General features: G+C 42.3%; 10 protein-coding genes and 1 pseudogene across 23 annotated transcripts in view; 5 read left to right on the plus strand and 6 right to left on the minus strand.

Annotated features, from left to right (window-relative positions):
* Positions 1 to 6,833: 6,833 nt before the first annotated feature.
* LOC115157257 (phosphatidylinositol 3-kinase regulatory subunit gamma) lies at positions 6,834 to 15,370 on the plus strand. 2 transcript variants are annotated; one of them, XM_029705350.1, is made up of 7 exons: positions 6,834 to 6,919; positions 11,180 to 11,574; positions 11,785 to 12,053; positions 12,247 to 12,423; positions 12,537 to 12,611; positions 12,806 to 12,976; positions 13,160 to 15,370. In XM_029705350.1, the coding sequence occupies exons 2-7, from the start codon at positions 11,218 to 11,220 to the stop codon at positions 13,464 to 13,466; spliced, it is 1,356 nt and encodes a 451-aa protein (XP_029561210.1). In that variant the 5' UTR covers positions 6,834 to 6,919; positions 11,180 to 11,217; the 3' UTR covers positions 13,467 to 15,370. The 2 variants fall into 2 exon arrangements, with proteins under 2 accessions (XP_029561210.1, XP_029561209.1); XM_029705349.1 differs by having other exon boundaries at positions 6,836 to 7,214.
* A 6,209-nt stretch (positions 15,371 to 21,579) lies between these two features.
* On the plus strand, positions 21,580 to 29,308 carry ipp (intracisternal A particle-promoted polypeptide). 2 transcript variants are annotated; one of them, XM_029705352.1, is made up of 10 exons: positions 21,580 to 21,668; positions 22,417 to 22,885; positions 23,011 to 23,222; positions 23,403 to 23,622; positions 23,822 to 23,977; positions 24,172 to 24,339; positions 24,513 to 24,650; positions 24,907 to 25,029; positions 25,168 to 25,388; positions 28,777 to 29,308. In XM_029705352.1, exons 2-10 carry the CDS (start codon positions 22,525 to 22,527, stop codon positions 28,999 to 29,001), a joined length of 1,824 nt encoding a protein of 607 aa, XP_029561212.1. In that variant the 5' UTR covers positions 21,580 to 21,668; positions 22,417 to 22,524; the 3' UTR covers positions 29,002 to 29,308. The 2 variants fall into 2 exon arrangements, with proteins under 2 accessions (XP_029561212.1, XP_029561211.1); XM_029705351.1 differs by having other exon boundaries at positions 21,588 to 22,885.
* Positions 29,309 to 31,786: 2,478 nt separating this feature from the next.
* Positions 31,787 to 32,996, minus strand: LOC115156442 (transmembrane protein 69-like; annotated as a pseudogene).
* A 682-nt stretch (positions 32,997 to 33,678) lies between these two features.
* On the plus strand, positions 33,679 to 45,634 carry LOC115157260 (vasculin-like protein 1). Of its 3 annotated transcripts, none has more exons than XM_029705356.1 (11): positions 33,679 to 34,126; positions 36,143 to 37,337; positions 37,417 to 37,531; positions 39,408 to 39,537; positions 39,677 to 40,005; positions 41,593 to 41,668; positions 41,804 to 42,162; positions 42,341 to 42,574; positions 42,712 to 42,836; positions 42,952 to 43,054; positions 45,263 to 45,372. In XM_029705356.1, the coding sequence occupies exons 3-11, from the start codon at positions 37,472 to 37,474 to the stop codon at positions 45,281 to 45,283; spliced, it is 1,437 nt and encodes a 478-aa protein (XP_029561216.1). In that variant the 5' UTR covers positions 33,679 to 34,126; positions 36,143 to 37,337; positions 37,417 to 37,471; the 3' UTR covers positions 45,284 to 45,372. The 3 variants fall into 3 exon arrangements, with proteins under 3 accessions (XP_029561216.1, XP_029561213.1, XP_029561215.1); XM_029705353.1 differs by having other exon boundaries at positions 33,685 to 34,126; positions 45,280 to 45,634; XM_029705355.1 differs by having other exon boundaries at positions 33,688 to 34,126; positions 42,341 to 42,499; positions 45,280 to 45,634.
* Positions 45,635 to 46,356: 722 nt separating this feature from the next.
* Positions 46,357 to 58,081, minus strand: LOC115157261 (histone-binding protein N1/N2). Its single transcript, XM_029705357.1, has 14 exons — positions 57,963 to 58,081; positions 57,546 to 57,659; positions 57,345 to 57,425; positions 57,060 to 57,181; positions 56,573 to 56,818; positions 56,149 to 56,171; positions 55,960 to 56,051; positions 55,696 to 55,769; positions 55,382 to 55,570; positions 47,466 to 47,644; positions 47,253 to 47,318; positions 47,068 to 47,145; positions 46,888 to 46,994; positions 46,357 to 46,522 (listed from the first exon to the last, which is right to left on the minus strand). The coding sequence occupies exons 1-14, from the start codon at positions 58,055 to 58,057 to the stop codon at positions 46,516 to 46,518; spliced, it is 1,473 nt and encodes a 490-aa protein (XP_029561217.1). The 5' UTR covers positions 58,058 to 58,081; the 3' UTR covers positions 46,357 to 46,515.
* A 12,155-nt stretch (positions 58,082 to 70,236) lies between these two features.
* LOC115157276 (peroxiredoxin) lies at positions 70,237 to 75,987 on the plus strand. Its single transcript, XM_029705394.1, has 6 exons — positions 70,237 to 70,339; positions 71,600 to 71,716; positions 71,956 to 72,109; positions 72,344 to 72,466; positions 72,739 to 72,869; positions 75,437 to 75,987. Exons 2-6 carry the CDS (start codon positions 71,611 to 71,613, stop codon positions 75,520 to 75,522), a joined length of 600 nt encoding a protein of 199 aa, XP_029561254.1. The 5' UTR covers positions 70,237 to 70,339; positions 71,600 to 71,610; the 3' UTR covers positions 75,523 to 75,987.
* Positions 75,988 to 77,103: 1,116 nt separating this feature from the next.
* Positions 77,104 to 85,492, plus strand: zte38 (zebrafish testis-expressed 38). Of its 2 annotated transcripts, XM_029705393.1 has the most exons (12): positions 77,104 to 77,741; positions 77,993 to 78,137; positions 78,304 to 78,367; positions 78,495 to 78,531; positions 78,626 to 78,646; positions 78,774 to 78,800; positions 78,902 to 78,969; positions 79,050 to 79,198; positions 84,190 to 84,434; positions 84,611 to 84,659; positions 84,786 to 84,826; positions 84,959 to 85,492. In XM_029705393.1, the coding sequence occupies exons 1-12, from the start codon at positions 77,691 to 77,693 to the stop codon at positions 85,010 to 85,012; spliced, it is 951 nt and encodes a 316-aa protein (XP_029561253.1). In that variant the 5' UTR covers positions 77,104 to 77,690; the 3' UTR covers positions 85,013 to 85,492. The 2 variants fall into 2 exon arrangements, with proteins under 2 accessions (XP_029561253.1, XP_029561252.1); XM_029705392.1 differs by having other exon boundaries at positions 77,128 to 77,741; positions 84,786 to 85,492.
* A 68-nt stretch (positions 85,493 to 85,560) lies between these two features.
* aldh9a1b (aldehyde dehydrogenase 9 family, member A1b) lies at positions 85,561 to 115,462 on the minus strand. 2 transcript variants are annotated; one of them, XM_029705379.1, is made up of 13 exons: positions 115,173 to 115,462; positions 98,917 to 98,927; positions 98,484 to 98,698; positions 97,463 to 97,608; positions 97,110 to 97,239; positions 96,827 to 96,961; positions 96,439 to 96,635; positions 96,161 to 96,301; positions 95,839 to 96,027; positions 95,568 to 95,655; positions 86,895 to 87,036; positions 86,545 to 86,657; positions 85,561 to 86,320 (listed from the first exon to the last, which is right to left on the minus strand). In XM_029705379.1, the coding sequence occupies exons 3-13, from the start codon at positions 98,659 to 98,661 to the stop codon at positions 86,226 to 86,228; spliced, it is 1,554 nt and encodes a 517-aa protein (XP_029561239.1). In that variant the 5' UTR covers positions 98,662 to 98,698; positions 98,917 to 98,927; positions 115,173 to 115,462; the 3' UTR covers positions 85,561 to 86,225. The 2 variants fall into 2 exon arrangements, with proteins under 2 accessions (XP_029561239.1, XP_029561237.1); XM_029705377.1 differs by lacking the exon at positions 115,173 to 115,462 and having other exon boundaries at positions 98,917 to 99,037.
* LOC115157274 (zinc finger protein 160-like) lies at positions 103,274 to 105,474 on the minus strand. The gene is made up of 2 exons (XM_029705391.1): positions 104,605 to 105,474; positions 103,274 to 104,483 (listed from the first exon to the last, which is right to left on the minus strand). Exons 1-2 carry the CDS (start codon positions 104,873 to 104,875, stop codon positions 103,441 to 103,443), a joined length of 1,314 nt encoding a protein of 437 aa, XP_029561251.1. The 5' UTR covers positions 104,876 to 105,474; the 3' UTR covers positions 103,274 to 103,440.
* On the minus strand, positions 105,517 to 135,118 carry LOC115157273 (zinc finger protein 567). Of its 6 annotated transcripts, none has more exons than XR_003868408.1 (5): positions 118,374 to 118,821; positions 115,938 to 116,960; positions 114,383 to 114,917; positions 114,199 to 114,239; positions 113,105 to 114,093 (listed from the first exon to the last, which is right to left on the minus strand). XR_003868408.1 is itself a non-coding variant. In XM_029705388.1 (5 exons), exons 1-5 carry the CDS (start codon positions 134,932 to 134,934, stop codon positions 114,022 to 114,024), a joined length of 1,413 nt encoding a protein of 470 aa, XP_029561248.1. In that variant the 5' UTR covers positions 134,935 to 135,118; the 3' UTR covers positions 113,105 to 114,021. The 6 variants fall into 6 exon arrangements, 4 of the variants coding, with proteins under 4 accessions (XP_029561249.1, XP_029561248.1, XP_029561246.1 ...); XM_029705388.1 differs by lacking the exons at positions 114,383 to 114,917; positions 118,374 to 118,821 and adding exons at positions 131,376 to 131,730; positions 134,658 to 135,118 and having other exon boundaries at positions 115,938 to 116,605; XM_029705386.1 differs by lacking the exon at positions 114,383 to 114,917.
* A 5,989-nt stretch (positions 135,119 to 141,107) lies between these two features.
* Positions 141,108 to 141,952, minus strand: part of LOC115157262 (uncharacterized) — a 9,402-nt gene continuing 8,557 nt past the window's right edge. For all 3 annotated transcript variants that reach the window (XM_029705360.1, XM_029705358.1, XM_029705359.1), the window contains exon 14: positions 141,108 to 141,952. This exon is cut by the window's right edge. In XM_029705360.1, the coding sequence (XP_029561220.1) occupies positions 141,582 to 141,952 (371 nt within the window). In that variant the 3' untranslated portion in view covers positions 141,108 to 141,581.

The following is a 141,952-nucleotide window of genomic DNA, read 5'->3' on the forward strand; positions in this document are numbered from 1 at the left end:
GGTACATCGTAAATCTCTTCCTGACTATTTTGCAATCTGTATGGCACAGCTGTATATTTTTTGGTCCTTAAACGAAACTGCTATACTTTTTTATTACTCACAATTTTCTTTAACCAATTATGGTCTTTAATGCAGGGCCGACAGACAAGTGCCCTACTTTTACCCCTTACTCTTTCCTTTTCCATTTTTGCGGTAATGCTGCAATTAGTTGGTAGCCATGTTATTTTTCCTCTTTATTGTTATTCATTATTCACTGTGTATTTATTCTGCGTGTTACTGTTCCAATTTGTTATCATTATCTTTAACTCTGCATTGTTGGAAAAGGACCAGTAAGCATTTCACTGTTAGTCTACACCTGTTGTTTATGAAGTATGTGACAAATAAAATTTGTTTTGATTTGAAAAGTGAGATTTTCACTGTACAGTTGCAGTAACAGCCTATCCCATTAAGGCTTTCAGTATCAACCTATCCCTGTAAGCCTGCGATTAGCCTCCACTGATCTCATCAGGGCTGCCTAAATCTGAGGACCAGAGCCCACAGGAGCCCACTGGTTTATCCCTGCCAGAGTTACACACACTTCTCACTCACACTGATAATACACTTAAGCATAAGAGGGAGGCAGGTAGCCTAGTGGTTAAGAGCATTGGGCCAGTAACTGAAACGTCGCTGGTTCAAATCCCAAACCGGCAAAGTGAAACATCTGCTCTTGAGCAAGTCAGTTAACCCCCAACAACAACTGCTCCCTAGACATTGATTAAGGCAGCCCCTCTCTGATTCAGAGGGGTTGGGTTAAATGTGGAAGACATTCTGGTTGAATGCATTCAGTTGTGCAACTGACTAGGTATCCCCTTCCATACACACACTGAGTAAGCATTTCACTGTTAGTCTACACCTGTTGTTTACGAAGCATGTGATGAATACGATTTGACATGTTCACACACAGTCATATATAAAATGTCACTGTAGTCCCCTTATACATTGTCTTGATGTTTGCACGCCACAGACACATTCAGGGGCAATGCCATCTCTCCCCCTATACAGATCCAGCATTGATGCTAGTGTTAGCAGGGTAGGGCACTGGAAGTGAAACATGATGTCACAAAGGTCAGACCCAGAGGCCATGAGGCCACATTCTGTGTACTGATTGACATGAGGAATTTGCAGGGTGAGTGGTGGGGGATGGGCAGCCACTGACAAGCCCTGACAGACTAGCACTAAGAACCCACAAAGAGTACACACATGCACGTACGCACGCACACATGAACAAACATAGACACACACAAACTTGGACACATACACACCTGTCAACTGGAGGTCGAATGCTTCACAAGCCCTCTGCCTGGCGTGGGTGGCATTTTTCTGCTATAAGTAATAGTTTGCATAAGGAATGCAAGTTCCACAAAGAAAATGCTAATAATTAAAATACAGTACATTAGAGGGTGTACTAGATATACATGAGTGTGAGAGTGTGAGCGTGCGTGGCAATGTGCGTACCTTTGTGAGCGAGCATGAACGTGTATGGGTGTGTGCATGCATGTGTTGTGTTTCTATGACAGAGATGGTTAAAGTAGATGCAGGCTCAGAGGGACTAGTGGACACTGGAAAGACTCAAAAGGAATAGTGGACACTGGAAAGACTCGGAGGGACTAGTAGACACTGCAAAGACTGGAAAGACTTGGTGGGACTAGTGGACACTGGAGAGACTCAGAGGGACTAGTGGACACTAGAAAGACTCAAAATGAATAGTGGACACTGGAAAGATTCAAAAGGAACAGTGGACACTGGAAAGACTCGGAGAGACTAGTGGACACTGGAAAAACTTGGAGGGACTGGTGGACAATGGAAAGAGTTGGAGGGAATGGTGGACACCATAAAGAAACAGAGGGACTAATGGACACTGGAAAGACTTGAGGGACTGGTGGACACCATAAAGAATCGGAGGGACTAATGGACATTGGACAACTTCTTCGCTCGCTTTGAGGACAATACAGTGCCACTAACACGGTCTACTACCAAAACCTGCGGGCTCTCCTTGACTGCAGCCAACATGAGTAAAACATTTAAACGTGTTAACCCTCGCAAAGCTGCCGGCCCAGATGGCATCCCTAGCCGTGTCCTCAGAGCATGCGCAGACCAGCTGGCTGGTGTGTTTACAGACATATTCAATCAATCCTTATCCCAGTCTGCTGTTCCCACATGCTTCAAGATGACCACCATTGTTCCTGTTCCCAAGAAAGCTAAGGTAACTGAGCTAAACGACTATCGCCCCCTAGCACTCACTTCTGTCATCATGAAGTGCTTTGCGAGACTAGTAAAGGATCATATCACCTCCACCCTACCTGACACCCTAGACCCACTCCAATTTTCTTACCGCCCCAATAGGTTCACAGACGACGCAATCGCAATCACACTGCACACTGTCCTAACCCATCTGGACAAGAGGAATACCTACAGTGGGGGAAAAAAGTATTTGATCCCCTGCTGATTTTGTATGTTTGTCCACTTACAAAGAAATTATCAGTCTATAATTTTAATGGTATGTTTATATGAACAGTGAGAGACAGAATAACAACAAAATAATCCAGAAAAACGCATGTCAAAAATTTTATAAAATGATTTCCATTTTAATGAAGGAAATAAGTATTTGACCCCTCTGCAAAACATGACTTAGTACTTGGTGGCAAAACCCTTGTTGGCAATCACAGAGGTCAGACGTTTCTTGTAGTTGGCCACCAGGTTTGCACACATCTCAGGAGGGATTTTGTCCCACTCCTCTTTGCAGATCTTCTCCAAGTCATTAAGGTTTCGAGGCTGACGTTTTGCAACTCGAACCTTCAGCTCCCTCCACAGATTTTCTATGGGATTAAGGTCTGGAGACTGGCTAGGCCACTCCAGGACCTTAATGTGCTTCTTCTTGAGCCACTCCTTTGTTGCCTTGGCCGTGTGTTTTGGGTCATTGTCATGCTGGAATACCCATCCACGACCCATTTTCAATGCCCTGGCTGAGGGAAGGAGGTTCTCACCCAAGATTTGACAGTACATGGCCCCGTCAAATGATGAGGTGAAGTTGTCCTGTCCCCTTAGCAGAAAAACACCCCCAAAGCATAATGTTTCCACTTCCATGTTTGACGGTGGAGATGGTGTTCTTGGGGTCATAGGCAGCATTCCTCCTCCTCTAAACACGGCGAGTTGAGTTGATGCCAAAGAGCTCCATTTTGGTCTCATCTAACCACAACACTTTCACCAGTTGTTCTCTGAATAATTCAGATGTTCATTGGCAAACTTCAGACGGTCATGTATATGTATTCTTGAGCAGGGGGACCTTGCGAGCGCTGCAGGATTTCAGTCCTTCACGGCGTAGTGTGTTACCAATTGTTTTCTTGGTGACAATGGTCCCAGCTGCCTTGAGATCATTGACAAGATCCTCCCGTGTAGTTCTGGGCTGATTCCTCACCGTTCTCATGATCAGTGCAACCCCACGAGGTGAGATCTTGCATGGAACCCCAGGCCGAGGAATATTGACAGTTCTTTTGTGTTTCTTCCATTTGCGAATAATCGCACCAAATGTTGTCACCTTCTCACCAAGCTGCTTGGCGATAGTCTTGTAACCCATTCCAGCCTTGTGTAGGTCTACAATCTTGTCCCTGACATCCTTGGAGAGCTCTTTGGTCTTGGCCATGGTGGAGAGTTTGGAATCTGATTGATTGATTGCTTCTGTGGACATGTGTCTTTTTTACAGGTAACAAGCTGCGGTTAGGAGCACTCCCTTTAAGAGTGTGCTCCTAATCTCAGCTCGTTACCTGTATAAAAGACACCTGGGAGCCAGAAATCTTTCTGATTGAGAGGGGGTCAAATACTTATTTCCCTCATTAAAATGCAAATCAATTTATAACATTTTTGACGTGCGTTTTTCTGGATATTTTTGTTGTAATTCTGTCTCTCACTGTTCAAATAAACCTACCATTAAAATGATAGACTGATCCTTTCTTTATCAGTGGGCAAACGTACAAAATCAGCAGGGGATCAAATACTTTTTTCCCCCACTGTATGTAAGAATGCTGTTCATCATCTACAGCTCAGCATTTAACACCACAGTACCCTCCAAACTCGCCATTAAGCTCGAGATCATGGGTCTCGACCCCGCCCTGTGAAACTGGGTCCTGGACTTTCTGAGGGGCCGCCCCCATGTGGTGAGGGTAGGAAACAACATCTCCACCCCGCTGATCCTCAACACTGGGTCCCCACAAGGGTGCGTTCTCAGCCCTCGTCTGTACTCCCTGTTCACCCACGACTGCGTGGCCATGCACGCCTCTAACTCAATCATCAAGTTTGCAGATGACACTACAGTGGTAGGCTTGATTACCAACAACGACGAGACGGCCTACAGGGAGGAGGTGAGGGACCTCGGAGTGTGGTGTCAGGAAAACAACCTCACACTCAACGTCAATTAAACAAAGGAGATGATCGTGGACTTCAGGAAACAACAGAGGGAGCACCCCCTATCCACATCAATGGGACAGTAGTGGAGAGGGTGGAAAGTTTTAAGTACCTCGGCGTACACATCACGGACAAACTGAAATGGTCCACCCACACAGACAGCGTGGTGAAGAAGGCGCAGCAGCGCCTCTTCAACCTCAGGAGGCTGAAGAAATTTGGCTTGTCACCAAATACACTCACAAACTTTTACAGATGCACAATCGAGAGCATCCTGTCGGGCTGTATCACCGCCTGGTACGGCAACTGCTCCACCCACAACTGTAAGGCTCTCCAGAGGGTAGTTAGGTCTGCACAACGCATCACCGGGGCAAACTACCTGCCCTCCAAGACACCTACACCACCCAATGTCACAGGAAGGCCAAAAAGATCATCAAGGACAACAACCACCCGAGCCACTGCCTGTTCACCCGCTATCATCCAGAAGGCGAGGTCAGTACAGGTGCATCAAAGCTGGGACCGAGAGACTGAAAAACAGCTTCTATCTCAAGGCCATCAGACTGTTAAACAGCCATCACTAACATTGAGTGGCTGCTGCCAACATACTGACTCAAATCTCTAGCCACTTTAATAATAAAAAATTGGATGTAATAAATGTATCACTAGTCACTTTAAACAATGCCACTTTGTATAATGTTTACATACCCTACATTACTCATCTCATATGTATATACTGTACTCTATACCATCTACTGCAGCTTGCCTATGCCGTTCGGCCATCGCTCATCCATATACTTAAATGTACATATTCTTATTCATTCCTTTACACTTGTGTGTATAAGGTAGTTGTTGTGAAATTGTTAGATTACTTGTTAGATATTACTACATGGTCGGAACTAGAAGCACAAGCATTTCGCTACACTTGCATTAACATCTGCTAACCATGTGTATGTGACCAATAAAATTTGATTTGATTTGATTTGGAAAGACTCAGAGGGACTAGTGGACGCTGGAAAGACTCAAAATAAATAGTGGGCACTGGAAAGAATCAAAAGGAATAGTGGACACTGGAAAGACTCGGAGGGACTGGTGGACACTGGAAAGACTTGGAGGGACTGGTGGACACCATTAAGAGTTGTAGGGACTAATGGACACTGGAAAGACTCAGACAGACTAGTGGGCACTGGAAAGACTCGGAGGGACTAGTGGACACTGGAAAGATTTGGCGGGACTAATGGACACTGGAAAGACGCAGACAGACTAGTGGGCACTGGAAAGACTCAGATGGACTTGTGGGCACTGGAAAGACTCTGAGGGACTAATGGACACTGGAAAGACTTGGAGGGACTAATGGACACTGGAAAGACTCGGAGGGACTAGTGGACACTGGAAAGACTCGGAGGGACTAGTGAACACTGAAAAGACCCAGAGGGGCTAGAGGACACTGGAAAAGCTCTGTTCTCTCCTTCCTGGTGGGAAAATGGGGTGCTGAGGTTCATCACCTTCTCCACTATGGAGTAGAGGTCAAAAGATGCCTGCCATAAACCACTGGCCACCAACAGAGAAAGGCCTCTGTCCAACACAGGCCTTGTTCAACTAGGCTATATTTACTGCCACAACGTTTCAAGACTAGATGGCCCTTTGGATTGTAGCCTGGACAGAATGTATACAATGCTGTTCTGTTCTTTAAAAGGACAGAAATGCACATATTTGTGTCAATTGTGTGTATATATCATGATCTTAGATGTACATTATAAGGTCAAATGTAATAGTACTGTAGTAATAGTGGTAGGCCTATACCTGCATATTAATGATGATCTAATTGCAATTAACAGCATATTACCACATATTACCGCTATGTCCAATTTATATAACTGATCAGGCTAGTAGTATCTTGTAACATTTAAACAGCACCTGGAAAGCCATTCATATTGGTTATTGTTGTTCATTTACTCATCGATCAGGATCTGCCTGTCCATGCCTTTGCAATGCTGAGAATAATTACTGAAAATAAACAATTTATCTGTGTGCATGGTAGTTCCTTCCATTCGTGTCGTCAAATAAATCAGCAAATTACCTTGCATTGAGATCCTTCAATGAAATGATAGGGCAGGGAAGGTACCACTTCCAATTTATGGGTGTGGTTATCACACAATACACCCACTAATAATCTTCTGTCAAAATAATCTTCTGTCTATAAGGCTATATAGGCTATAATCACTCAAATACAAGACAACATGATACTATTTCAGATTTACATCAGAAATGTATACTATTTTCTGTCTGTCTGCTTTAAGCAATCCACCTTGTGGGGGCAGCCCTCCCTTTGAAAGTGGTGTCTTTTGGTTTCTCCCAAGATGATGTTCCAGATCCCTTTAAAATCTCCTGACTGCTACCTCTGCGCGATGAAGTTTGGAGCGGCGCCGACAAGGCCATACTGACAGACGTGGCTGGAAATGACTATTTTTTTTGCAGAACACTTTCTGTGAGTAAATGTATTTAACCAATTACGAGTTTGTCGCAAATTATATTCTCCGAAATTGGACTAATGGACAATCCTGCTACTGGCTGTCTAATCTGAAATTGGCCGCATATGTTCCTAAAACGACTCGCCATTATGATCCTTTCACTCTGGTGCAAGTAAAAGTTGTATTTCTCACGCATCGCAAGACAGGGAAAGATACCTCACAACAAGACGGTTTGCAATATAAACGTTTGGAACGGGATGTTTTATCCCTCTGAAGTCATATTCTACATCGAAATGGATCAGGCACCTCCAGGTATTTGTTGGATCTGTAATCATTATGCATATTATCATATTAATCATCACTTCCAACGATGATAGAACGTTGACATTTGGCCAGTTGTGCACACACAGGTGTCTGTGCTGGTACATTATTGTGTGTCCTCTCTATGGGCTTTGCCCAGACATGCAAAGTGCAATTCGCTGCTTGCCAATTACGTAATACTTTTCTCGTGGACTTGCTTGAAGCGGTGGTTTTGCTCTTTGTCTTGCTTCGTGTTACTAAAGAGATATATCAAAATTAAACATGATATTTTTGGTCGTAGGTTGGTGAAATACTCTGTATCGTATTATTATGTTATAACGCATTTTACCAGCGCGTGAACAATGTTGAGTGGAGAAGAAATTCCGCATGAAACGACTGCTTTGTTCCCCTTTCTCCTCTAGTCTACTGTAGCCGACCATATTTAATTCGTACGCAAGCACTGAAAGCCTACCAACTTGTCGCATGATTTATTTTCAAACTACAAATTCACGTGTAGCCTATCCTACTTGATGTGATATTGTAATAGTTTAGAATATATCACATCGTGTGATATCTTTCATTTAGTAGTCTCTATAAGCGATTACAGTGAATGACATGGTGCATTGGGCTGGTTTGTGTCAAAGAGAGGGACAATTCCCTGTATTGCATGAACTGAAATACCTAATTAATGTACCTTTATATGTGCTTTTATAAACTCTATTCCTTATAATACGGTATTTGTGTATTAGCCCCTAGGCTACTTTACATCATGACACAACCTCCAGAGTGATGGGCACAGTCACACATACACACACGTACACACCACACATACATACAGTTGAAGTCGGAAGTTTACATCAACCACTCCACAAATTTCTTGTTAACAAACTATAGTTTTGGCAAGTTGGTTAGGGCATCTACTTTGTGCATGACACAAGTCATTTTTCCAACAATTGTTTACAGACAGATTATTTCACTTATAATTCACTGTTTCACAATTCCAGTGGGTCAGAAGTTTACATACACTAAGTTGACTGTGCCTTTAAACAGCTTGGAAAATTCCAGAAAATGATGTCATGGCTTTAGAAGCTTCTGATAGGCTAATTGACATAATTTGAGTCAATTGGAGGAGTACCTGTGGATGTATTTCAAGGCCTACCTTCAAACTCAGTGCCTCTTTGCTTGACATCATGGGAAAATCAAAAGAAATCAGCCAAGAAGTCAGAAGTTTACATACACCTTAGCCAAATACATTTAAACTACGTTTTTTTTTTTTTACAATTCCTGGCATTTAATCCTAGTACAAATTCCCTGATTTAGGTCAGTTAGGATCCCCACTTTCATTTAAGAATGTGAAATGTCAGAATAACAGTAGAGAATTATTTATTTCAGCTTTTATTTTTTTCATCACATTCCCAGTGGGTCAGAAGTTTACATACACTCAATTAGTATTTGGTAGCATTGCCTTTAAATTGTTTAACTTGGGTCAAACGTTTCGGGTAGCCTTCCACAAGCTTCCCACAATAAGTTGGGTGAATTTTGGCCCATTCCTCCTGACAGAGCTGGGGTAACTGAGTCCGGTTTGTAGGCCTCCTTGCTCTCACACGCTTTTTCAGTCCTGCCCACACATTTTCTATAGGATTGAGGTCAGGGCTTTGTGATGGCCACTCCAATACCTTGACTGTTGTCCTTAAGCCATTTTGCCACAACTTTGGAAGTATGCTTGGGGTCATTGTCCATGTGGAAGACCCATTTGCGACCAAGCTTTAACTTCCTGACTGTTGTCTTGAGATGTTGCCTCAATATATCCACATAATGTTCCATCCTCATGATGCCATCTATTTTGTGAAGTGCACCAGTCCCTCCTGCAGCAAAGCACCCCCACAATATGATGCTGCCACGCCCGTGCATCACAGTTGGGATGGTGTTCTTCGGCTTGCAAGCATCCCCCTTTTTCCTCCGAACATAACAATGGTCATTATGGCCAAACAGTTCTATTTTTGTTTCATCAGACCAGAGGACATTTCTCCAAAAAGTATGATCTTTGTCCCCATGTGCAGTTGCAAACCATAGTCTGGCTTTTTTATGGCGGTTTTGGAGCAGTGGCTTCTTCCTTGCTGAGTGGCCTTTCAGGTTATGTCGATATAGGACTCGTTTTACTGTGGATATATATACTTTTGTACCTGTTTCCTCCAGCATCTTCACAAGGTCCTTTGCTGTTGTTCTGGGATTGATTGCACTTTTTGCACCAAAGTGCGTTCATCTCTAGGAGACAGAACGTGTCTCCTTCCTGAGCGGTATGACGTCTGCGTGGTCCCATGGTGTTTATACTTGCATACTATTGTTTGTACAGATGAACGTGAACCTTCAGGTGTTTGGAAATTGCTCCCAAGGATGAACCAGACTTGTGGATGTCTACCATTTTTTTCTGAGGTCTTGGCTGATTTATTTAGATTTTCCCATGATGTCAAGCAAAGAGTTTGAAGGTAGGCCTTGAAGTACATCCACAGGTACACCTCCAATTGACTCAAATTATGGCAATTAGCCTATCAGAAGCTTCTAAAGCCATGACATCATTTTCTGGAATTTTCCAAGCTGTTTAAAGGCACAGTCAACTTAGTGTATGTACACTTCTGACCCACTGGAATTGTGATACAGTGAATTATAAGTGAAATAATCTGTCTGTAAACAATTGTTGGAAAAATTACTTGTGTCATGCACAAAGTGGATGTCCTAACCAACTTGCCAAAACAAATAATTTGTTAACAGGAAATTTGTGGAGTGGTTGAAAACAAGTTTTAATGACTCCAACCTAAGTGTTTGTAAACTTCTGACTTCAACTGTACATGCATACATACATGCATGCATGCATGCATACAGTAGGTGTGCAGGGTGAATTTTGCTGAGTCTAGTAGGAATCCAGGGTTTCAGCTTCTGCTGCCTGTCTGCCATAGTGCTTTTGCACCTGTCTTGTGCTTATTTTACAGTTGTTAAAAAAAGAGAGAGCGGAGGAAGGCATTTCCTCTTGACTGAAGTTATGTGCAATTCTGCTACAGGTTCCTGAAAGGCACTACTGTCCTGTAGTGAAACATATCGCCTTTCTCCTCTTGATGTGGTGTTCTCCCCCCATCCCCAACCCCCTCTTGTCATTTTTGGAGAGATCCAGACGTTTTTTGTTGTTTTTAGTTTTAAAATGTATTTGGAAAAGTTAAAGCTGCAATATGTAACTTTTCACATATAAATGTGATTCTCTACACTATACTTGCTTGTTTTGTCTCATAAACGGAAAATAGGGGAACTATTGGAATTTTTGCAACCGGGATATAGCAGAGCGATTTCTGCATAGTGCACCTTTAAGAGAGTTTAGAAAGTCTGAAAAATGTAATTGTTTTATATATGATCATAACTTTAGAATCCTCCCTGAAGATGGATGGTTTATGGTTTTGGGCGGTTGCAGTTTGGACACTGGACAAGCAGGGGATGTAAAATGTACCCCACTCAAAGTTTGTCTTACATTTGCACTTTACTGACAGACCAGTGAACATGGGCAGAATTTGCAGCATTTACATTTGCTTTAGCTTCATTGTTGGTTTTTCTGACCTGTTGAAAAATATGTAAAATCTATTTCCCCTGCAAGAAAAAAAATATTAAAAGCATACTGGAGTTAGCCGGCTTTGTGTGTGTGAACCTACCCTCTTTTTCACTGACTGATCTTGTCCTCCATCTTTGTTTCAGAGCATGTGGCAGTCTGGCATGTTGTCAGTCCTGATATGGTCGATCTGGGCCATTAGGACAGAAACTGTTATCAGCTGGGGACATGCCTAGACTTGTCTGGAGATTTGACAGTGTCTGGAGAGAGTGTGTGTGTATGGGGGGGTTGAATAGAGATGCACCCCCCCCCCCCCCCCCCCCCCACTTGTGCTGAAACAGCTTTTTCTTACAAACTGTCATCCTGATCTGATCTCTTTTTCTTTCAGCTCTCCCTCCCAGGTCAGCCAAACCCATTACCTCCTTCATGAACGACAACTGCCCAAGGGAAGCCCCAGTATATCCCCTGCAGGATGCCGAGTGGTACTGGGGAGACATTTCCAGGGAGGAAGTCAACGAGAAGCTCCGCGACACACCTGATGGTTCCTTCCTGGTTCGTGACGCTTCCACTAAGACACAAGGAGACTTCACGCTGACGCTGAGAAAAGACGGGCACAGCAAGCTGATTAAGATTTACCACCGTGAGGGGAAGTATGGCTTTTCAGAGCCCCTGACCTTCTGCTCTGTAGTGGAGCTCATCTGGCACTACCAGCACCATCCTCTGGTGGAATACAACGCTGTACTGGACGTCATGCTCACACACCCCGTGTCCCGCTTCCAACAGGTAGGCAATAGGCACCTCTCATCCATCTGCTGTTTCAAGACGGTCTTCAAAGAATGCAATAGAGTTGAGTTGACATTTGTCAGGGAAGGAAATTTGCCTTTGGTTTTGTAACTAAGTTGAAGACAATCATCATACACAGACAACAAGTTTATGTCTGCTGGACCAGCCGTGAGTTTCATAAATGTATTAAATATGTATGTCTGTATCCAGGATGAGCAGGTGAAAGTGGACAGTGTTGATGTGGCCGGGAGGAAGCTACAGGAGTACCACAGTCAGTACCAGGAGAAGAGTCAACAGTTTGACTGTCTGTACGAGGCCTACACTAAAACCTCACAGGAGATCCAGATGAAGAGAACTGCGATAGAGGCCTTTAACGAGACCATGCTGATCTTCGAGGAGCAGTGTCTCGAGCAGGAGCGTTATGGGGAGGAGTGTGAGAGGAGCATTCGATCCAAGGGAACAGAGAAGGACTTGGAGAGGTGAGTCTGGTAACTAGTCTGGTTGCATCTTGGTCTATCTCACATGGAATGTGAGACGTATGCTCATAGTGTGGATAGATGGATGTCTTTTTATTGTTTCCTCCCTCTGACTTGCATGCAGCTGTGGTTCAGCTCAGGCCAGTGGCACTACCCCTGACCCTTCTTTTGACCCCTCATGACCTTTGCTCCCCAGATTCCTGATGAACTATGAGAAGCTAAAGTCTCGGCTGGGGGAGATCTATGACAGTAAGGTCCATCTAGAACAGGACCTGAGGACCCAGGTCCAGGACTACAGAGAGACAGATAGGAGGATCAACAGCCTCAGGCCTGACCTCATAGAGCTACGCAACATCAGAGACGAGTACCTCAAGTACATTACAATACTTCTATTTTATTCTATTCTATTAAAGTCACTGTTAATGAAAAGTAGCTTTTTTCAAACACTTGGCACAGACATTCATTTGTTGTCTCTTTGCTTTTCAGTTGGCTGAATTACGAAGGTGTGCAACAGAAACGCATTAACGATTGGCTGGGGTTCCAAGACAATAGCAGTGACAAGTAAGTATTTCACATTATAGACCTAAATTGTTATAATACTTCTTAATTGTATTTAGTTGTGCTAAGAAATGCTTGTAGTGCTTATAACTGTTTAGAACTTATTCAATACTAATGTATAAATAGTATGCACACTACTTACTTATCATTTACGATTCTTATCAATTATTGTTAAATGTTCTTTCTGGTGTGTGCAGCACCTACGTGTTGAAGGGCGAGAGTGAGAGACTGGCGCACCATGACGAGGGGAGCTGGTTCGTGGGCGAGCTAAGCAGGACGCAGGCTGAGGAGATGCTGATGGACAAACCCACCGGAACCTTCCTGATCCGCGAGAGCAGCAAGCAGGGTTGCTACGCCTGCTCCGTAGTGTGAGTGTCCTCTTCCTGTGAAAAAATAACAATATGTAAATGGTCATGAAGGAAAGTAGACTAGGAAGAATATGGGAATACTGCTACACTGTTTTATAAGCTCTTGTTAAGTTACTTCACTGTGGTCCATGTTCCCAAGGCTACACTGGTACTAACCTATATTTTTATTTTGTATCCTTTCAGTGTTAATGTAGAAGTGAAGCACTGCATGATTTATAGCACGCCACGTGGCTATGGCTTCGCTGAGCCCTACGACCTCCACTGCTCTCTGAAGGAGCTCGTTCTGCACTACCGCCTCAACTCCCTGGCACAGCACAACCAGGCTCTGGACGTCCGGCTGGAGCACCCTGTCCACGTCACTCCTGTCTCGTCAGCCTTGGCACACACAGCCACAGAGGACTGCCTGCTACAACAGACGGAGGAACACCACCTTCTACAGACTCAAACTAAACTACCCGCTGGACTCCCTGCAGCCGCTCCGGAGATGTAGATTAGTCAGCTGTGGGGCGTGTTTGCGTACTGTAGCATCCTACAAGGATTACTTTAGGGTGGACATGTTTGCGTACTGTAGCAACTTGAGGGCGGACGTGCTTGCGTAGTACTGTAGCGATCCTACGAGGACTACTGGAGGACGGACGTGTTTGCGTACTGTAGCTATCCTACGAGGACTACTTTAGGGCGGACATGTTTGCGTACTGTAGCTATCCTTTGAGGACTACTTTTAGGGCAGACGTGTTTGCGTACTGTAGCTATCCTACGAGGACTACTTTAGGGCGGACGTGTTTGCGTACTGTAGCTATCCTACGAGGACTACTTGAGGGCGGACGTGTTTGCGTGCTGAAGCAACTTGAGGGCAGACGTGCTTGCGTACTGAAGCTATCCTACGAGGACTACTTGAGGGCGGACGTGTTTGCGTGCTGAAGCAACTTGAGGGCAGACGTGCTTGCGTACTGAAGCTATCCTACGAGGACTACTTTAGGGCGGACGTGTTTGCGTACTGAAGCTATCCTACGAGGACTACTGGAGGGTGTTCTTTTCTCGAAGAATAATGTGTGAAATTTGCACTAGGATGATTCCAACGGATTGGTGAATGTAATTTCACTTAATTGGAACTTTGACCGGAACTTGAATGTCAGCTAGGACTTTGTTTTTTTATAAGATTCTGTTTGCTATTTGTTTTTTTGTACCCATTTTTCACCTTTTCTTTCATGGGATTTTATTTGTTTTAGTGGGCCTGGTCATCCGGGAGATGACTGACTACATATACTACGTCACAATATGTCAGGTGCTGTTTTTTATTTGGACTTCTAGGGTCCCATTTTGACAACACAAGTACTGGTGCTAATGTAAAATGAGACTGTAATACACCCAATACCTTGGAATTTAGAATTTATTTGAAAACATTTTAATTGTTGTGATGTCCATGCACAGAAGATCATAAAAGTGGATTTAGAATATAATGGTACAGAAAAACAAGATGGCTAACTCAGTGGCGTAGCTAGCTGTGGTATACAGACCAAACATGTTCTGGGTATTTCAGTACATAGTCATGCAAATATAGGAACTTATGTGGCGCATCTTGATAATAGCGCTGTTTTTTTTGGGGGGACAAAATATAACCCAGTTACCAGTTGATATGTACTGTATGTAGCATAAACAATTTTCTGGATATCCTTAGAATGACATTTTCCATATTGTATCCAATAACCAAAGCACTTGCTATTAGTGATAAAGTATATATTCCGACCAGAAAATTACATTTATGGTGATAGCGGAAAACACACCACACGTGCTTGATCAAAACATAAATTGAAGTACTGTATATTATATTCTGTTATTCAAAGTATAAGCTTTTTGTATTTTTTGATATTATATATTTTCTGAAATATGCCACAGAAGATGAAAGCTTGAGGAAAGTGCAATCCAACAGTATTTGTAATTTTAGAAATTCATTATTATAATTATGGGGGGTCATCAGCTTTTGCCACAGAAATGCACTAACTTTTAATTGGTGGCGTTATTCATCTGATGACGTGACCTTTTAAGAACATTGTGTGAACTGCCAGAGATGCGGAAGTGTACATTCTGTCTCTATTACTTGAACTGTGGCATTGCTCAATAAGAGCGATTTAATATTTCCTCATGACATGTAGGCCTACATAGCTTAAGAGGAAAATAATACATTTTGCTCTTGGCACATATGTCAAGTTTGAGGACAAAAGACACTCTGTATTGAGATACTGTAAAACGTTTGTGGTTGGGTTGATGGAGGGTGTTTTAGTCATTCTTAAAAACTAGACAGGAGCATTGAGGAAACTCCTGGGGTGACTTTAAGCAATGTGAGATTCTCTTTTTTCTTGCTGAAGACAATAAACTGATGAGGGTTTTGTTGAAGTTGTGTTGTCCTTGTTCCACTTCTTCCAAGTGTGTGTTAATGCAACCAATCAATTACAATATATATCTTATTAAGACATCACTATGCCTTTAAATTTTGCTGCCAATCCTACACACGAGGCAGGAGTGAAATCTCTCACCCGAGCAGTTGCTTATGGACAGATCATCCCCCCAGCCTCAGGACATCCTTTCACCTCTATAAAATCCTGGTGTGATGAGAGTGATTGAGAAGGGACATAGGGACATAACACATGAGTCAATCAGAGACAGAGAGAGAAAAAACATGGCGACATGGGTCAAATGAGAAAGAAGGGATGAGGGTTTCCATTAGATAAGATAGCCACAAAGTCAGATTCTACAAAAAAGATCTTTGGTGTTAATTTAAGGTTAGGGTTAGGAATAAGGTTAGAAGGGTGGTTAAATGTAGGGTTAGGGTTAGGAATAAGGTTAGAAGGGTGGTTAAATTTAGGGTTAAGGTTAGGAATCAGGTTAGAAGGGTGGTTAAATTTAGGGTTAAGGTTAGGGTTAGGAATAAGGTTAGAAGGGTGGTTAAATTTAGGGTTAAGGTTAGGGTTAGGAATAAGCTTAGAAGGGTGGTTAAATTTTGGGTTAGGGATAGGTTTAAAGTCAAATTTGAAAGCTGTGAAGTTCAACTTTTTGGGAGAAGACAAAATTCGCATAGAAATGTGATAGATCTTTCATTCTCATTGAAAGCAAGTTTAAGAAGCCAACCTGGTCTCAAAGCATGTAAATCCAAGATACCCCATTTAATATATGTTACGTTTGGTATGGTTACATAAGACAGATGGTTACTTGAGGCAAAAATGACGGACAACCTTAACATTTTCGCTAATTAGCAACTTTTAAACTACTTACTACTTTTTAGCTACTTTGCAACTACTTAGCATGTTAGCTAGCCCTTCCCCTAACCTAACCTTAACCCGTTTAGCTAACCCTTCCCTTAACCCTAAGCCTTTAACCTACCTAACTCCTACCTAACCTTAACCCCTAGCCTAGCTAACGTTAACGAGCTAAAGTAACTAACGTTAGCCACCTAGCTAGAATTTGTAACATATCATACGTTTTGCAAATTCGTAAACATTTTGTACGTTTTGCAAATTAGTAAAGATATTGTATATTTTGTAAATTAGTAACATAACGTAACATAATCACTCAAAATGAGTGATGGAAATGTATACATACCATACGAAACGTAACATATCATACTAAATGGAGTATCACGGATATACGTACAGAATAATCCGAAATGCTCTGAGACCAGGTTGAAGAAGCAGTAGATCTGTTCTATGTTCATTATTTCTATGCTCTCTGGTTTTGCATACCGGTTTAAAACAGCTGAAAATACTATATTTTTGGTTATCGAAAAGCAATTTCACAGTGGTTTAGATGGTACAATGATTCTCTACACTATAATTGCTTGTTTTGTCACATAAACTGAAGTTTATGTGGCAAACTATTACAATTTTAGCAACCAGGAAATGGAGGAGCAATTGTTGCATAGTGCATATTTAAGAAGAGAAATTGTAGAAATGGGCAGGGTTTAGAGAGTGGACAGGACAGCCTGCTTGGCGGGAAGGATGGACCAGATGCAGTGGAGTCAGGACAGCCTGTATGTTCTCACTGCAACCGTGCCAGCCACCATGAGCTGCTGCTGACTCACTACCAGGGTGTGTGTGTGTCTGCGTGTCAGTGTGTTCCTGATTATAAAGTGGACAGAAGGCAAAGCATCACGAGACAGATTACACGAGACAGATTGCACAGGTTAATTTTGCACTGCAACACTGAGTGACAGAATGACAGCTCCGATTACACCTCCAATTTAGCCCTTAATTTTCATCCCAACTTCACTTTATCAGTTTGAGCCTAATAATCGATGCTACCTGGTTTGAACTCTCTGACTGACTTGACCTGAAACTGTCTTCCCGCCATAACCCTCATCTCTTTCCCTCATGGCAATATTTGCACATTTGCATTCTTCCATTGATAATCCACTTACTGTTTAATTTATTTTTGCAATCCCTTGCTTTCTTACTATCACCATCCCCCCTTCGAAATAACTTCAGAGCAAGGAGGGCTTGAGGAGAATGAATTACCTTTGTAGTAACACCTAAAATACTGTTTCCACTAGTTACTACAGTCACAAAGTAAAAATGGTCTATATCGTAAAAAATAATGAAAACAAAAATGTGCTTTTTGGTTTTAAATTAAGGTTAGGGTTAGGCATAAGGTTAGCAGTGTGGTTCATGTTAGGTTTAAAATCAAATTTTGAGCCGAGGAATATAAGAAATAGGCGGGGTTTATGACTTTGTGGTTTTGGTAACTAGTGACAACCCTAAACTACACCGTCAAACATGCTCTCAGGCATTGGCAATTGAGCCAATGACGGCCCTCTTCCCTCTGTCTCTGTCTGCCTCTCCGGTTCCACACCAACCTGGTCCACCAATGAAACGGCGAACTGATCTCTGACTGGCAGCCAATCAGCAGCCAGTTGCTATGTTGGAGGCAGACTGTAGCCCAGTGACTGACACTGGTGATTCTTTCCTTTCACCAGCATATATTCACTTGGATGGTTTGTGGAAGGCATGAAAAAATGTGGTTAGTTATGTATACATTGTCTGTTTTGTAATACTGCAGAATCTTGAAAGTCCCCAACATTAAACAAAAATTGTCCTAACTGCTTCATGACATCCAGTCAATGCTCACACAATTACAAAGAATAGGGCTATCCTCGTTATACAATTTGTTTTAATGTCATTTCAACCCAGTAAAAATCGTATTTTATTAACTGTAATTTTATTATATACATGCTTGCTTAGATTTTTACTTGTCTTATCAATTTTATCCAGGCCTGCTGTGTATTTTATCACTACTGTGCACACATTGTTCCATTGCTGAACCGTTCTTGTCGCCAGTGTTGACTGAATCATTTATCCTATTTATTTGGTATTATAAACTGGGTTGTTTGAGGCCTGAATGCTGATTGGCTGACAGACGTGGTTTATCAGACCATATACCACGGGTAGACAAAACATGTATTTTTACTGCTCTAATTACATTAGTAACCAGTTTATAATAGCAATAAGGCACCTCTGGGGTTTGTAGTATATTTCCAATGACTTGACCTGAAACTGGCACTCCGCGTTGTGTCGTGCTTAGAAGGGCCCTTAGCCGTGCTATATTGGACATATACCACACAACCTTGGGCCTTATTGCTTAATTATAAACAAGGTAGTTTGGGTCCTGGATGCGGATTGGCTGAAAGCTGTGGGGTATGACACAAAATTACTTGTTTACTGTTCTAATTACGTTGGTGACCAGTTTATAATAGCAATAAGGCAACTCTGGGATTTGTGTTATATGGGGTTGCATCGTGCCTAAGAACAACCCTTAGCCAAGGTATATTGGCTATGTACCACACCTCCTCGGGCCTTATTGCTTAATTATATTAGTCAAGTGACTGTCTATCCCAGGGCATTACTACCTCAGGGATCTAATTTATTTATAAACAAAATCTATAAGCAAATAATTAACTGTTTATAGACTACTTAGAATCCCTTCTGCTGGTTCAGCAGGGGTAGTAGGCTACTACCTCCTGCTGACTGACCGCCCTATGCTTGCTAACAAACCATCCAGGGGGATTCTAATCCAGCAAATAAGATCTGTAGGAGCTAGTTTGGCAGCCAGGGGATCCATCTTTCACACACTGTCCTCCTCTAAATAAACCTCATAACCCTTCTTCACTCACCCTCATCATATAATTATATTAATTCATGTATTTATTTATCCAGGAAAATCCTCTTACAATTGCCACAGTTTACCCGGAAGTCCTCTTTTCCATCCCAGTTACTCTCACGAGTCTCACCAGATCAGTTTGAGTCCACTTGCACCGAGTATGACCTCTGATTTAACTACGGAACCCAATTGGCCCGGGCCCCCTCATAATCCTCATAAAATTATCTCACCTCTGTCTGTGAACAAGAACCTCCGTCCACCTCGACAGTCAACCGTGTAAAGGTGTTCAGCTCTGAAAGATTAATATGGCTGGCCACTGGACTGACACAGGGCCAGTGTCACTTGGATGTGGCCTGGGATTGGAAACCATTAGCTACATGCAGATGGCTGGAGGGCCGCTGGGGACTAATCACGGAGGAATTAGAGCTGGAAGTGTAAGGATGGCAAGGTCAGCCAGGAGGAGTAAGAGGATATAAGACCTTTAGTCAGGCGAAGATACTCTACTGATGATATCCCCCACAAGGCCACAGAACGGACTGCATTTGATATTAGGGAGATACACGAGATACAAAACCTCACTGAATGGATATCAGGTGTACCCTGCACCTGAATGGATATCAGGTGTACCCTGCACCTGAATGGATATCAGGTGTACCCTGCACCTGAATGGATATCAGGTGTACCCTGCACCTGAATGGATATCAGGTGTACACTGCACCTGAATGGATATCAGGTGTACCCTGCACCTGAATGGATATCAGGTGTACCCTGCACCTGAATGGATATCAGGTGTACCCTGCACCTGAATGGATATCAGATGTACCCTTCTGCCCTGCATCTTAGAGACGGCTGCCCTATGTCCATAGAGTCATTGAACACTGGTCACTTTAATAATTTTTAAATACTGTTTTACCCACTTTATATGTATAAATTGTATCATGGCTCATCCTATATAACTACTGCTGTACATACCTTTTCTATTCTAATACTGTCCATACTTTCTATATTCCCTATTCTGGACCGGAAGCTAATTTCCTGCAATTCTGTCCATTTTGCCATGGAGTTTTGTACTGTGCATTTAAATACTGTATTTGCGACATAGCTCATTCTAATATTTGTACTACTGTACAGTACATTGCATTTTAGTTACACTGTTAATACACACCGTATACTGGATTCTTGACATAGCTCACTCTAATATATCTACTGCTGTGCATATCATTCTTGTGTAAATTAATTTGCTGTATATACGTGTAGATTGCATTTGGATTACTGTTACAGTGCTATTTGAATTGTTAATTGAATTTGTTCCGCCATTTCTTGATTTAATTTATAATTTCAAAACATTTGACATTTTGTTAGGAGCTAGTAACATAAGCATTTCACTGCACCTGCTATAACATCTGCTAAACTTTGTACGCAACCAATACACTTTGACTTGATTTATAGATTCAATTTATAAAGGGCTAACTAGTGAAGAAGAAGAGGGATTTGAAGATCTTCTTTAAATCGCATTAGCTAATTGAACCAAGTTCTTGATTGTCTTGATTAATTGACCTTTTTAACCTTAAGGTTAAAGAGGAACAGGTTTCAGACACCGTGAACAGGGTTCCAGACAATCAAATCATCCAAATGTCCCAAAAATGAAAGAAGTAATGGGTTGGTGGGCTAGAAATGTCCACCCTGTGTCTGTCAGGCCAAAGAAAGTCTATTTAACGACAGTCAATAGGTTCAGGTTCAAAAAGTAAATTGAATGAATTCACTTTCCGTACAGTAGCCTATGTTCTACAAAACCCATTAACAAGCTTGTTATAGGCTTACTGTCCTGATTCTGCTCTAATTGACATATCTGATTAGCCAGTTGTTTCACACAGTTAATGGCCATAATGTTAATAGCTTAAGCACTAAGCAGGGGCTACAGGCAAGTGTGCAGTAAGTGCATGTAGGGGCCATGTAAAGCCTCAAAACCGTCTGATCTCGCAAGCTTACATGAATGGTTCACAACCAATAGCGCAGCGGAAATCAGTCTGGTGGATTATATACAAGGCTAGGGTCCATGACCTCTTAAACCCTATTTAAAAAATGTTAACACTCACTGTGTGCCCTGTCATTTAACAATCAACAGCACTGTGGGCAAATTATAACCAAACTACAGAAAAGATAAAGATATTGCAAACTATGGGCCATGTCTTGCTTTTCCTTGACCAAGTGCTACATGCAGAATTATAGAAATAATAATCATGTGGTTGTAACTCAATGACTGTGGCCTTCATTTTGGTAGGCACGCAGGCAGCAATGCAGGCCTTTGGTCCCAACCCTGGTTATTTTTTGCATGTGCTTCACTTGCACGCTAAGGGCAATGATGCCATCTACTGGTGTTGACTTCATTATACGTTTGGTATTTGCTTAGTTAGCCCTAGTATTCCATCCACTCAAGACCGTACAGTCGATCCAGAAAAAAGATTGACAGATCTGTTTGCGGAAGTTGCCTGCTGGAAATGAACTAACTGGAAAACTTAATGTGGACTAGCAAGCAACTGTGCAGGTTGGTGTATTATATTTCCTTTGTGTAGACAAGGTTCCATTTGAACATTTTCGATTATTGTCGTGATTTAACTTTCAAATAATAAAATGGTCTGACCCTATCTGTCACATAATTTAGCAGGCGCTAACGTTAGCTAGCTAACGTTAGCTGCAGGTATGTTTGCTTACCAACCAACTGATCTCTAGGGCGACGGTACACTAGTAGCCAGACTAGTGGGACACAGCAATCCATCTGATGATGCAGCTATACTTTTTATACCGTGAACTAAATTAACATTATTGTAAATCCATCTTGGTCTGGTTGCTAGTAAGTGAGGTGAACTAACTTCATTCTTTTTGTCTCCTAGATTTAGCTAGCGACCACAGAGCAAAGTCACAGATCAATGGTGGATGAAATGCTGTGTTTTATAGCAAATATGTTGTCATGAGCAGGTTGTACAGTTTCAACTAGTCCAGATGGTGGTGGTGATATAAAAACAAGGGACCTTTTTGATAACTGATACATGAACAGTTATATAATACATCACTTGAACTCAATAGAGGAAAGAATTCATCCCCCTCTATTTCTTGTTCTCACAAACACAGTTGAAGACAAAAGCAACAGACAGAACACCAGCATCAAATATTTGGCACTTTTTATCATAATGATGTTATTTTGTATTGTAACGTTACACCAACTTGTTACATTCTCAAATGTAACATAACATACTGTGTCATCTTTCATGTTTCTCATGCTCTTCTGCCTAGAGTCAGATGATGTGTCCACTTGAAGAGTCCTGCACCATGAAGCAGCAGTAAGGGTAGACTGTGTCTGTGACACCGCCCCTGTCTCTTTCCCTCCCTGTCACTGAGCCACCATGTCCTCTGTGACGTTTCCACCTCGCTCCCCACCTGGGAGCAGTGGCTGTGGCAGCGGTGACATACCTGCAACTAGTGTGACGACCCAGTCCGCTGAGCAGGCTCTGTTTGCATCGGACCGCTACGCCCGACTCATCCTGGCCCAGATGAACAAGATGCGCCTCCGGACAGATTTCTGTGACGTAAGGCTGCGGCTGGGAGGCCGTGTGTTCAGTGTCCACAAGCTGGTCCTGGCTGCCAGCAGCCCCTACTTCTCCGCACTCTTCTCTGGGGGGATGAGCGAGGCAGACAAGGAAGAGGTCCAGATCCTGGGGGTGGAGGCACCAGTGTTTGAGGTCCTGCTGGAGTTCATATACACAGGTTCGCCCTGTCAGGAAATGTACCATTTACTGAGTGTGTAGTGTACAGTAGTGTGTTCATACAAAGAACAGTAAGTAATACATGATACAGATTTCTTTGTGTTTCTTTGAACTGAACCCGTCCAGGTATGATTAACGTGACGGTGGAGAACATGCAGGAGCTGATGGTGGCAGCAGACATGCTGCAGCTGAGTGAGGTGGTGTCTATCTGTGGAGAGTTCCTCAAGGGCCACATGGACCCGTCCAACTGTGTGGGGGTATACCAGTTCCTTGAGCAGATCGCCTGCATGGACATGCTGGCGTTCACTGAGAACTACATCCAGGTCCACTTTCTGGAGGTGCTACGCATGGTCTCTTTCTTCCTCCATCTCTGTCTATCTGTCTTCAGATTCTCTCTTCCCTCCTTTCCTCTCTGAGGCTCTTTTCTCCTTTCATCTCATTCTAATCTGCTGAGGGTGTGTAACCTGTTACCACTGACATCAAAAAACAAAATCACATTCAAAACATCTGACCTTTAGGTGTGTGTGTCGGACGAGTTCTGGGGCCTGTCCAAGGGCCAGCTGGTGAAGCTGCTGCGCAGCGAGGAGCTGCGAATCGAGGATGAGTACCAGGTGTTCACGGCGGCCATGGACTGGGTCCTACAGGACGTGACCAAGAGGAAGAAGCATGTGGTGGAGGTGCTGGACCCAGTCAGGTTCCCCCTGCTCTCCCCACAGAGACTCTTCAAGTACATCGAAGGTTAGATGGAAAGATGTTTCCTCCTGATTTGTCAGGAAGGAATGTCCTTATTTCTCCTGATTTATCAAGAACTGATTTTCTTAGATCCTTTTTTATTCCTCACACCATTAAAATGTACTTATCCCCAAACCAGTATCTTTCCCCCTGATTTTTATTGTTGTGCTGCTAATCGATGACATCATATAATTTCTCCTTGTAGGCATTTCTGACTTCAGCCTGCGGGTGGCGCTGCAGACACTGCTGAGGGAATACACAGAGGTCAGCAAGTCTCCCAAAGAGAATAAGATGTACAGCCTGTTACAGCCAGCCAAGATGAGGCCAAGGAGAAAGGCCAGGAAATACCTCTATGCCATAGGTAGGTAAACCTCAGTTCAGCACATGGCCACCTTTATATGTTGACGAAAACAGAACTGGGGTGGCCATTTTTGTTGTAGCATCTTCAGTGTAAACTCAACAGATTATATGAGTACCAGTTCGATCCAAATTGAATTATTCCATTTCATGAAGTGATCCAGGCTGTTGCGTCACGGTTGGTTTCCCCTGTCTCAGGAGGCTACACTCGACTGCAGGGCGGCCGTTGGAGTGACAGCCGGGCCCTGAGCTGCGTGGAACGCTTTGACTCATTCAGCCAGTACTGGACCACCGTGTCCTCCCTGCACCAGGCCCGTAGCGGGCTGGGAGTGGCTGTGCTGGAGGGCATGATCTATGTCGTGGGAGGTGAGACTCTCATTCTATTTATTTAGGATAGTCAGATATTACTGAGTGGACTGAGTCCTGTCTGTGTGGTTCTGTGTTTGTTTGTGCAGAGAACATGCCATGTGTTTCAACATGTGTCTTCCTCAGGGCAATACAGTTATGTTTCTAGTATTCTGTTTCTTGTCATTTCCCAGGGGAGAAGGACTCCATGATATTTGACTGCACAGAGAGATACGACCCGGTGACTAAGCAGTGGGCAGCTGTGGCCTCTCTCAACTTCCCTCGATGTGGTGTCGGGGTCTGCCCATGTCATGGGGCTCTCTACGCACTGGGTAAACTAACGAAGCCAAGGCCTTGATTGGGAATACATGCTTAATTTTTTCCCTCCTTGAAGTCATCACAGATCTAACATGATTGGACAGGTGAAAGCAAGGTTTCCACTGCATAGCTTTCACCAAAACAGTCATGTCAGATCAGTTATTTTTTTAAAAGAAGGGAATGAAGAAATGAGTGTCTAAGAGTCTTTCACTTGGGTCTATGGGATAAGGTATTAATACCATGTCTCCTCACCATGTCTCCTTCCTGCAGGTGGTTGGGTTGGATCAGAGATAGGGAAAACAATGGAGCGCTACGACCCGACAGAGAATAAGTGGGAGATCATTGGAAGCATGGCAGTGCCTCGGTATTACTTTGGATGCTGCGAGTTACAGGGTAATTCAATTCATACATAACAACAATACATAAAACATTTACAACAGAATATACTGTATCAATATAATTGCTTCCGCTGTCTCAATGACGGAATTTTTCTGAATGGCCGCTGATCATTCCCATCTCCCCTATGTCTAGGCTTCATCTATGTGATCGGGGGGATCAGTGATGAGGGGATGGAGCTGCGTTCTGCGGAGGTGTACGACCCCATCTCCCGGCGCTGGAGTGCCCTGCCCGTCATGGTGACCCGGCGGGCCTACGTGGGCGTGGCCTGCCTCAACAACTGCATCTACGCTGTGGGGGGCTGGAACGAGGCACTGGGCTCCCTGGAGACGGTGGAGAAATACTGCCCTGAAGAGGTGAGGGAGTTATGGTGGATTTATACAGTGCATTCGGAAAGTATTCAAACCCTGTTCCCTTTTCCACATTTTGTTACGTTAGCCTTATTGTAAAATAATGAGAAAGCGAGAATAGGTTTTTAGACATTTTTGCAAATGTATAAAAAAAATACAAAACAAACCTTATTGACATAAGTATTCAGACCCTTTGCTATGAGCTCAGATGCATCCTGTTTCCATTGATCATCCTTGAGATATTTCTACAACTTGAATGGAGTCCACCTGTGGTAAATTCAATTGATTGGACATGATTTGGAAAGGCACACACCTGTCTATATAAGGTCCCACAGTCGACAGTGCATGTCAGAGCAAAAACCAAGCCATGAGGTCGAAGGAATTGTCCGTAAAGCTCAGAGACAGGATTGTAGAGGCACAGCTCTGGGGAAGGGTACCAAAACATTTCTGCAGCATTGACGGTCCCCAAGAACATAGTGGCCTCCATCATTCTTAAATGGAAGAAGTTTGGAATCACCAAGACTCTTCCTAGAGCTGGCCGCCTGTCCAAACTGAGCAATCAGGGGAGAAGGGCCATGGTCAGGGAGGTGACCAAGAACCTGATGGTCACTCTGACAGAGCTCCAGAGTTCCTCTGGAGATCGGAGAACCTTACAGATAGACAACTATCTCTGCAGCACTCTACCAATCTACTCCTCAGTAAAATGCACATGACAGCCCACTTGGAGTTTGCCAAAAGGCACCTAAAGACCCTCAGACCATGAGAAACAAGATTCTCTGATCTAAAGAAACCAAGATTTAACTATTTGGCCTGAATGCCAAGCGTCACATCTGGAAGAAACCTGGCACCATCCCTGCGGTGATGGCATAATGGGGGCAGCATCACGCTGTGGGGATGACTTTAAGTGGCAGGGACTGGAAGACTAGTCAGGATCGAGGGAAAGATGAACGGAGCAAAGTACAGAGAGATCCTTTATGAAAACCTGCTCCAGAGCTCTCAGGACCTCAGACTGGGGCGAAGGTTCACCTTCCAACAGGACAACGACCCTAAGCACACAGCCAAGACAATGCAGGAGTGACTTTGGGACAAGTCTCTGAATGTCCTTGAGTGGCCCAGCCAGAGCCCGGACTTGAACCTGATCGAACATCTCTGGAGACCTGAAAATAGCTGTGCAGCAACGCTCCCCATCCGACCTGACAGGGTTTGAGAGGATCTGCAGCCTTCCCTGTAGCTCAGTTGGTAGAGCGTGGTGTTTGCAACACCAGGGTTGTGGGTTCGATTCCCACGGGGGGCCAGCACAGAAACAAACAAAAAAAAGTATGATTTGTATGCATTCACTACTGTAAGTTGCTCTGGATAAGAGCGTCTGCTAAATGACTAAAATGTAAAATGTAAGAATGGGAGACCCCCCCCCAAATACAGGTGTGCCAAGCTTGTAGCATCATACCCAAGAAGACTCTAGTCTGTAATCACTGCCAGAGGTGCTTCAGCAAAGTACTGAGAAAACATGTAAATGTATTATTTTTTTAAATTGCAAACATTGTCATTATGGAGGGGCGGGCAATTTAATCAATTTTAGAAAAAGGCTGCAACCTTACAAAATGTGTAAAAAGTCAAGGGATCTGAATACTTTCCGAATGCACTGTAAATACAGCATTGTTTAAAAAGCCACACATTGTCACCATAGCTCATCATAGCTTTATGTACAGTTGAAGTCAGAAGTTTACATACACGTATGTTGGAGTCATTAAAAGTAGTTTTTTAACCACTCCACATATTTCTTATTAACAATAGTTTTGGCAAGTCGGTTACGACATCTACTTTGTGCATGACACAAGTCATTTTTCCAACAATTGTTTACAGACAGATTATTTCACTTATAATTCACTGTATCACAATTCCAGTGGGTCAGAAGTTTACATACACTAAGTTGACTGTGCCTTTAAACAGCTTGGAAAATTCCAGAAAATGATATCATGGCTTTAGAAGCTTCTGATAGGCTAATTGACATAATTTGAGTTAATTGGAGGTGTACCTGTGGATGTATTTCAAGGCATACCTTCAAACTCAGTGCCTCTTCGCTTGACATCATGGGAAAATCAAAAGAAATCAGCCAAGACCTCAGAAAAGAAATTGGAGACCTCCACAAGTCTGGTTCATCTTTGGGAGCAATTTCCAAACGCCTGAAGGTACCACGTTCATCTGTACAAACAATAGTACGCAAGTATAAACACCATGGGACCACGCAGCCGTCATACCGCTCAGGAAGGAGACACGTTGTGTCTCCTAGAGATGAACGTACTTTGATGCAAAAAGTGCAAATCAATCCCAGAACAACAGCAAAGGACCTTGTGAAGATGCTGGAGGAAACAGGTACAAAAGTATCTATATCCACAGTAAAACAAGTCCTATAATCGACAACCTGAAAGGTCGCTCAGCAAGGAAGAAGCCACAGCTCCAAAACCGCCATAAGAAAGCTAGACTACGGTTTGAAACTGCACATGGGGACAAAGATCGTACTTTTTGGAGAAATGTCCTCTGATCTGATTAAACAAAAATAGAACTGTTTGGCCATATTGACCATCGTTATGTTTGGAGGAAAAAGGGGGAGTCTTGCAAGCCGAAGAACACCATCCCAACCGTGAAGCACGGGCGTGGCAGCATCATGTTGTGGGTGTGCTTTGCTGCAGGAGGGACTGGTGCATTTCACAAAGTAGATGGCATCATGAGGCAGGAAAATTATGTGGATATATTGAAGCAACATCAAGACATCAGTCAGGAGGTTAAAGCTTGGTCGCAAATGGGTCTTCCAAATGGACAATGACCCCAAGCATACTTCCAAAGTTGTGGCAAAATGGCTTAAGGACAACAAAGTCAAGGTATTGGAGTGGCCATCACAAAGCACTGACCTCAATCTTTTGTGTGCAGAACTGAAAAAGCGCGTGTGAGCAAGGAGGCCTACAAACCAGACTCAGTAACTCTGTCAGGAGGAATGGACCAAAATTCACCTAACTTCTTGTGGAAGGCTACCCGTAATGTTTGACCCAAGTTAAACAATTTAAAGACAATGTTACCAAATACTACTTGACTGTATGTAAACTTCTGACCCACTGGGAATGTGATGAAAGAAATAAAAGCTGAAATAAATCATTCTCTCTACTATTATTCTGCCATTTCACATTCTTAGGATCACCACTTTATTTTAACTGACCTGAAACAGGGAATTTTTACTAGGATTAAATGTCAGGAATTGTGAAAAACTGAGTTTAAATGTACTTGACTAAGGTGTATATAAACTTCCGACTTCAACTGTAGATGGAAACACTACAACGCCTCTGATTTCCCTCAGACGGTCTCTCTCAACTCTGTATCCATTACTCCTTCCCTCTAAAAGGAGAAATGGGTGGAGGTGGCCCCCATGGCAGTGGCGAGGGCCGGGGTGTCCGTGTCAGCCGTTAATGGACTGCTGTACGCCGTGGGGGGACGGGCCTCCAGCAGAGACTTCTCGGCCCCCGTGACGGTGGACTCTGTGGAGATTTACGACCCCCACCTGGACACCTGGACGGAGATTGGCAACATGATCACCAGTCGCTGTGACGGGGGCGTGGCCGTGCTCTGAGATTGAGCCCTAGTAGAACCAAGGGAGGTGGTTCGGTGAACCACGAAACCTGATGAGTAGCTGTTTTCTTTTTTTCTGGAACAAACCTCATTCTCAGACGAGAATACGGTTTTATGTCTGGTACCGTGAGATTACATGATGAGTAACTTTGCCTGAGATCTGGATACTTGAGTTAGCTACAGAGCTATAAATGCCAAAATGGCTTTAGCTTAGGGGCAATTCCATGGTATCAGAAGACTCAGATTTTTCACTTTAAAAATGTATGCCAAACAAATCAAATCAAATTGTATTTGTCACATGCGCCAAATACAACAGGTGTAGACCTTAGTGAAATGCTTACTTACAAGCCCTTAACCAACAATGACGTTTTAAGAAAATACCTATAAAAAAAGTGAGATAAGAATAACAAATAATTAAAGAGCAGCAGTAAATAACAATAGCGTGGCTATATACAGGGCATACAGGTACAGAGTCAATGTACGGGGGCACCGATGTCAAGGTAATTGAGGTAATATGTACAGTTATTAAAGTGACTATGCATAGATAGAGTAGCAGCAGCGTGGGAGGGGACAATGCAAATAGTCTTGGTAGCTGTTCAGGAGTCTTATGACTTGGGGGTAGAAGCTATTTAGGAGCCTCTTGGACCTAGACTTGGTGCTCCGGTACCGCTTTCCGTGCGATAGCAAAGAGAACAGTCTATGACTAGGGTGGCTGGATTCTTTGACAATTTTTAGGGCCTTCCTCTGACACCGCCTAGTATAGAGGTCCTGGATGGCAGGAAGCTTGGCCCCAGTGATGTACTGGGCCGTATGCACTACCCTCTGTAGTGCCTTGCGGTCGGAGGCCGAGCAGTTGCCATAGCAGGCAGTGATGCAACCCGTCAGGATGCTCTCGATGGTGCAGCTGTAAAACCTTTTGAGGATCTGAGAACCCATGCCAAATCTTTTCAGTCTCCTGAGGGAAATAGGTTTTGTCGTGCCCTCTTCACGACTATCTTGGTGTGCTTGAACCATGTTAGTTTGTTGGTGATGTGGACGCCAAGGAACTTGAAGCTCTCAACCTGCTCCACTACAGCCCCGTCGATGAGAATGCTTGGTCCTCCTTTTCCTGTAATCCACAATCATCTCCTTTGTCTTGATCACGTTGAGGGAGAGGTTGTTGTCCTTGCACCACACGGTCAGGTCTCTGACCTCCTCCTTATAGGCTGTCTCATCGTTGTCGGTGATCTGGCCTACCACTGTTGTCATCAGCAAACTTAATGATGGTGTTGGAGTCGTGCCTGGCCGTGCAGTCATGAGTGAATAAAAAACATATTTCTAAGTTTAACAAACCATAGAACTCTATGCACAACTAGTACTTTGAACAATTTACACAGTAAAAAAAAATATAAATTTACTAGAAAAACTGTGCAGATGCAAAGTTTCGTAACAGAATTACAGTAAAATCTCCCACAGTTTTATTCTGTACCAAACTTTAACGGCACAGTTCTTAATGTAAATGTGTTTTTGTAAAATTTCCATTGGAAATTGTTCAAAGTAGGCATTGTGCATAGAGTTCTATGGTTTGTTTAACTTTGTAATCATTGTTTTTTGTTTGACATATTTTAAAGTGAGTCTCAGCGTAATTCCATTATCATGAATTTGCCCTTAGTGGGCTGACTCTGTGGTGCAGCAGGAGACTGGGTTTGCTACCCAGGTTGGACACACTAGACAACTGCATATGACGTTCTTAGCCATATCAAAGACGAGTCCTCAAGTTCATTATCAACATGGCCTTCACCAGCAATGTATTTAACTTTTGAACAGCAGTGGCAGAACGCCGCAGCAGAATCGAATTCCGTTATCTGCTATACCCATGGTCACACATTGTACTCTGTTAGCTAATGGAGGGTGAACTACAGTTGGGATGAGACTTGTAGAATACTCTTGAGCTCCTCACAGAGCATGAACACAGAGAATTTTTTAGCTAGAAGAGTTTGGTGTTTTCAAAATACAAGACAAATCACTTTCTGTGGACTTCGAGTGGAATAGATGGATTTCAGAGTGTTTGGATTGTTTTGTTATTCTGGATTGTTTTTTTTTAATTGTTTTATGTAACAAGACGTACACTGAGCCAAACGGATGACTGGGACACTGCCAACCAAGAAACTGTTGATTCAAATGAGCTGGCTAGGCTACAGTACTTACTCCCAGTCAGTCACATGGCAGACCCATCTGTCTCCATCAATCAGTCACTTCACTGTTCTGTTTCAGAGAAGTGTGCCAGTGTTTCTGGATGTTCAATAGCTTTCATTGTTACTGTATTGTCTCAGCTTATTTGTGTGAACTTAAAAACATTGCCACTTTCAGGACCATTATATTGTCCACCGAAGTGTACGAAGGATGTTTGTCTGTTTCTGAGAATGGGAGGGCTGGCTGTCACTCTTTGTGATATCCTATCAATTGTTTCAACCTGTGCACTTTAAATGGAAATTTGAATATAAATTTTGCCCAACTTCAATTTCTCAAAATTACCACCAAAACTATGTTTAACTTCCATGAGAGTTGTGAGTTATCCATGTTGACTGAAGGTTGACTGACTGCTAGTGCAATGGGCTTCATGTGTTTACACTGAGTTATATTAAACCTTGTACTGCACTTACTTGACTGCTGAAGGAAGAAGCTACTATGAGAAAAATGTTACTTATGGCCCCTCGTGAAACTTTGTTACGGTTGGAAATGGTAAGCTTATGTTATCGTTCTGCTGTGCTCACAGCGTTTGTTAAATGATCACTAAGGTACATTACTCTGTAGTAGAACTGTTGCACTCAGTATTTCTGTTTAATATGTCTCATTGACTGAAACGCAGCCATTGTGTATATAAAACAAACAAAAAAAACACTGTAAATATCAGTGCCTTTTTTAGTCAGTACTCACCATTCCAAGAACACTGAGAAATGTCCCTTTGTTTGAAAATACTGTAGCTTGTATCACCTTCATTCGGCAACGGCACTAGATTAAAGTTAATTTAGATTTCAATTCTCACCTGTTGAGGAACGGATGTGTCATGAATAACACATTGATTAAAAGAAAATTCATGTGAAAATGTCATTTTTTTTGTTTTAAACAATGTTGCACCACCTCCATTTTCTCCCGTTAACTCCTACTGAACAAGACCCTGATCTGTGTTCCACTATTCATTCACTTGTCTTCTTGAGATACTTTAGCTCTCAAGTGTAAACTCTGAGTGAGTATCCCCTAGCCACCATTACCTAGTCAACTGTCTTGCTCTTCCTCTCCGGGCACATCTTCTTCAGTGTCAATGTGGCATCCAGGGAGAAGGTAGCCACCAGAGTAAGTATGGTTTCCAAGGCTTTCAACCAGCCGGGGTAGCCAGGCAGCAGAGTTTGATTGTTGTGCAGGGCCAGGCCCAGCCCCATGATGACCACCAGGGCTCCCTCTGCAATATTGTCCCTGCAGTGCAGAACCAGATAGGCCAGCAGGGAGGGCACCACTGTTGCCCAGGTTCATCCAGTTGCGCTGGGCAGAGCTTCCTTTAGGCAGGGAAAAGCCCCAGCGGGCCCCGCCCAGGAAGGACATGATGGAGGCCCCATAGACCACCTGGGCGTAGGCCACCTCAGGGAGGTAGGACTGGGTCACAGCTATCAGCAGGGGGGCACCCAGGAGTGGAAGGAGGGCGGAATAGCCGAGGCATTGACCAGGGTTTTCATGCTGAGGCGATGTTGGTTCTCTCCTCCCAGGGGCCCTGGGAGCGGGGTGCCCCTGGCAGAGCAAAGAAGCAGAGCAGCTTAGGGACCTGAGGGTCAGAAACCTGGAGGAGGCTAGTCTCCGGAACAGTAGCGAAGTCACCATGGAAACTTGTGGAGCCATCAAGTGGTTGGAACTGGTGTAAAAACAGTCCCTCTTCACCGTACAGCTGGACCCCCAGAGTACCCGTTGCAGAGATCGCCATGTTGGACCCTGGGAGTAAAAAAAAAACAGTGTTGCAGAAAGCATTTCTCAGTAGGGTTTAATATGATCTGGCCCAGAGAACACAGATGTTTTTGGCTATTTGTTGCAAGGTCAATTTGACAGACCAATATGATGGTGTCATAGGAACTAGTGTAATGTTCCTACTTACCACACAATTGTCTCTTCAATGCAAATTAGATCTTTTTTTTTTACTTAAAAGGGGAAGAGGTGCATGAGCATTTTAGAACATAGCAAGATCAAACTGGTTAGCTAGCTAACAAGCTTTGACCTCTTTAGCATTATCTAACGTTAGATATCCAAATTAATAGACATGTTCTAACAAAAGCCTGTGCTTACATTTTTGTCACCCTTGATCTTCACGTTGTGCAGATCAATAATAAATTAGCCATTGCATAGGTTTGTAAGGTCGATTACTCGATTCACTGTGTCTGACGAAAGTTTGATTTCTGCAGTGATCGATTAGTGCGCCTGCCTGGAAATAGTGTGTCGCATTCAATATCACAAATATGTAGTTAGCTAGTACTTTTTTTTAGTACTAGTTAAACAGGGGCGGCAGGTGCTGGGTCGAATCCCCGAACTGACAAGGTTAAAATCTGTCGTTCTGCCCCTGAACAAGGCAGTTAACCCACTGTTCCCCGGTAGGCCGTCATTGTAAATAAGAATTTGTTCCTGACTTGCCTAGTTAAATAAAGAAATAAAAATACTATTTTGATTGCAAAATGTTTTAACTAATTTCTTTCTAATCTGCTCCGACGTTTTTAGTATACAAAAAATCCCACTCCTATTCAGTTTGAAACAAAATGCTACGCGCCTGAGGTTGCAAAATTATAAGAACTTGAACGTACCCCAGATAAGTAAGCTCCGCGAGCGCTCCAAAAACACAAACAAACACCCAATCGCCACTTTAATCTGGAGGCACATAGCAGGAAGAAAGTATTGCAGTGCTAAAGGAATATTAATAGTCAAGATATATTTTTTAAATCGTATTTCATGAAGATATTGCTTGATATAAGTAGGTTTTGGCATCATCATATCAAATCTAGCAAGCTAACGGTAGATATAACGTTATTAGCTAGCTAGCGCCCGAATCCTCCGACCCCGTGTGGGCTAACGCGGTAGCCATTTTGAAGCCGTGTTGTGCCAACGAAGCGAAGGTCTGTTTACCTCTATTTGCAGAAATTTGACAGCAATATTAGAAACAACTACATGTTACTCTGTTGCAAAAATATATTGTATGTGTCTGAGACTGGGTCGTAGTTGTGCGAGTTACTGTATGTTAACTAGTTGACTTGCCACCTTTGGTGATAGTCGTGGCTAGCTAGCTTGCTAACAACTTGGTTACAACGAGTTTACAAGGAATATACTGTACATTGCATGGCCAAAAGTATGTGGACACCTACTCGTTGAACATCTCATTCCAAAATCATAGCCCATTAGCATTAATATGGAGTTGGTTCCCCCTTTGCTGCTGTAACAACCTACACTCTTCTGGGAAGACTTTCCACTAGACCAGTAGTGAGGTCCGGCACTGATGTTGGGTGATTAGGCCTGGCTCGTAGTCGGCGTTCCAATTCTTCCCAAACGTGGTCGATGGGGTTGAGGTCAGGGCTCTGTGTAGGCCAGTCAAGTTCTTCCACACCGATCCTGACAAACCATTTCTGTATGGACCTCGCTTTGTGCACAGGGGGCATGGTCATGCTAAAATAGGAAAGGGCCTTCCCCAAACTGTTGCCACAAAGTTGGAAGCACAGAATCATCTAGAATATCAATGTATGTTGTAGTGTTAAGATTTCCCTCTACTGGAACTAAGCCCAAACCATGCAAAACAGCCCCGGACCATTATTCCTCCTCCACCAAACTTTACAGTTGGAAGTATGCATATGGGTAGGTAGCGTTCTCCTGGCATCCGGCTAACCCAGATTTGGCCGTCGGACTGCCAGATGGTGAAGCGTGATTCATCACTCCAGAGAACACGTTTCCACTGCTCCAGTCCAATGCCGGCGAGCTTTGCACTACTCCAGCTAACACTTGGCATTGTGCATGGGGATCTTAGGCGTGTGTGCTGCTGCTCGGCAATGTAAACTAATTTCATGAAGCTCCAGACGAACAGTTATTTTGCTGACGTTGCTTCCAGAGGCAGTTTGGAACTCACTAGTGAGTGTTACAACAGAGGACTGACGATTTTTACGCACTACAGAGCTCTGCGGTCCCGTTCTGTGAGCTTGTGTGGCCTACCACTTGGCGGCTGAGCCGTTGTTGCTCCTAGACGTTTCCACTTCACCACGTTGAAAGTCACTGAGCTCTTCAGTAAGGCCATACTACTGCCAATATTTGTCTATGGCGATTGCATGGCTGTGTGCTCGATTTTATACACCTGTCAGCAACAGTTGTGGCTGTAATAGCCAAATCCACTCATTTGAAGGGGTGTGCATACTTTTGTACGTAGCCAGATAATTAGCTAGCAGTGATCAAAGTTTTTGCTTCCTCAATCTGCTCAAATTATTTCTTAAGAATTTTGACAGTCTCTTAACTTGTTTGTAAAAGTGAATGTGTTCACAATAACTTGGTCAACTCAATACACAATGGAAGCCATTGGACAGCCTATCACAGTACTATAAAGGATTTTTTAATAAAAAAATATATATAATTGTACCTTTTAACTAGGCAAGTCATGTTTATTGATTTGTATTTAGGAAGCACTGCAGCCTCATGATCATTAATGATGATGACATGCTGTGAGTGGGTCACCGTTCTTAGTAGTTTAGAACACACAATCACTCACTGCCCGATTTAGATCAGGAGCTGGGAGAGAGTGAGAAACATTTCAGGTCTAGAATATTTTTAGACTGGTATACATATTTGATAAAAGCTTGCAGTTTTGTAAGGGAGTATAAAATGTATAAAGAGCTCTGGTTTTTGATTATGTTTTGCTTCAAGACGTTTTTTTTTACCATTGCATTGTGTTTGCTGTCTTTTGAATGAGAAGCTATATTGTGGGTTCATCAAAGGTGTTCTGGAAGAACTATTCATCAAGTTTGACATACAGTACAGATTGTGCTGGAAACATGACTTGGGTATACACCTGCATAAACTTGTAAGTTAAGGGTCTGTGCAATACAACCTTACCGGTGTGTCTGAGATTAAAAAGTATTTCTGTTTTGTTTTTGCAGGTCCGGTCTGCATAAGTGCAGATACTACTACATGTGAAAGCAACACTACAAGAGGACGGAAAATACTAGGAGTAACTGCACAGCACCTGTCCTTCTGACACATGCTCCGTATGTTCCTACACCTTCTTTGCTTTGAAGAAAGGAAGATATTTGCCTTTCAGAGGTTCCCTCTTTTATGGACACGTTTATTTTTTGTCTTTCAACAAAGGAGTCCCAGGTGTGTTGTGACACACAGGACACTGATCGTAAGCGATTGCTGTTATACTGTTTAAAAACTTTTGCACTCTCATCCTTCAACCACACAACTACGGCTAATTATACCAGCAAATATAATAGGACAGATGAAGAAAGCAACCAATCTAACCAGCCGTTGAGACACCATTGTCTTTAGTATGCATTGAAACACAGCATTATAATGTGTTGCTCTGCAGTATCAACATTTCACTGACCGGAATTGAAGATGTCAGAAATGTAACAGTGGATTCTGCTGCCTTTACTGTCATGTGACTGTAATACTAGACACCTTTTTTCCCCCTTCAACCCCAGACAGCCTTTTCACCAGTTTAATGAGGTGAGCTGTGGTTTTCAGTGACCTCCATTGGAATTAAAAGAGGTCTCTGAATTGATTTATTTTCTGCATGTGTTTGGGTAGAGCCTAAAATGACTAAGAGCTGGCACTCATAGTGGCAGGAGAAGAGCCAGAACCTCCTTCCAGCACACTTCTGATGTCATAGTGGAGCTGTCCCGTTCACACTGACAAGGATCGATGCCCCAGAGCTTCCAATCTCAGCAGACAACCTGCACCTGCCTCTCCCATTGGGCAATTCACTTGCCTGTCTACTGAGCCCACCAATCAGAACCTTCTGTTTCACAAAACGGATCAAGCGGGTTCCATGTGTCTCTTCCCCTGACAAAGAATCCTACCTGCTTCGGTAGAGTGATCAGGACGAATTTGGGGGTAACAACGCGCCTCTGGATCACCATTCCAGATAATCCCAGAATCCTGTGACCCGACACCCAACTTTTCACCCTGGACGACGGGGTCTGCCTCTGGGGAAAGGGGCTGTTCTGTCCTGGAGGTGGAGGAGGGCTTGGCAGTGAGGTGCTGCTCTCCATCACACACTCTGAGTCAATCCCACAGAGGAGGCAGAGACCGAGAGGAAGAGGAGAGGACTTCAGAGCCAAAGACTCTGGGGTAATAATAAGTCTTATGTAACAATGTGTTTCTTTTGTCCCAAAATCCAAGATTTCTCATTCATTTTACTCTGTGTCAGATCCTTGCCATGAGGTTTGATGCCTCGATCCACTGACAGGAGACACTGGACCTAAATGGCGCAGCATGACTTTGTTCCTGCCTGGCTTAACTTCTCCACGCCCCAGCCTGCCAAGGTGAGACTGTGTGTGTGTGTGTGTGTGTGTGTGTGTGTGTGTGTGTGTGTGTGTGTGTGTGTGTGTGTGTGTGTGTGTGTGTGTGTGTGTGTGTGTGTGTGTGTGTGGGTATTTACATACGTTTGTGTGTGCGCACAACCAGGGGCAGGCTTATTGGGGGCAGACTGACTGCAATCAGCACAGGAAAAATAGTCAGAGATACAGTTTGTACTAAGGGAAACAGACAGGAGAAAATCAAGGAAGTCCTATTGAATGAATGTAGACTGTAATGGAGAGAGGATGAAGAGTGAAGGGGATTTTGCTTGTTTTATTATTCATTCCTCATAGAGTTGCTATCATCCAGGCTCTGTATGATTTGTTATGTGTTTTCTTCGTGTGGTAAGTGAAAGCAGTAGAATTGTATTTATTTTATTTTTATTTAACCTTTATTTAACTAGAAAGGGAAGGTGAATGGACAGATGGAGAAGTGTGAAAAGCAGGAGAGCCTGTTGTGGTGTTGTCTTGCTCGTGGGACTACTAGACACGGGATTGAGATTCAGCTAAATGAGAACAGTGTTTTTTTTTAACTCTCAGCAAGAGCTTGGAGTAATCTGGTCGTCAGAGTGTAGTCTATACCAGGTGATTTTTTTTTCAGGTTGTACACCAGCCAAATTAGTTGTGGATACCGATCTCAACATTGGCAGTCCAGTAAGATCAAGCTGATAGTAGTGACTGATGGACAACACTAAGTTATTACATAAACACCAAACCTAAGCTGCTTAATGTCCACATGACTGCATATTACATAGACACACTACATGACCAAAGGTATATGGACACCTGCTTGTCAAACATCTCATTCCAAAATCATGGGCATTAATATGGAGTTGGTCCCCCTTTTGCTGCTATAACAGCCTCCACTCTTCTGGGAAGGCTTTCCACTAGATGTTGGAAAATTGCTGCAGGGACTTGCTTCCATTCAGCCACGAGTATTAGTGAGGTCGGGCACTGCTGTTGGGTGGTTAGGCCTGGCTCGCAGTCGGCATTCCAATTCATCCCAAAGGTGTTTGATGGGGTTGAGGTCAGTCCCATCGAGTTGTACGAGCTGCACGCTTCAGCACTCGGTGGTCCCGTTCTGTAAGCTTGTGTGGCCCACCACTTTGCGGCTGAGCCGTTGTTGCTCCTAGGCGTTGCCACTTCACAATTACAGCATTTACAGTTGACTAGGGCAGCTCTAGCAGGGCAGAAATTTGATTGGAAAGGTGGCATCCTATGACGGTGCCACTTTGAACATCACTGAGCTCTTCAATAAGGCCATTCTACTGCCAATGTTTGTCTATGGAGATTGCATGGCTGTGTGCTCGATGTTATACACCTGTCAGCAACTTGTGTGGCTGAAATGGCTGAATCTACTAATTTGAAAAGGTGTCCACATACTTTTGTATATATAGTGTATCTATATTATGTATCTGTGTGACATTGTATTGCTAAATAAATCAAATGAAAAATGTTGCGTTTGGTGTGAGAGAATTCATTCCTGTTTCATAATTGTGTGTGGAGGTACTAGAAGACTAGGGGTATGATCTGGGAGCACGTGGTTTCACTTCACTGCCCTTTTTTCTTTTTTTTTGACAATGATGACGACGTACTCTATGGCTGCAGTCTTGCGAGCTCCGACGCAACTTTTTTGTAATTCTTTTGCCGTTTTTCTTAGACTTTTTTTACCCTGTATATGGCTTACTTACTTTCTAGTGTTCTTATTTCTCGTGTGTTTTTGTTCTATTTATAATACTACTGATATTGATTACTGCATTGTTGGGAATGCGGTTGCAAGAAAGGCATTACACTGTACTTGTGCACGTGACAAAAATATAATCTTTTTTCTTTTTGTATCCAGTCCCCTGCAGCCAGCCTAGAGAAGCATGGCGACCCCCATCACCACCGGAACAGCCGTGCTGCCGTGAGCCGCCGCCGACACAACTCCTCCGATGGCTTCTTTAACAACGGGCCCCTGCAGGCCCCCGCAGGTAACCCTGACGATCAGAACCCCCTGCGCGACCCCCCAAAAACGTTTTTGTGATGTGTGGTTTGTTGACAGCCTGCTTGAAAGAGCGGTGTTTGTTTCGTTACATAGTATTAAACTTACTGTCCTGTGTGTGTCTGCAGGTGATGGGTGGCAGCAGCCCTCTCTCCTCCTGAGACATGACTCTGTGGACTCTGGGGTGGCGAAGGGGAGGCGTGGTGGTCTAGCGGGGGGGTCCTGCTGGAAGGAGGCTCATCCCACCTGGCACGGGGCGGCACAGGACAGGCACCACCACCCGGGGCGCCAACCCAAACGCCACGGGACGGGAGGAGGGGACAGGCAGGGGGGACACCGGCAGCGCAACGGCAACTTCCATCCCCGCAAGAGCGCCCCTGGGACCCTCTACCAGGACAAGTTCCCCAATGATGAACACAGCAGGGAGGACAATCTGAAGTTTGTGGAAGAGGACTTTGTGAGTAATAATCTCATCCTCCATTTCTGAAAACCTCTTGACAACTTCTTGTCACATTTTACAGTCTTGAGTTACTGTGCCATATGTCACATATTAGTCAATGGGCATAGTGACATTAACTTCTTGGGGACCCCTTCGAGATAGGATCCCGTTAACAGGATTTTTTGACAAGATAGCATGGCGCGAAACATACGACTATTTTACACCATTTTAAAGATACACTTCTCCTTAATGTAACCACATTGTCCGATTTCAAAAAGGCTTTACAGCGAAAGCAAAACATTAGATTATGTTAGGAGAGTACATAGACAAAAATAACCACACAGACATTTTCTAAGTAAGGAGATATGTCACAAAAACCGAAAACACAGCTAAATGAAGCACTAACCTTTGTCGATCTTCATCAGGTGACACTCCTAGGACATCATGTTACACAATACATGTATGTTTTGTTCGATAAAGTTAATATTTATATCCAAAAACAGCATTTTACATTGGCGCGTGATGTTCAGAAATTGTCATCAGCAACGTTGACAAAATACATAATTATTTTAAGAATTATAGATACAGTAGTCCTTTATGCAACCGCTGTGTCAAATTTTAAAATAGCTTTTCGGGCGAAAGCACATTTTTCAATATTCTGAGTACATTGCTCAGCCATCACGGCGAGCTATTCAGACACCTGCCAAGTTCGGGGCAACCTAAACTCAGAATTAGTATTAGAAATATTGTATTACCTTTGCTGATCTTCATCAGAATGCACTCCCAGGACTGCTACTTCCACAAGAAATTATGTTTTTGTTCCAAATAATCCATATTTATGTCCAAATACCTCCGTTTTGTTCTTGCGTTCAGGTCACTATCCAAATGCATAACGCGCGAGCGTAATTTGAGACACAAAAAGTCAAAATGTTCCATTACCGTACTTAGAAGCATGTCAAACGCTGTTTAAAATCAATCTTCCTGGTATTTTTAACGTAGAATTGCGATAATATTCCAACAGGACAATAGCGTATTCATTTCAGAAGAAAAATAAGGAAAGGCGCGCTCGCGTGACTGCGCATTTCTAATCCCTTTGTTGCCAGGCAGGCCACTCAGTAACTGAGCTCCTATATTCTGCCCGGTTACTGGATACGGATGAAACAATTTTCGGAGGGCTTTTGACAGCCAATGGAAGCCCTAGGAAGTGCAATGTGACCCCTAAGTATTTGTAGTTTCTCTAGGGATTCAAAAGTAGAACTACAATTCTCAGACCTTCCACTTCCTGGTTGAAATTTTCTCAGGTTTTTGCCTGCCATATGAGTTCTGTTATACTCACAGACACCATTCAAACAGTTTTAGAAACGTCAGAGTGTTTTCTATCCAAATCTACTAATTATATGCATATTCTATTTTCTTGGCAAGAGTAGTAACCAGTTTAATTTGGGTACGTTTTTCATCCGGCCGTGAAAATTCTGCCCCCTAGCCCTAAGAGGTTTTAAGACCTAACATGGAAAATACCTGGATTGGTACAGCTAAACATAAAACATAATGGGAAATATACTGTATATACAAACTTGTGAAATAATGTCAATGTTTTCCTACCAGCCCTCCCTTAACCCTGAAACAACTGGAAAGCCCGGGAACCAGATGAGGCCAGTGGCTCCTCACGCTGGAGTATGGGGTAATCTCTCTAATAGATTAATTGATCTATTGACATTACAAAGTTGACACCAGTAACGTCTTCACAAAGTTCAGCCCACTCCCTTTGTCTCCATGTCATTACCCCCCTCCTAACTAGTTGCTCCCATCTCTCCAGAGAACCCGCCTAGTGGCAAGCAGATGGTGTCTAAGATGCTGGTGATCAAGAAGGTTTCCAAGGAGGACCCAGGATGCACTGCGTTCTCTACTGGCTTCGTCAGCTCCGGAGCCCCACCCATCAATGGCAGCAAAGCCCTGCCCACCATCGCTAGCTCTACCCACTCAGTCTATAAGAACCTGGTGCCCAAGTCTGCCATGGTGCCCACCAAGCCCCCTCAGTGGAAGCCGAGTGGGAGAGACTCCACCAAGCCTGGCCTCCACCTGTCAGGACGAGACTCTGTCTTCACCAGCCCTGTGTCTGCAGCCAAACCCTCCGCCCCCGCCACCCAGCTACATAGCCACAACACCCCCAAAGAGGTGAGGGCAGCTCTCCAGACCCCTTACACAGGCAAAAGGGGTTCATAGAGAGAGTATAGCAGGCCATACAAATCCAGTCCCGAGGAGCAAAATAAAGGGAGAAAAAGTTTACGTAACTGTTAGAAACCACAAGCAAGGGCTCAACATTTTTCCTCCCTCTCTCTGTTTTTTCAATCAGCGTCCTTTCAGTACGACTCCTCCCATAGACATCGCCTCGTCGTCACGGCTGAAGCTGATGCGGCGCGGACCAGACCGGAAGAGTGACTTCCTGCGGATGCTGAAGGACGAGGTCACCGGTGACCTGACCTCCAGCAGCAGCCCTGGGGCACCTGGAGAGGTACATAACACCCCTAGAAAATGTCCAAGTGGGACGCAAAGGCCCTCCAAAATGTTACATTCAAACCAATTGAAGGTAAATTCACAGGCTGACTGAACAAAAATAAACTAGAGGCATGTCAAATGTGGAGCGTTACATGGCTCACTTCATATGTAAGCAGAAGTGACCTGTTTTATTAAGGTGTCTATTCTTTGGTGTAAATGACTCTTCAGGGCGAGAGCAGCACCCCAGAGCCCAAAGCCTACAGCCAGGGAGTCTGCAATGAGAACGGCCTGTCTCACTCCCTCAGCGACTCAGACACTGATCACTTGTCTAGCTCACTGGAGGCAGAACACCGGTATGACTGACATATATATATATATATATATATACACACACACACACACACACCATTTACATTTACATTTTACATTTTATCAGTCTACTAAGCAGTGTTCACTGTTTCGTTGCAGGTTACTGAAGGCCATGGGTTGGCAGGAATACCCAGAAAACGATGACAGCTTCCTGCCCCTGACTCAGGAAGAGCTCAGAGAGTTCCAGACTAAAACTGAACATGTACGTCTGAGTTTGTGACACGATCTTACAATAATATCATTAATGTTATGAGCATCTTCGGTGACTGCTTTAAACTTCATAGGAAGTGACGTGTTTAAATATAATGAAAATGGCTAGGGCTTAGGTAGCCTAGTGTACGTGCTGTTGCCAACTCTTCCATTGCTGTCATGCTGTACAGTAGAGTTGTCTCAAGCACATAGTGTGGGACCAGGCTTGTGTCTGGAGGCCCGTTTATACTTGGGTCTAACATGCGTCCTTTGTCCTGATGTCCACATTCTGATTGTGCCCAAATGTTTTGACCGGTGTAGATTATTAAAAGACTCATTGTTATCTGCATGGTCAAACCATTTAAATCATCATCATACTGGCCTCTAAAATCATTGACATTTCGTACAATGGACTTGTTTTACCCAGTAAAATACTGGGAGTTTTTATACATCTATACAGTACCAGTCAAAAGTTTGGACATTTCAAGGGTTTTTCTTAATTTTTACTATTTTCTACATTGTAGAATAATAGTGAAGACGTCAACACTATGAAATAACACATTGAATCATGTAGGAACCAAAAATAGTGTTAAAAAAATCTAAATATATTTTAGATTCTTCAAAGTAGCCACGCTTTGCCTTGATGACAGCCTTGCACAACCTTGGCATTCTCTCAACCAGCTTCATGAGGAATGCTTTTCCAACAGTCTTGAAGGAATTCCCACATATGCTGAGCACTTGTTGGCTGCTTTTCCTTCACTCTGCGGTCCGACTCATCCCAGACCATCTCAATTGGGTTGAGGTCGGGTGATTGTGGAGGCCAGGTCATCTGATGCAGCACTCCATCACTCTCCTTCTTGGTCAACTAGCCCTTACACAGCCTGGAGATGTGTTGGGTCATTGTCCTGTTGAAAAACAAATAGTCCCACTAAGTGCAAACCAGATGGGATGGCGTATCGCTGTAGAATGCTGGTTAAGTGTGCCTTGAATTCTAAATAAATCACGACAGTGTCACCAGCAAAGCACCCCTGCACCATCACACCTCCTCCATGCTTCACGATGGGAATAACACATGAGGAGATCATCCCTTCACCTACTCTGCATCTCACAAAGACATGGCGGTTGGAAACAAAAATCTCAAATTTGGACTCATCAGACCAAAAGAGATTTCCAAAATGTCCATTGCTCGTGTTTCTTGGCCCAACCAAGTCTCTTCTTATTATTGGTGTCCTTTAGTAGTGGTTTCTTTGCAGCTATTCGACCATGAAGGACTGATTCACTCAGTCTCCTCTGAACAGTTGATGTTGAGATGTCTGTTACTTGAACTCTGAAGCATTTATTTGGGCTGCAATTTCTGAGGCTGATAACTAATGAACTTCTCTGCAGCAGAGGTAACTCTGGGTTTTCCATTCCTGTGGTGGTCCTCATGAGAGCCAGTTTCATCATAGCAATTGATGGTTTTTGCGACAGCACTTGAAGAAACGTTCAAAGTTATTGACATTTTCCGAATTGACTGACCATGTCTTAAAGTAATGGACTGTCATTTATGTTTGCTTATTTTAGCTTTTCTTGCCAAAATATGGACTTGATCTTTTACCAAATAGGGCTATATTCTGTATACCACCCCTACCTTGTCACAACACAACTGCATTAAGAAGGAAATAATGCATTAAGAAGGAAATAAATTCAACAAATGAACTTTTAAGAAGGCAGGCACACTTGTTAATTGGAATGCAATTCTAGGTGACTGCCTCATGAAGCTGGTTGAGAGAATGCCAAGAGTGTGCAAAGCTGTCAAGGCAAAGGGTGGCTACTTTGAAGAACCTCAAATCAAAATATATTTTGATTTAATACTTTTGGTTACTACATGATTCCATATGTGTCATTTCATAGTTTGGAGATCTTCACTATTATTCTATGATGTAGAAAATAGTAAAAATAAATGGTGTCCAAACTTTTGACTGGTACTCTTATTTTTATAGCTTACAATCAATACTTGCTTTAAAATAAATACATTCATATTTTGAAAGAATCTGTCATAATTTGTGTACAGGGAGTAACCGGCAAATCTGGTCACAATGTGAACGGATAAGGGACACAATACTACAATGTGTAGATGCAACGGCTAGTGTGGGCACAATCAGAATGTGGATAAGATCAGGACAAAGGTCGCATGTTATCACCAGGTATAAACAAGGCTTAGGTTTGTGTTTTCACTTAGGTTCTTGTTCTTCCTAGCTGAAGAGGAATGGGATCTTCACCCACTGGAGATGTGTGGCCGAGGCCCACTTAGAAAAGGACGAGGGCTCCGAGTCTGAAACCAGCAGCCAGACCTCAGACGACGATGATGTCAACCTGACGAAGTGGCTTTAAAGAACAAACACACACCCCTCTCGTCTTCAGAACACCCGTTTGACTTATTCTTGCACAAGGGGAAATTCCAGTGGAGGGGGAAGTTCCTGCTTAGCCATGCAGATGTATTTTTCCTGCGTTGCGCCTCTTCCCCCTCACTTTGTGTTCGTGAAAAGGGCAATGCACATCTGATTTGAGACTAACAATATTAAAATGGTATCCTGACATGTTTCAAAAGGAATCAGGCCTTGCTTGGTGTTCTGATTGCGTTCATGGTTAATCAATGACGTCACCATAGACAACTGTCTAATAGTGTTGGGTGGTCTAGCAGTTAGGGCTGGATTCAATTTGTATCCCAGTTCTGTGTTACAGCTCGGTTGAAATTTAAAGGCGACGTTCACGGTGAACACTGCAGGTCAGCTCAATCGGAAAGAACCATTAACAGATCTGCTATACGGATTGAATCCAGCTGCTTAACAGTACACAAACCTGACAGTCAATAGTTCCGTTTCTCACCTCCCATAAATCAAATGAAAAAACAAACCATGCAGACTTATGTTACCACTAAGCCAGACTAAGGCCTAGATTCAATCAGTGCGGTTTAAATTTAAAGGCAATATCCCTGCGCTCGGAGCCTGCACTCACAGTAAACCCTGCATATCGGCTCAACCGGAATTTACTTTAATTTCAATCGCACTATGCGATAGGGATTGACATGAGCCGTTAGTGGTTTAGCATTGTGCTTCCGACACTAGTGTGACCTTCTGCTCCCTCACCAACCCAGTCATTGGTGAATTCAGCTGGGATGGCCACAGCCAGGATATCTATTCCATAAGCATACAAATTCATGTTTAGAGTACACCACAGATCAATGCTAGGAGGAACTGGGACAGTAGTTTGTTTTTCCAAGAGGTGGGTCTCCTTTTTGAAGTCTCTTTACAGAAATCAAAGATGACAAATTGATCAAGTAGGTAGTCTTTAATGATCTGGTACAAAACCTTACAAATATGAAGAAAAAATAATAATCACAGATAAACAATAGGAACATGACGCATTTACAACTTGATCTGTAGTAGGACGATGTGATGACAATCAGGAATTGGCATCAAAGTCACCAGGGCTTCACTGGCTGCAGGGGAAACATGAGAAGAATCACAATGAAGTCACAAAAACGTTATTGAATGTGAAAAGAGCAGAGGATCTACTTCGTACATATAAAAAAAAAGTTGAGTAGTACATGTAGGTATTCCATGACAACTTTATAGGTTGTCTTGGGCTCCCGAGTGGCATCAATACAGACCCTGGTTCGATTCCAGGCTGTATCACAACCGACTGTGATTGGGAGTCCCATAGGGTGGTGCACAATTGGCCCAGCATGGTTAGGGTTTGGCCAGGGTAGGCTGTCATTGTAAATAAGACTGTTCTAAACTGACTTGCCTAGTTAACGGATAAATAGTCATTACTTGCAGTGGAAAATACATACTCCATACATACCGTTCAACCTCCATTTTGTCTTTGACACCGTTGTCTCTGTTAACTTGAGTCTCCTGTTTAACCTTTTTAGAGTCGTTCTCCTTTACTGGGCTGTCTCCTGGTTTCCTCTGTTAAACAATACAAAAAGGTATTTGTGGATACTATTGGTTATCTGGAAGCAAATAGTTTCACTTCACTGACCTTTTTTCTGACCAGGTGTGAGATGTCAGAGGCTGGAGACTTTGAGGGGGCGTTTCCGTATGTGGATCTGACTTGAATCTGAGTGAGGGGAGGACACACCAACATATCCCTTAGAATACAATTAGAATTAAAAGGACAACAAATCAACCAGTAAAGCTGACTAAAATCACGAGGCGCAGGCTTACTACAGATGCAGACGCCCCTTCGTTTTGAGAACTTCCGCTTGGAGTTGGAAACGCTGAACCACCTGCCTGAAAAACAAAACGAAAGGTGGATTCAAAACTTCATGCTCAACGTATTGCATAAAAGTCAAACCTTAATTAAGAAAGTCTAAAAAAGTGGGCTAGGACTGGGTCAATCACTGGTTAGAGCACCCTCCATCTCAATCGCCTTCTCACCAGTGTCTCCTGCATCACAGCCTCTGCTGCAACAGCTGCAGTTATTTTCTGTCCCACGGTGGCGTCCTCAACCTTCTCCTGGATCTCGGGCAGCAGAGCCTTCAGCTCCTCCATCTCCTTTCTCTCCTCAGGGGCCACCTCTGGCCCCTCTGCCTTCTCCAGCACCTCCTGGAGCTTGGCTGGGAGACAAACAATACAAGGGTGTTACAAGGTAGAAGAGTAACATTTTCCAAGCATAAAACCAGCAGCCACCAACCGGCCGTCTTGTGCCGTTGGCGGTAGGTGCACTTAATTCAGAAGTGTTCCCATTTTGAAAAGTTTCATTTGTCGAGAGCTGTGGCTAAATAAACTATGCTGCCCTGGCCAATCAAATAGTTCAAATCGCCGTTCCTACTGCTTCCATGACCCCACAGCAAAGTTTGATACTAGCCTATGTGAGATTTCATAACTTTTGAAACCATGACCAGAGAGACAAAGAATACCGCAAAGAGCTGATCTTTCAAATTAATAACACGCTTCACCCTACTTCCACTCGCGATGTAGCTGCAATGACTGAGTAGCCAACTATTGATAGGCCTGCATCGTGTCCATTTTAATATCCAGGAATATTTCACTTTCTCTGGTCATAGGAACATAAATTTGTACATGAGGCAGAAATAATGCGGTGCCACTCAAGTTTCGCAATCAGGTGGAAGACTATCCCCTCTGGTCAGTCTCACCGGAGGAAAGAAGAGAACAGGGACCGTGAGAGGCGGACCCTCTGCTGCCCTCTCCCTCCGTAGACCATCAGATTTCAATTTATGCTCAGCTGTGCTTCGCAAGAGATACAACTGATCTATTTTGTTATGAAAACTAGAGTTCTGAAATATATGTTCCTATATGAACATTGGCGGGGAAAGCATATAGGCAATATGTGATAATGTATTAGGCCTACTGCGCACACACACACACACACACACACACCTCATTCCTACATAACTGGTTTTATTAGGTTAATGTTGCATAGACTTTAAGTCCTATTTATACATACACACTACAACCGTTCAAAAGTTTGGGGTCACTTATGAAACAGTGAAGAACCGACTCCAGGATGCTGGCCTTCTAGGCAGAGTTGCAAAGAAAAATACATCTCAGGCCAATAAAAAAAGATTAAGATGGGCAAAACAAGACACTGGACAGAATAACTCTGCCTAGAAGGCCAGCATCCCGGAGTCACCTCTTCACTGTTGACGTTGAGACAGGTGTTTTGCAGGAACTACACTGCTCAACAAAATAAAAGGGAACACTAAAATAACACATCCTAGATCTGAATGAAATAATCTTATTAAATACTTTTTTCTTTACATAGTTGAATGTGCTGACAACAAAAATCACAAAAATAATCAATGGAAATCCAATTTATCAACCCATGGAGGTCTGGATTTGGAGTCACACTCAAAATTAAAGTGGAAAACCACACTACAGGCTGATGAACTTTGATGTAATGTCCTTAAAACAAGTCAAAATGAGGCTCAGTAGTGTGTGGCCTCCACGTGCCTGTATGACCTCCCTACAACGCCTGGGCATGCTCCTGATGAGGTGGCGGATGGTCTCCTGAGGGATCTCCTCCCAGACCTGGACTAAAGCATCCGCCAAGTCCTGGACAGTCTGGTGCAACGTGGCGGAGCGAGACATGATGTCCAAGATTGTGCTCAATTGGATTCAGGTCTGGGGAATGGGCGGGCCAGTCCATAGCATCAATGCCTTCCTCTTGCAGGAACTGCTGACACACTCCAGCCACATGAGGTCTAGCATTGTCTTGCATTAGGAGGAACCCAGGGCCAACCGCACCAGCATATGGTCTCACAAGGGGTCTGAGGATCTCATCTCGGTACCTAATGGCAGGTAGGCTACCTCTGGCGAGCACATGGAGGCCTGTGCGGCCCCCCAAAGAAATGCCACCCCACACCATGACTGACCCACCGCCAAACCGGTCATGCTGGAGAATGTTGCAGGCAGCAGAACGTTCTCCACGGCGTCTCCAGACTCTGTCACGTCTGTCATATGTGCTCAGTGTGAACCTGCTTTCATCTGTGAAGAGCACAGGGCGCCAGTGGCGAATTTGCCAATCTTGGTGTTCTCTGGCAAATGCCAAACGTCCTGCACGGTGTTGGGCTGTAAGCACAACCCCCACCTGTGGACGTCGGGCCCTCTACCACCCTCATGGAGTCTGCTCAAACGGTCAGAAACAAACACATGCACATTTGTGGCCTGCTGGAGGTCATTTTGCAGGGCTCTGGCAGTGCTCCTCCTGCTCCTCCTTGCACAAAGGCGGAGGTAGCGGTCCTGCTGCTGGGTTTTTGCCCTCCTACGGCCTCCTCCACGTCTCCTGATGTACTGGCCCGTCTCCTGGTAGCGCCTCCATGCTCTGGACACTACGCTGACAGACACAGCAAACCTTGCCACAGCTCGTATTGATGTGCCATCCTGGATGAGCTGCACTACCTGAGCCACTTGTGTGGGTTGTAGACTCCGTCTCATGCTACCACTAGAGTGAAAGCACCGCCAGCATTCAAAAATGACCAAAACATCAGCCAGGAAGCATAGGAACTGAGAAGTGGTCTGTGGTCACCACCTGCAGAACCACTCCTTTATTGGGGGTGTCTTGCTAATTGCCTATAATTTCCACCTGTTGTCTATTCCATTTGCACAACAGCATGTGAAATTTATTGTCAATCAGTGTTGCTTCCTAAGTGGACAGTTTGATTTCACAGAAGTGTGATTGACTTGGAGTTACATTGTGTTGTTTAAGTGTTCCCTTTATTTTTTTGAGCAGTGTATTTAATGAAGCTGCCAGTTGAGGACTTGAGGCGTCGGTTTCTCCCAAAAAAGGCCCAGTTGCCAGGACCACGAATACAAATTCCACCTAGACACCATTGCCCTAGAGCACACACAAAAACAACACATACCTTGGCCTAAACATCAGCACCACAGGTACAGTTGAAGTCGGAAGTTTACATACACTTAGGTTGGAGTCATTAAAACACTTTTTGCAATTATTCCACAAATTTCTTGCTAACAAACTATTGTTTTGGCAAGTCGGTTAGGACATCTACTTTGTGCTTGACAAGTCATTTTTCCAACAAATGTTTACAGATTATTTCACTTATAACTCACTATCACAATTCCAGTGGGTAAGAAATTGACTGCCTTTAAACAGCTTGGATAATTCCAGAAAATTATGTCATGGCTTTAAAAGATTCTGATAGGCTAATTGACATCATTTGAGTCAATTGGAAGTGTACCTGTGGATGCATTTCAAGGCCTACCTTCAAACTCAGTGCCTCTTAGTTTGACATCATGGGAAAAATCAAAAGAAAACCACCAAGACCTCAGAAAAAAAATTATAGAGCTCCACAAGTCTGGTTCATCTTTGGGAGCAATTTCCAAACACCTGAAGGTACCACGTTCATCTGTACAAACAATAATACGCAAGTATAAACACCATGGGACCACGCAGCCATCATACCGCTCCGGAAGGAGGCGTGTTCTGTCTCCTAGAAATGAACGTACTTTGGTGCAAAAAGTGCAAATCAATCCCAGAACAGCAGCAAAGGACCTTGTGAAGATGCTGGAGGAAACAGGTACAAAAGTATCTATATCCACAGTAAAACGAGTCCGATATCGACAACCTGAAAGGCCGCACAGCAAGGAAGAAGCTACTGCTCCAAAACCGCCATAAAAAAAGCCAGACTACGGTTTGCAACTGCACATGGGGACAAAGATCGTACTTTTTGGATTAATGTCCTCTGGTCTGATGAAACAAAAATAGAACTGTTTGGTCATAATGACCATCGTTATGGTTGGAGGAAAAAGGGGTGGCTTGCAAGCCAAAGAACACCATCCCAACCGTGAAGCACAGGGGTGGCAGCATCATGTGGGGGTGCTTTGCTGCAGGAGGAACTGGTGCACTTCACAAAATAGATGGCATCATGAGGCAGGAAAATTATGTGGATATATTGAAGCAACATCCTCAAGACATCAGTCAGGAAGTTAAAGCTTGTTCGCAAATGGGTCTTCCAAATGGACAATGAACTAGACACACTAATGTACTTGTCCTCTTGCTCAGTTGTGCACTGGGGCCTCCCACATCTCCTCCTATTCTGGTTAGAGCCAGTTTGCGCTGTTCTGTGAAGGGAGTAGTACACAGCGTTGTATGAGATCTTGGCAATTTCTCGCATGGAATAGCCTTCATTTCTCAGAACAAGAATAGACTGACGAGTTTCAGAAGAAAGATCTTTGTTTCTGGACTTCTTGATCCTGTAATATAACCCACTAATGCAGATGTTCTAGATACTCAACTAGTCTAAATTAGGCCAGTTTTATTGCTTCTTTAAATCAGTACAACAGTTTACAGCTGTGCTAACAATTGCAAAAGGGTTTTCTAATGATCAATTAGCTAATCCAAGTTTATCATTTTAAAAGGCTAACAATGTGCCACTGGAACACAGTAATGATGGTTTCTGATAATGGGCCTCTGTACGCCGATGTAGATATTCAATTATTATTTATTTAAAAAAAATATTTATTTTATTATTATATATATATATATATATTTTTTTTTTTTTTTTAAATCGGCCGTTTCCAACTACAATAGTAATATACAGCACTAACAATGTCTACACTGTACTTCTGATCAAGTTGATGTTATTTAAAAAAAAAAAAAAATTAAACAAGTGCTTTTCTTTCAAAAGCAAGGACATTTCTAAGTGACCCCAAACTTTTGAACGGTAGTGTGCACGCGACACACATCAAAAAAAGAAACGTCTTATTTTCAGGACCCTGTCTTTCAAAGATAATTCTTAAAAATCCAAATAACATCTTAATTGTAAAGGGTTTAAACACCGTTTCCCCCATGCTTGTTCAATGAACCATAAACAATTAATGAACATGCACCTGTGGAACGGTCATTAAGACACTAACAGCAACTTTAGAATTTAGATGCACTATTGTAAAGTGGTTTTTCCACTGGATATCTTAAGGTGAATGCACCAATTTGTAAGTCGCTCTGGATAAGAGTGTCTGCTAAATGACTTAAATGTAAATGTAAAACTTAGGACACTAAAGATGCCTTTCTACTGACTCAAAAACACCAAAAGAAAGATGCCCAGGGTTCCTGCTACAGGTTGACCGATTATGATTTTTCAACACTGATACTGATTATTGGAGGTTAAAAAAAAAAAGCCGATACCGATTAATCAGCCGATGGATAGATGGATATATCAAATATTGACAATTACAACAATACTGAATGAACTTATTTGAACTTATAATACATCAATAAAATCTATTTAGTCTCAAATAAATAATGACATGTTCAATTTGGTTTAAATAATGCAAAAACAAAGTGTTGGAGAAGTAAAAGTGCAATATGTGCCATGTAAAAAAGCTAACGTTTAAGTTCCTTGCTCAGAACATATGAAAGCTGGTGGTTCCTTTTAACATGAGTCTTCAATATTCCCAGGTAAGAAGTTTCAGGTTGTAGTTATTATAGGACTATTTCTCTCCATACAATTTGTATTTCATATACCTTTGACTATTGGATGTTCTAACAGGTACTTTAGTATTGCCAGCCTAATCTCGGGAGTTGATAGGCTTGAAGTCATAAACAGCGCAATGCTTGAAGCATTGCGAAGAGCTCCTGGCAAACGCAGTGCTGTTTGAATGAATGCTTACGAGCATGCTGGTGCCTACCACCGCTCAGTCAGACTGCTCTATCAAATCATAGACTTAATTATAATATAATAACACAGAAATATGAGCCTTAGGTCATTAATATGGTCAAATCCAGAAACTATCATTTCGAAAACAAGGCGTTTATTCTTTCAGTCAAATACGGAACCGTTCCGTATTTTATCTAACGGGTGGCATCCCTATGTCTAAATATTGCTGTTACATTGCACAACCTTCAATGTTCTAATTACGTAAAATCCTGGCAAATTAATTAGTCTTTGTTAGGAAGAAATGGTCTTCACACAGTTCGCAACGAGCCAGGCGGCTCAAACTGCTGTATATACCCTGACTCTGCTTGCACAGAACGCAAGAGAAGTGACACAATTTCCCTAGTTAAAAGAAATTCATGTTAGCAGGCAATATTAACTAAATATACAGGTTTAAAAATATATAATTGTGTATTGATTTTAAGAAAGGCATTGATGTTTATGTACACATTGGTGCAACGACAGTGCTTTTTTCGCGAATGTGCTTGTTAAATCACCCGTTATGCGAAATAGGCTATGATTCAATGATAAATTAACAGGCACCACATCGATTATATGCAACGTTGGACAAGCTAGATAAATTAGTAGTATCAACCATGTGTAGTTAACTAGTGATTATGTTAAGATTGTTTTTTATAAGATAAGTTTAATGCTAGCTAGCAACTTACCTTGGCTCCTTGCTGCAGTCGCATAACAGGTTGTCAGCCTGCCACGCAGTCTCCTCGTGGAGTGCAATGTAATCGGTGTTCAAAAATGCCGATACCCGATTGTTATGACAACTTGAAATCTGCCCCAATTTAATCGGAATGGCCAATTTATCGGTCGTCCTCTAGTTCCTGCTCATCTGCGTGAACGTGCCTTAGGCACGCTGCAAGGAGACATGAGGACTGCAGATGAGGCCAAGGCAATACATTGCAATGTCCGTACTGTGAGACGCTTAAGACAGCGTTACAGGGAGACAGGACGGACAGCTGATCGTCCTCGCAGTGGCAGACCACGTGTAACAACACCTGCACAGGATCGGTACATCCGAACATCACACCTGCGGTACAGATACAGGATGGCAACAACAACTGCCCGAGTTACACCAGGAACACACAACCTCTCCATCAGTGTTCAGACCGTCCGCAATAGGCTGAGAGAGGCTGGACTGAAGGCTTGTAGGCCTGTTGTAAGGCAGGTCTTCACCAGACATCACCGGCAACAATGTCACCTATGGGCACAAACCCACCGTTGCTGGACCAGAGGACCAGACAGGACTGGCAAAAAGTGCTCTTCACTGACGAGTCCCGGCTTTGTCTCACCTGGGGTGACGGTCAGATTCGCGTTTATCGTCGAAAGAATGAGCCTTACACGAGGTCCGTTCTCTGGAGCGGGATCAATTTGGAGGTGGAGGGTCCGTCATGGTCTGGGGCGGTGTGTCACAGCATCATCGGACTGAGCTTGTTGTCATTGCAGGCAATCTCAACGCTGTGTGTTGCAGGGAAGACATCCGTCTCCCTCATGTGGTACCCTTCCTGCAGGCTCATCCTGACATGGATTTCCAGCATGACAATGCCGCCAGCCATACTGCTCGTTCTGTGAGTGATTTCCTGCAAGACACGAATGTCAGTGTTCTGCCATGGCCAGCGAAGAGCCCGGATCTCAATCCCATTGAGCACGTCTGTGACCTGTTGGATTGGAGGGTGAGGGCTAGGGCCATTCCCACCAGAAATGTCTAGGAACTTGCAGGTGCTTTGGTGGAAGAGTGGGGTAACATCTCACAGCAAGAACTGGCAAATCTGGTGCAGTCCATGAGGAGGAGCACTGCAGTACTTAATGCAGCTGGTGGCCACACCAGATACTGACTGTTACTTTTTTGACCCCCCCCCTTTGTTCAGGGACACATTATTCAATTTCTGTTAGTCACATGTCTATGAAACTTGTTCAGTTTATGGCTCGGTTGTTGAATCTTATGTTCATTCAAATATTTGCACATGTTAAGTTTGCTGAAAGTAAACAGTTGACAGTGAGGATGTTTCTTTTTTTGGCTTATATAGATAGATCTCTGCTTGCTTTTTGACTGCGAAAGTGATCTACTCAGAAAAGGTTGGTTAGGACTGATCTAAACAATTCATTTCGAAATGAGAATCTCACTGATCACATTCACCTCCTCACCTAGTCTGCTCTTGATAACCCTAGCAGAGTGGTTGAAGTGTTCGATGGCCTGGCTGTACTGGCAGTCAGAGCAGAGGGTGAGGCCCAGCTGGTAGTGAGTCTCGGCCAGCAGGCGGCTGTCTGAGGCCAGGTGCTTCAGCTGCAGGGACAGGCACTGCTGGAAGTCATCCACCGCCTGGCTGTAATTGCCTGGGGAGGAAATCGAACAGGTAGTTAGGAACACACCTCACAGAAGCACAATGTATGAGCCAACCCCATATCAATCCATATAAAAACGGGCCAACCCAAAGTACCAGCAGTGATTGGGAAAGTACCTGATTCAGCCGCTACTTCTCCCAGATTCAGATGGGCCTGGGCTGCCAGGAGCTGGTCCTCCTTACCCTCTTTCCTTCAATAGAACACAAACAAACTCAGGCTCTCAAACTGTTAAGTCTGTCTCATATGCAGCAATCCAACGGCTCAATTTGATTTGTTGGAACAGACTTGAATAGAGTTCGCATTTGAAAGCCCTACGTACACAACAACTGGAGGATAGCAGGGTAAAACAGGGACGAGTGGGTATTTATTTCCTACCGTACCTTTTGTAGATGACCTTAGCCACCTCCAGCATCTCCCAGGCTAACTGCAGGTTGCCCACTTCCTCATCATCACTATCCTCCGGTATGTCCTCCTGAGGTCAAACGGTAATCGAATGTTATTTTACTGACTTTACAGCAGCTAAACCATCGGCAGGAACACACATAGGTCAGTAGTAGATGAAGTCTCACCTTTTCTTCCCCATCCTCAACATCTGAAACATTGACAGAAGTGTGTGAGTGCATGACATTTATTTTCTTTGCATCAAAGATATTGCATTCTCTCCCACCCTCTCACTCGCTTCTCTACTTTCTAACTGGATCCTTTCATTTTAAACTTCTCCTCTACTCTATTTGTATCTAGCTTCCTGCCTCCCTACCTACACAAATAATAATAATAATAATAATAATAATAATTCCCCCAATCCCTAAACGTCTTTGCTTCATGAAAGGTCCCGTCTGGCTCAGTTGGTAGAGCATGGTGTTTGCAACGGGAAAAAAAATGTATGAAATGTATGCATTCACTACTGTAAGTCGCTCTGGATAAGAGCGTCTGCTAAATGACTAAAATGTAAATGTAATATTGCGTAAACATTATGACGGGTTTGCCTCAAACCTCCATCCTCCTCTTCTGGGTTGTCTGATGACTCTTTAGTCTCAGTTTTGTCACCCTTCTCTCCGATAACTTTCTCCTCGCCGTTCGTGGTGTCAGAACCGTTAACGCGGCCGTTCACAGTCTGTCCCTCCTCGCCTCCTCCAGTCTCCTCCACTGTGTTCTTATCTGAATCTACCTTCTCGCCGTTCTTCTCTTCTTCTGCCATGGCATCATAGACCTGAACTCTGAGCTCATCCCTGGTCTTCTCTGCGATAATACAAAGGTATATTGAGAAGCGTGTAAGAATATATATATTTTTTAAATGGGTAAATGTGACTACCACATTATACAGCATTCTGATATACAGCATTATCTGATATACAGCATTAACTGCATTATCAGAGAGATCAACAACCACTAGGCCAAATTGTATACTTTTTTTCAACATGACCGCTGTACCTTTAGGCCAGCATCAACTACATGTGGCTTAACAATGCAAAATGCTTACCATCAACATTGTCTGTGCTTTCAATGTTGGAATCTTTGGGCTTCTCCTCTTCCTCTCCTTCCTCTTCTTCCTCTTCTTCTGGAACCCCTGTCAGAGCGTTCCCCAAGACACCATTCTCCATCCTGCAACACAATGACAACATTACATTTAAGTCTTAGTTACAACTGTAACAGCAGTGGTTTTGAGACCAAAATACTGTTTACGCCCAGCATTCAGTGGGGTACATCACTAATCACCATCTATAGCGCATAGATTAAAATACTGTGAGGGACAGTGAACACCTACCTGGCAAGCTCCAGGAGAGCTTTACCACACAGGAAGAAAGCCTCCCCACACTCATCTGCTGTGTCACCATACCTTTTGGCTCTGGAAAAAAAAAAAGGGGAAAAAAAGGCAAAGTTATTTATTAATAAATTAATTAGTAATCGCGAATGTTTTTACAGACCAATTATTTCAGTGTGTCACTTGACTTCCACCCCTACTCACAACATCCCGCAGGCTTCTTGAAGGTAGTTGACCGCTGATACCACGTCCCCCATAACGAGATGTCTCTTCCCTGTGCCAATGAGTTTGTTTGCCTCCTCCATGACCATTTTGCAACTAGAAGAAAACATTGATAACCAAGCCATTTTTGCTGTCTGTTAATGTCGGCACTAACAAAGTGGCTATCTAGTTACATTGGAAACAATATTCAACTGTCTTGAATAAAGACCCTTAGCAAGCTAACTAATCATGCATTCGTTCACGAACGCAATAACTAACGTTAAGCGAAGAAATTCGGTGGTTGCAACTCCACTTCTAGCTTCTCATCTCAGTAACGTCAGCGCGATTTCGCAAACGCTGTTCAGTGATACTTTCCTGACCATGAGCATTAAACACATCTTATGGTAAACATGTACATACCGTGGATGCGAGTAGCTATAAATGTTTATCAGAAGAAACAAGCACAGCTCTCTCTGTCTAATTGTTCCAAAAATGGCGCCAAATTTGCTAATCATTTCCTGTCAACTTCTGCTTGGGGAAAACGCGGGAGAAAAATTAAAGTTGTAGTGACACATTTTTATATCCGTCGAATATTGGGGGGGACTCAGTCCAATTGGAAGGGAGGTCCCGAGTGAAAACGTTTGGTAACCACTGGTTTAACTTACTTGGTAGAAAGTATGGTGACAAAAGCCAGTAGCAAAGCAAATGATTTGTGTATTTACCAGTAAGAAAGTATCAGTGTGATACTGCTCTACTTTGCCTACAAGTGGGCATTTGGAAGTCTCTCCATCTCACATCAGCTCTGATCAAAGGAACCCTCATTGAGAATGCCTCTTTGAGCCCTTCACTATGGCACCTGCCATGCAATAATTTGATTGAACTCCAGTATGCATGAGATGCAAACCTCGAGTCTACAGGGTAAGCAATCTAGGACGTAGAGATCAGAGCAGATGAAGGTTCAAAACAATTCATAGGTGTTCTGTCACCACACCACACATTTCTCTCAAGATGCATTTTGTCAGCTCGGTTCACGTCACAAAATGTTAATACTAGTTGTCCTAATGGAACCAATAAAGTTGAATTGAATTGAATTAAATCAGAGACATCAACTCTGTCGGGCCTGTATGTGCCTGGCCAAGATCCATTCAGAGAGAGCTGACAGGTGTGAAGGAGGCCCTTGTAAATAACTTGCTGCTCTTGCTCTGTCCAGGGAGATGAGAGAGAGCAGCCCTGCTGTCAGTGCCTGCTGTGAGGTGAGCTCTAGTATCAACCCCCTCACTGAAGAACCCCTGCTAGCTCCCCTGTTACAGCCTTGTCAAGGCAGGCCTGGACATGACAGCCAATCACAGGGCAGGCCTGGACATGACACCGCCAATCAGGCTCACAGTGAGACCCATCACACCAATTTGGTAATACATCTTCATCAACACAATACTTCTATTCTAATACCCTGTGTCCTATGAATTGTAGAATGCAAATGTGTATTGTGAATTGTAAATGTAATTGAAATGTAAATGTGTATTGTTAATTGTAAATGTAATTGAAATGTAAATGTGAATTGTGTGTCGTATGGTCACCTGTGCTAGATAGTGTAGGGGTAGACAGTGCCTGGGAAGTCTTTAAATGTAGATTCCTTGATGTGGTGAATGTGATGCTCCCATTAGACAGGTCAGGGTAAAGCAGAGATCTAGCCCTTGGTTTAATCATGAGATTCTAGAATCTATACAAGCAAGGAATAAGGCCTTTAAAAAATGTAAGAACTCTCAAGAGCAGCATGATTTTGTCCTATGTAAACGTCACAGAAATTAAGCACAGAGCAGGATGGATGAAGCTAAGAGGGGTCACTTTGCTGAGAAAATAATTGAGAACAAAAATGACCCTAAAAAGCTTTGGAAATCATTTAAGAAACTAGGCAGTAGTAGTACTACCAAAAACAAACTAAACAGTATTGGATTGAACATCGGGGGGATATGGTATATGAAAAAGCAGAGGATGCCAATGAATTCAACTCTTTTTTTTACTTATGTTGCTAGCAAGCTGGTTAGCAAGCTGCCCACCAGTTCTGGTTTGTATGGAAGCAATGGAGTCAAGAAGTATTATGTAGAGTTAGGGGTTCAGCCAAACTCTTTTTCTTTTGCAAAGGTAGCAACAGCCAAAATAGTCAGTATGCTGGCAGAGCTTAAATGCTCCAAAGCCACAGACCTGGATAATATTCCTGCAAGGTTTCTTATAGATTCTACTGAGCAGATTGGCCCTTGTAGTACGCATATCGTTAATCTCTGTCTTGAACAAGGTACCTTTCCCAGGGACATGAAACAAGCTAAAGTTATACCTCTGTATAAGAAGGGGATAAAGTCTGACCCTGGGAATTATAGGCCTGTATCTATCCTCTGTGTAACATCAAAGACCCTGGAGAGAGTTGTACATGAGCAAATGTATGAATATGTTAACAAACAAGGTCTAACATATGATTTTCAGTCGGGTTTTAGAAAAACATACTCCACTGATTCATGTCTACTTTACTTGACTGACTTCATCAGGAAAGAGATTGATGAGGGAAATCTCTGTGGAATGGTACTGCTTGACCTACAGAAGGCCTTTGATACAGTTAACCACTGTCTCCTAATCTCCAAACTGGAGGTACTGGGGTTAAGCAGTATCCCTCTAGGATGTGTAAAGTCCTATTTATCACGAAGGGAGCAAGTAGTAGAGGTTAATGGTTCACTGTCTCAGGAAAAACCAATGAGTTGTTGCGTTCCGCAGGGGAGCGTGCTTGGGCCTCTACTGTTTTTATTGTATATTAATGATATGAAAGATGCTTGTTCTTGCATCTTTTTCTTTATACGGATGACTCTACACTTCTGGTGTCTCACAAAAGTAAAATTATGTTGGAGAGCATACTTAGCACAGAGCTTACTAACATTTGCAAATGGCTTGGAGATAATAAGCTATCTCTGCACTTTGGGAAAACTGAGGCAATTATTTTTGGATCCAGACCTAAATTGAGTAGGTCCTCTGAAATCAGTGTGGAATTATGGGGTGAGGTGCTGACTACTAAAACCTCTGTTAGCTACTTGGGATGTATCCTTGATGGAAGCTTGGGAGGTGTGAGCAGGGCCAATAAAGTGCTAGGGAAGGTTAATGCCAGGAATAAGTTTTTGGCTAGAAAGTCCAAGCTGCTTGATAAGGACTCCATGAAAGTGCTAGCTACTGCCCTCATTCAATGCCATTTTGACTATGCTAGTACTTCCTGGTTTGGGGGCTTATCTAAACTAATGAAGGGGAAGCTCCAGATAGCCCAGAATAAGCTGATCAGGGTAGTAATGAAGGTGAGTCCACATACTCACATAGGCAGGAGCTGCTTTCAGGAACTAAACTGGCTGCCTGTTGAGGCTAGGGTGTCCCAGATTAGACTAGGTTTGGTTTACAGTAGTATTTATGGTCCTGCACCCAGATATTTAAGTGATTACTTTCCTCGTGTTAGGGATGCACACAATCACAGCACCAGATCAGATGTTGCTGATGTGTGCTTATACAGGTTCAGGAGTAATGCTGGGAAAGGTACTTTCTTGTATACTGGAGCCTCAGAATAGAATGAGTTGCCTCATCCCATAAAATAAACGTCCTCTCTGGGCAGCTTTAAAAATAAAGTAAAAATATGTTTGATGTCTTCTGTGCCCATATGAATAACCCCTATGATGTAACTGGAATGATGAGATAGATGTGCTTCTTCTCTGTTTTTGTTTTATTATTTCACTGCCATACTGTGTTCGATCTTGTCTAGCCATCTTGTCTCAAGAGGACCACAATGGAAATAAGTCCAAGACATTGTGTGTTATCCTCAATGATTTTACTCATGTGAATGTATGGCTTTTTCAAGTTTTATGTGTGCTTGTTTTTTTAAATGGTCGAATTAATAAAATAAAATAAAATCTATTGCACTCAAGTAAAACATAGGTCTTAGAAAGCTGACAATTTTGCTCTACTATGGTGAATGGTGAAAATTAATCATCCTGACCTGTCTTCATTCACAAGAGGGGCTGTTGAGCACCACGAGGCTCTTGTTGATGTTGTGAGGAAAATAGTCAGCTGATGGACTCAATTATATAAGTCTGGATGACATAGTGTGTAATATCCTGTCTACATGTACATGGCAGTATACAGTGGGGGAAAAAAGTATTTGATCCCCTGCTGATTTTGTACGTTTGCCCACTTACAAAGAAAGGATCAGTCTATCATTTTAATGGTAGGTTTATATGAACAGTGAGAGACAGAATAACAACAAAAGAATCCAGAAAAACGCATGTCAAAAATGTTATAAAATGATTTCCATTTTAATGAGGGAAATAAGTATTTGACCCCTCTGCAAAACATGACTTAGTACTTGGTGGCAAAACCCTTGGCAATCACAGAGGTCAGACGTTTCTTGTAGTTGGCCACCAGGTTTGCACACATCTCAGGAGGGATTTTGTCCCACTCCTCCTTGCAGATCTTCTCCAAGTCATTAAGGTTTCGAGGCTGACATTTTGCAACTCGAACCTTCAGCTCCCTCCACAGATTATCTATGGGATTAAGGTCTGGAGACTGGCTAGGCCACTACAGGACCTTAATGTGCTTCTTCTTGAGCTACTCCTTTGTTGCCTTGGCCGTGTGCTTTGGGTCATTGTCATGCTGGAATACCCATCCACGACCCATTTTCAATCCCCTGGCTGAGTGAAGGAGGTTCTCACCCAAGATTTGACAGTACATGGCCCCGTCAAATAATGCGGTGAAGTTGTCCTGTCCCCTTAGCAGAAAAACACCCCCAAAGCATAATGTTTCCACCTCCATGTTTGACGGTGGAGATGGTGTTCTTGGGGTCATAGGCAGCATTCCTCCTCCTCCAAACACGGCGAGTTGAGTTGATGCCAAAGAGCTCCATTTTGGTCTCATCTAACCACAACACTTTCACCAGTTGTCCTCTGAATCATTCAGATGTTCATTGGCAAACTTCAGACGGGCATGTATATGTATTCTTGAGCAGGGGGACCTTGCGGGTGCTGCAGGATTTCAGTCCTTTATGGCGTAGTGTGTTACCAATTGTTTTCTTTGTGACAATGGTCCCAGCTGCCTTGAGATCATTGACAAGATCCTCCCGTGTAGTTCTGGGCTGATTCCTCACCGTTCTCATGATCATTGCAACCCCACGAGGTGAGATCTTGCATGGAGCCCCAGGCCGAGGGATATTGACAGTTCTTTTGTGTTTCTTCCATTTGCGAATAATCGCACCAAATGTTGTCACCTTCTCACCAAGCTGCTTGGCGATGGTCTTGTAGCCCATTCCAGCCTTGTGTAGGTCTACAATCTTGTCCCTGACATCCTTGGAGAGCTCTTTGGTCTTGGCCATGGTGGAGAGTTTGGAATCTGATTGATTGATTGCTTCTGTGGACGTGTCTTTTTTACAGGTAACAAGCTGCGGTTAGGAGCACTCCCTTTAAGAGTGTGCTCCTAATCTCAGCTCGTTACCTGTATAAAAGACACCTGGGTGCCAGAAATCTTTCTGATTGAGAGGGGGTAAAATACTTATTTCCCTCATTAAAATGCAAATCAATTTCTAACATTTTTGACATGCGTTTTTTCGGGATATTTTTGTTGTTATTCTGTTCAAATAAACCTACCATTAAAATTATAGACTGATCCTTTCTTTATCAGTGGGCAAACATACAACATCAGCAGGGGATCAAATGCTTTTTCCCCCACTGTATAAGTTGCTTCATACTTCCCATAATATAACATTTTATCTCTATAGGTCCCTAGCAACAGCAGAAGGAACACATTTGCATTGGCAGTCGGTATATGAGAATAGAGATCAGTTTAAGGTCTAGTGCGCTTCAAACAGTCAAATACTATGTAATTAGTGTTTTGGTGATGCTGATATAGGTACATACTATTTATGTCTATATTAATGTGTTTTTGAAAGCTGAACAGGCCTCTTTTTGATCTGTAGCCCACCGATTGCTGCCTGTAGGTTTAATAAGAGTTTATTGTGTTGGTCCCCTCCTATCTGGCCCTTCATGTGGTGTCCATGGCAACGACATGCAAAGACATCATCCCAGTGACTTCAGCAGAAGGGTGAGGTGAAGGAGATAGGAGGGGAGGCACTGGGCCCTTCAGATTGCACACCACAATCTCTGTAGCATCTTTTCATCTGAGGGCAGAAAATGACTAGCCTGGTCCCATTGGCCTTAGGAGCTGACATCACTAATATATCTGGGATCAGGCTACATGACCACTGTGGAGCGGTCGTTAAAACCTCTTTGGGCTAGGTGTTCCGCTAGCGTCCCACCTCGACAACATCTGGTGAAATTGCAGAGCGCGAAATACAAAATACAAAAATCGTAATATTAAACATTCATGAAAATACAAGTGTCTTACATCGTTTAAAAGCTTAACTTCTTGTTAATCCAACCACGTTGTCAGATTTCAAAAAGGCTTTACGGCGAAAGCATACCATGCGATTATCTGAGGACAGCGCCCTGCATACACCAGCATTAAAAACATTTTTCAAACCAGCAGAGGCGTCACAAAAATCAGAAATAGCGATAAAATAAATCACTTACCTTTGAAGATCTTCCTCTGTTTGCAATCCCAAGGGTCCCAGCTACACAACAAATGGTTGTTTTGTTCGATAAAGTCCTTCTTTATATCCCAAAAAAGTCAGTTTAGTTGGCGCATTTGATTCAGTAATCCACCATTTGACTCGTTCAACATGCAGACAAAGGAAACCCAAAAGTTACCGGTAAACTTCGTCCAAACAAGTCAAACAATATTTCTAATCAATCCTCAGGTACCCTAATATGTAAATAAACAATCAAATTTAAGACTGAATGTAGTATGTTCAATACCGGAGATAAATAACGAAGTGCGCGCCCTCATCGACGCGCGCCACAAGACTAGAGTCCTAATGAGAGACATCTTTAAAAACTACAACTACTTGCTCATTTTTCAAAAAACAAGCCTGAAACCCTGTCTAAAGACTGTTGACATCTAGTGGAAGCCATAGGAACTGCAATCTTGGAGGAATTCCTTTGAATATCCCATAGACAAGCATTGAAATGGCCTGTGACCTCAACAAAAACAATCTGGATGGATTCTACTCGGGTTTTCGCCTGCCATATCAGTTCTGTTATACTCACAGACATTATTTTAACCGTTTTAGAAACTTCAGAGTGTGTTCTATCCAATGCTAACAATTATATGCATATCCTAGCTTCTGGGCCTGAGTAACAGGCAGTTTACTTTGGGCTCATCAGTCATCCAAACTTCCGAATACTGCCCCCTTTAATAAAGTAAATTACAAGTTGCAACAGGGAGACACCTCCAGCACAGAAGCAGAGAAAATGACTAACTCGCCTTCTCTAAGCAGGTCCTTATATTCAAATCTCACCCCACTGGGCACATACTGGTTGAATCAACGTTGTTCCACGTCATTTCAATGAAAGTTGAGTTGATATCTGCCCAGTGGGACAGCACCAATGTTCTGTAAACACCCACCGAGAGGCTTGTAGGAAGTCACAAGATCAGCTGCTACAGAATCACAGTGTCACAGAATACAATAACAATCAGTGTCCTCGGTCCTTGTACCTCCAGTCTGGCGTCAATCACTATCAACAGATAGTCCTTAACAATCATGAACATTCAGTATCAAGTCTAGTATCAAGTCTAGTGTCCATCAACCCATCATACCCATTGGGCTCCCGAGTGGCGCAGAGGTCTAAGGCACTGCGTCTCACTGAAAGAGGCGTCATTACAGTCCCTGGTTTGAATCCAGGCTGAATCACATCTGGCTGTGATTGGGAGTCCCATAGGGCAGCGCACAATTGGTCTGGGGTAGGCCGTCATTGTAAATAATATTTTTTTCTTAACTGACTTGCCTAGTTAAATAATGGTTTAAAAAAAACATAAAATACTGAATAGCCACCACTAGTCAGCAATCTGCTCCCCCTGTCCTTCCTTCTTCTCCCCAAATGGACATTTACACACAGCCCCACCCCCCCTCAACTGACATTTACCCTGCCCCCATCCCACAGTTGTTAATATGTACACTATGTATTATTATTTACATTTGCATTATATTTGTATTGTTTTATTTCACTTTGTCCTGCTTTGTTGGTGGCGCTAAAGAATGTCACTGCACCATGTAATTACATCTGCAACCCTGTACATGTGACTATTATACTCTCTAATCTAACCCGTACACAAATGAGTGTCTCAAATAGAACACACAAAATGACTCTTAAACAAATATGAACTTTATTCATCTTAAAATGTCTCCATTACAAGGTGCTGCCGCCATTAAGGTATTTGATATTGTAACAGACTATGCACCTAGGTGTGTTCCTTCAAGGTCTTTATTTCACTACTAAGCCAACATAGGCAACATAGCACTAGTAGAGGGGGTGAGGAGGAAGTAAAACTGAGAAAAATCCTTCTGTGGTTAAATACAGAATGTTGTTACGATTAACCACCACCCTAAATGCCAACACAAATCTAACAGATATATTCTATGTGCAAGCTAAATTATCTCTCCAGAGCATATAAAGTTATCTTCTAGTCTAGTCCCTTCTATTCTAACAACAGTAACCTCGTAAAACCATACATAATTATTTGGAGCTTACATTCTGTAATCAGTCTGGTAATACGAGGCTATTCTAACAGATCATTACTGGAATTCTCAGAGTAAGTATGCTAAGGTGGTCAGTGGTCTTCCACCACCCCATCTATGGCATTGTTAGTGTGAGCCCATACACTGGTAGTACTAGTAGTAGTAGAAGAAGGTCAATATACTAAACAATCAGAGGTTGAAGATGAGTGAATAAAGTGGATGTCATTAAGTGTCATTTCAACGTGGGGTAATAAAGTTGGGTAATAATTGGACACCCTCTGCTGTATAATGTAGATTATATTTGTGTGTGTGTGTGTGTGTGCGTACACGCGCGCGTGTGTGTGTGTGTGTGTGTGTGTGTGTGTGTGTGTAGATTATAGGGGTGTCCGTGTTGAGTCACATGCAGTGGTGTAAGAAAGGGAGTGTACATTATTTATAGTAAGGGTTACATGGAGAAAATCGTCATGCAATTCTACATCAATTTACATGACTGAAGACCTTAGCAGAATCTTTTTTAATACCACCACGGTTTAACTGCTGGCTACTCTTCTTATATTGAACAACAATATAAACACAACAATTTCAAAGATTTTACAGAGTTACAGTTCAGGAAATCAGTCAATTGAAATAAATAAATCAGGCCCTAATCTATGGATTTCACATGACTGGGCAGGGGTGCAGCCATGGGTGGGCCTGGAAGGGCATAGGCCCACACAGTTGGCAGCCAGGCCCACACATTGGGGATCCACGACCAGCCAATCAGAATGAGTTTTTCCACACGAAAGGGCTTGATTACAGACAGAAATATTTCTCAGCACTCCCCTCCACCCCCCCTCAGACGATCCTGCAGGTGAAGAAGTGGAGGTCCAGCACCAAACCAGTGTCTACATATGTGAAAATGACGCATTTCTACGTTATGTATTTTAATAACAGTGATTTTCAAACATTATGAGATATGCAGTGACATGAGGAGCAAGAAAATACTCTCCCTCTGGCTAGAAACATGTTGCAGGTTTAGAAAATCACTGTTTTTCTTACTTTTAATCCTACCCTGTGATGTTCCAGAGAAGCATTTTTAGGACCTTTTTTCTTATATTTTTAACCACAGATCATAGAAACGCGCCATGGTTTGGTGTTGGAGATAATGAATACGTCAAACAGGTAGGCCTACCTCTTACTTCTTAAATAGGAAGAAATGGGCTCCAACACCTCTTGTTGTTAATATACATTTTAATTAAGATGAAGACAGTTGCCTACTTTCAGCACTATGAGCTGTATATTTCAGGCAGGACAGCAATATGGTCCAATTTACACACTTATCAATACAATGCTTTGTCATCCCCACTGCTTCTGATCTGGAGGACTCAACACCAGTACTGTGTTCGTAAATTATGTCTGAATCCTGGCTGTTCGTAATGAAAATAACAAGAAAATCGTGCCATCTGGTTTGCTTAATTTAAAGAATCTGATTTATAGCATTTATTTTTACTCAAGTATGACAATTTAGTACTTTTACCACCACAAAATGTAAGTACATTTGAAACCAGGTACTTTTAGATTTATACTCAAGTAGTATACTGCTCAAAAAAATAAAGGGAACACTTAAACAACACATCCTAGATCTGAATGAAAGAAAAAATCTTATTAAATACTTTTTTCTTTACATAGTTGAATGTGCTGACAACAAAATCACACAAAAATAATCAATGGACATCCAATTTATCAACCCATGGAGGTCTGGATTTGGAGTCACACTCAAAATTAAAGTGGAAAACCACACTACAGGCTGATCCAACTTTGATGTAATGTCCTTAAAACAAGTCAAAATGGGGCTCAGTAGTGTGTGTGGCCTCCACGTGCCTGTATGACCTCCCTACAACGCCTGGGCATGCTCCTGATGAGGTGGCGGAAGTTCTCCTGAGGGATCTCCTCCCAGACCTGGACTAAAGCATCCGCCAACTCCTGGACAGTCTGTGGTGCAACGTGGCGTTGGTGGATGGAGCGAGACATGATGTCCCAGATGTGCTCAATTGGATTCAGGTCTGGGGAACGGGCGGGCCAGTCCATAGCATCAATGCCTTCCTCTTGCAGGAACTGCTGACACACTCCAGCCACATGAGGTCTAGCATTGTCTTGCATTAGGAGGAACCCAGGGCCAACCGCACCAGCATATGGTCTCACAAGGGGTCTGAGGATCTCATCTCGGTACCTAATGGCAGTCAGGCTACCACTGGCGAGCACATGGAGGGCTGTGCGGCCCCCCAAAGAAATGCCACCCCACACCATGACTGACCCACCGCCAAACCGGTCATGCTGGAGGATGTTGCAGGCAGCAGAATGTTCTCCACGGCGTCTCTAGACTCTGCCACGTCTGTCACGTGCTCAGTGGGAACCTGCTTTCATCTGTGAAGAGCACAGGGCGCCAGTGGCGAATTTGCCAATCTTGGTGTTCTCTGGCAAATGCCAAACGTCCTGCACGGTGTTGGGCTGTAAGCACAACCCCCACCTGTGGACGTCAGGCCCTTATACCACCCTCATGGAGTCTGTTTCTGACCGTTTGAGCAGACACATGCACATTTGTGGCCTGCTGGAGGTCATTTTGCAGGGCTCTGGCAGTGCTTCTCCTGCTCCTCCTTGCACAAAGGCGGAGGTAGCGGTCCTACTGCTGGGTTGTTGCCCTCCTACGGCCTCCTCCACGTCTCCTGATGTACTGGCCTGTCTCCTGGTAGCGCCTCCATGCTCTGGACACTACGCTGACAGACACAGCAAACCTTCTTGCCACAGCTCGCATTGATGTGCCATCCTGGATGAGCTGCACTACCTGAGCCACTTGTGTGGGTTGTAGACTCCGTCTCATGCTACCACTAGAGTGAAAGCACCGCCAGCATTTAAAAGTGACCAAAACATCAGCCAGGAGCATAGGAACTGAGAAGTGGTCTGTGGTCCCCTCTTGCAGAACCACTCCTTTATTGGGGGTGTCTTGCTAATTGCCTATAATTTCCACCTGTTGTCTATTCCATTTGCACAACAGCATGTGAAATGTATTGTCAATCAGTGTTGCTTCCTAAGAGGACAGTTTGATTTCACAGAAGTGTGATTGACTTGGAGTTACATTGTGTTGTTTAAGTGTTCCCTTTATTTTTTTGAGCAGTGTATTTTACTGAGTGACTTTCACTTTTACATGAGTCATTTTCTAATAAGGTATCTTTACTTTTACTCAAGTATGACAATAGAGTAGCTTTTCCACCACTGGTCACATGATGGGAGCTTCCTGACTGTGTGACGCAGGATGGGCACCTCCAGTCCTCGGGGGCCTGACTGGTGTCACAGTTTTGCCCCAGGCCCTGCTAACACACCTGCCTCCAATAATCACCTAATCATGATCTTCAGTTTAGAATGCAATTTGATGAAAGCAGCTGTGTTTGCTAGGGATGGAGAAAAAGTGTGACACCAATCAGGCCCCCGAGGACTGGAGTTTCCTACCCCTGAGCGGATTGACCCCAGCATGACTGTTCACTTGGATTAGGATAGGGGCTCATAGGAGGGGGCTGATGTGGGCTTCTGCTGCTCTCCCTGAGAATCACTGAGAAACATACAGTATCTTTGAAGATGACAGGATCAAGTTTTTAATTGTAGGGTTATAAGAATTTAGATATCAAAAGATCAAATAGGGGGTGCTTGTACATGTGTGAGGTGTGATATGGAAATGCTTTTTATGCATATCCCAACTCCCGCTGAGATACCCTCAGAGAGATCAGACATTATTGACCGCAATATGTTATGCAATAACTGTCACTTATGTTATGTAGGCTTACATCTATAAGTTTTGCATGTTGTGAAGAATAGAAATGAGAAAAGAAGTTAAGAGAAGACAAGGGTGGGGGACATAATTTATTTACTACTGTGTTTTAGTCCTTACTCATCCTTACTCATACGAGCTTTTAACTGCAGGTTACTGGAATGAGGAAGGAAATGTGCAAAGTCATGGTGCCATGTGAGGTAGTCAAATACTCATAACAACTGGATGACTGCGCTGTGGCCATTGCCGGTGTTATAACATCGCGAGATTTGAGCTGCGGTATATATTTTCAAGCGATTCTTCTCATTCTTTGCACTCCTCCTCTCAAGCTGCCGCAGTGGGACCGAAGTAGAGGTTTGTGTATTGTACACTTTTAATTTAACTTGAAAAGTAGGCAAAATAATTATTTCGGTTATTACGAAAAAAAGAAAGTCAAAACTTAGTTATACTATGACTGTTTAGTTACACTTGTATTGCCTTCTCGTTTTCTTTGTGTGCAATTTTATGGGTTTCAATTTATTGGACATTTCCATTGACGACAGAATAAATGCAGTTTAGCTTTTACAATAGTTTTTTGGGGGAGGATGTCAAGGTGGCCTACACCATTTCTTCAATGGAATATTGGACAACAAAATAAGATGAGGAAAATCACTGTCGAGAAAAAAACTCAGATCATTGTGAAACAATCGTGTTTTGCTTTCACTTTTAGTTAGTTCAGGAATAAATATTTTTTATGAAATAAGTTAAAGCAAACGACACTTTCATATAGGATTTAATGAATGTATACTACAATCAATGTCCTATTAAAAAAAAAAAAGGACTGTCACAGGCCTACGCGGCAACATCGCGGTGCGTTTATTGGCTGAGTAAATTCCAAAGTGCGCCAGAGCGTCAGTTCACCTTGAACAGTGAACTCAAGTAATCGAATGCCCTGTTCGAGAACATTGTCTGCACTAGAGAAAGTTTGCCTATATGCACGTTGAGGAAATATGACTGCGTGCGTGATAAAGTGAAGTTTTGTCAGGCAAGAACAACCAGTTGAACTCTTTGATTGATGCGTAAAATAAAGACATAAATGCTCATTGAGGAAACACCTGTTGATTAGGTGTTGGAAATGAAAGAAGTTAATTCTTCATTTGAATCTATGTCCTCCTTGTATTGCTTTCAGTTCTGTACACATTATATTTATAGCTTCAATGTTGAAAATGCTTACAGATGTACGATCTTAATTTGAGCCAGTTTGCTACAGCAGTAAAAAAAATCTTGCAGCAAAAAATTATCTTGCATAATTATTATGTGGATTATAATGGACATTTTTATAGGGGTTGTTACAGAAAGTTATCCTGCATTAGGGGGATCAAGTTAAAATCGTACATATGTATAGAGAAAGAGGATGGAGAGAGCTTTCTAGTTCATCCTTCATGTCCAGTTATTTTACAGAGTGTTTTTGTGTACTGCCATTTAGTAGTTAATGTTGCTATACTGTACATTTGATGCATACATATTTGTTATTTTGTTGTTTTATTAGGATCCCCATTAGCTATTGCAAAAGCTGCAGCTAATCTTCCTGGGGTCTACATAAAACATGACATAATAAAGTTTTTTTTTTTTCAGGCAAAGTGAAGATGGCTGCAGGTAAAGCACGCATTGGGCATCTGGCTCCTGGTTTCACGGCCAAAGCAGTGATGCCAGACGGCCAGTTCAAAGACATCAGCATGTCTGATTACAGAGGTTGGTAGGCATACTACAACGCTTCATACTATTCTGAACCTGAACTGTCTTTTTTTGGCTCTGTGTGCTAGGATTTGTGGCTGGTTTCACGATTTTACAGTTTATTATTACATTAATGACCTATTAGTTACATTGAATGCACACTGAATATATTCATTGCTTCCAGGCTCCATTGGAATTCAATAAGTGTCTAATAGTGTGTCTATCTTGTGTTTGTGTCCTGTGCTGCCTGCCTGCAGGGAAGTATGTGGTGTTCTTCTTCTACCCGCTGGACTTCACCTTTGTGTGCCCCACTGAGATCATCGCCTTCAGTGACGCTGCCGAGGAGTTTAGGAAGATCGGTTGTGAGGTCATTGGTGCCTCTATCGATTCCCACTTCTGCCATCTTGCTTGGTACTTGAGGCTTTTTCACTTTGCAATTTTGTTTTGCCTTTTGAAAATGAAGCCCTAGGTGACACAGAATAAGTTACAGTGCAGCTAGTGCAGTTCTGTTGTTCCCCCTGCTCACAGAAACCCCTTTCCTACTATCCCTGTCCCGTCAGCATACCATGACTGGCAGGGATGCTTGGTTTCAGACAAAACAAAAATACAGTCTCTTACTCTCTTTGTGTGTGTGTGTTTTTAAAGGACCAACACACCTCGTAAGCAGGGCGGTCTGGGTGCCATGAAGATTCCTCTGGTAGCCGACACACTGCGTTCCATCTCCACGGACTACGGGGTGTTGAAGGAGGATGAGGGCATCGCCTACAGGTGGGTTCACAACAGAAAAAGTTCAAGGGTCAAATTTCAGTGTCTCTGACCGACTGGGTCCAAACCCGGGTAATGTGCACAACACAAGACTGTGTTAATAGCCTGCTAAGCTAAAGCCTAGGCATTGGTTTGGGTAGCTAACACAAGTCATCAGGTTTCAGGCAAGGTTACATATCATGCAAGCATTGTTCACCGAACCACCTCTGTTACATATGTCTGATCCTGTAGGTTTGGAAAAAATCACTCCATTTATTCCCTGTTTGCTTTTTCAGGGGCCTCTTCATCATTGATGACAAGGGCGTCTTGAGGCAGATCACCATCAACGATCTGCCGGTGGGACGCTCCGTTGACGAGACCCTGCGTCTGGTGCAGGCCTTTCAGTTCACTGACAAACACGGAGAAGGTACATGACTACCCCTGCTGACTTTTTGTTTTCCAAAAACCATGCCACCTTATCCAGCATGGAATTAGCCCAACTTGTTGCAGTGCCATATTTCAGCCTGGTCTCATAGACTAGACGTAGAGGTAACACAGTAAACAAAAATCTGAGACACCCAAATTAGTATGATATGTTATGTTTGGTATGGTTACATAAGACAGAAGGTTATTTAAGGCAAAATCAAAAGGAGGGTGATTGGTCGGGGAGGATGGGTGGGCATATAAATAGGGCCGGAACGATACCAGTATCGCAATTCTCATTAGTATCGTGGTTAGGGTGACCACATGTTCCGGATTGGCGGGACAGTCCCGCATTTCCAAACAATCGTGTCCTGCATTTTATCAACAAATTCAAACGCCACTCATTAGGGGAAAAAAGGTTTATTTGTCCCGTATTTCAGTCAAACATTCCAACCGGTCTTGCGGTCACGTTGCGCTTATGAAAATATATACAGTATATCATTAGGATTTGGTAGCCTACTGGTGATGTTAAACACTTCTCCAATCGTTTTTGAGATCTCATATTCTGCGCAAGACAAGACGATAGCCTTGCGACTTACAAAAAGCGTGCGTCTGATGAAGTAAATAGCCGTATTAGATTGAAAGATAAGGTAATTTTGTCAAACCTGTGAGGCTCTCCATACTCATTAGTTGCTCATTCAACATATTTGCTACTACTAAACTCACCAACCAGAAATGTTTCCTTGGCTAAATATCCCCAGATTTTCATAAAACAGCCACACGTGGTTTCTCGTTTCTGCATCACCAAAATTTGTGCGAGGCAATAGACTAGGCTGGGTGCGCTTCAATTGCTTGTTCGGTTCAGCGGACTGCAGGGTTGTACCAGAGCGCACCGGAGTTGCTCCACCACTTCTCACAATGGTGCTTGTTTAGTAAAGTTACATCAAAGCTGAATCAATGTCTTGGAAGATCACATAATGATTCATTTGTATTCTACATAACATAACCAAATATAATAGCATTGTATAACGTCATTGTTACACCAAAAACACCACCTAATTTCTTATGAGATGTTTAGTTGAATAGTCCCAAAAAATAGGCAGAATTTGCTTTGATTGGAACAAAATAAAGGAAGGCTAAATTGTTTGTTAATTAACACCATCTGCTGTAATTTGCTTACGAAACAGTAATTCAGTATGTGTGGGCATAGGCAGATTGGATGATGCATTTTCTGCATATTCTATAATGATATTCAATAGGCTAAATCTGTCGGTACAAACTGAGAAACGATGACGTCAGTTTTATTGCTCTCCGGGAACATAAAACATTTGCACTGCTCCATGCGTGGGATTTGTGTGTGTGTCTGGGGGTGGCGGCTGTCAAATGTTTTTTTGCATGTAGGCTACACTGTCCCGCAAGATTATCCTGTTGTCTCACATTTGGGTATTTTTAATGTGGTCACTCTAATCGTGGCAAAGAAACAAAACACAAAGCGGATTTAATTTCTTTAGGAAAACAGCCCTAATGTAGGAAACAAAATCATTATGTTGTCATCTAGAGTCACATTGATTTATTTTCCAAGCTATAGCACACAATATTTTACATACAGCACGTTTTTAAAGGACCAGAGTTTGGTCTGCATTGTGTTTTCATTTTTGCCATGGAAAATATATATATATTAAAAAAAAAAATTTATGAAATGTATGTATTCACTACTGTAAGTCGCTCTGGATAAGAGCGTCTGCTAAATGACTAAAATGTAAATGTAAAAAATGAAAACATATCACGATACTGGTATCATCACAGCCCTATGTATAACACAAACATCTACCGTCCCAAAGGTTGCGTGATCGAATCTCATCATGGACAACTTTAGCATTTTAGCTAGTTAGCAACTTTGCAACTACTTACTACTTTTTTGGTACTTTGCAACTACTTAGCATGTTAGCTAACCCTTCCCCTAACCATAACCATTTAACCTACGTAACTCTTAACCTTAACCCTGACCCCTGGCCTAGCTAACATTAGCCACCTAACTAACGTTAGCCACAACAAATTGAAATTTGTAACAATTTATCCTGAGTGGCGCAGCGGTCTAAGGCACTTCATCTCAGTGCAAGAGGCATCACTATAGTACCTGGCTGAAATCCAGGCTGTATCTCATCCGGGCTGTGATTGGGAGTCCCATAGGGCGGTGCACAATTGGCCCAGCATCGTCCGGGTTTGGCTGGAGTAGGCTGTCATTGTAAATAAGAATTTGTTCTTAATTGATTTTCCTTGTTAAATAAAGGTTCAATTTAAAAATAAAAAAATATATATTACCTGAGTCCAGGTTGCATATTTTACTATGTACCATCAGCAGTCACATACACTATGTGAATAGCAATTAGGTCACTATTACCACTCTCCCTTTGGAGGTAACATCCCAGTTTTGTATGGACTGGGAATGATAGGCTGATAGTAGATATCATCAGAGGGTATAAAAGTTAGAAGCTCAGGTTCAAAGTGTGTTTTGCTTATCATACTGCACTATTCTGAGACTCACACTTCTTCTCTGGTGTTTCCTCTCAGTCTGTCCTGCCGGCTGGAAACCAGGAAGTGACACCATCAAGCCCGATGTGCAGAAGAGCAAAGACTTCTTCTCCAAGCAGCAGTAAGACGACACATGTCTGAAGCCTGCTGTAGGACAGCTAGAATTACAGTACATTTCAAGAGAACAATGGTGAAGAGCAGTAGCCTACCTCTGTGTCTGGGAACTGTAGAACAACATCTTCAGCATCCCTTTATCTGTCATGTGTTTGGGTAGAGTGGAAATGTTTATGACCAAACTATGAAGATTATATTAACGTATAGCTTGGAGATGTTTTATATTTTAGTCATTTAGCAGACACTCTTATCTTAGTGTCATTGATGTCGGCCTATTTTATTCTGCTGTATCATTTTTGTAACATCTGAGGTGGACATTTGTTTTTGCCTTTAGGCCATAGATGGGATAGTCTGTGAAATGAGGAACAGAAGCTTTACAGGAAAAAACTTGTGGCGAAATCTCAGTTAGCTTTTTGTCTCTTTATTTACAACTCAATGTCATTTCATCTTCTAAATAAAAACTTTTACAAAGCAAAGAACGCTAACGTTTTTTTCTTGCCATGCTTTTGTAATAATAATAATACACTAAACACGTTTTTTAATTACGTTTTGTATTACTTATTATGACAAATTAAATCCAAGATGTCCGACCGTTGTTTTCAAGGTAATCTACTCATGTTCACATACTGTACATTCATGGACCGTCCATATGTGGGTTGCTTCCGGTTTAATCATGTAGGATTTATTGCGGCCAGCACTAGCCAAATGAACGACTAAAATGAACAAGTCACTCAGAAAAATGAATCACGACTCTCGAGTCAGTTAAAAGAGTCGTTCAAAAAGAACGAATCGTTCGAGAACTGCACATCACAACAGGCGCGCGAGCCGTGCTGAGTGCAGTTAACGTGGCCTTAATTTTATGTTACTTTGGAACTATAACATTGATAAGATTCCTGCAAAATGATCTGCTTTTCATAGAGAAGTATTCTTAGCGTGGTCGTTCATATATATAAACATAATTTTTCCCCGCATAGGTATTTCATTTGGAACAATAAGGACATTTTGAATAGAAACAAGTCTTTAATTTTTAAGAACTGGTTCAATAATCCTATCCTGCTGGTGAGTCAACTTTTTAATGCAGAAGGATTGTTACTCAATTGAGGATTTAAAACAAATCTCTTTACAATATCCCTGTAACACCTAGAGAGTTCGCCATAGTCTTTGATGCTATTCCATCTGGAACTCTCATGTTATTTAGAGGTGTAGCCAGACCTTACCTTCTTGACCTACCCTCGCTTAATCCAGTTGACTCTCCAATAGGGAAAATATGTTTATCCTTGCTCCCTCAGGGATATTGTATCCATTCCTTATGTCACAAGTTACTGGAATACATTGGTCACTAATATCTGTTGTGAAAAAGTATGGTTATTACAACACACACTTGCTTGTTAACAAGGTCAAAGAGTTCTCTTTCAGAATGATCTATAAGTATTACCCTGCGAATCATTACCTGAAGAAAATCAGAAAATACATTGATTGTACTTTTTGTGTTGAGCACCAAGAAACAATTTCGCATTTATTTTGGCATTGTCTACATGTAAAACAATTATGGAAAGGTATTCACAGTTTTATAATTGTTAATATTCTTTTGTTCTTTTGACTTTTGTTTTTTATGGGAGAATGTGCTGCTCGGTTTCCTTAACCAAAGATAAAGAAAAACAATTTTACCTCATGAATCTAATTGTGCTAATGTTAAATGTCATATTCATAAATGTAAATTCACAAATAAAAAAAACACTTCCGTGTTTTCTATAAGGAATTCGAGCAGTACATTAAGACCATTCAACATTCTTCTAATAAGAAAGCTGTTAAAACAATCAATATGTGTGTTTCTTTTAAGGTCTTTGTATAATCTGTAATTGGTTGTACTCCCTTGCATATGTTATCGTTGTCTATTTGTGTACTTGTATGTATACACACTATTCTACATTAGGAAAAAAAAGAGTGCAGTTAACCTCGGTCTCGCGGTACTTTTTACCTCAGGTTGAACAAGGGGGTAGGTTCTCTAGTTACCTAGTGGTTTTGTCTATGACAAAAGTATATCACATGAACATTAGCTACCTATAAACCGCACACTTATTTTAACAATATATAAATAATTTTGAAATAATTGACAGAACTGTAAAGTTAGGCCGCTAGCTACTGTAAGTTAGCTAACGACAAACCAACGACGTTCACGATGGCAGCTGGAAAGATGTGTAGTAGGCCTAAAAAACAGGAGACAGCAGAGGTATGACAACGAAACACTCGATTAATATGAGCTTGTGTAAATGTATATCGAAATTAATATACGTTTCACTTGGTGAAACGGAGAAAACGCACTTTCAATCTCTGCAATAACATTAGCAGGCATAGTTAGCTAGTTTACGTCAGTTCTGTCATCAGTCAGTCAGTCATCTGGCGTACTCAAGTGGTCTTGCATGAGAACTGCACTGTCATTGAACATCCACCAGATTCGGAAATGTTTTTCCCCCTCTGTAGTGGACCAGCTTATTTCAAAACGAACTGAAAACTGAAGAAAAGTCCCTGGTCTTTGTGAAGCGAATGATGGCCCTCGCCGTTTCTTCCATCACATATCTCAGAGGAATATTCCCTGAGGATGCCTACAGATCTCGATATCTAGAAGGTGATGTGAGGGCAGATAAGGTTATTTTCCAAAGACATGTTGTTTAAAAATGTTGTAAACAAGCACATGCATAACGTTAATTGTGTCAACACTCACCACACAACCAAAAATAATACTGTCTTTATCATAGTGTCTTTTTCAGCAACTGTTTTTATGTATCCACCAGATTTATGCATCAAAGTTTTACGAGAAGACTGCACAACACCTGGTGTCTGCAAAATTGTAAAGTGGTAAGTAAACTATTTTGCAAGACAGACATAATTCAAGTTCATACAAAACAGCAGCTTCCCACATTAGACAACACTCAAATTACATTTGATGGTGGTCATATTCTGACATTAAATTATTATTTTGAAGGCTGATGGGGTGCTTCGACGCATTAGAGAGAGGATATGTAAGTACAGGACCTTATGGTTCTTTTGAATGTGTTTCATCATTTTGCTTTGTTTTAACAGACAACGTGTGGCTATTTTCTTATCTTTTTACAGCTTCAAGTCGTGTTCATTGGGGTAGGTGAATCTAAGCAACAATGTGTCTTTTCTAAATACATATTTTGTCCTCAACTGTTGTATTTAAAAATGGTCTCACTATTTCAATGATATGGAAGCTTTACAATTTGTATAATATGATATGCAGGTCTGCACCAATCCAGATAATCCCAACGTAAGTTCTCACTCCTTAAAACCCTTCACACACACACAAAGCTAAGTTCCCTGAAGTTCCATTGCTTCTAAAATTTTAATGGTTGCTTCTCCCTCCATTAGTGCATCATCGAGTCATACCAGTTCAAGTTCACATACACAGACAAAGGACCACAGATGGACATTCTGAGGTGAATTTGTGGCTTCAATCTTCTCATTTAAGCTTTGATTCAGCCTAAGATAAATATCTGATCTCGTTTTGAATCCCCAGAAACCAGAATGTGGAGATGCAGATCACGATGGAGGATACCAAGAAGGCCTCTGTCCTCCTGATCAGGAAGCTGTTTCTTCTCATGCAGAACTTGGACATGCTCCCCAATGATGTCTACCTCACCATGAAGCTATACTACTTTGACGACAGTAAGGCAAATCCCTTTATTTTTGTTGACAGTAAGGGTTACTACTGTATATGTCTACGGCTGTTACGGTGACCGTATTACTGCCACACCGGCAGTCAGGAGTCATGATTGCAGTCAAATTCCATGTGACAGTGAGTCACAGTAACTAGGTTTCTCCAAAACTGCGCTCTGATGCTTCTGATGGTCATTAGTAGCCTACCAAACTTGCTAACGGCCAGTTGTTAATATCCAGTACTCAGCATTCTAGTGTTCCACTAATCACTCTGACATCAATGCAAATGCATTCGAAAATCAAAACAAACACTTCATCAAATCAAATTTTATTGGTCACATACACAGATGGTCTTGTGGGTGTAGCGAAATGCTTGTCTGCGGGTGTAGTGAAATGCTTGTAATGTAGCGAAATGCTTCTCATGAGAGCCCTGGCATTCAGAGGTTAAGCGGAAAAGGATCACCTGTTGCGCAGTGAGCGCCAGCGCCTCATAGCTGGTTGATGCATGGAATAAAATAAATGTTCCTGTTGCGCAACATTTGTATAGGCTATGCAATTGCGTGAGAAAACAGAGTTTTGATGGCCTCTATTATTAAAAAGAGGAAGATCTCATGAGCTTTCTATAGGCTTGGCCTACTGTATGTATTTCCCAACTTTCCTAATATTAAGCACATTGCTTCGCTTTACAATCAAAGTAGCCTACCTGGCGGGCCTGAAAATTAACCACTGGAAAAGCGTCCTCCCATTTGCTTTTCAAGTGGATACAGATGACATGTATTTTTTTTTTTACCTTGCCCCTGTTCCGAGATGTGCATGATAATGACCCATTCTAAATCAAAACTAATTTTACACATTATTTAGTATATGTAAAGACAAGATTAAATTGAAAATAGTCTGAATGGTAAGAATATTATCACTTGTGAATGATGCACAGCGCATGCATTTTTCTTGTGGCTTTTTCAAATCATAGCTGTATGCATCCTGTAGCCTAGCCCATAGGCTTATACAGTGCCTTCGGAAAGTATTCAGACCCCTTGACTTTTTCTACATTTTGTTTACGTTACAACTTTATTCTTAAATTGATTAAACTGGGTTTTTTTTTTTACAGTTTTGCTAATTTATAACTGAAATATCACATAAGTATTCAGACCCTTTACTCAGTGCTTTGTTGAAGCACCTTTGGCAGTGATTACAGTCTCAAGTCTTCTTGGGTATGACACTACAAGCTTGGCACACCTGCATTTGGGGAGTTTCTCCCAATCTTCTCTGCAGATCCTCTCAAGCTCTGTCAGGTTAGATGGGGAGTGTTGCTGCACAGCTAATTTCAGGTCTCTCCAGAGATGTTCGATCAGGTTCAAGTCCAGGCTCTGGCTGGGCCACTCAAGGACATTCAGAGACTTGCCCCGAAGCCACTCCTGCGTTGTCTTGGCTGTGTGCTTAGGGTCGTTGTCTTGTTGGAAGGTGAGCTGGAGCAGGTTTTCATCAAGGATCTCTCTGTACTTGGCTCCGTTCATCTTTGCCTCAATCTTGACTAGTCTCCCAGTCCCTGCTGCTGAAAAACATCCCCACAGCATGATGCTGCCACCATCATGCTTCACCGTAGGGCTGGTGCCAGGTTTTTTCCAGACGTGACGCTTGGCATTCAGTCCAAAGAGTTCAATCTTGGTTTCATTAGACCAGAGCATCTTATTTCTCATGGTCTGAGAGTCTTTAGGTGCCTTTTACTGAGGAATGGCTTCCGTCTGGCCACTCTAACATAAAGGCCTGATTGGTGGAGTGCTGCAAGAGATAGTTTTCCTTCTGGAAGGTTCTCCCATCTCCACAGAGGAACTCTAGAGCTCTGTCCGAGAGACCATCAGGTTTTTGGTCACCTCCCTGACCAAGGCCCTTCTACCCCTATTGCTCAATTTGGCTGGGCAGGCCAGCTCTAGGAAGAGTCTTGGTGGTTCCAAACTTCTTCCATTTAAGAATGATGGAGGCCACTGTGTTCTCGGGAACCTTCAATGCTGTAGACATTTTTTGGTACCCTTCCCCAGATCTATACCTCGACACAATCTGTCTCGGAACTCTACTCTTGTTTTTTGCTTTGACATGCACTGTCAACTGTGGGACCTTATATAGACAGGTGTGTGCCTTTCCAAATCATGTCCAATTGAATTTACCACAGGTGGACTCCAATCAAGTTGTAGAAACATCTCAAGGATGGTCAATAGAAACAGGATGCACCTGAGCTCAATTTCTAAAACCTGTTTTCGCTTTGTCATTATGGGGTATTGTGTGTAGATTGCTGAGGGAAAGGCTGTAATTTAAAAATAAGGCTGTAATTTAACAAAATGTGGAAAAAGTCAAGGGGTCTGAATACTTTCCCGAAGGCACTGTATGTTTTGCTAAGGTTTGTATCACAACTGAAGTGGCCAAATAACTCCAGACATAGCTTATATAGGCCCAAGACCCCTGAAACATGATTGGAGAGCCAGCCCATAGTCTACAGAGCCTCTATTTAACTAGGCAAGTCAGTTAAGAACAAATTCTTATTTTCAATGATAGACTACCCCGGCTAAACCCGGACAACGCTGGACCAATTGTGCGCCGCCCTATGGGACTCCCAATCACGTCCGGATGTGATACAGCCAGAATTCGAACCAGGGACTATAGTGACGTCTCATGCTCTGAGATGCAGTGCCTTAGACCGCTGCGCCACTCGGAAGCCCTAGTGAAACGTGTTGTTATAAGCCCACTATTTATTAAAAGTGGATCCAAGCTTTCTCATGCTGCTATATTTATTGCTCAGTTCTAAAAAATTAAGCACATTAATCTGCTTTAAAAACGGTGTAGCCTACCAGGAACATTAAAAAAGTAACTGCACATAACCTACATTCGCTATTTGAGTGCAGGCTATGGATGATATATTTATTTTTTGTGGGCCATTCTAAATAAAAAATAATATATATTAGTAGGCTATATGTAAAGACCAGATTCAATTGAGAATACTGTGTGCAGCCTGTGCTGCAAGCAGTGCTTGTCAAATTGTGAATGAGAGACTGATGAAGTGTGTTCAGCCTGCGCAAGAAACAGAGCAGAACTCTTCCCTTTTATGCAACTTTTTTCAAATAATAATTTGTCGCATCATGCAGCTTTACATGCTGACCAAACCATTTGCTCGCGCGCATGTTGATTTTGTCTACCCACACCAGACGTGATCAGGACACAGGTTGAAATATAAAAACAAACTCTGAACCTCTAGTAATTTGGGGATAGGTCGAAAAGCATTAAACATTTATGGCAATTTAGCTAGCTAGCAGTTTCTAACTAATTTGTCCTGGGATATAAACATTGGGTTGTTATTTTATCTGTAATGCACAAGGTCCTCTACTCCAACAATTAATCCACAGATAAAAGGTTAAACAGAGTTTGTTTCTAGTAATCTCTCCTCCTTCAGGATTCTTATTCTTCTTTGGACTTTATATGGCAGTTGGCAACCAACTTTAAGGTGCATTACCACCACCAACTGGACTGGAGTGTGGACCTCAGTTCATCTTTCAATCACCCACGTGGGAATATGCTCCTTAAAACCAATGAGGAGATGGGAGAGGCGGGACTTGCAGTGCGTCACACATCACAAATAGAACTAAGTTCTATTTTAGCGCCTGGCTAAGGAGAAGCTCGTTGACATATGCGAGCAGTCTGGGTGCAATGATTGAATAACATTTATGTGTACATTTATTTTGCAATGCACGCACGACGCAAGCGGTGTGGTCAGCATGTTACAATGTATTAGAAATCAAAACATATAGCCTAAGGTTTGTATCATAACTAAAGTTGCATAAATAACTTTTAACTGTTCAACACAGAATGGCCGCATGTGCGCACTCAAATTGTTTGGGGAAAAATATCCTTTCCATTTTTTAAATACATTTTTTACACCTTTTTCGTGGTGTCCAATTGGTAGTAGTTACAGTCTTGTCTCATCGTTGCAACTCCCGTACGGACTCGGGAGAGGCGAAGGTCGAGAGCCATGCGTCCTCCGAAACACAACCCGACCTAGCCGCACTGCTTCTTGACATAATGCACATCCAACCCGGAAGCCAGCCGCACCAATGTGTCGGGGGAAACACCGTACACCTGGTCAGCGTGCACTGCACCCGGCCCGCCACAGGAGTTGCTAGTGCGCGATGAAACAAGGATATCCCTGTCAGCCAAACCCTCCCTAACCCGGACGACGCTGGGCCAATTGTGCGTCGCGCAATGGACTTCCCGGCCGCAGCCAGCGGGTTCGAGCCTGGGCTCGAACCCAGAATCTCAGGTGGCACAGCTAGCACTGCGATGCAGTGACTTCGACCACTGCGCCACCCGGGAGGCCCATATTTTCCATTTTAATCAGCTATGTTCAATTGTATTGTTAGTACTATAAAATAATGCCACTGGAATTATAAGCAAATCTTGCCTGCTAAATGAACTAGTGTAGCCCACAGCCAGATCAGGGCCTGACATAACTCAGAATATGCTCTTCTGATTTTCTTCTTATCATGTTTCTTTAGACCTATCTAAAATAATTGATTTATTGTGATGCTGTAGGCTATATTATATGGATTTATTAGACGTTTTAAAATGTAGACGTTTTAAAATGTAGACGTTCCAAAGGTCCACATCAGTGGCTTGTAGGCTATGAGTGGAAGCCAGAGCTGCTTAACGAGACGGGCAGTTATTTGAATGACAATCACCGGCTGACAAAATTTCATGATCTCCACAGCCCTTTAATATGTCTGTATTGGAACCTCAAGACAGAAAGTAATTATTGGGTCACGTCTTTCGAAATTGACGAAAGCAGATGCTTCTCATTTAATTAATTGTAGTTTTAGTCAAATACGATGTCTCTTGGTTGTATTACATTATGCAGTTGTTTAATAGGACTTAGAAAGCTCACAAAGCATCATGTTCAGTGAGTCAGTCAGTCAATCAATCATTAATTATTCCGTTATTTTTCCTTCCTCTCTACCCAGTCACCCCTGCTGACTATGAGCCTCCAGGTTTCAAGGAGGGGGTAAATGACAACCTGTGGTTCGAGGGCATGGCGGTGCACTTCAGAGTGGGTGAGGTGCACACCCCTTTCCACGCCCTGAAGGTGAGGGTAGCGGCGGAGCAGGGCCGTGTGGAGAAGCTGCAAGAGGGGAACTACCTGAAGGAGAGTCAGGTCTCCACGGCTACGCAGAGCACTCTGCCAGGGCTGGCGCTAACCGGTGCACAGGTGGGCTGTCCTTAACTAAAGCACAAATAAAATGGCTAACTTGAACACGTTTGATCTGAAGACAAGAGTCTTCTCGCCACACACTTAGATCAATGCAAATAATGAAATGTGCCAACTGCCAAGGTTTCAGTCACAGTAGATTGCTGATATTTATTGTCTTGTTTGATTATTCACAGGATCCTGACAATGAGAGATACAAGGAAGATGACTTTCCCTCTGAAGATGGTAATAAGGAATGATAATCACAATCTCTTTTACTTTCTCCGTATGAAACCTGGATGCGTTTTATGGTATAAATAACAATAAATGAACTAATTTAACATATCGATAATAACTTTTTTCCTCTCTAAGAGTCTGCACAGTTCAAGAACCCCAAGAAACCTGTGGCAAAGGTAAGTGAGTTTGTGAGCAGTTGGTTGGTTGTGGTCAACAATGGTTTCCGTGTTGTTTTTGGAGGAAGAGAAGATAGAGCTGCATGGGTGAACAGCAGCACAATGGTGTAAAAACGATATTCTTTCAAACAGAGTAAAGGTGCTGCCAGTAAACTGGCAAAGAAAAAAGGAAGAAAAGAGCAATAAAAATGTTTTGATGAAGACAGCAGTGAAGGCCCTGCTTCTTCAGCTTCCTGTCAGACACAGTAAACATGAATGTGGATCGAGGATGTAACTTCCTCATTAGATTACAAGGATTTTACTCACCAAGCATGTTTACATAAATGTTTAATTTCTATGCCTGTTTGAACATTTTCTAGACAGACTATTTAAACCCAAGTAGTAAAGCCAGCCTTACGGTCTTTTTTTTGCAGTTCATTGCCTATACAACACATAATATATATAGCTACAATATCTTAGACATTTCTAATATATTTTCCCATTCATAGGAAAATCAATTCCATTTGTTTTATTATAGCTGTATATTTTTTATACTTTGTTCTTTAACTTTTATTTTTTATGAAATTAATTCAAAACCTATGACATGCTGGTTCCATATGTGATGCCTGAAATATAAAATATTGTAAGTATGATATTTATGGAATTAAAGCTTTACTTCAAAACCCATTTATAAACTTGTCATGCATATTAATGAAGAAATGAAAAAGGGTGAAATGAAAAGACATGCACACAACTTTGAAATGGTAAACATTGATTTGGTGATCCATACAAAGTAAAAATACAGTTGTACAAAGAAATGGGGCAGCAGGTAGCCTAGCAGTTAAGAGGTTGGGACAGTAACCGAAAGGTTGCTGGGTCGAATCCCTGAGCTGACTAGATAAAAAAAACCTGTTTATGTGCATTTGAGCAAGGCACTTAACCCTAATTGCTCCTGTAAGACGCTCTGGATAAGAGCGTCTGTAAGTGACCAAAAAGTTACAGAAATGGCAAACTTCTGACAGGTGACGGGCACCACAGTTACCCTGTTGTAACCTACATCCAATGGCAAATAGTGACAAAATGGGACAAAAAGTACAACACATGCTGCATAATGTCAAGTACTTTTTTTTATGTAAGGCATCCATAGTTATGGGAATCAATTTAATAAATATTTTGTTACAAAATATCAAGGCACGGCTTTCGATTTATCCATTTGGCTCAGAACGGAGATCTTATCACAGTTTTTTTTAATGGAGAATAACTAACTAAGCTAAACTCTATCAGAGATGGATGGCAATATTACTGTATATCCTTCATTCAACTACCTACGTACCAGAGACCTTTTTCTGTCTCAGGACGCTGGCATTTCATCCCCCAGAACATCTCTGAGTTGCATGACTCCATTGGTCTGGCTTGACGTTTAAAAGAGACTGTCAACGTCCCCCATCTCCACAAACACAGTCTTCATTTGTGTGTAGTGCTCTACAGTCACCTGACCGTTCTCTCTCCCGATGCCTGTGGAGAGACAACGGCAAATGTTGATTCTTCTTGACACATGACATTACTATTGTTGACAGTAGTCTACCAAACACAAAATACTGTGGAAAATGTTTATGAAAAAAGGTATTCAAACAAACCAACGTGATTACTACACTACAAATAACCCCTACATGTTTAAAGTCTGATACTCTCATAGAGGAAAAGAACAGGTATCTGGTGTGAATACAGTAGGACTGTACCTGACATCTTGAAACCTCCGAAGGGCACCTCCACAGGGGTGATGTTATAGTTGTTGATGAAGCAGGATCCAGCCTTCAGGTGTTCCACTACACGGTGTGCTCGCTTGACGTCACTACAGGCCAGACACATGGCAAGAAACAGGTCAAACACTGAAGTGGGATTAAATGTGTACCTCAAGCTGAAGGGTGGTGCTCATGGTATAATGTAGCAAAACGTTTTGAAACTCAAAAAGGAACACTGACTGTTCTTATTGGACAACTCCAGGAAGTACCGTCCTGTTTCACTCAGTTTCAAAAACGTTCTCGCTACAGAACACAACCCTGATAACTGTGTTATATGACATCATCACCTGGTGAAGACCCCCGCAGCAAGGCCCAGGGCGGAGTCGTTGGCCCTCAGCAGAGCTTCCTCCTCTGTTTCAAAGGACAACACAGACATCACAGGCCCAAAGATCTCCTCCTTCACACACGTCATGTCGTCCGTGCAGTCGCCTATGGCCAAGAGATGCAGGGACAAGAGGGAGAGAAAGAAAGAGGTAGATAAATAGTAAACCAGTACAATGAGTATTGGCTAAAGAGACTATAAATACTCCCCTATGTATGTATTTGGACAGTGATGCTAAAATTTGTCTATACTCCAGCATTTGGATTTGATATGTTGCATATGAGGTGACAGTACAGAATGTCACCTTTTATTTGAGGGTATTTTCATACATATCTGATTTAGAAATGAAAGCACTTTATAGATCTACTCCCCCCGTTTGAAGATTTGACAAATTTCACTTAGTGTATTAAAGTAGTCAAAAGTTTAGTATTTGGTACCATATTTCTAGCACGCAATGACTACATCAAGCTTGTGACTAGAGGTCTTCAAGGATCCACCTGTACCCCAATACCAGAGACGGGCCCACGTGGCTCCGAATCCAGAATAATGTCACGGGTATGGGTCCGCTCTGACGTGATGATTGTCACGGGTCTCAGGTATGTGCAATTTTAAATAACTTGTCCGGAAGGACCCGTACAGATCTGAATGTGACTGCTGCAGTAGAGAGATAATTTCTATAATTTATGCTGCTGAGCTTGCTTTTCACGAGAGTGGAGCCTGAAGCGTGTAGCTTGTTGTTGTTGACGAATCATAAGTCATCAAAAGCGCCAATAGGCTTCCGTCATAGAGCCTCCGTGTGGCAACAGTTCAGAGAGATCTAATCAATGGAAGATGGAATTAAAATGACAGAATTAAAAGTTAAAGGACAAGGATAGGCTTAAATGACCAAGAGCCAACAGGTAGGCTGCTACTTTATATTATTGTTATTTGGAGCCAACCGGTAGGCTGCTACTTTATATTATTGTTATTTGGAGCCAACCGGTAGGCTGCTACTTTATATTATTGTTATTTGGAGCCAACCGGTAGGCTGCTACTTTATATTATTGTTATTTGGAGCCAACCGGTAGGCTGCTACATTATATTATTGTTATTTGGAGCCAACCGGTAGGCTGCTACATTATATTATTGTTATTTGGAGCCAACCGGTAGGCTGCTACATTATATTATTGTTATTTGGAGCCAACCGGTAGGCTGCTACATTATATTATTGTTATTTGGAGCCAACCGGTAGGCTGCTACATTATATTATTGTTATTTGGAGCCAACCGGTAGGCTGCTACATTATATTATTGTTATTTGGAGCCAACCGGTAGGCTGCTACTTTATATTATTGTTATTTGGAGCCAACCGGTAGGCTGCTACTTTATATTATTGTTATTTGGAGCCAACCGGTAGGCTGCTACTTTATATTATTGTTATTTGTAGCCAACAGGTAGGCTGCTACTTAATATTCTGAATGGAGTTGTTGTTATTTGTAACTGTAGGATGAGAAAGAGCATGCACTGCAGCCTCATTTAGCCTAACTAGCTTCTCCCGTTTTTTAAAATGTAAATTATATTTTTTATTTCACCTTTATTTAACCAGGTAGGCCAGATGAGAACAAGTTCTCATTTACAACTGCGACCTGGCCAAGATAAAGCAAAGCAGTGTGACAAAAACAACACATGGGATAAACAAACGTACAGTCAATAACACAATAGAAAAATCTATACACAGTGTGTGCAAATGAGGTAGGATAAGGGAGGTAAGGCAATAAATAGGCCGTAGTGGCGAAATAATTACAATTTAGCATTAACACTGGAATGACAGATGTGCAGATGATGATGTGCAAGTAGAAATACTGGGATGCAAAAGAGCAAAAATAAATAACATGGGGGATGAGGTAGTTGGATGGGCTATTTACAGATGGGCTGTGTACAGTCGTGGCCAAAAGTTTTGAGAATGACACAAATATTAATTTTCAAAGTTTGCTGCTTCAAGTGTCTTTATATATTTTTGTCAGATGTTACTATGGAATACTGAAGTATAATTACAAGCATTTCGTAAGTGTCAAAGGCTTTTATTGACAATTACATGAAGTTGATGCAAAGAGTCAATATTTGCAGTGTTGACCCTTCTTTTTCAAGACCTCTGCAATCCGCCCTGGCATGCTGTCAATTTACCTTCTGGGCCACAACCTGACTGATGGCAGCCCATTCTTGCATAATCAATGCTTGGAGTTTGTCAGAATTTGTGGGTTTTTGTTTGTCCACCCGCCTCTTGAGGATTGACCACAAGTTCTCAATGGGATTAAGGTCTGGGGAGTTTCCTGGCTATGGACCCAAAATATCCATGTTTTGTTCCCCGAGCCACTTAGTTATCACTTTTGCCTTATGGCAAGGTGCTCTATCATGCTGGAAAAGGAATTGTTCGTCACCAAACTGTTCCGGGATGGTTGGGAGAAGTTGCTCTCAGAGGATGTGTTGGTACCATTCCTTATTCATGGCTGTGTTCTTAGGCAAAATTGTGAGTGAGCCCACTCCCTTGGCTGAGAAGCAACCCCACACATGAATGGTCTCAGGATGCTTTACTGTTGGCATGACACAGGACTGATGGTAGCGCTCACCTTGTCTTCTCCCGACAAGCTTTTTTCCGGATGCCCCAAAGAATCGGAAAGAGGATTCATCAGAGAAAATTACTTTACCCCAGTCCTCAGCAGTCCAATCCCTGTACCTTTTGCAGAATATCAGTCTGTCCCTGATGTTTTTCCTGGAGAGAAGTGGCTTCTTTGCTGCCCTTCTTGACACCAGGCCATCCTCCAAAAGTCTTCACCTCACTGTGCGTGCAGATGCACTCACATCTGCCTGCTGCCATTCCTGAGCAAGCTCTGTACTGGTGGTGCCCCGATCCCGCAGCTGAATCAACTTTAGGAGACGGTCCTGGTGCTTGCTGGACTTTCTTGGACGCCCTGAAGCCTTCTTCACAACAATTGAACCGCTCTCCTTGACGTTCTTGATGATCTGATAAATGGTTGATTTAGGTGCAATCTTACTGGCAGCAATATCCTTGCCTGTGAAGCCCTTTTTGTGCAAAGCAATGATGACGGCATGCATTTCCTTCCAGGTAACCATAGTTGACAGAGGAAGAACAATGATTCCAAGCACCACCCTCCTCTTGAAGCTTCCAGTCTGTTATTCTAACTCAATCAGCATGACAGAGTGATCTCCAGCCTTGTCCTCGTCAACACTCACACCTGTGTTAACGAGAGAATCACTGATATGATGTCAACTGGTCCTTTTGTGGCAGGGCTGAAATACAGTAGAAATGTTATTTTTTTGCGATTCAGTTCATTTGCATGGCAAAGAGGGACTTTGCAAATAATTGAAATTCATCTGATCACTCTTCATAACATTCTGGAGTATATGCAAATTTCCATCATACAAACTGAGGTAGCAGACTTTGTAAAAATTTATATTTGTGTCATTCTCAAAACTTTTGGCCACGACTGCACAGGTGCAATAATCGGTAAGCTGCTGTGACAGCTGATGCTTAAAGTTAATGAGGGAGATAAGTCTCCAGCTTCAGTGATTTTTGCAATTTGTTCCAGTCAATGGCAGCAGAGAACTGTAAGGAAAGACGGCCAAAGGAGGAGTTGGCTTTGGGGATGACCAGTGAAATATACATGCTGGAGCGCGTGCTAAAGGTGGGTATTGCTATGGCGACCAGAGAGCTGAGATAAGGCGGGGCTTTACCTAGCAAAGACTTACACAGTTGAAGTCAGAAGTTTACATACACCTTAGCCAAATACATTTAAACTCAGTTTTTCACAATTCCTGACATTTAAACCTCGTAAAAATGCCCTGTCTTAGGGTCACCACTTTATTTTAAGAATGTGAAATGTCAGAATAATAGTAGAGAGAATGATTTAGTTCAGCTTTTATTTCTTTCATCACATTCCCAGTGGGTCAGAAGTTTACATACACTCAGTTAGTATTTGGAAGCATTGCCTTTAAATTGTTTAATTTGGGTCAAACGTTTCAGGTAGCCTTCCACAAGCTTCCCACAATAAGTTGGGTGAATTTTGGCCCATTCCTCCTGACAGAGCTGGTGTAACTGAGTCAGGGTTGTAGGCCTCCTTGCTCGCACACACTTTTTCAGTTCTACCCACACATTTTCAATAGGATTGAGGTCAGGGCTTTGTGATGGCCACTCCAATACCTTGACTTTGTTGTCCTTAAGCCATTTTGCCACAACTTTGGAAGTATGCATGGGGTCATTGTCCATTTGGAAGACCAATTTGCGACCAAGCTTTAACTTCCTGACTGAGGTCTTGAGATGTTGCTTCAATATATCCACATAATTTCCCTGCCTCATAATGCCATCTATTTTGTGAAGTGCACCGGTCCCTCCTGCAGCAAAGCACCCCCACAACATGATGCTGCCACCCCCGTGCCTCACGGTTGGGATGGTGTTCTTCGGCTTGCAAGCCTCCCCCTTTTTCTTCCAAACATAACGATGGTCATTATGGCCAAACAGTTCTATTTTTGTCTCATCAGACCAGAGGACATTTCTCCAAAAAGAACGATCTTTGTCCCCATGTGCAGTTGCAAACCGTAGTCTAGCTTTTTTATGGCGGTTTTGGAACAGTAGCTTCTTCCTTGCTGAGTGGCCTTTCAGCTTATGTCGATATAGGACTTGTTTTACTGTGGATATAGATGCTTTTCTACCTGTTTCCTACAGCATCTTCACAAGGTCCTTTGCTGTTGTTCTGGAATTGATTTGCACTTTTCGCACCAGAGTACGTTCATCTCTAGGAGACAGAACGCATCTCCTTCCTGAGCGGTATGACGGCTGCGTGGTTCCATGGTGTTTATACTTGCGTACTGTTGTTTGTACAGATGAACGTGGTACCTTCAGGCGTTTGGAAATTGCTCCCAAGGATGAACCAGACTTGTGGCGGTCTACAATTTTTTTCTGAGGTCTTGGCTGATTTCTTTTGATTTTCCCATGATGTCAAGCTAAGAGGCACTGAGTTTGAAGGTCGGCCTTGAAATACATCCACAGGTACTCCTCCAATTGACTCAACTGATGTCAATTAGCCTATCAGAAGCTTCTAAAGCCATGATATATTTTTCTGGAATTTTCCAAGCTGTTTAAAGACACACTAAGTTGACTGTATGTAAACTTCTGACCCACTGGAATTGTGAAACAGTGAATTATAAGTGAAATAATCTGTCTGTAAAGAATTGTTGGAAAAATTACTTGTGTCATGCACAAAGTAGATGTCCTAACCGACTTGCCAAAACTATAGTTTTTTAACAAGAAATTTGTGGAGTGGTTGAAAAACGAGTTTTAATGACTCCAACCTAAGTGTATGTAAACTTCCGACTTCAACTGTAGATGACCTGGAGCCAGTGGGTTTGGCGACGAATATGAAGCGAGGGCCAGCCAACGAAGGCATACAGGTCACAGTGGTGGGTAGCATATGGGGCTTTGGTGACAAAACAGATGTCACTGTGATAGACTACATCCAATTTGCTGAATAGAATGTTGGAGGCTGTTTTGTAAATGACATCGCCGAAGTCAAGGATCGGTAGGATAATCAGTTTTACAAGGGTATGTTTAGCAGCATAAGTAAAGGAGGCCGATTCTAGATTAAATTTTGGTTTGGAGATGCTTAATGTGAGTCTGGAAGGAGAGTTTAGTCTAACCAGTCACCTAGGTATTTGTAGTAATCCACATATTCTAAGTCAGAACAGTCCAGAGTAGTGATGCTAGTCGGGCGGGCGGGTACGGGCAACGATTGGTTGAAGAGCATGCATTTAGTTTTACTTGCATTTAAGAGCAGTTGGAGGCCATGGAAGGAGAGTTGTATGGCATTAAAGCTCGTCTGGAGGTTAGTTAACACAGTGTCCAAAGAAGGGCCAGAAGTATACAGAATGGTGTCGTCTGCGTAGAGGTGGATCAGAGAATCACCAGCAGCAAGAGCGACATCATTAATATATACAGAGGAAAGAGTCGGCCCGAGAATTGAACCCTGTGGCACCCCATAGAGACTGCCAGAGGTCCGGACAACAGGCCCTCCAATTTGACACACTGAACTCTATCTGAGAAGGAGTTGGTGAACCAGGCAAGGCAGTCATTTGAGAAACCAAGGCTGTTGAGTCTGGCGATAAGAATGCGGAGATTGACAGAGCCGAAAGCCTTGGCCAGGTCGATGAAGACGGCTGCACAGTACTGTCTTTTATTGATGGCGGTTATGACATCGTTTAGGACCTTGAGCGTGGCTGAGGTGTACCAATGACCAGCTCAAAAACCAGATTGCATAGCGGAGAAGGTACGGTGGGATTCGAAATGGTCGGTGATCTGTTTGTTAACTTGGCTTTCGAAGACTTTAGAAAGGCAGGGCAGGATAGATATAGGTCTGTAACAGTTTGGGTCTAGAGTGTCTCCCCCTTTGAAGAGGGGGATGACCGCGGCAGCTTTTCAATCTTTAGGGATCTCAGACGATACGAGAGGTTGAACAGGCTAGTAATAGGGGTTGCAACAATTGCGGCGGATAATTTTAGAAAGAGAGAGGGTCCAGATTGTCTAGCCCAGCTGATTTGTAGGGATCCAGATTTTGCAGCTCTTTCAGAACATCAGCTATCTGTATTTGGGTGAAGCTGAAGCAGGGGGGGGGGCTTGGTCAAGTTGCTGTGGGGAGTACAGAGCCATTGGCCCGGCGTAGGGGAAAGCATGGCCAGCCATAGAAAAATGCTTATTGAAATTCTCAATTATCATAGATTTAATCGGTGGTAACAGTGTTTCCTAACCTCAGTGCAGTGGGCAGCTGGGAGGAGGTGCTCTTATTCTCCATGGACTTTAGTGTCCCAAAACTTTTTGGAGTTTGTGCTAGAGGATGCAAATTTCTGTTTGAAAATGCTAGCCTTTGCTTTCCTAACTGACTGTGTATATTGGTTCCTAACTTCCCTGAAAAGATGCATATTGCGGGGGCTATTCGATGCTAATGCAGTATGCCACAGAACGTTTTTGTGCTGGTCAAGGGCAGTCAAGTCTGGAGTGAACCAACAGCTATATCTGTTCTTAGTTCTACATTTTTTGAATGGGGCATGCTTATTTAAGATGGTGAGGAAAGCACTTTTAAAGAATTACCAGACATCCTCTACTGACGGGATGAGGTCAATATCCTTCCAGGATACCCGGGCCAGGTCTGGGTATCTGGGTAGCTGGCTAGCTCCTGATGGAAGTTCCGGTTATAAGGAATAAAAATATCAGATCCATACCATATTGTGTGAGGCGGGTTGCAGGAAAGTATATTTAGTTCGTAGATTTAGTTCGTAGATAGAAAGTGAGATTAAAATATACACGAAAAGAACTGGCTATTTACACGGGATAAGACAAAGACAAACAAGTCCGACTGCTACGCCATCTTGGTTTGACACAGTCAAGACAGGTACTACATAATCATATTTGAGGATAAATAACCTAGCTACGGCAGCTATTAGTCTACTATAGTAGTCGGCTTGGTTGGTTGCAGTCTCTCCCTCCCTGCTCCCGTGTCACTCGCTCACAGTATGGCCCCTCCCCCGCCTGCTAGAGCAGCACCTCTCTCCCCCTCCTCTCACACGTTATCAACTCTGGATAATAAAGTAGCTTAAAAAAATTATACTTTTCTGCCGCTTCCCTCACTCAGACCCGACCGGTATGGATCCGACCAGGTCTATACAGCACGGGGTCTAGTTGTCCTCGGGTCCATTCAGAATGGGTCTCAATATTTGAAAAATGTATTTATGCATATCGGGTTCGGGTGGGAAAGCCCCAGGTCCAACTTTTTGGAACCGTGAAGTCCTGTACTTGTGGCTCTACTTGTTGGATGCATTTACAGCTTGTTTTGATTGTCACAGATTATGTTTTGTCCAATAGGAAGTGAATGGTGGAGACACTTTTATTGTAAGTAAGAATAGAAGATGTTTGTGAACATTTCTACGTGAATGTAGATGCTACCATGATTATGGATAGTCATGAATGAATCGTGAATGATGATGAGTGAGAAAGTTAGAGGGAGAAAGATAATAGCCCCCCAAAAATGCTAATCTCTTCATTATTGGTAATGGGTGAATGGTTAGCTTGATTTGTTATAGCCTCTAACTTTCTCACTCAACATTGTTCATCATTATTTTTCTTAATCGTGGCATTATTAAGATTTATTTAGAAGTGTTCAGAAACATCTTATCTACTCACTTAGAAAGTAAATTACTCCAGTCTTCATTCAGTTCCTATTGGGCAAAATATAACCCAAAACACAACCAAAACAAACTACAAATGCATCCAACGAGTTTGTAGTGTCACAAGCTTGATGTAGTCATTGCGTGCTAGAAATATGGGACCAAATATCCAACTTTTTGACTACTTTGGTAAACTATAAGTGAAATTTGTCAGAATACTCACATCTTCAAAAGGGGGAGTCTAGATCTATAAAGTGCTTTAATTTCTAAATGAGATATGTATGAAAATACCCTCAAATAAAAGGTGACATTCCATACAGTCACCTCATAAAAGATTTGATCTCAAATCCAAAATGCTCGGGTATAGAGTCCAAATACATAGGTAGGGGAGTGTACTTCCAATAGTCCATAATAATAAAAACTAGGCTCACCCAATACACATGGTGTCATGTAGTATCCACTTCTTAGGTTGGGATCTAAAGGAACGAATGGTTCCCCTCCACACAACACCTTGGCACCCTAGAGTCAGAGTCAAATGGTCTTACTTCATCTCAGTCATGCAGTCAGTAAAGCAGTCAATTTACTTGTCAGTGACATAATTTTTGCCCATTATTATTGGTCTGATCTGATTCTTACGGCTTACCAGGAACTTAAGATAATACTATTGAAAAGAGGTACTTTTATAGTCTCTTTGAATTGTACCTCTTTCCTGGCCTGATCGACGTAGCCCAGGACTCTGTCAAGGTGTGGCCGGCTGACCAGTGCTCCCATACGGGTGCTCTCCAGTAGTGGGTCCCCTATCTCAATGTCCTTGGTCCTCCTCACAACCTCCTCCAGGAACTCAGGCAACATCTGCCTCTGAACAAACACCCGGGTCCCATTGCTGCAAACCTGGGTTGAACAAAGACACACAAGGTAAAAAAGTACATTCATAGAGGAGCTGGTGTTAAGGACTGTGTCACCGCGTTGAAAGAGCTGAAACTTGGGATCAAAAGCGCTGAAACTTGCACACCCCACACCCTACCTGGCCCTGGGACAGGAAGTTGGCCATGAGAGCCCCCTTCACTGCATTCTCCAGGTCACTGTCCTCAAAGATGAGCAGAGGAGACTTCCCACCAAGTTCCAGAGTCACTTGCTTTACCCCCTTGGAGCACATCTCCATAATCTGAGGGTTAAGAGTGTTTTGTTATGTGTTAATGCCAAAGACTACTTTTCCCATAATACAATGGACATTGTATGAATTGTAGAGTCTCAACACAAAAAACGTAAATTGCGATCTTATTCTGGGATTGTTAGATTTACCTTCTTGCCTGTGGGCACACTGCCGGTGAATGAGACCTTAGCCACGTCTGGGTGGTGGCAGAGCAGGCTGCCCGTCTCCTGCCCACCCTGAACTATGTTGAACAGTCCCTCTGGGGCCCCGGCCTTGGCATAAATCTCCGCCAGCAGCACCGCCGTCACTGGAGTCACAGGTGAAGGCTTGAACACCATGGAGTTGCCTGACGGGGTGAGAGCAAGACAGAGGGAAAAGGAATGTTTGAACATTTTTATTTCTAGCAATTGTGTTTGTGTCAATGTAAATTGAGCAAGTTTAAAAGATTACAGTTGCATTGTTTTGCATAGTAACAATTATGGCAATAAAGTATGTGTTTGACATTATACTGTAACTTAAAAGAGTGTGTGGTCATACCACAGGCCAGGGCTGGTGCCGACTTCCAGGCTGCTATCTGAAAGGGGTAGTTCCATGCACCGATCCCCACACAGACGCCTAGAGGCTCCCGCCGTGTGTAGGCAAAGGAGCCTCCGGGTAGCTGGACATGCTGGCCTAGATGGACAGAACAGGCAAACAGTGACAACACCATTAGTGGTCAGCGGCATACCTAGTCATCTTGATATCTTTACTACACACTAATGCCAACAATCCTCCCCCCAACTGACCCAGTGTAACCCCCCCTATCCATCGTCATGCCAACCTGCCAGAGTGCTGGCCACCCCAGCGTAATACTCTATACACAGTCTGGCAGAGTCCACGTCCATTCGGGCTTCTGTGATGGACTTCCCGTTGTTCACCACCTCGATCTCCGCAATGTCCTCTCTCCTGTTCTGTCCACAACAGGAGAGCAAGTTCAATAGTCAGAGACTTCAATCCAAAAACTCAAATGAACTGACTTTTGAAACATTCCAAATCAGTACACTCAAGTTAACCTACAGCATGTGCAAACAGTATAATCTTGAGCAATGAGATGGATTCTGTGTTCAGTTCTGACTGTATGGGGGGGCAGAACAAACTCTGGTATCAAAAAGAGATGCATTCTGGGATGGATACCTCAATGATACGGGCAGCCTCTATCATGATGTGTGCCCTCTCCATCCCTGACATCCGGCTCCAGCCCTGGTAGGCAGACTGGGCTGCCTGCACTGCCTGGTTCACCTCCACAGACCCACAGAGTTCTAGCTCACACAGGACCCGACCTGCCAGCACAAAACAGCAGCGCTAGTCATACACACACACACACGCTGGACAAACTATCTGACATGCTATGACAAACATGACAGAAGTTATATCAACGTAGTACAAGGAAATTGTGTATTCCTCCACTCCAGTGCAGGGTATATACGCATCAACTATGCCTATACCCATTCAGCTTAGTGTGACCATAACAAGGAAACAGTGCACAGTTTATGACAGGATACATGATGCGTGTGTGAAAAACAATTGGTTTTCAGCCAGCTTAATAAAATGACAATGACTTCAGATCAAAGCCCAACAGTGGAGATTAATCAATATAAGAAAGCATTTGGGGTTAACATCAATTAATATAGACCTAAGATCAATTTCAGTTTTTCATTAACCCTTAGTGGGACTTTGACCTCCACAGTCCCCAATGAGGCGCAACCATAGAGATAGATAGAGGACTCATCTTCGTATCTGTGCCATTATAGCGCTAGTCATATACACACACACACACACACACACACACACACACACAATCTGACATGCTATGAGAAACATGACAAGTTATATCAACAAGTAAATTGTGTATTCCTCCAGTTCTGATGTGGGTACACCCATCAACTATATACCCATTCCACTGAGTGACTGTAACAAGGAAACAGTGCCAAGTTTATGACAGGATACATGATGTGTCGTGTGACAAACAATTGGTTTTCAGCCAGCTGAATAAAATCAAAGTGACTTCAGATCTAAGTCCAACAGTGGAAGTTAATCAATAAAAGAAAAAGCACTTTGGCTGTATAAACATGTAAAAATCAAGTTCTGATAAAATAAATCGTTATAAAAGTCGACGGAGGTTTCAGAGAGTACTCTTTAGAAACCAGGTAGCTACCAGTTGCAGGTTCGTAAACGGGCTCAGTGGCTGACACATCCCTGATCTTCACTCTGTCTCCGCACCAGAAGTTCAGCGGGACTTTGACGTCCACCGTCCCCGATGAGGCACAACGTAGAGTTGCAGAGAGTAGAGCAGCAGGTCGGAGCCGCCGGAACAAAACAAGCTTTTGAAACATCTTTCTGACAGTCGGACTTCGGACAGTGGACACCTAGCTACAACGGCAAAAAACAGTAGGCTATTATTAGTCATGTCAAAAACAGCAGTAAACAAAACCCTCAAGCAATAATCATGCATGTGAGTTAAATGTAGCAAGCTAACGTTAACTGGCAGTCGAACTGTGGCAACAATTCAACTATCCGTAAACAAATATAGCGATTAACTGACAGTTGTAACAAAATAACAATTCCACATGTCGTTGCATTGAACTTACACAAACATGTCCTTGTAGAAATGTTAGATGTTTTACAATGCGATCATAAAATGTAAACTTTATATTTAACCCCAAAATGTACGACCACGAACTGCTGCTACGAGAAATGCTGCTTTGGAAATTAACCGTAACTACAGGAGAACATGCGCAAACCAATTCAATTCATGCAGCTGTTGGGCTCGAGGCAAAGAAAAAATGACATTAAAAAGAGGTTCAACACCTTAAAATAGTTTATTATTTATGTAGAAACCAATGACATGTTGGAAATCTAAACCTGCTAATCTCAGTACAGTTGAATGGATCAACAATTAGCACAAACAGTAAATTAAATGTACAATGCTGAGGAAAACTGAACAATATGCAATCTTACATTGGCAAATTTACATTGAAGTTTTTGATGTAGTTTGAGGTTACAGAGAACTGGGAAACTTTTACCACACTGCATACAACTAAATGGCTTCTGTCCACTGTGAAATCGCTCATGTGTTTGGCAGTTGTCCTGCCTTGTAAACATCTTGCCACAGAGTCTGCAACTGAAAGGTCTCTCACCCGTGTGAAAACTCTGATGTGACTTAAGTCTTTGTTTCTGAGTAAAACTTTTCCCACACTCAAGACATCTGTATGGCTTGACTCCAGCATGAGAGTGCTGGTGTGCTTCAAGTTGACAATGGCGGTGGAAGCTCTTTCCACACAATGAGCAGATGAACACTTTTTGGTTTGGTACAGCTCTCCAAACATTTACCATCCTCTTTGTTTTCAATCTGTTCTTATTAAGAATATGCTCTTGGTTGTGTGAGTGTGACTCTGATGTGCTCTCAGTTGCTCTCAAGAGCCCTTGTGACGAAGGTCCTGGCTGCTGCAGTCTGGGATGTAAAATGAAGCCCTCCCTCGCAACATGATACAGAGTATCTCTGTACTGCCCCTGCACAGCATGTATGGACTCAGACATGGCATCGTCATGATACACAGCATTGTTGTTTAATGTCCGGAAATTAGGACAGAAGGGGTTACCGTGCCCTTCTTGGTTTATGGAATAGAAACATACAGTATGACAAAACATACACTACATGACCAAAACTATGGGGACACCTGCTCGTCGAACATCTCATTCCAAAATCATGGGCATTAAAATGGAGTTGGTCCCCCTGTGCTTCTATAGCAGCCTCCACTCTTCTGGGAAGGCTTTCCACTAGATGCAGTTAGAACATTTCTGCGGGGACTTGCTTCCATTCGGTCACAAGAGCATTAGTGATGTTGGGCGATTAGGTCTGGCTCGCAGTCAGCATTCCAATTCATCCCAAAGGTGTTCGATGGAGTTGAGGTCAGGGCTCTGCAGGCCAGTCAAGTTCTTCCACACCGATCTCAACAAATCATTTCTGTATGGACCTCGCTTTGTGAAAGGGGGCATTGTCATTCTGAAACAGGAAAGGTCCTTCCCTAAACGGTTGCCACAAAGTTGGAAGCACAGAATCGTCTAGAATATCATTGTACGTTGTAGCGTTAAGATTTAACTTCACTGTAACTAAGGAGCCTAGCCCGAACCATGAAAAACAGCCCCAGACCATTATTCCTCCTCCACCAAACTTTACAGTTGGCACTTTGCATTCGGACTGCCAGATGGTGAAGCGTGATTCATCACTTCAGAGAACGCATTTCCACTGCTCCAGAGTCCAATGGCAGCGAGCTTTACACCACTCCAGCTGACGCTTGGCATTGTGCATGGTAATCTTAGGCTTGTGTGCGGCTGCTCGGCCATGGAAACCCATTTCATGAAGCTCCTTGACGAACAGTTCTTGTGCTGATGTTGCTTCCAAAGGCAGTTTGGAACTCGGTAGTGAGTATTGCAACTGAGGACAGACAATTTATACGCGCTACAGCACTCGGTGGTCCCGTTCTGTGAGTTTGTGTGGCCTACCACTTTGCGGCTGAGCCGTTGTTGCTCCTAGACGTTTCCACTTAACAATAACAGCCCTTAGTTGACTGGGGCAGCTCTAGCAGGGCATAAATTTGATGAACTGAGTTGTTGGAAAGGTGGTATGCTATGACGGTGCCACGTTGAAAGTCACTGAACTCTTCAGTAAGGCCATTCTACTGCCAATGTTTGTCTATGGAGATTGCATGGCTGTGTGCTTGATTTCATACACCTGTCAGCAATGGGTGTGGCTGAAATAGCCAAATCCCCTAATTTGTAGCAGTGTCCACATACTTTTGTGTATATATAGTGTATCTAGACAATGCTCCTAAGAAGTTATTACGTTTGCTTGCTCACCCTTAACAATACCCATAGTTATGCATGATATGTGATACCTGAGATGTCCATACTAGGGTGTAAATTGACATCTCTTTGTAGATTTATTAAAACCAAGTTAAAATGGATAATTGAGTTAATGGGTAGAAAATAACAACAAAAAATGACATTTACAGTGAGAGAGAGTGAGGATAATACAGAGGATCCGTTTTCTGAGTAGCCTTGAATCTTAGTGGGACGTTTCTAGGTACAGGCTGATTTATTCAGGCAGTATAATTCATAGTGAGATTAATAGTCAATAGTCAGAGACTTCAATCCAAAGACTGAAATTAACTGACTTTTAAAACATTCCATACTAGTACACTAATGTTAACCTACAGCATGTACAAACAGTATAAAGATCTTGAGCTATGCCATGGATTCTGTGTTCAGTTCTGACTGTATCAGGGACAGAAAAGACCGTGAATTTGGAGTGACAGATCATCAAAACCTGGTATCATAGAGATGCATTCTGGGATGGATACCTCAATGATATGGGCAGCTTCTATCATGATGTGTGCCCTCTCCATCCCTGACATCCGGCTCCAGCCCTGGTAGGCAGACTGGGCTGCCTGCACTGCCTGGTTCACCTCTACAGACCCACAGAGTTCTAGCTCACGCAGGACCCGACCTACCAGCACAAAACAGCAGCGCTAGTCATACACACACACACATATACTGGACAAACTATCTGACATGCTATGACAAACATGACAGAAGTTATATCAACGTAGTACAAGGAAATTGTGTATTCCTCCACTCCAGTGCAGGGTATATACGCATCAACTATGCCTATACCCATTCAGCTTAGTGTGACCATAACAAGGAAACAGTGCACAGTTTATGACAGGATACATGATGCGTGTGTGAAAAACAATTGGTTTTCAGCCAGCTTAATAAAATGACAATGACTTCAGATCAAAGCCCAACAGTGGAGATTAATCAATATAAGAAAGCATTTGGGGTTAACATCAATTAATATAGACCTAAGATCAATTTCAGTTTTTCATTAACCCTTAGTGGGACTTTTGTGGGACTTTGACCTCCACAGTCCCCAATGAGGCGCAACCATAGAGATAGAGGACTCATCTTCGTATCTGTGCCATTATAGCGTCTGTGACAGCATGGGCAGCGCCATTGGTGCTATCTCCATTTTAAAGTAGTACCATTTTTTTCTACACGATTGGCTGATCCTTCCTGATGACCCGGTTGGACATGACTCCAACAGGGTCACCAGGAGGAATCAGCCAATAAAGTTGGAAGTCCCATCCAGTTGACTACATTAAAATGGTGGAAGCCCTCAAAGGTGCTGCCCATGCAAACACAGCCTTTTGGCGACTAGAGGCCTCTATCATTCTCTATGGACGCTAAAATTTGTAAGTCGCTCTGGATAAGAGCGTCTGCTAAATGACTTTAATGTAAATGTAAGTAGCACCGCAGAGAGTAGAGCCCGGTTTCTGATGCATCATTCCTATAACTGCCAACGGTGTCACATGCGTTTCCCAAAACACCACGTAGGGAGAAAAGTGTCTACTAAGTATGTCGTTGGAGCATGTATCAGCAGAGGTGTTATGCCGGTAGGGGGCACGTGCCCCCTCAGATTTGTCCTGTTAATAATTTGCTTTGTAATACTACTAGCCACCTATCAATTTTATGAAGTTGGCTTTAGCTAACCCAGATAGGTTCCTTGGACAGTTGGTCATTATGACGTTGGGAATTTGAGACAAAATATCTAAAGGATTGTATTATTAAACAGACTTTCCAAATGTGGGTCTGTTGTAGAACCACTTCCTCTCTGCTTAACTCATGTCATGTGTGCCTCAATTGGTAGAGCATGGTGCTTACAATGCCAAGGTTGTGGGTTCAATTCCAACAAGGGACCAGTACATGTCTCACATGTTGTTGCACTGCATTTACACAGAAAAGTAATTGTAGAAAAGTTAGACGTTTTACAATTCAAATTTAACCCTGAACAAGCAACTGAAATGAACTGTAAATACAGGAGAACATGCAAAGCAATTAGAGCCTCACATGTTGCTCTCTTGATGAGGCAAAAAAAAAACATGGAAAAAAAGGATTAACATCTTTAATACTTAATTCATAATGCAGAAACCAATGACAATTTGGAAACCTAAACCTGCAAATCTCAGTACAGTTGAAAGGCTCAACAATTAACATATGTAAACAGTTCATTAACTGTACAATGCTGAGGAAAACACTATACAACATATGCAGTCTTAAATTCTGACATTGGCAAATTTACATTGATGTTTTTGATGTAATTTGAGGTTACTGAGAACTGTGAAACTTTTACCACACTGAACACAACTAAATGGCTTTTGTCCACTGTGAAATCGCTCATGTCTTTGGCAGTTGTCCTGCCTTGTAAACATCTTGCCACAGAGTCTGCAACTGAAAGGTCTCTCACCCGTGTGAACACTCTGATGTGACTTAAGTCTATTTTTCTGAGTAAAACTTTTCCCACACTCAAGACATCTGTATGGCTTGACTCCAGCATGAGAGTGCTGGTGTGCTTCAAGTTGACAATGGCGGTGGAAGCTCTTTCCACACAATGAGCAGATGAACACTTTTTGGTTTGGTACAGCTCTCCAAACATTTACCATCCTCTTTGTTTTCAATCTGTTCTTATTAAGAATATGCTCTTGGTTGTGTGAGTGTGACTCTGATGTGCTCTCAGTTGCTCTCAAGAGCCCTTGTGAAGAAGTTCCTGGCTGCTGCATTCTGGGCTGTAAAATGAAGCCCTCCCTCACAACAGGATGCAGAGTATCTCTGTACTGCCCCTGCACAACATGTATGGACTCAGACATGGCATCGTCATGATACACAGGATGCCTCTCAGGCTCCACTTTCACAGTGCTGAATATGTCATCCAGTGGTTTCCCTACAATGGACAAAGAGTTACAGGAAGGATGAGATGGGATGGGAGTGGGATATTGATCTGCCTGAGATGAGAACATCTGTAAGCATCTCCCTGTAGAGTAAGACCCATCTGGGTGGCCTGAATTATTCCCACTTAGTCCTTGTGTAACAGAGGACCACAGCTGACCATCTCTCTCGTCCATTCTAAAGTCCACACTGTCTGCGATTCCTGGATCTTGTATGGTTCCCTTGGCTACATGTTCTTCCACCTGCTCTGCTTTCACCAGAAACTCCAGTCCACCCCTCACCTCTTCAAGGTGTCCAGACCTCTGCAGCTCATTGAAGCTCTCTACTGGGTCCTCTACAGGAATAGTTTGGGATTTCTGGTCCTCTTCATCACCTGGAAGTAGACAGTTTATGTAATTTTGAGAAATTATAAAGTCAAATAAGCAATAAAACAAAAACACTGAACAATGCAAAATAACCTGACTTGTACCACTAAGAGTAAGCTTGCCTCTCACCTTTTTGTGGAGTCCCACTCCCAACCGGAATTCCCTCAGCATCTTGCCTGTCATCTGTCACTCGTGTTGCTGCTTCTCTTTGAGCTTTCCTCAATTCTCTTTCCATCAGCTGTAAACTATTTTGAAGACCTTCTATCTCATTTTCTTTCTGACACATTTCAAGCCGTAGCACGACGGTGCCCTCGTCTACAAGTTTGGTTATTTCTGCAACAGCTGACTTTGTTAGCACGTCCATGATGGCAGCTATTTGTGTACTGAAAGAAACAGACATTGTTTAAAAAAAAAAAAAATCAACGTTGTTACACAAAAACGAATATGTAGTGCTTCTGTGAAATGTTTAACAGAATCGTTTCTACTATTGTACAGTTCCTTGAAGCTGTCTGGAAGCATTGTTTGTGAAAAAAAGTTCTCTTCCGGGAAGCTTGATAACGGAAATGACGACAGAAAGGGTTACCATAAACTTTCTAATAAATGCCCTTAAAGGTGGATATTTCTGTGAAATCAGTCATAAATAGCTACTTGTAAAATTGAAAACACAAATAAGACAATCAGTTCTCTGCAGAACACGTTTTTTTTCTCGCAAAACCCGTTAAAAATAGAAAATGCTTTGGTTTATGGAATTGATACAAATAATGACAAAACATCTCTAGACAATGCTCCTAAGAAGTTACATGTGGTTGCTCATCCTTCAATCCATGGTTATGCATGAGATGTGATACCTGACATTTCCATACTTGAGTGTAAATTGACAACCCTTTGCATATTGATTGAAATCAAATTAAAATTGTAAGTTAGGTTATCTTAATAGGTTGAAAATAGCAACAAAAGGGAGGACATTTACAGGGAGAAAATCAGTTTTCAGAGTAGCCCTGAATCGAAGTGGGACAGTTCTAGGCCCAGACTGAATTATACAGGCAGTATAATTAATAGTCAGACTTCAATCCAAAGACTGAAATGAACTGAGTTTTAAATTCCTGTCTGCACTTTCCTGGTTCACCTCCATAGACCCACAGGGCTCCAGCTCCCACGGCACCCAACCTGCCAGCACAAAACAACAGCACTAGTCATATAAAACACACACTTACTGGACAAACGATCTGACATGCTGAGAAACATGACAAGTTATATCAACAAGTAAATTGTGTATTCCTCCAATTCTGATGTAGGTTATAATACCCATCAACTAGGCCTAATAGTCATTCAGCTTAGTGTGACCATGAGAAAACAGTGCAAAGTTTATGACAGGATACATGATGTGTGCATGTGACAAACAAGTGGTTTTCAGCCAGCTGAATAAAATGACAGTGACTTTTGATCAAAATCCAACAGTGGAACTTAATCAATAAAATTAAGCATTTGGGGTTGTCATAATTTAATATAGGCCTTAAATCAATATATGTTTGAATAAACCCTTATAAAAGTGGAGAGCTTTGAGACTACACTTTAGAAACCAGGTAGCTCGTAAATCGGCTCAGTGGTTTACAACTTTGATTTTCACTCTGTCTCCGCACCAGAAGTTCAGCGGGACTTTGCCATCCACGATGAGGCGCAATGTAGAGCCGCAGAGAATAAGGACTGGTATCTGCTGCATCGAAGTCACTTGCGTTACCCAAAACACCACATAGAGAAAACGTTCACTAAGTGTGTCGTTGGCGCATGTGTTGATACCGATGGGATCGAAAGAAAGGCAGCGCTGCTCTCAGATCAGCTTTATCCATTCATATCTTACCTTAATATCAGAATTATTTAACGTGGTCTCGGGACAATTTGTATTATTCTGTAGGTAAATATGTAACACTACATCAAATACAACAATATTTACCAAATAGACTAAAGTAAAAAATAATAAAAGTAACACAATAAGAATACCAATAACGAGGCTATATACAGGGGGTACCGGTACAGAGTCAGTGTGGGGGGTACAGGTTAGTTGAGGTAATTTGTACATGTAGGTAGGGGTGAAGTGACAATGCATCGATAATAAACAGTGAGTAGCAGCAGTGTACAAAAGCACACTGTCAATGTAAATAGTTCGGTGGCGATTTTATTAATTGTTCAGCAGTCTTATGGCTTGGGGGGTAGAAGCTGTTGAGAAGCCTTTTGGTCCTAGACTTGGCACTCCAGTACCGCTTGCCGTGCAGTAGCAGAGAAAACAGTCTACAACTTGGGTAACTAGAGTTTGACAATTTTATGGGCTTTCCTCTGACACCGCCTATTATGTAGGTCCTGGATGGCAGGAAGCTTGGCCCCAGTGATGTACTGGACTGTATGCACTACCCCTCTGTAGCGTCTTACAGTCAGATGCCGAGCAGTTGCCATACCAGGCCGTGATGCAACCGGTCAGGATGCTCTTGATGGTGCAGCTGTAGAACCTTTTGAGGATCTGGGGACCCATGCCAAATCTTTTCAGTCTCCTGAGGGGGAAAAAGGTTTGTTGTGTCCTCTTCATGACTGTCTTGGTATGTTTGGACCATGATAGTTCGTTGGTGATGTGGACACCAAGGAACTTGAAACTCTCGACCCGCTCCACTACAGACCTGTCGATGTTAATGGGGGCCTGTTCAGCCCACCTTTTCCTGTAGTCCATGATCAGCTCCTTTGTCTTGCCCACATTGAGGGAGAGGTTGTTGTCCTGGCACCACACTGCCAGTTCTCTGACCTCCTCCCTGTAGGCCGTCTCATTGTTGTCGGCGATCAGGCCTACCACTGTGGTGTCGTCAGCAAATTTAATGATGGTATTGTGTTTGGCCACGCAGTCGTGGGTGAACAGGGAGTGCAGGAGGGGCTCATGTACCCACCCCTGAGGGGCCCCGTGTTAAGGATCAGCGTGGCAGACGTGTTGTTGCCTACTCTTACCACCTGGGGGCGGCCTGTCAGGAAGTCCAGGATCCAGTTGCAGATGGTGGTGTTTCGTCCCAGAGTCCTTAGCTTAGTGATGAGCTTTGTGGGCATTATGGTGTTGAACGCTGAGCTGTAGTCAATGAACAGCATTCTCACAGGTGTTCCTTTTGTCCAGGTGGGAAAGGGCAGTGTGGAGTGCGATTGAGATTGCGTCATCTGTGGATCGGTTGGGGCGGTATGCATTTAGTATATGTTAAGTTACATTGTGCATGGAATAGCGGTTGTACAATATCATACGAATTAGAGGACGTATAGTATCATACAAGGTCAACAGCATACACATTGGATGAAGTAACTTATCACAGAGACAAATAATTAGATGTATAGCGAAAGAACGCCTGTGTATAAAGTGATGCGGAACGGCAGAAAAAGCATCCAACATCGCAAAGTCTGTAAATAAGGAGCATTGTCAAGTGCAACTTTATTAACCATTTTCAGGGCTGCCTACTTTTGAAGAAAGCTTGGAGTGAGATTTGTTATGTGAATTTCACTGCCCCTTGACATAACCCCTAGATGGGAGTCTGGGTGTCCTCCCCCAGGAAAATGCTACTGTTCTAAAGCTTATTTCTTGCAATTCTACGTATTTTGACATGGCTTAGGCCTATGAGCAGAGTGGATAATAAGGTGTATTCAGGATGCTTTGAACATTAAATGAACACTCAAAATTTGACGTCTTTGTTATTGAGATTTTTGGGGGATTACATTTAAAGTATGCTAATGTTTTACTTTTTTTAAAACTTTATTTATAGCTTTTTAGATAACAAAAACAGTACAACCCCAACCCCTCATTCTCCCATCCACTCCCTCCACCTCTCAACTCCACTCCCTCCCTCCAAACCAGGTCTCTATAAAAGTTAAATAGGAAAGAAAAACAGAAACAAAACAGTAAAAGAAACAAAAACAATGGGGAAAGAAAGTTACATAAAAATGATCAGCAAAAATGGCCACTAGAACATACATGACTGCTTACCAAACTATGAAAGTTACACTAAGAAAAAGACAACCTGGTCCCCATTAATACAATACGTGGAGAGCCTAAGTCTAACTTTTGTTGGGACCCATACACTGTGTACCTAACCTTCTCCAGAGGCAGAGATGACATCAGCTCCTTAACCCACTGCATAAAAGAGGGTGGCTTGGCAGACTTCCAGTGAAAGAGGACAAGGTGGCGAGCTAGCAGCTTGGTAGCATTCTGGTCTAGGGGAAGTACCCCAAAAATGGCAGTGACCAGGTTGGGGCTAACAGTTGTATTACACATACGTGAGAAGCCACTCAAAGATTGGCATGATCAAAACATGTGTCCCACAGTCGCTGGACTCTGGTGGCATCTCAATGCTGGGAACAGATGATTAGATGTTAATGGAGAGAAGCCTCTTGCTTGTTTAGGGCTAAAGTGACTTCGGAATTGGGACCAGATTTTAAGGGAGTTCTTAACAATGGGGCTCAAAACATAGGTGCCAAGGTTCATGGGCAGTGGGGAGCACAGGAGCAAGACCGGAGAAGTTGGAAGGCTAGACTGTAACTCCATGACGGCGCAAGTTGGAACATCCTTGTTTTCAAATGTAGAAACCCAATAAACACATTTAGATATATTTGCTGACCAGTAGTAGTGTAAAACATTGCAGGCTTAGGTCTCTCTAGATAAACCTCTCTCATTCGTGGATTTGACTTATTCTAAATGAAGTTTGAAATGTAGCTGTCCAGTTGTTTGAACATCAACTTTGGCAGAAAAATGGGAATAATTTGGAATAAGTACAAAAACCTAGGTAGTACAGGCCATCGTCTTACCAGAATAAATGCGACCTGTTAATGAAATGGGAAGAGACGACCACTTTATGAAATCCTGCTTAGTGCGCTCCAGGAATGTTTTGAAGTAATGTTTTAACAGAACCTTAAATGAGCGCGTGATCTTTATCCCCAAATAAGTAGAGACCTCATGCTCCACCTTAAATGGGGAATTGGCATACCCAATTCCTTCTACTAACTGATTAATGGGAAGGAGCACACTTTTTCTTAGGTTTAACTTATAAACCAGAGAATGTCCCAAAACCTTGTAGCATGTCCAAGAGATGAGGTATAGACTCCACAGGGTTAGAGCTGTATAAAATATTGTCTGCATATAAGGACACCTTGTGAGTTGTTTCCCCTAAATACTCTCCTCCGCCCGCAGGGTGATAGCAAGAGGCTCAATAGCCATATCAAATAGGAAAGGGGATAAACAGCAACCCTGCCTTACCCCTCTGTGGAGAGGGAAGTAGCTGGAGGTAACATTGTTGGTGTGAACAGAAGCCACTGGGGGCGGGTACAAAGTCTTAATCCAGGAAAGGAATGACGGGCCAAACCCAAATCTCTCTAGTACTGTAAATAGATATTCCCACTCAACCCGGTCGAAAGCCTTCTCAGCATCAAGAGAGATGACAACCTCTGGCTGTAGAGTTGAGTGGGCAGAATGAAGAACATTAAATAGCCGGTGTATATTATAGAAAGATTGCCTAACTGAGATAAATCTGGTTTGGTCAGAGTTAATTATATTAGGCATCACTGTCTCTAAACAGTGCGAGAGGACCTTAGTGAGAATTTAATAAATCGCAGCACAAAAGGCTTATAGGGAGGTATGAGGCACTCTAGTGGATTCTTGCCTTTTTTAAGCAAAACCAAAATAGTCGCCTGGGTGAGTGTCTGTGGCAGTTTCTGACTAGAAAGGATTTCATTGTACATTGAGCTGAGGATAGGGGATAATTTAGAGGAGAATGCTTTATAAAATTCAATAGGGAAGCCATCAAGCCCAGGGGCTTTACCGCTCTGCATGGACTGGATTGCCAGAGTAGCTTCATCATCACTTAGAGGCATCCATGTTGGTATGTTCATCTGAATTGAGACAGGGGATGTCCAGATTGTCTAGAAATGCATGCATTCGAGATGTGTCAGGAAGAGCCTCTGACGAGTAAAGAGCAAAATAGAATTGCTTAAATTGATTGTTGATTTCTTTGGGATTGGTAGAAGTTGAATCAGCTGCAACACAAATTTCAGGTATGGTGCTGCTTGCAGCGGATTGTCGAAGCTGGTGAGATAACAACTTGCCAGCTTTCTCGCCGTGTTCATAGAATCTTTGCCTCGACCTAAACAGAAGCTGTTCCGTTTGTTTGGTGGAAAGATTGTCAAATGCCGATTGGTGTATCAGTCTCTCTTTGTAAAGTTCAGGAGTCGGAGAAGAGGCATATCTGTTGTCCACATCTAGAATGAGTTGAGATAGCTCCGATAAGCATTTGGTGCGCTGTTGTCATACGCTGTGTATTAAATCATTTGGCCCCTTAGATATGCTTTTAACGACTCCCACAAAGTAGAGTGAGACACGACAGGGGTTCAGTTGATCTGTAAAAAGACATCAATGTGAGTTGATATGTATTTTTTAAACACACTACAGGATAGTAATAGTGGGTCAAGTTGCCACACGCGTTGTGACACAGTACTGTCCGGAAAGCGGATATCTAGCTGGACAGAGCTGTGGTCTGAGATAGCGATGCTGTGATATTGGCTATTAGTTACAAAAGGAAGAATTCTATTGTCCAGCAGGAAAAAGTCAATCCTAGAGTATGAGGGGTGGATTGGAGAAAAAAAAAAGAGTACTGTTTAGCAGTGGGATTGCTCCTCCATGGATCAGACAAATTATAGGATTCTAGAACTTGGTTGATTACTGCGCCTGATTTTGAAATTACATTGTTGGGCTTCGGTCTGGATCTGTCTAGACTTGGATGCAATACACAATTGAAATCACCGCCCAGTATCAAATGATGAGAGTTAAGTTCGGAAAGTGTTGCGATGAGGTCAGAGAAAAATTCAGCGTCATCCCAATTAGGACCATAGAGGTTAGCCAGAATAACCTGTGTGCTAAACAATTTACCCATCACTATAATATATCTGTCATTAGCATCTCAAATTACTTTGGGGACAAAACGGGGTGCCTTTTCTGATAAGGCTGCCCCTCTGGCCTTAGCACCAAAGTTGTAGTGAAATATTTGGTCTACCCATCCTCTCTTTAGTTTATCATGGTTGCTGGACCGGAGATGGGTCTCTTGGAGAAAAACAATGTCCGGACTTAAGGAATTAAGATGAGCATACACTCGGCTACGCTTGACCACCTGGTTAATTCCTTTCACGTTCCAGCTGATAAAGCATGTGGAGCCTAGAGTATGTGAATTAGGCATAGTCATTACAAATGAATGTTAGTACGATCACATGGCCAGTGTGCTGAAAGGTCAGAGTAATAAAATATAAAGAACATTTAAAAAAAACAGCTAAAAACAGCAAAATGCCCAGAAGAAAACCTTGGACCCTTATGCTGGTCTTCCCCCTGTTAGAAGGCTGCACCTACCTCTCCTAGACTAGAGTAAAATGCTACCATGTTAAACTGAACCTCAGTAGAGCTCTATCCAGGACGAACATAATGAAGTTTACACCTAAGGAAGGGAATTCTGGAGGGAACCACTTCAGCCATCCAAGGTATCTTATGCAATATGCATATTTGAAGGATAGTAAACCAATATATAAAAAAGGAGGTATATGTGCTATTGACCCAAAACATTGCTGCCCATCTAAAGTTCACAAAAGAGCATCTGGATGTTCCACAGCGCTACTGGGAAAAAATTATGTGGACAGATTAAATGTTGAGTTAAGTTGTTTGGAAGGAACACACAACACTATGTGTGGAGAAAAAAAAGGCAATGCACACCAACATCAAAACTTAATCCTAACTGTAAAGTATGGTGGAGGGAGCATCATGGTTTGGAGCTGCTTTGCTGCCTCAGAGACTGGACAGCTTGCTATCAGACGGGAAAATGAAATCCCAAAGTTTATCAAGACATTTGGCAGGAGAATGTAAGGCTATCTGTCAGCCAATTGAAGCTCAACATAAGTTGGGTGATGCAACAGGACAACGACCCAAAACACAGAAGTAAATCAACAACAGAATGGCTTCAACAGAAGAAAATACGCATTCTGGAGTGGCCCAGTCAGAGTCTTGACATCAACCCCATTGAGATGCTGTGGCATGACCTCAAGAGAGCAGTTCACACCAGACATCCCAAGAATATTGCTTAACTGAAACAGTTTTGTAAAGAGAAATGGTCCAAAATTCCTCCTGACCATTGCAGATCAGACTACTACAGAAAACATTTGGTTGAGGTTATTGTTGCCAAAAGAGGGTCAACCAGAAAGAGGGTCCAAGAGTTCACATATTTTTCCCACCATGCTCTATGAATGTTTACACAGTGTGTTCAATAAAGACATGAAAACGTATAATTGTTTGTGTTATTAGTTTAAGCAGACTGTGTTTGTCTATTGTTGTGACTTAGATGAAGATCAGATTTTATGACCAATTTATGCAGAAGTCCAGGTAATTCCAAAGGGTTCACATACTTTTTCTTGCCACTGTACATACACATACATACTCCAAGAACACCAAAAATTGACTGGCAAACGCTTGGTAATTACGACCCGTCCTGCAGTGTTCGCTCGGCTATACAACCTGCAAACCCGTGCCATCCGCCACCAAGCACCTGGGCGGAACAAACAGTCAAATAGTAAAGAATAATACACATGGTTCTTTGGTAGTATAAACTTGTATGTATTAAACATGCTCACAGTATGTTAGTTGGGTATCCTATTAAGGCATGGAGAGAGCTCGTGGTTAGACTTTGGTGGCGACTAGGCTAATTATTACCGCGCCACCTATCACCGTGGCTGTACAGCCGCATCTAGTTGGTAAAAGCTAACTTTGCCATGTACTGTCAATTAAATACGGTAACGACCCTGGGTTTATAGGCGCGGATATCGACTCTACCGCACGAGCATGCTTTTGCGGCACAGTCGATAGCGCGCTGGATTTCGGCCTAGAAGGTCGAGGGTTCGAAACCTGCTCCCTGCTGTTTCATTACAATACTTCAAAATATATTGTACTTGTGTGAACATGTCACCCTATACATAACATCATTGTTCATAACGTTAAGTTACTGGATGAATAATTGTCATTTTTTAGCAGCAGGGTGGAGGCATGTTTCTAATCAAGACATGAATTCACTAGTTGGTCCTTGGTCGCGTTAGCACAGCTAGTGCATTGTCACAGTGTGAGCCCACAATGGCTAGTTAGTATTATGTCGCCTGTCCTCCTGTGGATGTAGGTGCGCGACAATGTATTATTTGGCCTTGGTTGGATCTAAGAATGTCTTCTGCTCGCGGGAGGGAGTAGTTATCGTCAGTACAGGTGGGTAAACAATGCCGAACTTGGTGTCCAGACAGCGGTGTAGGAGCCACCTCGCCTCGTTGAAGGCTGACTTCTTCATGACTTCCGCCATGTAGTCCGAGTAAATGAGAATATTACGGCCGCCGTGGGTGATGGGAGCCGCTCGCACTGCCTTACGGAAGACATCCTCCTTCTCCTGAAGGTAGTGGAATTTAACTACTATGGGTCTGGGCGACTCTCCATTCTTCCGTGTGGACTGTATGTTTCTGTGCGCACTGTCAAGGGTGGGGGCGTAATCGCATTTCCTGTAGCAGTTTAGCTATGGACAGAGTAGGCTGCATTCCGCTGACCTGGTAAATAGATAATAAAATGCCCTTTAGACGACCCTTACACTCCAACCAAATAATTGTTATATTTATTTTCCCCCTAGAATCAGGTCACCCTAACAAACTTACATGCTGTCGGTCTCTATCTGCTGCCTTTTCGATGTCACAGCCTAAATGCCAATCACCAAACGAGAAGACAAGTGTGGATTAAATCAATTTTAGTACATGCTGTCAAAAGGCTGCATTCTGCAATAGAGACGGGAGTAACAGCAAACTCATTTTGTTGACAACATTGTACATAAAACAGCGCTACCGTGTTGCTCTATTAACAGTTGTATAATCTCCGCGGAGAATGTTCTCTCTCTCCATTCAGCGCCACATTAATCTCGAGTGTTTCTTCTTTAAAACACCCATCCAATCATCTTGATCCATTACATAACTAGACTAATCATATGCTTTAATGTGCCACAGTTCACAGTGCCGTGTCAAGACAGGCCAATAATGATAGAGGTTCCGCTTGTGATGTTATTAAATTGCAGGTGCAGATGCTCCGATTTCAAAACCATTTAGAGCACAGTTGAAAATGACTAATTTGAAAAATAAATGTGAAAAATAAAACCAGTACTTTTCGATGCGTGAGAAGAGGCTCAAATGCGTGTCTCACGGCCAATGCGTTAAAGTTGGCAGCTCTGGGTAAGGCAAACAGTTCAGAGATTTAACGATGCTCCTACGAAGGATCTAACGATGAGCTTAACCTTAAACCGGGCCTGGAGCAGCAAGTCTCAGCCTCCGGGCCAAAACAACTTTTGAAGCATTTTTCTGACAGTCGCACTTGGGACAGTGGACACCTAGTTACAACGGGAAGAAACAATTAGGCTATTATTATCAGTCATGTCAAAACCAACAGGGTACAAAATCCTCAAGCAGTAACGTTAATCATGCAACTTATGTTACAAAAGGCTCTGCACATCCAGTAATCCTAGCTGGCAGTCGAACAACAATTCAACTATCCGTAAACAAATATAGTGGTTGATTGAGTAAACAAATATAGTGGTTGATGGACAGTTGCACATTTTGTTGCATTGCATTTACACTGCAAACTCCTTGTAGAAATGTTAGATGTTTTACAACGCAATCAGCAAATGTAAACTTTATTTTAACCCCAAAATGTACTAACTCGAACTGCTGCTACGATCATGCAACAAAGTAACACTATTGGATGTGCTACGGAAATGAATCATAAATACATGAGAATATGCACAAAGCAATTTAAGCTAGCATGCAGCTGTTGCTCTCTTGATGAGGCAAAGATACATCACATTAAAAAGAGATTCAACATTTTAGTGGCACCCCAGTCTCCTTTTCACCTCATTTTACACCTGATTTACTTAACTATGTATACCAAATACTTATATATATATATATACATACACACACTACATACTTGACTGTATGTTTGTTTATTCCATGTGTAACTGTGTTGTTGTTTGTGTCGCACTGCTTTGCTTTATCTTGGCCAGGTCGCAGTTGTAAATGAGAACTTGTTCTCAACTAGCCTACCTGGTTAAATAAAAGTGAAATAAAAAAATAAAGGCACATGTCAATAGGTGGTCCAGGTAAGTCATGACAAAGCACAAGTAAAAATGTTTTACCCTTTAGTTTGTCGTGTACTTTACTGTATTTATACTTGGGATATCACTATTTAAAAATCACTGGATGACATCTTGAAATACTTGGAAACTTAATCCTGCTAATCTCAGTACAGTTGAACAGTTCAACAATCTATATGAACAGTTCATTAAGTGTACAATGCTGAGGAAAACACAGAACATGCTATCTTACATTCAGACATTGGCAAATTTACTTACATTGATGTTTTTGATGTAGTTTGAGGTTACAGAGAACTGTGAAACTTTTACCACACAGCACACAACTAAATGGCTTTTGTCCACTGTGAAATCGCTCATGTGTTTGGCAGTTGTCCTGCCTTGCAAACCTCTTGCCACAGAGTCTGCAACTGAAAGGTCTCTCACCCGTGTGAACACTCTGATGTGACTTAAGTCTTTGTTTCTGAGTAAAACTTTTCCCACACTCAAGACATCTGTATGGCTTGACTCCAGCATGAGAGTGCTGGTGTGCTTCAAGTTGACAATGGCGGTGGAAGCTCTTTCCACACAATGAGCAGATTAACACTTTTTGGTTTGGTACAGCTCTCCAAACATTTACCATCCTCTTTGTTTTCAATCTGTTCTTATTAAGAATATGCTCTTGGTTGTGTGAGTGTGACTCTGATGTGCTCTCAGTTGCTCTCAAGAGCCCTTGTGAAGAAGGTCCTGGCTGCTGCAGTCTGGGATGTAAAATGAAGCCCTCCCTCACAATAGGATGCAGAGTATCTCTGTACTGCCCCTGCACAGCATGTATGGACTCAGACATGGCATCGTCATGATACACAGGATGCCTCTCAGGCTCCACTTTCAATGGGACAGTGCTGAATATGTCATCCAGTGGTTTCCCTACAATGGACAAAGAGTTACAGGAAGGATGGGATGGGATGGGAGTGGGATATTGATCTGCCTGAGATGAGAACATCTGTAAGCATCTCCCTGTAGAGTAAGACCCATCTGGGTGGCCTGAATTATTCCCACTTAGTCCTTGTGTAACAGAGGACCACAGCTGACTATCTCTCTCGTCCATTCTAAAGTCCACACTGTCTGTGATTCCTGGATCTTGTATGGTTCCCTGGGCTACATGTTCTTCCACCTGCTCTGCTTTCACCAGAAACTCCAGTCCACCCCTCACCTCTTCAAGGTGTCCAGACCTCTGCAGCTCATTGAAGCTCTCTACTGGGTCCTCTACAGGCATGGCTTGGGCTTTTTGGTTCTCTTCATCACCTCGAAGTAGAGTAATTGTAAAGTTAAATAAGCAATAAAACAACACCTTGAACAATGCTAAATAACCTGACTTGATAGCACCAAATGTCAGCACGCCTCTTAGGTGCTTTTAGCAACTCGGGTGTATTTACAACATGGGTGTGGTCCTTTGTAGCTCAGTTGGTAGAGCATGGTGCTTGTAACGTCAGGGTAGTGGGTTCAATTCCCAGACAACCATGCAAAAAAATATATGCATGCATGACTAAGCTGCTTTGGATAAAAGAGTCTTCTAAATGGCATAAATATATATATATATATATATTACATACACTAACCTTGCTTTCAATTGTATCTGTGGGAAGCCAGAAGTTACAACAGACCTGTTTAACCCAATGAGTCCCACTGTAATGTGATGCGTTTTGGACTTTAACCCCTTTTAAACATTGTGTGTTTCAGCTACAGACTACTGGGTTGTACCATTGGATTCTTACAGTTCTTCTGCATAGGTACCAGATATCATACGTAGTTACCAACCATTAGTCTGTGATTAACAGGGGCTGAGCTAGAGTGGTGTTTGTGAGACAAGGGCAGATCCTTCAGTGTGTGTAGAATAGGAATGGTTTGAGCTACAAACTATTAAAAGCTATCTATGAAAAGCTTAGACTCTCACCAACACATACGGAACATTTTTCACAAGCTACACAAGGGGTTCTTCTACATAGAAGTCCATAGGAAATCCCAGGACATAGTGTCTATAATACTTTAACAAGCTCACAACTAGTTTTCACTGACTAGTTGGATATTAATTTCCCAGTGAGCAAACAATTTCTGTACTTACAGCATTAATATCAATTCATTTTTTAATCAGGATTTGCTTTGGCAGACCTTTAATTGACATTAGCCAATAAAACTCACGGATGCAACTATTTGTCAAATTGTTTTATGTTCTACTTATACAATGGGTGGGTCTAATCCTGAATGCTGATTGATTAAAATCGCATTCTGCCTGTGTCTATTACACAAGTTACCACCAGCTAAATCAATGAAGTTAAAATGCCTATTTACTCTGTTCCATCTGACTGTGCAATCCAGTCTCATCAACCCAGACAGGCAATTTATACACTTAATCTCCACTATAAAAAGCATCTAGACATGATCTCACATTTCTTTTAGACTAACATTTAGATTTCAACAGCGGAGATTTGTATACACCTTGTTGTCTGTCTCACCGACATTTGCAACATGGTTTCCATATTCAAATTCTATCTCCAGCTGTCCCATAGTAATGAACGAGTCGGGACGAGACAGACAGACGGGCAGTGTTTCCCAGGCAGTCGAAATCATGAATCAGCTGGCATCCTTTTTATGAATACAATGGAAAGCAACGCTAGTGTATGTCAATTTACCCGCGTTGCTAAAAGCACATACTCTTACCTTTTTGTGGAGTCCCACTCCCAACCTGAATTTCCTCAGCATGTTGCCTGTCATTTGTAACTCGTGTTGCTGCTTCTCTTTGAGCTTTCCTCAGTTCTCTTTCCATCAGCTGTAAACTATTTTGAAGACCTTCTATCTCATTTTCTTTCCGGCACATTTCAAGACGTAGCACGACGGTGCCCTCGTCTACAAGTTTGGTTATTTCTGCAACTGCTGCCTTTGATAGCACATCCATGATTGCAGCTATTTGTGTACTGAAAGAAACAGTGTTAGACATTGTTCTTCAAATAAAATCACTGCTGTTATACAAAATCGAATATGTAGTGCTAGTGCCTCTGGGAAATGTTTATAACGGAATCGTTTTTAACTACTGTACAGCTGATCGAAACTGGCAAGCAGCATTGTTTGGTAAAAAACAAAAAAGAAGTCTGGAAAGATGGATAACGGAAATGACGACAAAGGTTTACCCTAAACTTCTTCTTCGGTGAGGTTTAACGGAGGTTGGCATCCAATACATTACATTACCGCCTCCAACATAACTATTTTTTTATTTAACTAGACAAGTCAATCCCGAAGAACTTAAAAACAAGTTCTTATTTACAATGACGTCCTCCTGGGGAACAATCCGTTGTTCAGGGCCAGAATGACAGATTTGACCTTGTGAGCTTGGGGATTCGATCCAGCAACCTTTTGGTTAGTGGCCCAATGCTAACCAAACTAATGCTAACCAACTAGTCTACCTGCCGCCCCATTACACTTTGTGATACAAAATGTGCAAGGGGAACCAGAAAAAAATAAATGTACATTTTTAATTACCCTACCAACTAACAATACTCATTAAAACCCAACACCTTATTCCACTACTTTAACCCAATCTGAATCAGGTCAACAGCCTGAGAGGCAGTGGCGATTTTAGCATGTAAATCTTGGGGGGGGGGGGGTGGATGCATGCCAGCAATGCCACAACACTAAACAATACATTAATTGCACTATAACGGTGACAAACGGTGCCCACAAACAGCCTACATAAAGCTGACCCAACAGCAGTCTCAACATCTTGCCACTGCTACACCTGGCTATCAGCAGAGCCTTGTCTGGCAGCGAAACAGTTCATTCAGCCTCATTTACTGCCTTTAAAAAAAACATAGCTGATATGGCTGACTTGCTTAAACAAATGTGTTTTCTAATGACAATTAAGATGTACAAACTATGGCATAAGGGAAAGACAAGCAGATAAGAGGCAATCTGTAATTTCAATTAAGACATTAATGAGCGAGCTAGGACGGACGTAGGCAATATAACTATTTGTTTAGCACTTTTGAAACATACAGCGAGAAACTTCAGAACATAGGCCGTTCTTACAGTGTTCTCCCTGTACACCAAGTCAGAACCGTAGGATAAATAAAGGAGGCATATAAGCAGACAATGAATGCTCTTACAATATTGTAATGACCCTGGGTTTATAAGCGCGGATATCGACTCTGCCATTTGAGCATGCTTTTGCGGCACAGTCGATAGCGCGCCGGACTTCGGGCTTGAAGGTCGAGGGTTCGAGACCTGCTCCCTGCCTGTTTCATTACATTGGTGTCGGAAGTGATCGGACCTTGCATCCACGACAGTGCGTGTGCTTGGCCGGTGAGCGCGTTCCTGTAAGACGTAGAGTCGCAAGCTAGCGCGAGGACGCGCTCTTTGAAAGGAGGGAGCAGTGTAACGACCCTGGGTTTATAAGCGCGGATATCGACTCTGCCGTTTGAGCATGCTTTTGCGGCACAGTCGATAGCCCGCCGGACTTCGGGCTTGAAGGTCGAGGGTTCGAGACCTGCTCCCTGCCTGTTTCATTACAATATCAATGATTACATTTCTCTAAAACAGGTTATAGACTACATGTGCACTACCAAGTCAGAACAGTAGGTGAAATTAAGAGGGGTAAATAGACCAAATTATTAGGTTGAGGCACATGGGCTACTAACATCTTCCTACACAACATACACTTAGTATTACTTTCTTAGCTACAGTATACATATCTCCCTGGCATATTACATAATTTATGCAGCAGCATGCAATACATTTTTGGACTCACCTTGTTGTGCTGTGCTCACTTGAACAGGAGGGTGGTGTGGTGGTCCTTCGAGGGCAAATTTTGTCAAAGTCTGGCTTTCTCTGGATTTATGTTGCTTTCAAAACCACTGGGAACTCAGGAAAAAACAAGGTCGAATCATGATGACGTCATTGATCTTCAGGTCGTAGCTCTAGAAAGAGCCTGGATTTACAATTCAGAGAGTTGGATGACCGTTCAAAACTTATTTTCACAGTTGGAGCTTGTTTATTTACGGCTTCCCAGTTGTCTTCAACTCGCTGAAGTCAAGTTAACAGTTTTTTTGAGCGCGGCACAAATCATGCTTCATTGATAGCATGGCCAATGTTGAATGTTTATCATTTTAAATTTGGAAAAGAGCCCCTTAATCCCAGATTTGGCACCACACAGCCACTCCACTAAATAGCAGGCTAGTGTTTGCTTTGCAATGCTTGCAGTTAATGTTAGCCACTGTCACTGATTCCTTCCAAACCACTCATTGTTGAATTTGCAATTTCCAACTTGTTTAACGTTTAAGATTTTGAAAGTATGATGTTGACATGATCAGTCCAATCAAAGCTACTGTACATATAACGTGATTTGACGTAATTTTATCTGTGGCCAATGACCTTGAGCCTTCTTGGATGGGCACTTCTAATGTAACTCTATGGCAGCACCCAAAGGGCTAGAATTTTGTAGCTCTCCCCTTAGACTTGGCAGTGATGTAGTGTCCCCATGAGGGACAGAACACTGAGCCAATCACGGCGCAACACTCCGTATTTTCTACTCGCTTGCCCCACCACCACAGAACGCACTGAGCTCAAGCTTGGCTTTGCCCACCTCCTTGCTTGTTCTGCCCACTATGCTTAATTTTCTCCCACTGTAAACTATACAGATGAACTTTCTTGGGTAAATATATTTTCTACTACTCAATATATGCTGTAACCAATGTTCCCTCAAATTTGTTGTTGCACGGAGTAAATTTTAGGTCTTGTGGGCGAAAATTTGAACATTGGGAGAATTTTGTGCAACTTCTGGCACGTTTTTACAGTGTACCCTTACAGTGTTAGACAGTAGCCAATAGGCTTTTGTGGCCTTTTGAGCATAATGTAGGCCTACCAACAAATCCAATACCATTCACATGAAATACCTTTTAATTTCTATGATATAGCCTACAGTAGCCTATTTGTGGTGTTCAATGCAGGCCTAAATTGCATGAGACTTTTAAAAACGTTTTTACATTATGAAGGGCTTGACATTAATTCATTACTTTTTACATGGTCTGTAACACCATGGGCCAAATAGGTGACTGTACATTGCATTGTATTGTGTTGTATGATGCAAGAAAATAAAATGTATTTTTATTACTTAACAGAGAATTAGACAATATTGGCTACCCCTCTGTCAACTGGTGTGTTTGCATATTCAAACCTGTCTCAAAATACAACACTGCCCCTTTAATTAATTAAGACATAAGCTTTTTACCTGACTGGCTTTTCAAAGACAGCTTTTTATTTTTTTATTTAACCTTTATTTAACTAGGCAAAACAGCTTGAAATGTAGCCTACACATTTTGTGCTCTTGTAGGAAGCAGTGACTCTTCATTGCTTTACTTACCTATAACTGGACTTAACTCGCTAACTAGCAAAGGACATCAACACATGTCCACAAGCCCGGCTTTGCGCTCTAATCGGAATTGATCAATTTTGCACGTTCAACAGCAGATATGTACTAAACTTAATATTCTCTCAGGTCATCACCAGGCATTTTAGAGTTTTCTTGCAATTCGCTGATCGCAAGTGCCCTCCTCTTCCTCCAAGTGCTTCCCTGTAGCTGCATTCATGGGCATTGTTGTGACACTCGCCTCCTGAGTCTTTACCCTTTTTCTCTCCATCTCCTGTCTGGTTTAAAATGTATTTAGGTTGTAGTAACAGGTGTCTTTCTGACTGGATGTAAGGCGGGCGAAGACAGATGGCATGTAGTCTGAGCTCAGGAGTTGGCATCAACTAAACCAGGCATTCCCAAACTGGGGTACGTGTACCCCCAATGCAGTCGGAGCTACGCCAAATAAAAATGTGATTCGTCACATTTTCAAAACAGTCCATTTATATTTTCCAACGGGGCTATACATTTGGGTGATTTTTTTTTTTTTTTTTAAATCGCCCGAGTAGCCTCTTCTCACTGCCAAAAATAAAATTAAACCGTCTAGTGTTCAGCGAAATTACACAATGTCAAATACAGGTAGGCTAGTTAAATAATAAACATCCAATCACATTAACCGTTTCTCTCCCGCTGGAATTTCACTAACGGTCCGTATGTAGCCAAACGTAGCTGCTGCTCATTCCGTTTGGTTGAAAATTGATAAATGGTTAAAAAAAAGTAAGGCCCACGTCCATAGAGACTCATACCAACTCTACTGGTAGTACTAATACTACCAGCAGTACTACACCTGCACCTGTCAATGACAAGTTGTTCTGCTTCCACGAGCACATCCAATGCTAGCATCAGTAATTCTACATTTGTTGTTAACCCAGATAGCATGGACACTGACAGTTGTGAATCTGATGCAGCCGAAGAGCTACTTTCTCCTTACCCGGGACAGCACCGAACAACAGACAGGGACATTGGACCATCGAAGAGGCACAAATATGATGATAACTACATTGATTTTGGGTTAACTTATATTGGGAGTCGTGCCTTTCCTCAGCCACAGTGTGTTATATGTGCAAAAGTACTATCACAACTTGATGAAACCTTCACTCTTGCACAGACATTTAGAAACACAACATGCCAATTTGAAAAATAAACCACGGGAGTTTGAGCGAGAATTAAGAGGACTTTGGAGTAGTAAGACATGTATAACAGCAACATATACCATTAATAAGAAGGGGCTAGAAGCGTCTTATATGGTGAGCTACTGAGTGGCTAGGACAGGCAAGCCCCATACTATTGTGGAGGACTTAATTCTTCCTGCTGGGACAATGCTGGGGGGAAAAGGCCTTCATCAAACAACACCGTTTCACGACGCATCAGTGACATGGCGGGAAATGTTTTGAAACAATTACTGCTTCGCATACAAGCCAGTGAATTCTATGCGTTACAGCTGGATGAGTCAACAGATGTGGCGGGCCTGGCACAGTTCCTGGTATATGTCCGTTACGTTTATGGGGGGGGGGGGGGGGTCAATTAAGGAATACATCCTCTTCTGGAAACCCGGACAACAGGATCGTATATTTTTAATGTACTGGACAGCTTTGTGACATCAAATGGACTTTGGTGGTCAAGATGTGTTGGCATCTGTACTGATGGCGCAAAAGCCATGAAAGGGAGACATAGTGGAGTGGTAACGCGCGTTCAAGCAGTTGCTCCCGACACCACTGCAGCATCCACCGAGAGGCTCTTGCTGCCAAGGGAATGCCTGACAGCTTGAAAGACATTTGACACAACAGTGAAATGTTTCACTTTGTTAAGGCAAGGCCCCTGAACTCTCGTATTTGCTGCACTATGCAATGATATGGGCAGTGACCATGTAACGCTTTTACAACATACGTGCGCTGGTTATCAAGGGGCAAAGTATTGACACATTTTTTTTAATTGAGAGATGAGCTTAAAGTTTTCTTTACTGACCATCATTTCCACTTGTCTGACCACTTGCATGATGACGAGTTTCTCACACGACTGGCCTATCTGGGTGATGGGACATTTTCAGCTTCTAGGAATTGTGTACAGATTCTTGAAACATGTGGCTGTGTATTATCATGCTGAAGCGATCAGGATCTCGTCACGGTATCTCTGGGCATTCAAACTGCCATTGATAAAATGTAATTTTTTTCATCCGTAGCTTATGCCTGTGTAACCGATGTGAAATGGCTAGCTAGTTAGCGGAGTGCGTGCTAATAGCGGTTCAATCTGTGACGACACTCGCTCTGAGACCTTGAAGTAGTTGTTCCCCTTGCTCTGCAAGGGCCGTTGCTTTTGTGGAGCGATGGGTAACGATGCTTCGAGGGTGGCTGTTGTCTGTGTGCAGAGGGTCCCTGGTTCGAGACCAGGGGGGGCGAGGAGAGGGACAGAAGCTATACTGTTACACCTGCCCATACCATAACCGCAGGAAGAATCTCTTTTACAAGAGAGCCCTGTACACATTACAATAAAAACTGAATATTAAAACAAACGGATATAAAACAACATAATTCAGCACAATAAGAAAACTGCCTGAGTGGCACCAGCACATCTAACTGCAGTGAATTCTGCAGATGGTTCCACAAATTAGGGGCAAAAAAATTAAACGCAGATTTTCTCAAATCTGTGGAGACTGGAGGGATCTCTAGTGTTATCCATTCCTGTGAACGGATTTGGTAGCTTATGATTTTTATCTTAATGACGTTACATATAGAGGGAGTTTCTGTAAGATTGCTTTGTAAATAAATAAAATAGAATGCATCTTTCTTCTTACAGAGGTCCATCCCAAATTTTTGTACAGACTACAATGAGTCCTAAACTTGTCCCTTGTGACAAATGGTAGACTGTGTCCAAGGGTTTTAAAACAGAGGTTGCATGTAAACAATATCACCAAAATCCAATGCAGGGAGAAGCGTTGTTTGAACAATCTTTCTCCTATTTTTAATACTAAGGCATGATTTATTTCGATATAAAAAAAACAATCTTGGATCCTAGTTTCGTAGTCAGATTTTGTATATGCATTACGAAAGGCAACTTGTCATCATTCCAGACACCCAGGGCTCCATTTATAGCGCAAATATGCAAGTCCTCACGGTCAACATTTCATGACCTAGAGAACAGCATGAGCTTGGTTTTACATGTATTTACCACTAATTAAAAAGCTAAGCCTCCATAATACAGAGAAAACTACAGTAAAAGTTGTAGCCTACACACCAACTATGACAAGACACAGACCATGTTTATGCCTAGCTCCAGCATATTGATTTGATCATCATGGAGTCATGGAACAATTTAGTAGATTTTTGAAGGTGACTTACACTAATTCCTGGTGGTGCTGATGGGATCAGATACTAAATATAAGACAGTCACATTAGCCTCTGCAGTAACCTAACGAAGTTAATGTTAGCTTGCAAAGTTACAAATCACATAGCCAGATAGCATATCAATGTAATTAGGCAGCTGCTATGAAATGTCTCGCAAGCGTATTATGAAAGCTAGCTAGCTAGATTTTGGTTTAGATAAACAAATGTATACTTTACAAAAATATAAACGCAACATCTAAAGTGTTGTTTCATGAGCTGAAATAAAAGGTGCCGGAAATTTTCCATTCGCACAAAAAGCGTATCTCTCAAATTCTGTGCACAAAATTGTTTACATCCCTGTTAGTGAGCATTTCTCCTTTGCCAATATAATCCATCCACCTGACAGGTGTGGCATATCAAGAAGCTGATTAAACAGCATGATCATTACAGGTGCACCTTGTGCTGGGGACAATAAAAGTACACTAAAATGTACAGTTTTGTCACAACACAATGCCACAGATGTCTCAAGTTGAGGGAGCATGCAATTGGCATGCTGACGGCAGGAATGACCACCAGAGCTGTTGACAGAGAATTTAGTGTTAATTTCTCTGCCATAAGCCACCTTTCAATGTAATTTTAGAGAATTTGGCAGTACATCCAACCTGCCTCACAACCGCAGTCCATGTGTATAGCGTCGTGTGGGCGAGCGGTTTGCTGATTTCAATGTTGTGAACAGAGTGCCCCATGGTGGCGGTGGGGTTATGGTATGGGCAGGCATAAGCTACGGACAACCAACACAATTGCATTTTATCGATGGCAATTTGAATGCAGAGATACCCTGACGAGATCCTGATCGCTTCAGCATGATAATACACAGCCACATGTTGCAAGGATCTGTACACAATTCCTAGAAGCTAACAATGTCCCAGTTCTTCCATGTTATGCATACTCACCAGACACGTCACCCATTGAGCATGTTTGGGATGCTCTGGATCATTGTGTACCACATCGTGTTCCAGTTCCTGCCAATATCCAGCAACATCGCACAACCATTGAAGAGGAGTGGGACAACATTCCACAGGCCACAATCAACAGCCTGATCAACTCTATGTGAAGGAAATGTGTTACACTGCATGAGGCAAATGGTTTTCTGATCCACGCCCCTTGGTATCTGTGACCAAAATATGCATATCTGTATTCCCAGGCATGTGAAATCCATAGATTAGGGCCTAATTCATTTATTTCAATTGACTGATTTCCTTATATGAACTGTAACTCAGTAAAATCTTTGAAAGTAATGCATGTTGCTGTTATATTTTTGTTCAGTATTGTTCCCTAGTTATCTAGGTATCATTAGCTACGTTACCCCTGATTGACTTAATTTCTGCTGTGCTGATGTTGGCTGATCAGATAATTTCAAAGAGGGAGCTAAGGGGAAAACCAATAGAATGGCATCACTTTTCAACGTTCGACCTGGCAACCCTATAAATTGAGACTTCAGTGCCGTTTTCGAGATCCTCTGCCTTAAAGTGCTGGCTAAAAACACAGACATTTTGATATTTCTCACACCTCCATGGGGAGGTCCTTCACCTCCCGAAATCACTATGAATTCTGGATATTAGGGTTTGATTACAACCAGGGCAATGTAGCTGGCCCGTTTACCGATGAGATGCAGAAACGCTCATATTGGCATGTATTGAGGAAATTAACAACTTTTTTCTCAGAGAGTATTCAGACTCCTTCACAATTTCCACATTTTGTTATGGTACAGCCTTATTCTAAAATGTATTACATTTTTTAAAATAAAAAATTAACTGAAATAACATTTACATAAGCATTCAGATCCTTTACTCAGTACTTTGTTAAAGCACCTTTGGCAGTGATTATAACCTTGACTTCTTGGGTATGACACTACAAGCTTGGCACCCATTTTTCTCTGCAGATCCTCTTAAACCCTGTCAGGTTGGATGTGGAGCTTTCCTGCACAGATATTTTCCGGTCTCTCCAGAGATGTTCGATCAGGTTCAAGTCCAGGCTCTGGCTGGGCCACTCAAGGACATTCAGGTGAACCTTCACCCCAGTCTGAGGTCCTGAGCGCTCTGGAGCAGGTTTTCATCAAGGATCTTTCTGTACTTAGCGCCGTTCTTCTTTCCCTCGATCCTGACTAGTCTCAGCCTCTGCTGCAGAGAAACATCCCCACATCAATGATGCTGTCACCACCATGCTTTACCGTAGGGATTGTGCCAGGTTTCCTCCAGACGTGACGCTTGGCATTCAGGCCAAAGAGTTCAATCTTGGTTTCATCCGACCAGAGAATCTTGTTTCTCATTGTCAGAGTCTTTAGGTGCCTTTTGCCAAACTCCAAGCCGGCTGTCATGTGCCTTTTACTGAGGAGTGGCTTCCATCTGGCCACTCTACCATAAAGGGCTGATAGGTCGAGTGCTGCAGAAATGGTTGTCCTTCTGGAAGGTTCTTCCATCTCCACAGAGGAACTCTGGAGCTCTGTCTGAGAGACCATCGGGTTCTTGGTCACCTCCCTGACCAAGGCCCTTCTCCCCCAATTGCTCAGTTTGCCGGGCGACCAGCTCTAGGAAGAGTCTTGGTGGTTCCAAACTTCTTCCATTTAAGAATGATGGAGGCCACTGGTGTTCTTGGGGACCTTCAATGTTGCATAATTTTTTTGGTACCTTTCCCCAGATCCATGCCTCGACAATACTGTCTCAGAGCTCTACGGACAATTCCTTCGACCACATGGCTTGGTTTTTGCTCTGACATGCACTGTCAACTGTGGGACCTTATATAGACAGGTATGTGCCTTTCCAAATCAATTGAATTTACCACAGGTGGACTCCAAGTTGTAGAAACACCTCAAGGATGATCAATAGAAACAGGATGCACCTGAGATCAATTTCGAGTCTCGTAACAAAGGGTCTGAATACTTATGTAAACAAGGTATCTGTTTTATTTTACTTTGCAAAATCTAAAAACCTGTTTTTTCTTTGTCATTATGAAGTATTGTGTATAGATTGAGGAAAACTTTATTTAATCCATTTATATTAACAAAATGTGGAAAAAGTCAAGGGGTCTGAATACTTTACGAATGCACTGTGTTCTAACATATGAATGGAAATATATAGCGAAAGAGCAGTGGTGACTGTCAGAATTTTTCAACATGGACTCAGAGGAATTCATATTATTCAGTATGATATGTTACATTATGAATAGAATAGTGGTTGTACAGTATCATACGAATTAGAGGATGTATAGTGTCGTACGTCTTACCCGGAAGTACCGAATTGGATGATGGAACTTGTTTTACATTATGGGGCGGCAGGTAGCCTTGGTTAGAGCATTGGGCCAGTAACCGAAAGGTTGCTGGATCAAATCCCCAAGCTGACAATGTAAAAATCTGTCGTTCTGCCCCTGAACAATGCAGTTAACCCACTGTTCCCTGATAGGCCGTCATTGTAAATAAGAATTTGTTCTTAACTGACTTGCTTAGTTAAATAATGGTATAAAAAAAAATACATATTGGAGGACGTATTTATCCGAGACCAGGTTGCTTGATGCGCTGTAACAACAAATAATAATAATGGGAAGAATCTACTTTGGCAGTTAGGGGAAATATAAAGATTAGGTGAATTAACGTAGAAGGTTAGGAGAAATGGGTTACGTTTAGAATAAAACGAACATTGCTAGACCAGCAATTCGGGGTGTTCCTGCAGTAGCTATCATCTTGGAGGTGCTCAGAAATACATAAAGTATATGACTGATGCCACAATACTGATGATGGGTCAACTCCAACTCTGACTGCAAATAGTCAGCTTACCCTTAACTAAATCACATTTGGCACATCATTGTGCACCTGTTATTACAGATAATGTAATATATTGAGGCAAAGACTACAGACAGTAGCTCAATTGAGTGAACATGAATTTGATTTAACATATTTGAAGTATAAAATAACATGCCATTTAGCAAACACTTTTATCCAAAGTGATTTACAGTCATGCGTGCATACGAGTGGAGGTTGGTGGAGGAGCTATAGGACAGGCTCACTGTAATGGCTGGAATGGAATTATTGGAACGGAGTCCAACATGCGTGCTTGATGTGTTTGATACCACTCCATTAGTTCCATTTCAGCCAGTACAATGAGCCGTCCTCCTATAGCTCCTCCCACCAGCCCTCAATGGTGCATACATTTTTAGTATGGGTGACCCCAGGAATCTAACCAAAGCCTATAATCCTACTGTATTTATCTTTAAATGCAGTCATCGGTTTTCATTTGAAGCATCTTTTCGCCTTTCGCTTGTTTGTAACAATTGAAAAGACATTGGCAACTTAGTATGTGTGGTCGACTTCATTCTGAAGTTATCGTCGGTCACAGAGACAAACATCTTGATTCTATGTTTGCAGAGATATTCAGTGTATAAAATGACACAGAAGGGGGGAAAAGCATCTAATGACGCACTTAGCTGTTCTACCAGTGGTCTGAGGCAGTCTGTAAATAATGAGCATTTTCAAGTGCAACTTTAGTTAACAATGTTTTTGGGAAACTGCTCAGAGGTTTAATGATGCTCCTACCAAGGTTCTAACGATGAACTTAGCCTTAAGATGATTTTGGGAAATCAGGCCTAGAGCAGACGCCAAGCCAAAATAAGCCTTTAATGCATCCTTCTGACAGTCGCACTTGGGAGTGGACACCTACAGTGGCTACAACAGGAAGAAAACATTTGGCTATTATTAGTAATGTCAAAACCAACACGATACAAAATTCTCAAGCAATAATGTTAATCATGCAATTTAAGTTACATAGCCTAGCTTACCTCGAACTGTGGCAACAATTCAACTATCCGTAAACAAAAATAGGGGTTCATTGACAGTTGTCAAAAAGCACAGTTTGACATTTTGTTGCTTTGTACTTACACTGCAGTCATTGAAGAAATGTTAAAGATGTTTTACAATGCAATCAAATGTCAACTTTATTTTTAACCCCAAAATGCACTAAGTCAAACTGCTGCTTTATTCACAAAAATTAACCGTAACTACAGGAGCATATGCGCAAGAAAATTCAAGCTATCATGCAACTGTTGCTCTCTTGGTGAGGCAAAGAAAATACTTAATTCATAATTTAGAAACCAGTGTCATGTTGGAAACCTAAACCTGCTAATCTCAGTACAGTTGAACGGCTCAACAATCGATATTAACAGTTCATTAAGTATACAATGCTGAGAAATACACTTTACAACATGCAATCTTACATTCTGACATTGGCAAATTTACATTGATGTTTTTGATGTAGTTTGAGGTTACAGAGAACCGTGAAACTTTTACCACACTGAACACAATTAAATGGCTTTTGTCCACTGTGAAATCGCTCATGTCTTTGGCAGTTGTCCTGTCTTGTAAACATCTTGCCACAGAGTCTGCAACTGAAAGGTCTCTCACCCGTGTGAACACTCTGATGTGACTTAAGTCTTTTTTTCTGAGTAAAACTTTTCCCACACTCAAGACATCTGTATGGCTTGACTCCAGCATGAGAGTGCTGGTGTGCTTCAAGTTGACAATGGCGGTGGAAGCTCTTTCCACACAATGAGCAGATGAACACTTTTTGGTTTGGTACAGCTCTCCAAACATTTACCATCCTCTTTGTTTTCAATCTGTTCTTATTAAGAATATGCTCTTGGTTGTGTGAGTGTGACTCTGATGTGCTCTCAGTTGCTCTCAAGAGCCCTTGTGACGAAGGTCCTGGCTGCTGCAGTCTGGGATGTAAAATGAAGCCCTCCCTCACAACAGGATGCAGAGTATCTCTGTACTGCCCCTGCACAGCATGTATGGACTCAGACATGGCATTGTCATGATACACAGGATGCCTCTCAGGCTCCACTTTCACAGTGCTGAATATGTCATCCAGTGGTTTCCCTACGATGGACAAAGAGTTACAGGAAGGATGGGATGGGATGGGAGTGGGATATTGATCTGCCTGAGATGAGAACATCTGTAAGCATCTCCCTGTAGAGTAAGACCCATCTGGGTGGCCTGAATTATTCCCACTTAGTCCTTGTGTAACAGAGGACCACAGCTGACCATCTCTCTCGTCCATTCTAAAGTCCACACTGTCTGTGATTCCTGGATCTTGTATGGTTCCCTGGGCTACATGTTCTTCCACCTGCTCTGCTTTCACCAGAAACTCCAGTCCACCCCTCACCTCTTCAAGGTGTCCAGACCTCTGCAGCTCATTGAAGCTCTCTACTGGGTCCTCTACAGGCATGGCTTGGGCTTTTTGGTTCTCTTCATCACCTGGAAGTAGAGTAGACGGTTTATAAAATTATAAGAAATTATAAAGTCAATATTGCTGCCAGCAACAATGAATGGAGTTCCCAGGATGACAGAAAGGACAAGATCAGTTGGATAACAAACCAAGTAGTACAGCTGTGAGAGTATTGAAGTATTTTGGAACACTAATGTGGAGTGTACCAACAGATTTAAATCATTTACACAAACAGACATAATAAAAGTCCCAGAAATCAAAGATGACCTCAATATACCAATACACTAATGCTGAAAATATTTCACAAATGTTAACATAAACCAGTCAAACTGACCTCCGAATTGGTATATAAACTCAAAACATTAAGTAATGACTTAAGAATGATTACCTGCTGCATTCAAACGTACAGCATTAAACTAAAGTTCACTTGCGTCATCCTTGTGATATTGAGAGATAAACATGGTAATGCTTTCACTGATTACACTTAAAGATAGTCACAGACTGCGCAAACGGCTGGACTTAAGGTTTTACATTTTCCAGAAAAAAAGATCCACTTTTCAATACGTTCAGACCACATAATAGCGCAACAATGTGATTATACCGATATACTAATCACAATATTTCACATTGTTTGTCTGCATTATTTAAATCTAACAATTTGCTTAAGACAAAGTCCACTTGACCAATAGTTATTGCTTTAGTATCTATTGTGCCACCAACTGGTCTGGTGCAGCCATCTAACGTTGCAGTGACTTCATATTCACACAGCTTCTAAGGACATAAGGTTTACATATGACATTTCATGGCCCCATGTCCATCGGTTCAGTTATTATAGCCCTGATGTGATATGGTGCCTGGTAGCGTGGCCAACTTTAAAAGCAGCAACTAATCATTCTCAAATTCATTAGAGGCTAATTCAATGACTTTAAATACTAAATCTGGAGTGAATCTGACGTATGATTCATGAGATTATTGCAGATGATTTTGAGCATTAGCGTTACATATGCAAAGAATGAGTTAATAGTGTCCCTGTTCTTTGAGATATCAATACAAAATTCAGTGTGGTTCATCTTAGGGACTAACATGATAAGGATGAACAGTGTTAAGTTGATAGGCCACTGTGGAGTGGATCTACAGTGGTTTTATTACTGGACACGTAAGATTTGATTATTGATTTGTCAATAACTGAGCCATCTTTTGACCAATCCCTTGTCTTAGTTTGAGAAAAGCTAATGTTAAGACATATACCATGGGCCTATTTTCATTTGGTACCATGGTTCACGAGAAAAATATATTTGAATAATTTGCATTTAATTATTAACTTTTATTTAATCAGGGGAGCCCAATTGAGACCAGGGTTTTATTTTCAAATGGTGCCCTGAGGACATAAAATAAAAGATACAAGATAGAATAACAAGAACATTACATTAGAACGTCCAACTTCACCCACAAATTATTAAAGTGAATCAAAACAATTGCACACCTCAGTGAACTCATTTATCATCAGGGTTTTAAACTGCCCTAGTGGCACCAGGGAATCCAAATGTAATTCATTTTGTAAGTGATTCCAAAAATGTCAAGCATTAAAACTAAAAGAGGATTTACCTAGTTCGGTGGAGACCCAAGGAATGTCAAGAGTTAATCAACCCTGTTAACCAACAGGTTTGGTATCATATTTTTATACTTTAACAATCAAGTTAAGTCAGAAGCTTGTATAGTAGAGCTTTCTAAACAAGAAGGGAGTAATGAAGTGATCTACGGGACTTTAATGAGTACCAGTAAACCCTTTGATGCATATTAGCGTATGTGCTAATATGCATCTACTGGTATAGAGTGGCACAGCAGTCTAAGGCACTGCATCTCAGTGCAAGAGGCAACACTGCAGTCCCTGGTACGAATCCAGGCTGAACCACATTCGGCCGTGATTGGGAGTCCCATAGGGCAGCGCACAATTGGACCAGTGTCGTCCGGGTTTGGCCGGAGTATACCGTCATTGTAAATAAGAATTTGTTCTTAACCGACTTGCCTAGTTAAATAAAAATCTTTAAATGTATCAGTGTAATTTTGAAATGTTTTTTTGGGGGGGTTATTGTGATGAGTCCAAATACCACATTTGGAGTGAATCTGACTTTTAGTCCATGAGAAGTACATTTTTTATGATTATATTAAGCATTAGTGTTGCATAGTCAAAAACGTGAATTGTTAGTTTACTTATTTAAATTAAAGTATCGATGCCGAACTTAACATGGTTCATCATGGTAAAGTCTTTGTGGAGTGGATTTAGAAAGGTCATAAATGGACAAGTAAAATCTAATTTCCTGTTTTATCAATAGCTCAGCCATGTCTTAACTTAGTTTGAGAAAGGCTAAGGGTTAGTTAAGATATGTAGCATGGCCCTACATACAGAATTTTGTGTTATTTGAGAAGTACACTTTTTCTTAATTGAGTAAAGTCTATCCTGACGGACCTTAAGGGTCCTTGAGGCAAATATGTTCAGCACGAGGAATGACATCTGCATAAAAAGTTCAAAGAGACTCCCTAAAAACACACCCGCTATGACCGGAAGTGAATTTCCGTAGCAGGTTAGGAGAGCATTTTAGCTAACCCCAACCCAATTCTCCTAACCAGCTACGAAGAAGTCACTTCTGGTCGTAACTGTATGAAGGTGGCGTGTTTTAAGGGAATCTCATAGGTCTAACGGGGCGACAGATATGTTTTAAGTGAGACTGCTTATAATAATATGGCAATTTGTGTCATTTCTTTAGACCATGGATTTTAGTTTCAGTGTGGCAAATTAGAGAAGAAAAAGTTAACTCAAGCATAAATGATTTGGTCAAAAAATGAGAATAACAATAGGTTTCAAAGCTGTGAACCCATAATAAGGTATCAAACAAAACCGTGAACAGTGACAAAATAACCTGACTTGATAGCACTAAATCGAGTCAGCTCGCCTCACCTTTTTGTGGAGTCCCACTCCCAAACCGAATTCCCTCAGCATGTTGCCTGTCATTTGCCACTCGTGCTGTTACTTCGCTTTGAGCTTTCCGCAATTCTCTTTCCATCAGCTGTAAACTATTTTGAAGGCCTTCTATCTCATTTTCTTTCCGGCACATTTCAAGACGTAGCACGACGGTGCCCTCGTCTACAAGTTTGGTTATTTCTGCGACAGCTGCCTTTGATAGCACATCCATGATTGCAGCTATTTGTGTACTGAAAGAAACAGTGTTAGACATTGTTTTCAAATAAAATCACCGTTGTTACACCAAACGAATATGCAATGCTAGTGCCTCTGGGAAATGTTTATAACATAATTGTTTCTACTACTTTACAGCTTGTCGAAGCTGGCAAGCAGCACTGTGTGCGAAAAAATATGTTCTCTTTCCAAATGACGGATAACGGAAATGACGACAAAAGGGGTAACCGTAAACGTTCCAATAAATGCCCACATATTGGGATATTTCTGTGAAATCAATCAGAAAACACAAAAAAGACAATTAGTTCTCTGCCTAAGAAGTTTATTCACAAAAACAAATTAGAAACATGGAATTGATATAAATAATGACACAAAACATCTCCAGGCAATGCTCATAAGTTATTACATTTGCTTGCTCATCCTTAACAACACCATGGTTATGCATGAGATGTGATACCTGAGATTTCCATACTTGAGTGTAAATTGACAACTCTTTGCAGATTTATTAAAAGTAATTTGAGAGAGAGCGTGTGCGAGAGAGGAAGAGAAAGCGAGAGATCAGTTTTACATTTACATTTACGTCATTTAGCAGACACTCTTATCCAGAGCGACTTACAAATTGGTGCATTCACCTTATGATATCCAGTGGAACAACCACTTTACAATAGTACATCTATATCTTTTTTTTGGGGGGGGAGGGGGTTAGAAGGATTACTTTATCCTATCCCATGTATTCCTTAAAGAGGTGGGGTTTTCTGAGTAGCCCTGAATCTTAGAGGGACGGTTATAGTCTCAGGCTTATTTATTCACACAGTATAATTAACAATCAGATTAATAGTCAATAGTCAGAGACTTCAATCCAAAGACGGAAATGAACTGACTTTTAATGCATTCCAGACTAGTACACTCAAGTTAACCAACAGAATGTGCATACAGTATGAAGATGGAAGAATGGCCCTGGAAGGAATGGTGTCCGTTTTACGGGCTCCTGACCAATTGTGCTATTTTGTGTATTTTTTGGTGCTTCCGCCATCGTTTCCTATGACCAAAAATAGCTTCTGGACATCAGAACCTCGATTTAGACGAGGACTCCTACTTCAATGAGTCGGAGGTGAAAGACATATTGATTATCCTGGACCAGGCCATAATCTCCAACACTTGAAATAGGCAAAGACGGTGCAATAGAGGCCGGCGCGCAGGCACCCTGATGAGACTATGGTGGCAAATTAATAAACCACTTCAACCCTCTGTTCTATTGGCGAATGTGCGATCGCTGGAGAATAAACTGGACGAGCTCCATTCGAGACTATCTTATCAACGGGATATTAAGCACTGTAATATACTATTCTTCTCTGAGTCATGGCTGAACAAGGACATGGGTAATATACACTATATATACAAAAGTATGTGGATACCCTTCCAAATTAGTGGATTTGTCTATTTCATCCACACCCATTGCTGACAGGTGTATAAAATCGAGCACATAGTAATGTACTCTATAGACAAACATTGGCAGTAGAATGCCTTACTGAAGAGCTCAGTGACTTTCAACGTGGCACTGACATAGGATGCCACCTTTCCAACAAGTCAGTTTGTCAAATTTCTGCCCTGCTAGAGCTGCCCCGGGAAACTGTAAGGGCTGTTATTGTGAAGTGGAAACGTCTAGGAGCAACATAGTGCCAACTGTAAAGCTTGGTGGAGGAGGAATAATGCTCTGGGGCTGTTTTTCATTCTTCGGGCTATGTCCCTTAGTTCCAGTGAAGGGAAATCTTAACGCTACAGCATACAATGACATTCTAGACGATTCTGTGCTTCCAACTTTGTGGCAACAGTTTGGGGAGGGCCCTTTCCTGTTTCAGTATGACAATGCCCCCGTGCCCAAAGCGAGAGCCATACAGAAATGGTTTGTCGAGATCGGTGTGGAAGAACTTCACTGGTCTGCACAGAGCCCTCACCTCAACTCCATTGAACACCTTTGGGATGAATTGGAATGCCGACTGCGAGCCAGGCCTACTCGGCCGACATCAGTGCCCGACCTCACTAATGCTCTTGTGGCTGAATGGAAGCAAGTCCCCGCAACAATGTTCCAACATCTATTGGAAAGCCTTCCCAGAAGAGTGGAGGCTGTTAAAGCAACAAAAGGGGACCGACTCCATATTAATGCACATGATTTTGGAATGAGATGTTCGACGAGCATACTTTTGGTCATATGGTGTACGTTCAGCCTCCTGCGAATTGAAGGAAAATTATGAAAACACAGAGTGATGAAAGATACATTTTCTTTTTTTTCTTGGTCAATTTTTGGGAAGCCTGGCTTCCCTTGGCATCCATGAATACACACCATTGCTTATGTTACAAAAGGCTCTGCACATAGTCAGCCTTGACCATGACTCTCAGTTCCATTACATTACACTTAAGTCATTGTTCGAAGGCGTCTTCTGTAGGGGGGAGTTTTGTTAAAAGCCGCCCCGCTCAGTCTGAACATTAACAAGCATCACTTGCAGTACGGTTTTGGATGCATAAGGACGTTATCTTTCATATAGACCAAAAAAAATAAAAATCATTTGAAATTCAATTGATACACACCTTTATAGGGTTAGGGTTCCCATACGGCCATAATTCCATGTTACAGCGCTTGTTTATGAAAAACAGACGGAAGACGGGGTGGACTACCTGTGCTAATTAGCTATCTGCGTCTCCGAATACCTGTGTGTGTCGATTGCAACAGTGTTAAAACCGGTTAAAACAGTGTACAGTAAATGTTTATTTTGCATTTGTGAAATTATTTTGATGTGATATGAAAGTAGAGGGATTTATGTTTCTACACTGAACAAAAATATAAACGCAACATGCAACAATTTCTATGATTTTACTGAGTTACTGTTCATATAAGGAAATCAGTCAATTGAAATAAATTCATCAGGCACTAATCTATGGATATCACATGACTGGGAATACAAATATGCATCTGATAGTCACAGATAAAAAAAAAGTAAATAGGGGCGTGGATCAGAAAACCAGTTTAAACCGGGATTTATCCGTGAAGAGCACACATCTCCAGCATGCCCAGTGGCCATCAAAGTTAAGAATTTGTCCACTGAAGTTGGTTACTACGCTAAACTGCAGTCAGGTCAAGACCCTGGTGAGGACAACGAGCGTGCACATGAGTTTCTCCGAGACGGTTTCTGACAGTTTATGCAGAAATTCTTTGGTTGTGCAAACCCACAGTTTCATCAGCTGGTGAAGAAGCCAGATTCGGAGGTCCTCGGCTGGAGTGGGTACATGTGGTCTGCGTTTGTGAGGCCGGTTGGACATACTGACAAATTCTCTAAAATGATGTTGGAGGCGGCTTATGGTAGAGAAATAAACATTCAATTCTCTGGCAACAGCTCTGGTGGACATTCCTGCAGTCAGCATGCCAATTGCATACTCCCTCAACTTGAGACATCTGTGGCATTGTGTTGTGTGACAAAACTGCACATTTTAGAGGGGTATTTTATTGTCCTCAGCATAAGGTGCACCTGTGTAATGATCATGCTGTTTAATCAGCTTCTTGAAATGCCAAACCTGTCAGGTGGATGGATTATCCTGGTAAAGGAGAACTGCTCACTCACAGGGATGTAAACAAATGTGTGCAAAACATTTAAGAGAAATAAGTTGCAAACTATTTTGAAGACCTTCTATCTCATTTTCTTTCCGACACATTTCAAGACGTAGCACGACGGTGCCCTCGTCTACAAGTTTGGTTATTTCTGCAACAGCTGCCTTTACTAGCACATCCATGATTGCAGCTATTGGTGTACTGAAAGAAACAGTGTTAGACATTGTTCTTCAAATAAAATCACCCTTGTTACACAAAAACGAATATGCAGTGCTAGTGCCTCTGTGAAATGTTTACAACATAATAATTTCTACTATTGTACAGCTTTTCGAAGCTGGCAAGCAGCAGTGTTTGTGAGAATTAAAAAAAATATATATATACATATATACACACTACCGTTCAAAAGTTTGGGGGTTACTTAGAAATGCCCTTGTTTTTTAAAGAAAAGCTAATTTTTTTGTCGATTAAAATAACATCAAATTGATCAGAAATACAGTGTAGACCTTGTTAATGTTGTAAATGACTATTGTAGCTGGAAACGGTTGATTTATTAGCAAACTGGCTCTAACCAAAATAGAAAAAGGAGTGGGAGGCCCGGTGCACAACTGAGCAAGAGGACAAGTACATTAGAGTGTCTAGTTTGAGAAACAGACATCTCACAAGTCCTCAACTGGCAGCTTCATTAAATAGTATCCGCAAAACACCAGTCTCAACATCGACAGTGAAGAGGCGACTCCGGGATGCTGGCCTTCTAGGCAGAGTTGCAAAGAAAAAGCCATATCTCAGACTGGCCAATAAAAAGAAAAGATTAAGATGGGCAAGAGAACACAGACACTGGACAGAGGAACTCTTCCTAGGAGGCCAGCATCCCGGAGTCGCCTCTTCACTGTTGATGTTGAGACTGGTGATAAGATACAGTACCAGTCAAAAGTTTGGACACCTAGTCATTCAAGGGTTTTTCTTTATTTTTACTATTTTCTACATTGTTGAAATATAGTGAAGACATCAAAACTGTGAAATAACACATGGAATCATGTAGTAACCAAATAAGTGTTAAACTAATCAAAATAGTAGCCACCCTGTGCCTTGATGACAGCTTTGCACACTCTTGGCATTTTCTCAATCAGCTTCACCTGGAATGCTTTTCCAACAGTCTTGAAGGAGTTCCTACATATGCTGAGCACTTGTTAGCTGCTTTTCCTTCACTTTGTGGTCCAACTCATCCCAAACCATATCAATTGGGTTGAGATTGGGTGATTGTGGAGGCCAGGTCATCTGATGCAGCACTCCATCACTCTCCTTCTTGGTCAAATAGCCCTTACACAGCCTGGAGGTGTGTTTTGGGTCATTGTCCTGTTAAAAAACAAATGATAGTCCCACTAAGTGCAAGCCAGATGGGATGGCGTATCACTGCAGAATGCTGTAGTAGCCATGCTGGTTAAGTGTGCCTTGAATTCTAAATAAATCACAACAGTGTCACCAGGAAAGCACCCCCACACTATCACACCTCCTCCTCCATGATTCACGGTGGGAGCCACACATGCGGAGATCATCCGTTCGCCTAGTCTACGTCTCACAAAGACACTGCGGTTGGAACCAAAAAAATCAAATTTGGACTCATCAGACCAAAGATTTCCACCAGTCTAATGTCCATTCGTCGTGTTTCTTGGCCCAAGCAAGTCTCTTCTTCTTATTGATGGCCTTTAGTAGTGGTTTCTTTGCAGCAATTCGACCACGAAGTCTCCTCTGAACAGTTGATGTTGAGATGTGTCTGTTACTTGAACTCTGTGAAGCATATATTTGGGCTGCAATCTGAGATGCAGTTAACTCTAATGAACTTATCCTCTGCAGCAGTGGTAACTCTGGGTCTTCCCTTTCCTGTGGCGATCCTCATGAGAGCCAGTTTCATCATAGCGCTTCATGGTTTTTGCGACTGCACTTGAAGAAACTTTCGAAGTTCTTGAAATTTTCCGTATCGACTGACCTTCATGTCTTAAAGTAATGATGGACTGTCGTTTTTCTTTGCTTATTTGAGCTGTTCTTGCCATAATTTGGACTTGGTCTTTTACCAAATTGGGTTATCTTCTGTATAGCACCCCTACATTGGCTCAAACTGATTGGCTCAAACTTATTAAGAAGGAAAGAAATTCCACAAATCAACTTTTAACAAGGCACACTTGTTAATAGAATTAAATGCATTCCAGGTAACTACCTCATAAAGCTGGTTGAGAGAATGCCAAGAGTGTGCAAAGCTGTCATAAAGGCAAAGGGTGGCTACTTTGAAGAATCTCAAATCTCAAATATATTTGGATTTGTCTCACTCGTCTTTGGTTACTATATGATTCCATATGTGTTATTTCATAGTTTTGATGTCGTCACTATTATTCTACAATGCAGAAAATAGTCAAAATAAAGAAAAACCCTGGAATGAGTAGGTATATCCAAACTTTGGACTGGTACTGTATATATAGATATATATATTCCGGAAAAATAGTGACAGAAAGGGTTACCATAAACTTTATAATAAATGTCCTCATATTGTGATATTTCTGTAAAATCAGTCAGGACACCTACTTGTAAAATTATTTCTGAAAATACAAATAAGACAATTATTTTTGTCTGCAGAATAAATTTATTCACAAAAACGAATTAAAAACAGAAAATGCATTGGTTTATGGAATTGATACAAATACTGACATCTCTAGCCATTGCTCATAAGAAGTTATACAATTTTCTTGCTCACAATACCCATGGTTATACATGAGATGTGATACCTGAGATTTACATACTTGGGTGTAAATTTTACAACTCTTCGTAGATTGAAACCATGTTAAAATTGTAAGTTAGTTTAATAGGTTGAAAATAGCAACAAAAAGGAGGACATTTACAGATGGGGGGGGAGTCTGCGGAGGATCAGTTTTCTGAGTAGCCCTGAATATTAGTGGGACGAGGTTCTAGGCCCAGGCTGAATAATACAGGCAGTATGGAAAATATAACTATATATAAATGATACGTTTGTATTCTAACCATCCAGACAGAGTCAATGACTATAACATTTACTGGCTTTTATGTCCAACTTTTTCTCCTTATTGTACTTCATATCCTCTCTCTTTTTTTTTCTCCCTTTCACTGCCCTCTTTCTCTCTCCCTCTCTTGATTCCCATGGCAACAGCTTCATCAAAACACATACTGATTGGACTGTTCTTCATCATGTCTTTCACTCCCCCCTCATCCACATCTCTCCTCCTCTCCCTCACCCCCCCACTCTGTGCCTCCTTTTTGCCTCTGCCCTCATCTTCCCCATCCTCATTCCACCCTCGTTCTGTCTCGCTGACTTTGTCATGCTCTGGCTTTCCTTCCATCTTTCTCTCCTTATCTTGCTGTCCCAAAGTCCTGTGTACCTTTCCCTTTCCACTGTCTCTGTCTGTCTCTCTCCTCTCCCTCTGGTGCTGCTGTT

This window comes from Salmo trutta, chromosome 21 (assembly GCF_901001165.1).
Source record: "Salmo trutta chromosome 21, fSalTru1.1, whole genome shotgun sequence".
NCBI classification, from domain to species: domain Eukaryota; kingdom Metazoa; phylum Chordata; class Actinopteri; order Salmoniformes; family Salmonidae; genus Salmo; species Salmo trutta.

Bases quoted from the DNA above. Each gene is read 5' to 3' on its own strand.
- aldh9a1b (XM_029705379.1), bottom strand. From the start codon at position 98,661: ATGTTTCAAAAGCTTGTTTTGTTCCGGCGGCTCCGACCTGCTGCTCTA. The intron at 97,609-98,483 runs GTAGCTACCTGG...TTGTGCTGGCAG, and splicing joins CGTTTACGAACCTGCAACTG to GTCGGGTCCTGTGTGAGCTA. The intron at 95,656-95,838 runs GTACAATTCAAA...CTCTGACTCTAG, and splicing joins TCGATCAGGCCAGGAAAGAG to GGTGCCAAGGTGTTGTGTGG.
- LOC115157257 (XM_029705349.1), top strand. From the start codon at position 7,160: ATGTTTTATCCCTCTGAAGTCATATTCTACATCGAAATGGATCAGGCA. The intron at 7,215-11,179 runs GTATTTGTTGGA...TTTTTCTTTCAG, and splicing joins AATGGATCAGGCACCTCCAG to CTCTCCCTCCCAGGTCAGCC. The intron at 12,612-12,805 runs GTAAGTATTTCA...TGGTGTGTGCAG, and splicing joins CAAGACAATAGCAGTGACAA to CACCTACGTGTTGAAGGGCG.
- LOC115157274 (XM_029705391.1), bottom strand. From the start codon at position 104,875: ATGTCTGTTTCTTTCAGTACACAAATAGCTGCCATCATGGACGTGCTA. The intron at 104,484-104,604 runs GTGAGAGGCAAG...GTCTACTTCCAG, and splicing joins GAGTGGGACTCCACAAAAAG to GTGATGAAGAGGACCAGAAA.
- ipp (XM_029705352.1), top strand. From the start codon at position 22,525: ATGTCCTCTGTGACGTTTCCACCTCGCTCCCCACCTGGGAGCAGTGGC. The intron at 23,623-23,821 runs GTTAGATGGAAA...TTCTCCTTGTAG, and splicing joins ACTCTTCAAGTACATCGAAG to GCATTTCTGACTTCAGCCTG. The intron at 25,389-28,776 runs GTGAGGGAGTTA...TCCCTCTAAAAG, and splicing joins AGAAATACTGCCCTGAAGAG to GAGAAATGGGTGGAGGTGGC.
- zte38 (XM_029705392.1), top strand. From the start codon at position 77,691: ATGGCAGCTGGAAAGATGTGTAGTAGGCCTAAAAAACAGGAGACAGCA. The intron at 77,742-77,992 runs GTATGACAACGA...CCCCCTCTGTAG, and splicing joins AAAAACAGGAGACAGCAGAG to TGGACCAGCTTATTTCAAAA. The intron at 78,138-78,303 runs GTGATGTGAGGG...TGTATCCACCAG, and splicing joins CAGATCTCGATATCTAGAAG to ATTTATGCATCAAAGTTTTA.
- LOC115157261 (XM_029705357.1), bottom strand. From the start codon at position 58,057: ATGATTAGCAAATTTGGCGCCATTTTTGGAACAATTAGACAGAGAGAG. The intron at 55,571-55,695 runs GTACTTTCCCAA...TTTCCTCCCCAG, and splicing joins AGAAGTAGCGGCTGAATCAG to GCAATTACAGCCAGGCGGTG. The intron at 46,995-47,067 runs GTCAGTGAAGTG...ATTGTTTAACAG, and splicing joins CACACCTGGTCAGAAAAAAG to AGGAAACCAGGAGACAGCCC.
- LOC115157273 (XM_029705388.1), bottom strand. From the start codon at position 134,934: ATGTCTAACACTGTTTCTTTCAGTACACAAATAGCTGCAATCATGGAT. The intron at 131,731-134,657 runs GTGAGGCGAGCT...CTCTACTTCCAG, and splicing joins GAGTGGGACTCCACAAAAAG to GTGATGAAGAGAACCAAAAA. The intron at 114,240-115,937 runs GTAAGTAAATTT...ATTGGCATTTAG, and splicing joins ACTACATCAAAAACATCAAT to GCTGTGACATCGAAAAGGCA.
- LOC115157260 (XM_029705353.1), top strand. From the start codon at position 37,472: ATGGCGCAGCATGACTTTGTTCCTGCCTGGCTTAACTTCTCCACGCCC. The intron at 42,163-42,340 runs GTGAGGGCAGCT...TTTTTCAATCAG, and splicing joins GCCACAACACCCCCAAAGAG to CGTCCTTTCAGTACGACTCC. The intron at 43,055-45,279 runs GTACGTCTGAGT...TGTTCTTCCTAG, and splicing joins TCCAGACTAAAACTGAACAT to CTGAAGAGGAATGGGATCTT.
- LOC115157276 (XM_029705394.1), top strand. From the start codon at position 71,611: ATGGCTGCAGGTAAAGCACGCATTGGGCATCTGGCTCCTGGTTTCACG. The intron at 72,110-72,343 runs GTACTTGAGGCT...GTGTTTTTAAAG, and splicing joins CACTTCTGCCATCTTGCTTG to GACCAACACACCTCGTAAGC. The intron at 72,467-72,738 runs GTGGGTTCACAA...TTGCTTTTTCAG, and splicing joins GATGAGGGCATCGCCTACAG to GGGCCTCTTCATCATTGATG.